Source organism: Eurosta solidaginis, chromosome 2, assembly GCF_040869045.1.
Source record: "Eurosta solidaginis isolate ZX-2024a chromosome 2, ASM4086904v1, whole genome shotgun sequence".
Lineage (NCBI taxonomy): Eukaryota > Metazoa > Arthropoda > Insecta > Diptera > Tephritidae > Eurosta > Eurosta solidaginis.
Window position 1 is genome coordinate 221,786,427 of NC_090320.1, and position 144,179 is coordinate 221,930,605.

General features: G+C 37.7%; 3 protein-coding genes across 7 annotated transcripts; 1 reads left to right on the forward strand and 2 right to left on the reverse strand.

The window, feature by feature from the left end:
- Positions 1–3,621: 3,621 nt before the first annotated feature.
- Positions 3,622–82,739, reverse strand: Sytalpha (Synaptotagmin alpha). 5 transcript variants are annotated; one of them, XM_067769885.1, is made up of 8 exons: positions 82,642–82,739; positions 11,240–11,509; positions 9,800–10,178; positions 9,611–9,721; positions 8,317–8,437; positions 8,058–8,248; positions 5,851–6,154; positions 3,622–5,755 (listed from the first exon to the last, which is right to left on the reverse strand). In XM_067769885.1, the coding sequence occupies exons 2-8, from the start codon at positions 11,452–11,454 to the stop codon at positions 5,565–5,567; spliced, it is 1,512 nt and encodes a 503-aa protein (XP_067625986.1). In that variant the 5' UTR covers positions 11,455–11,509; positions 82,642–82,739; the 3' UTR covers positions 3,622–5,564. The 5 variants fall into 5 exon arrangements, with proteins under 5 accessions (XP_067625986.1, XP_067625985.1, XP_067625983.1 ...); XM_067769884.1 differs by lacking the exon at positions 82,642–82,739 and adding an exon at positions 40,074–40,138; XM_067769882.1 differs by lacking the exon at positions 82,642–82,739 and adding an exon at positions 39,730–40,103.
- On the forward strand, positions 77,901–80,166 carry LOC137240618 (uncharacterized). The gene has a single exon (XM_067767108.1). The coding sequence runs from the start codon at positions 78,211–78,213 to the stop codon at positions 78,670–78,672; it is 462 nt and encodes a 153-aa protein (XP_067623209.1). The 5' UTR covers positions 77,901–78,210; the 3' UTR covers positions 78,673–80,166.
- A 40,671-nt stretch (positions 82,740–123,410) lies between the features above and the next one.
- Positions 123,411–128,738, reverse strand: Oli (Olig family). Its single transcript, XM_067769888.1, has 4 exons — positions 128,490–128,738; positions 125,633–126,076; positions 125,408–125,572; positions 123,411–125,329 (listed from the first exon to the last, which is right to left on the reverse strand). Exons 2-4 carry the CDS (start codon positions 126,037–126,039, stop codon positions 125,206–125,208), a joined length of 696 nt encoding a protein of 231 aa, XP_067625989.1. The 5' UTR covers positions 126,040–126,076; positions 128,490–128,738; the 3' UTR covers positions 123,411–125,205.
- Positions 128,739–144,179: the final 15,441 nt, after the last annotated feature.

The following is a 144,179-nucleotide window of genomic DNA, read 5'->3' on the forward strand; positions in this document are numbered from 1 at the left end:
AAATTTCGAAAAACCGAAAAATGCGATAATTCATTGCCAAAGGCGGTTAAAGCGATGAAACTTGGCAGATGGGTTGACATTATGACACAGAATAGAAAATTAGTAAGATTTTGGACAATGGGCGTGGCACCGCCCACTTTTACAAGAAGGTAATTTAAAAGTTTTGCAAGCTGTAATTTAGCAGTCGTTGAAGATATCAAGATGAAATTTGGCAGGAACGCTACCACTATTACTAAATATGTGCTAAATAAAAATTAGCAAAATTGGATGAAGAACACGCCCACTTTTTAAAAAAAAATTTTTTTTAATTCAAATTTTAACAAAAAATTTAATATCTTTACTGTATATAAGTAAATTAAGTCAAAATTCAACTCCTGTAATGATATGATGCAACAAAATACAAAAATAAAAGAAAATTTCAAAGTGGGCGTGGCTCCGCCCAGTTTCATTTAGTTTGTCTAGAATACTTTTAATGTCATAAGTCGAACAAAAATTTACCAATCCTTCTCAAATTTGATAGGGACATAGATTCTATGACGGTAACTGTTCTCTGTGAAAATGGGCGAAATCGGTGGAAGCCACGCCCAGTTTTTATACACAGTCCACCGTCTGTCCTTCCGCTCGGCCGTTAACACAACAACTTGAGCAAACAACGATATATCTTTACTAAGCTTAGCCCACCTACTTATCTGAACTCACTTTATCTTGGTATAAAAAATGGCCGAAATCCGACCATAACCACGCCCACTTTATCGATATCGAAAATTACGAAAAATGAAAAAAATGCCATAATTCTATACCAAATACGAAAAAAGGGATGAAACATGGTAACTGGATTGGTTTACTGACGGAAAATATAACTTTGGAAAAAACTTTGTAAAATGGGTGTGACACCTACCATATTAAGTAGAAGAAAATGAAAAAGTTCTACAAGGCGAAATCAACAGTCCTTGGAATCTTGGCAGGAATACTGTTAGTGGTATTGCGTATATAAATAAATTAGCAGTACCCGATAGATGATTTTCTGGATCACCTGGTCCACATTTTGGTCGATATCGCGAGAACACCTTCACATATACATCTAAGGACTACTCGCTTTTAGAACCCTCATTAATACCTTTAATTTGATATCCATATCGTACAAACACATTCTAGAGTCACCCCTGGCCCACCCTAATGGCGATATCTCGAAAAGGCGTCCACCTATAGACCTAATGCCCACTCCCTCTTAAAATGCTCAGTAACACATTTCGTTTGATACCCATATCGTACAAACATTCTAGAGTCACCCTTGGCCCACCCTATTGGCGATGTCTCGAAAAGGCCTCCACCTATAGACCTAATGCCCACTCCCTCTTAAAATGCTCAGTAACACATTTCGTTTGATACCCATATCGTACAAACATTCTAGAGTCACCCCTGGCCCACCCTAATGGCGATATCTCGAAAAGGCGTCCACCTTTAGACCTAATGCCCACTCCCTCTTAAAATGCTCAGTAACACCTTTCGTTTGATACCCATATCGTACAAACATTCTAGAGTCACCCTTGGTCCAGCTTTATGGCGATATCTCGAAAAGGTGTCCACCTATAGAACTAAGGATTACTCCCTTTTAAAATACTCATTACCACCTTTCATTTAATACCCATATCGTACAAACACATTCTAGAGTCACCCTGGCCCACCCTAATGGCGATATCTCTAAAAAGCGTCCACCTATAGACCTAATGCCCACTCTCTCTTAAAATGCTCAGTAACACCTTTCGTTTGATACCCATATCGTACAAACACTCTAGAGTCACCCTTGGTCGACCTTTATGGCGATATCTCGAAAAGGCGTCCACATATAGAACTAAGGATTACTCCCTTTTAAAATACTCATTACCACCTTTCATTTGATACCCATATCGTACAAACACATTCTAGAGTCACCCCTGGCCCACCCTAATGGCGATATCTCGAAAAGGCGTCCACCTATAGACCTAATGCCCACTCACTCTTAAAATGCTCAGTAACACCTTTCGTTTGATACCCATATCGTACAAACATTATAGAGCAGGCATGCTTAACGAACGAAACGAAATGATATCGTTTCGTTCGTTAAGCATGCCTGTTATAGAGTCACCCCTGACCCACACTAATGGCGATATCTCGAAAAGACGTCCACCAATAGACCTAATGCCCACTCCCTCTTAAAATGCTCAGTAACACCTTTCGTTTGATACCCATATCGTACAAACACATTCTAGAGTCACCCCTGGCCCACCCTAATGACGATATCTCGAAAAGGCGTCCACTTATAGACCTAATGCCCACTCCCTCTTAAAATGCTCAGTAACACCTTTCGTTTGATACCCATATCGTACAAACATTCTAGAGTCACCCTTGGTCCACCTTTATGGCGATATCTCGAAAAGGCGTCCACCTATAGAACTAAGAATTACTCCCTTTTAAAATACTCATTACCATCTTTCATTTGATACCCATATCATACAAACACATTCTAGAGTCACCCCTGGCCCACCCTAATGGCGACATTTCGAAAAGGCGTGCACCTATAGACCTATTGCCCACTCCCTCTTTAAATGCTCAGTAACACTTTTCGTTTGATACCCATATCGTACAAACAAATTCTAGAGTCAGCCCTGGTCCACCTTTATGGTGATATCCCTAAATGGCGTCCATCCATAGAACTATGGCCTACTCTCTCTTAAAATACTCTTTAATACCTTCCATTTGATACACATGTCATACAACCACATTCCAGGGTTCCCTAGGTTCATTTTCCTACATGGTGATTTTCCTTATTTTGTCTCCATAGCTCTCAACTGAGTATGTAATGTTTGGTTACACCCGAACTTAGCCTTATTTAATTGTTTTTAATTAGAATCGGTAGTTCTCGTTCACTTCCCGGAATGAAATGTTTATCAAACAGTATGTCAAACAGATACGCCTGTACCGAATTTCAAGATAGTCACACTATAAATTATATAAATTATGTTTTTTGAATAGGTCGGTCCCTGGTCCACTTCCCTGAAAAAAATGTTTCTCAAATAATTACCTATTCACGGAAGGTACTTGTTTGGAGCAAGTCGGACCCGGGTCCACTTCCCGGAATGAAAGATTTCTTAAATAATGTCCTAATCACGGAAGTGCCGCTATACCGAATTTCAAGCAAATTACTTCGTATACTTTTTTATTTAGTATAGGTTGGCTGCTGGTTCACTTCCAGGAAGATAAAGTATCTCAAATACTATCTTTGTGAAAGAGTTATCCCTGTACCCAATTTTAAGAGAATCGCAAAAAAAAAAATAGATTATTTGAAATAGGTCCAATTCCTCGAAAGAAAAGTTTCTCAAATAATGGCCTAGTCACGGAAGTACCCACATATCCCTGATCACCTTCTTGACATTTTTTGTGAAAAACACCATGTCTCGTTCTAAGGGCAAAGTATAGAAAAGTGTTTACATCTTCGCGTTATTCGGCGGTGTGATGGTGCTCCGTCTTCGTACATACTTTCACATTTATATATAGAGATGATTACTTACATGTAGAAGTAATATACCATTCATAAACAGATAAAGATATCAACTTATTCATAAATTTATTTATTTATTTTAATTTAGCACACGTAAACATCTAATGACACAGGATTTGATATATATAATTTCGTGTTTTATTCTGTATTTATAAATTACTACATATATACTTTTAGGTACTTTTGGACATATAGGTACATATATTCGTGGATATTATATGGTATTTTAGGATACATCACACATACGGTAAAGCGCAAATATAAAGTTTTTTTGAATTTTATTTAGTTAATTAGCATTTAGTTCGTTTAAAGTTCTTTCTTAAAAGCATAAATAAAATGTTCATACATACATAGTAGGGTGGTCCTTATTTGTGGACTTTTAAAAAATTAACGAGGCAGCATAATTTACTCAAAAATACTGATGGCGTATATTTTTTTGAAGGATTTTAGAGGTCACTACCAAAGATCAAACTGTTAGAAAATTCATTGCTATCTATCTATGTATATAAAAATCAAATTCTGTTTGTGTGTGTTCCCTATGGAAACGTATTTTCCACACTTCAATCTTCACCAATTTTGGCTATAGGTTCCTTCGATAAAGACGAAGGTTTTTCATATTTCAGAACTAAGAATTTTAAATAAAATTTTTATTTTTTTTTTTTCAATTTCACGTGCGCCACAGGTTGTTTCGACAAATTTTGTATATCAGCAAAAGTTACTTTTGTTTGGGCATAGCATTGAATTCACAAAAAGTTAAAGCGATTGCATTGAGTGATTTAAAAGTTTTTATTAAATTTAAGCATTCCATTGTAAAAATAGCTGTCTATGTGAAATGATAGACAAAAATTGTGCAGCTAAAATATTTTGATTAAGTTGTGAGAATTTGAGTACGAATTGTGTGTGACAATATAAAATTTGAAAAATAAAGCAAAGAATGATAAATTAGAGGAATGAGAGATCTAAGAAAAAAGAAGGAGAGAGGTGGAGGGTGTAAAAAAAGAAGAAGGAGAGATAAGGAAATTATAAAGGGCATAAATGAGAAAAATTGGGAGATACATTTTGAAGAAGATCAATAAAATCTTATATACTGATTGATTGATTTGGAGTAACGGAAAGGAATGCGTTAAAATAGACCTTTATATTTAGATTAGTATCTGCCAACCCGAGCAACGCCGGGTACCCTGCTAGTATAAAGATAAAACAGAAAAAACGGAAATTTAATTTTTAATGAAGGTTTTCCAAAGGTCAGCTTGTAACCTTATTATTTATTTTGGAACAAAAAAAATTTGTTGAAAGTTACTAGAAAAGGTAAAATAGTAAATAGTACCGTAAAAGGGCCATGCGCCACACAAAATTCAATTCTCCATAGCGGCCTCTAAATATTATTCAAAAAGATTTAGAAAAATGCTGAAATAGTTTCTCAGCATAGAGAACGAATTGAGATAGTGCCCTGCCAAAAAATCAAAAAAAAAGTAATTTGTTGCACCCGACTAAGCACCATCCTAGTACAAAGGTTTCTATGTATGTATATGCATATAAGATTTAAGCTAACACATACGTTTATATAACGATTAGTTTATGCTTGCACATTCAGCTTTTTCCTAACTTTTTTATTAAATATATTTTAATCTTATACCTACTGCGTATTCATATCCCTGCATTTCATGGCTTCATATATCGTATACACCTGGCATATAAACATGTATATACATATGTTTGTATATGTAAATGACAAAAATTTATTAGTCTATAGATTTTAATTGTTTTCAATAAGTTAATAAGCCGACTATGTGTCTATAGCTATGGAAGCTATACAATTTTATACCTCATAAATAGTTTAAAGTCATTTCAATTAAACACTCTTTTTTTAATTGAGTGAAAATGAGCGCTGTTCATATACATTACTCGTTAATGCGCTAGCACCCTACGTACAACATGCGCTGTTAATAAAACAGTCAATGCATGGACATAGCAGCTTCATGTTAAAAGCATAATCGTACTCTGTACTCTAACTGTAAACGCACATTTAGTTAACATTGGTTGGTGTATTTGGCACTACCGCATTCACATTGGAGCGCATGTTGCTTGTCTCTTGTAATGGAACCCATTGTGCAAGTGAATTTTTGGAACGAAACATTTCCTCGAAAAATATGCGTTCATCCGGGCGTACTTCTGTAGAGTTACCAATAACACCACGCCCAAGTATTTCACTGGAACCTGTTGAAAGATGAAACAGCAGAAAAGAAACAAAAAAAGTTGTAAGTATGTGTGGTCTATGTTGAAATATGTTATTCAGTTAAAACTCTCCTCACCTAATAGTCCATCATGTACTACCGTAAACTCAATAAGACAATTCTTTAATATCTCTTTATTCACATCGAATATTAGCGCCTCATTGTATACCGGATTGACTGTATTACGTGCCACACCAGTTTTTCGCTTCTTGATCTTTTTACCACCCGAAATAAGCGCAACTTTGATATATGGATCTGATGAGTTGCGTGAGTCGTCGATTATACGCAAATTACGCGCTTTAATAAGCGTCACTGTAAGTCGCTCAGCCGATGGTAGGAATGACAAAGAAACCATAACATCTCCCAAATCAACTTTGAGGTCCTTGATAAAAGATACATTTATGGATAAAAGTATTAGTTTTCTGTGGTACAAATTTACTCTACAACTAAAACATAATATCCCTCGAAAACCCAACTTAAGAAAATCTAGAGCACCATCCCTTTGTCGACTGCACATCAGAGCTCGTCCGATCCAATCGAAACCAAACGAGGATGCATATTAGGTGCTGATATGATAGAATTACCAGCGCACTTCAAAATTCAGAAGCATACAAGGGAGTAAAGAAAGATCTCGTCATTGCTATTTAGGAAAGGGCATTGTGAAGGGGTGGAGTGAGCATGGTCTCCATACAGACAAGTAATGAAGAAACGAGTTGGCGATTAAGAAACATTGTGGAAGCTGTGTTTTTCATCCAATCAGCCAGAGAGGAGAGGTACGCCACTCAACAAAACAGAAAAGTGGCAAACCGGCTGCCGTGGCTTTCTGGTGATCTGATTCTATGTACCGTAAGGACTTGAGATTTTTTCCCCGACTAAGAGCTGTCCTTTCAGTGTTACCCTATTTAACTTGTTACGGCTTTCCCACAAATTGTTAACCACTGAGCAGCTTCTCGCAGAAAAATAATTTCTTTAAGATGATCACACTCTTGAGAGTGTGTTACGTGCAAAGGTTGGTTGCATCGTTCGAGATGTTCTTAGCTAGATGCCAACGTTCACGCTTATCGTACCATCGATACCTTCCAGCAGCTAGCTAATCAGCACGCCACATCATCTTCCCGCTGTTGCTTGTGCCAAGTAGCGTCTCAGTCATCCCGTTGCCTCTATCATCATAGCATGGATGGAAGAAATGTCGAGCAGCAGCCCCTGACCCCATCTCATCACCCTTTTCCAGCATACGAAATCACGTAAAACGGAGTCATTCTGGTCCCCCACAAGAAAGCCTCAGGTCCTGACGGAGCAAGCGCGGAGGCATTATTTTCACTGTAAACAACTGTGCAGAGCTGTTTCCATTAGGTACAACAACTTTCGTTAAGCAAGCATCTTTCCCACAAGTTACAAGAGAACACGGCTAGACCGCATCACGAGGGACAAAGGAGACCCCGATTCTCCATATCCTGGACTCCACAGGGAGGTTAATGGAGAGCCCCCTGAACTAACAAGGGACATCAATCGGGGACAAGCCATTCCAATACTCACCTTAAGGAAATATCTGAATCGCTCCCATCTTGGACGAATAAATAGGGGATACGAATTACTTCAGCTTACTAAACGGTTTCCGCAGAAGCTGTCTTAGTAGTTAGCAAAACCATACTTGCATAACTTGTCTGAGAAAACAAAATAAATATACGACATCGTTGCACAAGCAAGTTACGGGAAAAATCCAGCCGACGCTTGAATAGCTTTGGAGTAGTTATAATAAAATGAATTTAGTTCTCCTCGATCTTTACCTTTGGTTGAAGAGCCAACATAGGTCATTTTCTATTCGATCCATACACGATTACTTCCATAAATGTGTTGACAGTATGGAGAGATTGAAAACTTTTACGGCGACAGAGGCGACGCAGGCCACACTTTCCTTGAATACGTTAACTTGGTGCCCTTCGGTAGTGACTGAGAGAATAAGGTCACCAGACACATGAGGACATCTCACCAATGGTTGCCCAGCCTATTCGGAATTTTACACTATCAGGAGCGAAGAGCGTATAATAATATTAGTTTTAATAAACACACCGTAAGCTTCGATTCCTCTGCTTAAAATTCAGAGATGCAGGACCTGGTCTAAGAAAAGGACGATCATAGAAAACAAGATTGTGCTTATGACTTTCTATGGAAAAGTTCCTTGGAAGATTTGTAGGTATTCTAAATTTTAGAATGATTTTAGTGTTGATGACTGTTAACAAAACGGAGGCGTGCCATAGAATTATCATACTACGGTTTTCACTAACCTGTTCAGAACATGATCCCAATGGAGTCCACAAGTCTACCTTATCAGTTAGGTCCAGACTGTTGAGTGGTATCTGCGTGCCACCAATACAAACGTGACGTGAATAGGCATCAAAGTCGTAGAGCAAAATTTCTATTGTACGTCTATTGATTTGATTTGGACTCTCTTCGAAAACAAAGTCTTCATCGAAAACTGCATGAAACAGAATTTAAATAAATTATTAGTCAAAACCTAATAGACCAATTTATTTTTTCACTTACTTGGGTTGAGTGTCTTTTTATGTATGCGCGTTTGCCAGAAATTCTTTTTCTCGGGAAGAAGACGTACTTTAGCATAAGGATCAGCGGTACCACTAAAGTCTCTTGGTTGCAAATTTTGTGCCTAAGGAAGGTGATGAAAAAAATTGTTTTATAAGAGATTTAATAAAGAAAAGGAAACTATGTTTCTAAACATCTCATGTGATATCCACTTTAACTGCGTTTTAATAGAACATTTATTTCCCAAATCAACTTCAGTCGATAGAATGGAAAACAGGGTGGGGCTAGCTCCGGCGAACGCAGGAAAACGGTTTCGGAGCCACAGAGTCATTAGCGCCCAGCTAGATGTTATGGCCTCATAGTATAGAAAGCTTAGCTTGACAACTCATCAATAATGGAGCTTAACCTGTTTTATTATTGTTGGTTATTAACGATATTTCTATTATATTTATGTATTTTGGAGCCGTTAATATACTTCGATAAAAAATTATTAAATTTTACAAGGAAATTGTTGGACGGACTCTAAGCTATTGGCACTCAGCAAAAAGTATCCTGAAATGCAAAGAAGAATTGTAGAGACTTCGCTCTGGTTGGACCATATATCTAAAATGGGTCCTTGTCATAAAGAGATAAAAGGTAACGGAAATGGCGATGAATTGGCACAGGAGGGTATAGCAATCGTTGAATCGGCGGTGGACGTGCCAATACGTTTGAACGAAATCAAAAGATTACAGACTGCAAATTTTCTAAAGTCATGTGCGAGTTAGACTCCCAAAGTTGCTCATATCTCTCAAGAGAGAAGACTTAAGACTCACGGTGCGCATACCAACTGGGCACTGCTTGTTGGCGTCACATGCTTATAAATAAGCCTTATCTATAACAGCAGATGTAGGGAGTACGATCTGCAGGAAGGAAGGGTTGAGAACGCTCAGTGTTTGGGTCCTGTGCTCGCCAGGTAAAGGCTACAGGCCAGGTCTCGACGCAGCAATAAAGCTAGGTCCAAGAAAACTTCTAGTATTTGTCAAGAGGACGGAGCTATTTTATAACATAAGTCCTGGTACCTAGTTGGGGTTTTTACGTTTGGTCGCCAGATTCTGGTAACACTATGGTCACATTTTATCTATGTGAGGTTTTTATTGACCAGCTAGTTCAACCTAAAAGAACATTAGCTAAAACTTAATCTATAAGTTCTGTAGACTTCCGTGTATTTCCCTATATAAGCAACTGTATTGTGCATATCTTAAATATGTAGTATGTAAGATTTGATTAAACTGTAGATGAAAATTCAAGTACTCACCTCAATTAAATGTACGGAAAGCATTCCAGCAATGGGATCATATACTAAGCTCATATGAATATTTCCACGAATTTCATCGCTACCTTGCGGTGAACCCTTCTGTTGGGAATTCTAGAATTCACAAAACAATACATATTTCGATTGATTGAAGTATATAGTCATCTCTCTCCTGTCAATATCTCAACTTACATTTCGATACAGTGACATATCAATTTTTGTATGATCCAATTTTGCGCTCATTGATGATACTTTCGGTCGACTTGGAGTCATACCCAAAACTACATGTTTATCGGAACGTGTTATGGGTACTGAACTGGTTGAAGACAAGGAGAGTGTATTCGATTTGAGACTACCCGTTGGTGAAGTGGGTGTGGGTGGTGGCGACTCTTCTGCTGATGTTGAAACCTGTTGTTGTACAGTCTTGCGTGGTGGTGGTACCCAAAATGAGGGATCATCAGTATTGATTGATGTGTGACTACCATTGGTTTTACAAATCGAACGTGAACGTGAACATTCGCTTACATTGTCGTCATTGAAACCGGCTGCGCCCGCAACAAGTGGATCGGTGCTGTTGGAGACAAATATATATGATTATCTTATAACTTTAAACGAGCAATTCTTGTATATTTGTATGTTTGTATAGCCGAACGATCTCGGGAACGGCTCAACCGATTTAAATAAAATTTGACACAGAGATAATGTATCACCTTCTTAGACTTTCTACCTAGGTGTTGCCACTCAGAATGTTTCACAAGGTTGCCACCTATTCGAAATTTAAAAAAAATTGCATGAGATATGCCGATATGGATATCAAACGAAAGGTATTTTACTGCGCATTACAATAGGCACATTTTTGAGTAGGGTCGCCATTTGTATATTTGTATGTTTGTATAGCCGAACGATCTCGGGAACGTTTCAACCTATTTAAATGAAATTTGGCACAGAGATAATGTATCACCTTCTAGGACTTTCTACCTAGGTGTTGCCACTCAGAATGATTCACAAGGTTGCCACCTATTCGAAATTAAAAAAAATTGCGTGAGATATGCCGATATGGATATCAAACGAAAGGTATTTCACTCCGCATTACGATAGGGACATTTTTGTGTTGGATTGCCATTTAGGGTTGGGGTAGTTAGACGAAATAGTACTATACTTACTCATATTCTATTAAAGCTTTCATGGAGAACATTAAAGTTAAAAATCTTCTTCAATTTGAAAACGACATCTAACCATTTAACTACTTACCAACAGATGGCGTTTAGGGAAGTAAGTTGACATTTAATTAAACTAACTGATGTCATTGGTGAAATTTACAAGTTTTTGAAATCTAATAAAATTGTGAGACTTTCATAGTGTATAACTAAAAAAAATGTTTGAAATTAATAATTCTATTTTTAAGGAAATCAAATATTGGTAAGTAAAAATATATAATATATGTACATATAAAAAAAGTAGTTTGATTAATGATGACATGTAGAACAAAGTATGTTATGCGACATACCCGGAGATTGCCGAGCAAAGCTCCGTCGCCCAAGTATTTTAATATTAAAGGAAACGTCATTACAAAAAAAAAGTTATTCATCTTTTTATCACTAAAATTTGTAAGCTACTTTTTCTGCTACTCACCTCTGTTCTGGATTCTGCGTCTCTGCCGCTGATTCCAGCAAATTTTTCTCAAACCAATTGAGTCGATATTTTTTTGAGCAAGAAATATAGAATAGCGCTCCAAAGACAGTTACCACCAGAAAGGATATGGAGGCATAAAAGCCTACTTGTGCCACAGAAACATCATCCTCCCTTATGAGGCTATCCATATCCTTGCCGTAGCTTATGGAAGGCATTTTTGCGCTATGTAAAACCACTGTTCAGGCTATAGTTTGAGTTTGTTGAAAGCCTCTGCAGAAAGGTGAATAAAAGGTAGAGATGAAAATGATTTAAGTTTAGAATGCTTCACTAATCCGTTAACATATAGCTTGTATGTGAATAAAAAGCCTTTTTAAAGCTGCATTTAGACTTTCGTGTACATAAATGAAGAAGAAGGAATTTGACTGTAATTGTAATTGTATTTGTCTAAATGTTAATTGTCTAATGTTAATTGTTCATATGAACGAATTGAATAATTTTTTGTCAATTCTGATAATGAGATTAATCTTTACAACGCGGAGCTTGCAGAAGCGTTTTTCGCTGCACAACTACTAAAAATTAAAAAAATTATTCGAGCAGATTTAATGAACCCCTTAATAAGTCAATTTTGCGTGGTTGTTTTCCTTCTGATATTATCGAATGCAGCTTCATAAATGTGTTATCTTATCTAATTTTACTGAAAGCTTTTATGGCACGTGCATACATCTGGCAAACAGAAAACAAATATTAACTCAACTGTAACATAAAGTATTTGTAACTAAAAATTATTTTCTAATTTGCAGTTCGGTATGCTTATAAAATCGAGTTTTTTTTGTTTTAACTACCATTTGCTTTTCAATGTTAATTTCGATATTTTTCCTTCTGCCTTTTAACTTTAACGTTTTTCTTTTATGAAAAATAAATGGTATTGTAACGAATTTTAGGAAATTGTTGATTATTTTGCAGCTTGTGTTATAGTTCCAATCTCTGAACTTTCGAATAAATAACTCAAATATACAATATAGCAAAATGTTCTTGTTTACTACACTGTAGTATTATTTCACAATAAGATAATTCGCGTACTTCACTTGTAGCGTGTTAAAATCAAACTGTCGGATTAATCCTCAGCTTGCGCTGCTTTTTATACTCTCAGTTGCTCCGTTCTCCTAGCATCTAGACTTTTCACGTACAGCCTTCTCGTAGAGCTACATATTTATTTCTCATTTCTGTATCTGATATTCACGTTTATCTTCTAGTTTTATGCGTAAAAATATATGAGAGCAATAACATCCGCCCTTAGATGACGATTACATGATATGTGACTGTTTCTCTTTCTTCTTTGCTCAACGCCAGTTTCCAAGAATGCATCTTCCCCCGCTCATGGAGACGTCAAATACTGGTTCTTTTGCTGAAACGTGGTTAGATGCCCGACCAGCCATCTTCATACAGGCCACTTTTTATATTGAATTCAATAGGCCAAAGTAAAAGGAAGCTCTGTGCTCTGATAACTGCGGATATTAGAAATGCTTTTAACACCGCAAAATGGATGCAGATAATGAAAGCGCTACGAAACTTTGGTACACCTGCTTACCTGCTTAGAATAATTGGTAGCTATTTAAGCAACAGAGTACCACTTTTTGACACGGATGAGTGTCCAAGAAAGCACCACATCAGGGGCGGTGTCCCTCAGGGATCTGTTCTAAGTCCAACGATATGGAGGCACGGAAATTGTCGGCTATGCAGATGATATTGTCGTTGTAGCAGTGGCCAAGAAACTTGATCTGCTTCAAGCTTTACGGAATGACGCCGTGAGAAGGATAAAGGAATGGCTGACGAACATGGGGCTGGAGATGGCTAGCAATAAGGCAGAAGTGGTTTTGGTGAGCTCAAAGCGGACTGTGGATGAGTTAGTCCTAACCATACGAGATTATCAATTAAATTCAAAGCCTTTCTTGAAATATCTAGGAGCAAACATTGGCTTCAAACAAACTTTTAAGGAGCACTTCAGGGCTATGGGGGTGAAATTTTCTAGAGTTAAAGGAGCCCTAACGAGAATAATGCCCACATAGGCGGCCCAGGCGAAGCTACCCGTCAGATATTATCCAACGTAACCAGCTCGATAATATTATATGCAGCGCCAGTATGGCACGGATCTAAAATGTTCCACCAAAAAGATATACTAGCAGCCTACCATAGTATTGCTATACGAATAGAATGTGCTTATCGGACTGTGTTCGACGATGCGATCCATGTTTTATCCAGGAAAATCCCAGTAGATCTACTCACAGGTGAGATGGCCGATCTGTATGGCATTGGAAACAGCTGACCATCTGAAGATTCTAAGGAAAGCACAAGGTTACGAACAATAGTTAGGTTGCAAGGACGGTGGGAAGAATCGAGAAAAGGCGCTGGACCTTTATGCTAGTTGGGAATATAGCGGAATGTTACGAGCGAAAACACGGCGAACTAAACTACCACCTCACATAGATATTGAGCAGGCACGGCGAAGGAAGGAGGAGGAAGGAATATCTACATAAGCGAAGGATAGAAAAGGATCCTTTCTGTCCACATTGTCCTCCGAATTGGAAAGTGCAGAACATGTAATATTTCACTGCCTTCGTTTTCATGGCGGAAGACTCTCCGTACACAGAGTTTTTGGAGAGGAGCTTTCCATTAGGAATTCAGTCCCCCGAATGTACGGACAAATAGATTGTTGGACTGCTGTGAGCAAGATAGCTTTTATAGTTATGACGAAATTGATGCACGATGAAGGGGAGGGCAGAGAAATGCGCATACGAAGTAATGGCGACTAAATCGCCTTTCCTCCCCGTGACGTTATGCCTACCGGCGGTCCCACGGGGTGCGGATACATGAACAGGATTAGCCTGCTTTCATTGCACCACTTGAGGGTAGTGCGCTACCCCAACGTCCAATAAAAAAAAACAGCTGCTGGCTACATTTATGTGTGAAATATTCTTTTCGCTCTTAGCTTCGCTGTTTACATACATATGTGTGGCTGCTTTCTTTGCTGTTATTGCTGCATTTATTTATAAGCAGCATAGAGATGTATCGAAATGCTAATATTCCCCACAGTATATTCAGTTTGATCAGAATCTCGAAAGTTGTTAGTCCTTAAAGGATCTGTATCTCTTAGCCACCAATAATTATAATGACATAATCAACATGCTGAGCTAAATTGATTAAATCATGTCCGTGTGTCTGTTTAGAAAGGAAACTAGTTCTCAATTTTTGAGATATCTTGATTATGTTTGATGAGCTGGTGTATTCTGATCTAAATATCTCCGCTGCCTTGTTTTGTGATCTAGTTATTGCTATTCTACTAATTCCATCATCATCAAATGCGTCATCGTACAAGCTGTTTTTACGTGGTCACCGTTAACCAATTTTACCTTGGCAGCAGTTGCTCCTGCATTTCGTTGGGTTGACTTGTGCTTTCAGAGAGTAGGTATAAGAGTTGTAGAGAGTAGTAGAGTAGGTAGTTGAGCTGGGATTGCAGCCTTTCTACATCTAGATTTCCTTCGGTTTTTTGCTTCTTGCTTTTAGGCGTGAGCGTATTTTGGCTGAGACGCTGGCGATCCAAGTCGATGTATCTATTATCTTATATATCCGGTTATTCAGATATTACGAGTATTTAAAATAAGATCAGATTATTGTTCAGCTCCATTCATGGAAGGAGGTCTTCATCACGGCCGAAGACAATTTCGTCTTTACTATTCTCCATTCCATCTCAATGTCCTTCTTATTCTTCCTCCTCAAAACCATCCTGTTACTATTAAATATTCACTCTTCATTTTCTTCGTCCTCCTTTAACTCGACTTGTGAGAAAAATAATCAGAATGTCAGTAAAATTTCTCGAATATGTGTTGCTTGTATTGATATATTGGCGATATAGCATGTGTTAAATCATAAATGTTCATAAGTTTTTATTAATGTGATTTTGATTGATTACAAATATTTTTTAATTCATTTTTCTATGTTTTAGGTATTATGCTTTATAAAATGTGCACATTGATTTGTACTCCCAAAATTCTTTGTGAATCAGAACACTCGCGTCTTATCGTACAAGTAAAGGTCAAATTAGAAGTTTCGCTGAAATTATGAAAGCTTTTTAACTGAACAAAAGTTGTACAGTATTAAAACGAATTTTGGCGATTCCTGATAATTATGCACGTTCTACTAACGTTTGAATTGAATAAATTAACTAAGATGTGAGAAAAAACCGTTTTTTTTTTAAATTGGTTGTATAGGGAATTTATTTTATAATGGTCAGCTCGGACAGCAAAATAAGCTCCCTCACCAAATTTCATCAATATATCTGCAAATTTAAGGGACTAGTTTGCTTTCAAACATACAGATGGATAGACGGGTATGGTTACGTCAAACCAGATTGTCAACCTAATCAATTCGGTATTCTTATTGGTGGGTCTATCTCTTCTCTTTTAAGGACAATTCTGAGGTTCGTGACCAACCTGATATACCATTTTATTTTCATGAAAGGTATAATAAACGTAACACAGGAATAATAAGGATAAATGGAAGAAAAATTAGGTGATATGGGGAAGAGACGGCCTTTGCTTCAAATGTATGCAAACCATTTTTCGCCCAGCACAACGTCTGCCGCGTATGCTAGTTTGGTACAACAGATAGTTACATACCAACAAATACACTAGTGAAGCCAAAGTAAGCGTGTTAAAATGGAATATTTTTTTTGATGGGCAAACGTTAATTGCAAAACCGCTTTAGTGAAATATATAAGCATGCGTCGCTTTTATCAACAAAGATATTTCATCTTAATTAATGAAATGCTTACATATACATAGTAAATGAGAAAAAACGTCAAGTACCCAGTAAAAAGAAAAAACTTAAATAAGGGGCAAAGTATTTATTTTTATACTTGTCTGTATGTCATTAAACATTTCCGCAAATTTTTCCACCAGATTTTTCTTCAGAAACACTTCCACAATTCTAATTGAATTTTTTTCGAATTCGCTGTACTGTGATAATCAATTCCAAAAACAATATTGTAACGAATTTACTGCAAATCCTCTTATTTGTCATTTTGCTAAGTTCGAATCACTAAACTGTTGAATAAATAACTCCAATATTTAATAATGCAAAATGGCCTTTAATAAATTATTGCTATTGCTCGCTAGATAGCGTCTTAATCGAAACTGCTCTACCGTTGGTGCTTTTATACTCTTTGATTTCCTCGTGGCATCTTCTAGGCGCTTCCAGAATTTACTTAGTTAGTTAGCGGCCACCGTGGTGTGATGGTAGCGTGCTCCGCCTACCACACCGAATGCCCTGGGTTCACATCCCGGGCAAAGCAACATCAAAATTTTAGAAATAAGGTTTTTCAATTAGAAGAAAATTTGTCTAAGCGTGGTCGCCCCCTCGGCGGTGTTTCGCAAGCGCTCTGGGTGTATTTCTGCCATGAAAAGCTCTCAGTGAAACTCATCTGCCTTGTAGATGCCGTTCGGAGTCGGCATAAAACATGTAGGTCCCGTCCGGCCAATTTGTAGGGAAAAGCGAGCACGACGCAAATTGGAAGAGAAGCTCGGCCTTAGATCTCTTCGGATGTTATCGCGCCTTACATTTATTTAATTTATTTTATTTAGTTATAAATTTCTCAACTACAACTACGGATGTATGCGCTTGTTTGTGTGAGCGACACTTCCACAATCACAATTGCATACCTTTAGGAGCATTTCAGATAAGATCTCTGCATGTGCTTGTGCGTTGCTTCTCCGCCGCGTGCACGCGTATGTTTAGACATAATGATTGAGTTATTGATGTGACTTCACGTCCCTGCTTAGCATCGGCCTAGAGATGACAGTACCCCTTAGTGCCGCCAACATTGGTAACAATATGTATTTGGATCAATGTAATGCTTCCTTATATCAAGATAATCTTTTTATTTCTTTATTAAAATTAAAGTATGCTTTCCGCAAATTATAGAAACATGTATAATATAAACTAGGATTGTCCTTATAAATCAAATAACCCATTTTTTCAGCATCAACCCTTCAGACCGTAACACTAAGGTCAAAAACATCCCATATACATTTTTCACGAACGTTACCGTGCGTTGCAAAGGGGAGAGAGACGCCTTTAAGGGAAGCAAAAAGCAGTGGTAGAAAGGCGTGAATGCGAGAAGCTTGATCTGCGAGCCACCAGGAATAACGCCCGCAAATTTTACCAAAAAAAAAAAAAAAATCGGCGATAGACGGAAGGTTTGAGTCGAAGGCAAACACAATTACTGGCGTATGCTGATGACAAGGTCAGTGCATATGCTGACGACATTGACATCATCGGCCTGAACACCCGAGCCGTAAGTTCTGGAAAAAGAAGCGGAAAGAATAGGATGAGTTTGGTTTTGAACGAGGAGAAAACTATCAAAGAGTCAACACATTTTCGTCTTGATAACGACGTCATTGTTGGACGCCATACTTTCGAAATAGGGAAAGACTTCATTTATTTGGAACCAGCATTAACACCACCAACAAAATCAGCTTTGAAATCCAGTAATGTATCACTTTTTCCAATCAATGCTACTTTGGACTAGGAAGGCAATTTACAAGTAAAGTCCTCTCTCCCCAAACCAACATCATGCTCTACAAGTCACTTATCGTACCGGTCATGAAAGGTTCATTAAAAGATTTACAGATCTCTACGCGTGGGTGACAGCGAGAACCGAAGAAGATTAAATGATGAGCTGTACGAGCTTTACGCAGACATCAACATAGTTCAGCGAATTAAAAACACAGCAGCTTTGTTGGCTTCGTCAATTGATGCAAATGAAAGACGATGCTCTGACCAATAAAGCATTTTTGGAACCCACCTGCGGAAGCGGACGAAGAGAACGGCCCCCACCCCTTTGGAAGGACCGGCTTGAAAATGATTTGAATTGCAGTCGGGGTCAGGAAAGAAGCGACTGGCATGCCTTTTTGGACCCCCAAAACCGTTTAAGCTGTTAAGTACCAATTAGGTAAGTTGTAAATTTTCACCCCGTTTGGAGACCGTTATATGGTCTCGCAGAAGTCGAAGTAAAGATTGCTCTGTGGAGACTAAACAAATTGAAATTTAATTTTTTAATTTTTAATACCAACAAAACTAGAGCATAATACAGTTGGCTTTATCACATATAAATTTTGGCTACGATTGGAAGTCCCGGCGTAGTAAAACCTGAACTTTAATAAATTTTTGGTAATACCATCTGAAGAGGTGAGCCTGGAGAAAATCGTAGATGCGAATTTTATGGACCACCCTAATAAACACGTGCGTATTCTACACAATGGCTTCTTTGTCTTGTCCTTCACTTTGTCGTAATTTAATTCATTTACTTTATTAGATTCGTTAGCAGGTCGATGCGATAAATAAATGGATTTTACCGAATTTATTAGTCATTTAACAACATATTTATGCTCCGGTGAACGGTTAGAAATATTATGCAATTTGCTTAGATGAGATAAATATACCTGCATTGTCACACGAAAGTCGTAAGAAACAAGATCAGTGAGTGAGAAGAGTTTACCCCTTTTTTCAAGGTCAATATGGTAGTTGCTTGGCTTGGCTCAATCCGAACTTCCTGAAATCTGCGCTATACGAGCAGAATAGATGAGACACATCATCGCTAGCTCGCTTTGCAACATAATCGGCTTAGGAGTCTTAACGCTAGGCAAGATTGCAACATTTGACTTTACAGACTTAAATTTACGCCTCCAAGAAACTCGGTCGTCTGTAGCGCTCATAACAAGCTTGGCCGATAACCTAGCTGGCTATCTCCTGATAAAAAACATGCAATGTGCACACTCCAAAAAGTTCCAGCATCGGAAGGAACAGTATCTTGTGGAAATTGGTGTCAAAGGTGGTGGGGTTTTTGGTACAATCCGCAGTTTAACGATATGTTGATGGTGCCTAGCGCATTGGCGATGCTACTTTATTTCGAGTGGTTGACAAGTCACAGGCTTTGCGGTGAAATAAGGGGCAGGACGGCTTCAAGTGTCTTGGCTACTGGTGATAGGAGAAATATCGACCTATAGGCAAATTATCTGTGCGGCCGGTAAGCATCGGTCTTGCCAGACACAAAACTCCAAAACCAAAGAGAATTTAACAATTTAGTTATTACATATCTGAGCTCCCTTCTCCACCCGAATGAGTGGACTATATGAATGGATAATGGAGTGCTGAATTAGTCCATCTATTGTTTTTGTCAACTGCTTTCTGCGCAACCTTACTATCCTGGGAGTTTTTTTCGCAGTCTCCAGAAACTCTGTCTCATCCTTGCACCATCTGACTCTCGCGAATCAGGATCTACTCCGCCATTCGGCACAGTGTTGTGAGTTGTGTTTTTGTCTCTCTTCAACGCTCGGGTGTTCTTCCCAAAATCCTCTTTTGAAATATCATGATGTACATACACACATGTATATGTATAACATTATTTTTTCTGATTTTGATGCATTCACGTATGTATGTACATATAGAAGTGCTTTGTAAACACTTACAGTTTAGTGAAAGTTGTGTGTCAACAAATCACATTAACAAGAAAAACAATCACAAGTCATGACGCACGCTGAAGATTAATGGTTTGATTGTAGGATTCCTGTCATATCTTATTTATGCAAATATCTTTAGCTCTAATATAAAAATTTAAAAAGCATAGTTTTTATGTGCGAGAAAAAGATAGAGAGTAAGAGAGCGGTGAGAGCGAAGGAAAGGAAACGGAGAAAGGAAGGAGAGATAGAAACATCTTAAAATTCATACCAACCAATCAAATTAGGGCAGAACACCGTTTGTCTGATTGAAAGTATACAAAAACAAGATCCTACCAAATTTTAGCATAATATCTTCAAAGACTTTTGATTTACAGCAAAAAAAATGTGGATTGGGTTACTCGAAACCTTTATTACGTCATAAAATCAATTTACTGGCCAAAGTATACAACTTAATCGGTATTTGCTTATTGATAAAACTTTTCTTATTTTTCGAAATTTTCGATATCGAAAAAGTAGACATCTTCAAAGCTAATTATTCACAGAGAAGTAAAATAAGTGCACTGGTTAAGATATCTACTCATTCGTTGTCCTATTAATGTTGTAATAACTTTTGCGCAACCAAAGTTGGGTATAAAAATTCTCCATTCAAAAAAGTCGCACCCTTATTTGCTCCCACTTGTTGATTCTATTTGCTTATTACTTTCCCAAGGTATTTCATGAAAAAAAAAATCGGAAGGTTTCTTGGAGTGAGATTTGGTACTGTTAAACAACCCTCACCGGCGGAAAGATTTTCCAGCCAAATTTCGGTGCAGTTGAGAAGGCCCGTACAAAGTTGTGAAGAAGATCAGTGATACCATCTACCGCATACAAACCACAGGGAAACCACGGAATAGAAGAGTGGTATATTTGGAGATGCTAGCGGTGTTTATATCGGGAGATTTGTCTGATCGGGACAATCAGACTTAGGTGGAGGGCAGTGTTACGAATATTAGCAAAACTAAGCCGATGCTAAACAGTGATATCTTGCACATCCATAGATCCTCATGTATCTACATAAACGAAACAATAATTGCGTCTACACATATGTACCATGTACGTATACGAGCAGCGGAGAATCAATGCACAAACACATGCATATATCTGATATACCCCTGAAAGTATGCAATAAGAGAGACTATAAAATCGTGCAATTGTAGTAACAGCTGAGAAGTTTGGGAGCTTGATGGCAACTAGTAGATTCTGGAAACGGAAGCGCCTAGAAGATGCGAACGTTGAAATCAGAGAGTATACAAGCAGCAAATGTAGAGGCGCTGTAATTCAGTTCTCATTTGAGCTATCAATCAGTTTGGTTATTAAGCCAGCTAGTTGCAAAGTATAAGTGTTATTTTGAAGTACTTTAATAAAGGCCATTTTTCCATTATTCAATATTGGAGTTATTTATTCAACAGTTTAGTGATACGAACGTTAGCAGAAGATTGCAAATAAGAGGATTTGCAAATAAATTCGTTACAATATGTTAAATTTTTTACCATCTGAAAAACGAATACTGGAAAATATCGTTTATTTAATTTATAAGGACCACCCTAATGCTCTTCGATACAAATTACGCATGTAAATGTTACGTAATCCGAACACGTTTTTGCTGTAGGGCTGTTTTGGTATGACCCATAAGCTGGTGCAAGAGCATATCAGATTGATATTTTTACCAAAAGACTATCACTTCCACAAACTGCCCCAACACCTTCGGGAATGCTTTTGTTAATTTGCATTTTTTAAAAAAAATCTTTCTATGAATTTTGTAACTGAAGCTATGAAAACGAAACTCAGTCTCAATCTCTCGAATTCTCGATTGGTTTGCATAATTTCGGTCACAAAATTCATAGAAGTTTTTCAAATGCAAATAAGCACAATGTCAAAAATTTTAAGTTCCCGCAATAAAGATCTCTTTAGTGAGAAACTCGATGGTAGATTCGCAGATATGATAGCTCTTAACTCTAGCTATCAATCTCCTACTATTTCTTCACTTTACATAGTAAAAACAGGCAACATTAGAGGGCCGCCTACAAGCTTCCAAGCACACGACCTCTCTTTCTATTATGTGACGGTGTAACTGAAAGATGTTAAATGCAGTTGGGACGTTTTCTGTGATAAATTAGTGTTGGCACTTCGACACTACAAAGTCAACCCGTGCTGTACTCAGTATTCATTATTAAAGGACGCTCATAAATAAAGCTTTCACAATCCTGCAACCAAAAGCTTACGAGTTCAAAGTATTTTGGCTAAAGACACTGCCACGCAAAATCTTATCAAAAACATATTCTCATAATGCCCACAAATAGTTACAAATCCCATATGGGACTCATAGCTAATGGAAACCATAACGAAACAATATTCTATTTTCTTGAAAAGCAACAAACTTTGGACAGTGTGTACAATGTACACTGTACATATATATGTACATAAGTATAAATGGCTGTTCAAGTACAAATGATATAAAATAGCTGAGTAAGATTTTGTAAAAAAGTTTATCTGCTCCTTGACTCAAAGATTTGAAAAGAAAGGTTTACATGCTCACTTTCGTTGCTACGAAAGTTTGCTTCAAGTTTGTTTTTATTTTTCAACCTCTATGCTTTTGCTGGTGACCCTCAATATACGCAATTGTATTTAACCTTTAACCAAACCTAGTGGAGGCTTTTGAGGATAAAGAAAGTAACTAACTTTCATGTAACCAATAGTCTACAATTGTACTACAAATACAAATTTTGTAGCAAACTTCCTCTCTTAACTAGTTAGATGATACTCTGGAGACATAATAAGACATCCCGTGACAGTTCCGAGCGCTGTGTTTTGACAGGCCTACAGTTTAGGTTAGGTTAGGTTAAGAGAGCGTGCGCAGGCGATACCCACACTTCCACTCGGAGACATTTTTGTCCATTGTGAGTGCCCTCAGTAAGTACAGGGTGGCGGCAAATTCGTTTATCCCCCTTACCTCCTAGCGGTCCTCAACGAGCCACTTGCTTTCCCTGATGAACCCAAAAAGAAGCGAGACGTCCACCTTCCCAACCTCTGCCAGGCTGTCGAAGAAGCGTGAGTCCAGAAATCTGAGCCTTCTTCTTTGAAGCGCCGGGCATCGGCAGAGAAAGTGGTAGATCGAGTCCTCTTCCTCCTCATTCTGACAGCTTCTGCTTGTTAGTATTCGCCACCGTCGGAGCATTGGTGCGATAGCACAATGACCTGTGATGACACCCGTAAGTACCCTCATCGCAGATTTGTTCAGTTTGAGAAGGAAGCTGGTGCCCTTCCTATCCAAGCATGGCTATAAAGACCTTGGGACTTCGCAGTCCACCCTATTGGTCCATAGCAAATCCGTTACTCTGTTCTCATATTCGTCGATTCTCCCCAGGAGACAACTCAGCAGCGGTCGGACGGAGTTGTCCACCTCACTTATGTCTAAGTCGGAACGTTTCCTAGCCATCTCATCCGCGATATCATTCCCTTCAATGCCGCTGTGGCCAGGGACCCAGCAAAGGGAGACATCGAGATGACTATAGAAGCCAGAGAGGCCTACAGTTTCCTTCAGTATCTTTCTTTTAGGCTCGCAGATCATACTGGGAACTCGTAGCATACAAGCGGCCAGCCAATTGCTTTATAGGTAGTTAATAGCATTTCTTTATCTTTGCCCCAAAAGCTGCCGGCAAGAGACTTGAGGATTTTGTTACGGCTCTGGATTTTAGGTCCGATTTCGGCTGTATGCTGGCCAAAATTTTGATCCGACGTGGATGTCCAATATGGTCGACATTTGCCATGACCAAGTTGTAAATAAGGTCGCCGAGGATTTGATCGATGACAATATCAGGCAAGGTGCAAAAAGTGTAAAGATTAGGGCGAAAGTCATTGATTTTATACTTTTGTTACGTCGATGGATGGGCCGGGACCTGTTGCCATTATCGTGCAGTAATCGACAAAGGACACAATTATACATAACTCCCTCCGGTGGGGAAATAAGTTTCGATATGTAAAAGTAAAACAAAGCTGGTGATAGGACACCACCTTCACTTAATTATTCTGCGTTCAAATGTTACGTTCCTAAAACACACTGATGCCCGCCGACCGCACGGATAATTTGCAGGCCATCTTTTTAGACTGCGAGGAAGGGTGAACCCTTTCTAGTCTTGCAACGTGCTGTGATTGACAGTATCAAAGACTTTTGATAAGTCTGGCGCTACGAGTACTGTTCTATGGTGGTCAGTGCTTTAAGGTGTCTGCCTTTCTTACTTTGGGGAAGCTTTTAAGAGTTCACAACTCAGAGGATGGCTTCTTACGGGAACATATACGATTACAATCATGACAAAAGAATTTTAATCCAAATTTAATCTCACGCCAACGTTTATTTATTTACATTTACTTACTTAAACAGTGAGATAATTTGTAATCAAGATTTGTTTTTGATTCATTATTTGCTGGTTGCGAATGAGCGAAAGAAAAGGTTAAAAGCATAAATACCGCAAACACATTTGTAACCTGTTGTGTTTTCTGCTCTCAAGCGGCAAAACAATTCTGGATAAAAGCATACGTTTATAAACAATAATATTTACTGTTCTTGGCTTTCCATTTGCTCGGCTTATTATTTCCCCAACAACTGGCGAAAAGTGAATAGCCCTTAAGCAAGATTATAAACAGACCGACTGACAGCCAGGCATGTGTTCAGCCACTCAACAACATAAAAGGCCGCACTCAAGAAAAATAAAAATTCTAACAAAAGATTTGTGGTGTAGTGAAAACTTCTACCAAATAAGCAGCAAAAAATATTGAAGGTAGTGAGAAAAAGTGTTATCTCAATTTGATATGCAGCGTTGGTTATTATTTGCAACTAACACCAAACGTTTGAAGAGAAGCTCGGCCTTAATGTCTTGGAGGGTATAATGCGCCAAGCTGTTATTTTGTAGTGGCTTTATTCTGAGCGCCTGCCATTTTACCAGCAAACAGAATATGAAGACGGTGTAAAAGTTGATTGTAAATTAGTTAAACCATTAATAAGAATATTGTTACCAGACTAAAATAAAGGCATTAAAGTTCGCTTAAACTTGTGATATAAAAAATCAGCAATTCGAAAATACATTTCGGTTCCATTCCACTCCGGTCTTGCTTATTATATAGGGTTTCCAGGTCAAATGAAACTTGTTTTAACCCAAATTAAACCTTTCTCAAATTAAATTAAACTTTTTTTCAATTCAAGTAAAAGAGTTAATTAAAATAAAAAGAAATTTATTTCAAATGAAATTAAGTTTTACCAAATAAAATGATACTTTTCTCAAATCAAATTAAACTTTTTTCAAGTATAAATAAACTTCTTTCAATTAAAATGAATCTTACTTCAAAGTTCAGTGTTTGGTCAAATAAAATAAAACTATTTTCAAATCAAATTAAACTTTTCTCAAGTCAAATTAAAATTTTTTCAAGAAAAATTAAACTTTTTTAAAATAAAATTAACTAATTTCCAATGAAATTAAGTTTTAAAAATTAAATAAAACTTTTTTTAAATCAAATTAAACTTGTTTCAAATAATATGGGAATAATTTTAAATGAAATGAAGCTTTTATCAAATAAAATAAAATTATTTTCAAATCAAATTAAACTTTTCTCAAGTCAAAGTAAACTTTTTTAAAATAAAAGTAAACTTTTTTAAAATAAAATTAAACTAATTTCCAATGAAATTAAGTTTTATCAAATAAAATAATGGCGGCCACCGTGGTGTGATGGTAGCGTGCTCCGCCTACCACACCGGATGCCCAGGGTTCAAACCCCGGGCAAAGCAACATCAAAAATTTTAGAAATAAGGTTTTTCAAGTAGAAGGGTGTATTTCTGCCATGAAAAGTTCTCAGTGAAAACTCATCTGCCTTGCAGATGCCGTTCGGAGTCGGCATAAAATCATGTAGGTCCCGTCCGGCCAACTTGTAGGGAAAATCAAGAGGAGCACGACGCAAATTGGAAGAGAAGCTCGGCCTTAGATTTCTTAGGAGGTTATCGCGTCTTACATTTATTTTATTTATAAATAAAATAAAACTTTATTCAAGTCAAATTAAACTTTATTTTATTGAAATGAAACTTATTTCAAATGAAATTAAGCTATTATCAATTAAAATGAAAATTTTTTCTAATCATTTAGACTTTTTTCAAGTCAAATTAGAATTATTTCAACTAAAACGAAACTTATTTCAAATCCAATTAAACTTTTACCAAATAAAAGACTTTTTTCTCGTCAAATTAAATTTTTGTTTTCAATAAAATGAAGCATTTATCAAATTAAATTAAACTTTTTTTCAAATCAAGTAAAACTTTTTAAATTAAAATGAAACATATTTCAAAGATATTAAACTTTTATCAAATAAAATAAACATTTTACTACCTTTATATTAAGTCCCTTTCATGTTTGTCCCCTCATATCCATACGAATTTTTTACCCACGGGAAAGTCTCTTTCGGTAACTTCCCGTTGAGCTATACACTTGATACTTAGAACATAGTTCAGATCTGGGGGACATTACAATGCAAGTGAAAAAAAACCGCTAGTTGGCGCATGGATCGAGATATACAGAAAATTAATTTTAAAATAGAAATTTTGCGATCGACCTTTAACTGACTTCTAGGTGATCCAGAGACTTGAAACTTAGCACATAGTTTGCGATTCGATGGCACTACAATTCGGGGAAAACAAAATGCCGCCAGTTGGCAGACGAATCGAGATCAACGAAAATCCCTGAAAAAATGCGGGGAATCTTGCCATCGATTTTTAAGTAACTTCCCGGTGAGCTAGAGACTTGGGCCACGAGTCAGAACCCAGTGACGATGCCATATTTGATACAATAAATTTCGCTAGGTGGCGCATGGATCGAGTTGCTAAGAAAATTAGTTTTGATTTGGCAATCTTTCAATCCATTTTTAACTAACTTCCCGTGACCTAGAGACTTGAAACTTGGCACACAGTTCGAGGCTTGGTGAAAAAATCATCCACGGAAAACAAAATTCCGCCAGGTGGTGCGCTAAGTGAGATAACTACAAATCTTTGAAAAACGATGGCAGTTTTCCAATCGATTTTTGAGTAACTTTCCAGTGAGCTGGAGGTAAGAAACTTGAGCCGTAAGTCAGAACCCGGTGACAATACAATATTTTATCAAAAAAATTCCGCTAGGTGGTGCATGGATCGAGATATTAGGAAAATTAATTTTAATTTGGAATCTTTCAATCCATTTTTAACTAACTGCCCAGTTACCTAGAGACTTGTAACTTAGCACCTAGTTAGAGGCCTGGTGACAATACAATTTATAGAAAAAATAGTTCCGCTAGGTGGCGTACTAATTGAGATAACTACAAATCCCTGAAAAGCGAGGGGAATCTGGCGATCGATTTTTGAGTTACTTGCCGGTGGGCTAGAGATTTAAAATTTGGGCCGTGGGTTAGAATCCGGCGACAATGCAATATTTTATCAAAAAAAAAAAAATCGGTAGGTGGCACGCGGATCGAGATAGTAAGAAACAAATTTTAATTTGGGAATGTTTCAATCCATTTTTAACTAACTTCCCGGTTATCTGGAGATTTTAAACCTGGCACTTAGTTAGAGGCCTGTTGGCAATACAACTTATAGGAAACAAAGTTCCGCCCGATGGCGCGCTGGTCAAGATAACTGCAAATCCTTAAAAAACGGGGGGAATCTTGCGATCGATTTTCGAGTAACTTCCCGATGAGCTAGAGACATGAAACTTGGGCCGTAAGTCACAACCGGGTGACAATGCAATATTTTGTCAAAAAAAATCCGCTAGGTGGCGCATGGATCGAGATATTGGGAAAACTAGTTTTAAATTGGGAATCTTGCAATCGATTTTTAGCTAAATTCCTGGATACCTAGAGACTTGAAACCTGAAATATATTTTAAAACTCGGTGACAGTGCAATGTTTGATCAAAAAATTTGAACTATTTAGAAGATTAGGCCACACCTTCATGGCTATCCTCCTGAGTGTTGCAGGCGTTGTAGAATTCCACCTCGTTGAATGCCAAACTAAATGCACGTCCTTGCATACTTTTAGGCGTACGCGACTTTCACCACGATTATTTTAGACTTTCAGGCGTATGCGAATTTCGCCACGATTTTCAGTTGTGCAAATTAAGTAGCGGACAAACCAGGTAGAATTCTCTTACGATGCACATTCAATTCAGCAATGAAAATTCACCACATTATCAATTGTGTTGAACTTACTTCCTCAATAATTGTGATCATATTCACCAACAACGATTGCGTTGCACTATCGGCTTCGCCAATTATGTGAATAAACGCCAAGAAGAACCATTCACCATATTCATCCTCTTTGTCCAACTCACCCGCTCCACCAATATCAAGAACATCGAACAGCTATAATAATTCACAGATTTAGATGTAGCACACATACATCTTTCTACAGTCACCTAAGCCGAATACATGTAGATATAGACGTAGTACGTCCGATCAACGCCAAAGAACGGGTAGCTATTTTGAACAAATAAATAAAGATAAGAATTTTCACTTAGGAATTACTTAAATTAATAATCAAAGTAGCAATTGCCTTTTTTTGAGCAGCATACCTTTATAATTTTAAATCCCAAAATTCTTTTACAAGAGCTATTGTTAAAGTTTTTTAGTCAAAATTCAACAAGACTTTGTCTGTATTAAAGGAGAAAATTGCCTTCTATTTTTTGGTCCATTTATATAAAGGTAGTCTTAAAATTTTTTTATCATCTTTTTATTATTTTCAAACCAAACTAATATTTTTTCGAGTTAAAAAAAATGTTTCCAATGAAATGAAACTTTTAACTATTTTCAAATAAGGCGAAAACCTGCATATCCCATAATCCAAAAAAGTTTAATTTGAAATAAAAAAATGTTAACTCAAAAAAGTGTTATTGTAATTAAAAAAGTTTCATTTGACTTAAAACAAGTTTCATTTAAACGCTATTACAATTTTTATTATTTTCGATAAACTGAGAATTAACTTTGGTCTTGAAGAATAATTTTAAGTCTGAAATTGAGATGAAAATAAAATGTTTATTGTGCAACACCAACTCACATATTTATGTAGGTATATCATTGATATTTTTCTTGTCACCACGAAAGGCGTGGTTGCTTTCGATTAGCAAACAATTTTAACATTTTAACAAGGTAAAAGCATTGAAATAAACGCCGCGAATAAGCGGCCATTAGAACATATAGCACATTATGCAAGAAGTTTATGTGCGGATAATTCTGACAGGACAACGACTTTCTTTTGTATTGGGCAGAGCACAACTAATTTCCAGTCTGCAGGCATGTGTTCGTCCGACCACAGTTTCCATAACAGCTCCTCCATACCCTTTTTCAATTCTTTTAGTCTCTGTATTTTCATCGTTTCCTGCCACTTTATTATTTTGATGTGTAAAAACTTTGCTCACGGTATAGACGAAACCGTGTGTGTGTGTGTGTGTGTTTGCGTGTGCGCGTGTGTATGTGTGTGTGTGTTATCATGATAGGTTTGTTATCAACGATCTATAGACGAGATATCAATTTGTTATCAAAGTTTTTTACATTTGTTATTTATAACGAGTTATCGATTTTTAATAGACGATTTATCGGTTTTTGATCACAAAGTTATAAATTTTTATTGAAAAGTTATCAATGTTATCGGTATATTGCCAAAAGTTTATCGATGATTCATCGTAGAGTAATCGATATGTTATCAAAAACTTATCCGCTTGCTATCGGAGCTTTACCAATTTGCTTTAGTCTTATCATTGAAACAGATACCGATACAACTGCAATAAAAATAGACTACACATTCTGTAATCCGTCAAACCGATTAGAATTCAAGAAAAAGCAGATGACTCGGTGACAAAAAAAAACATAATAATGCGTGATCGACAATTAGCCGACAACAAAATAATAACTTGTCGAATAGGGTGTTATCGCCGGTTGAATCGCGACGAATTCGGTCAGTTTCAAATCTTTTGAAAATGTTATGTCGTAGAAGCAGAAGTTTCTGACAGTAACACCAAAGCATAATACTGTTGGCATGGCGCCTCGTTTATTGTATGTCTTTTCTTGTTTCTCATATCAGCATAATCTGTTGGATCGTAATGTTATTGTTTATAGCCGTGAACGACAGTATTTATTGGCAATTGTTATTATTCCACATAACCAACATTGCGGCTACGCTTAAAGCGTATTTTCTTATAGCCATTGAGGGAGCCGTATCGCAAGGCACGATTTTCTATGTGCCTTCGCACGTCCATCGCATTTTCTGTTTGGCGGTGGTGTCATCCATCACCTTCGTGAAAACACAGGCCAGTTGGGCATTAGCTCCTCCCGGTGAAAGAGTCCGCACCTTCCTCAAATCATTGTCCTTAAAACGTTTGCATTAGAAGAAAGATTTCTCATCCGAGGCAAGTTCTGCCTTTTTATTGCAAGAAGTTTATTCATACAGCGTCTGCCAAGCATAGCTAAAAACCCGAATAGGGCGAAAATACATCAGCTGCAGTAGATACCAGAGAGCCTTCATCTCTAATGAAAAGATATATCAAAAGATATTGCCTCTATGGCCATTAGAGACAATTTTTCGAAATTTAATTGCTAACTTCAAGTAGAGGGCCCGTTTTTTTGAACCCTGCACTCAAAAAAATATTTCCAATGTATTAAATCAAAATCGAATTCAGTACCAGGTGTTGTTATCCCAACAGCTAACTGCTTCTTCCAAAAATATGTCAGTTAATCGAAATCATTGAAAATTGTATTCCAAAACCTACTCGTTGATCAAACAACCCTTATGCATATTAAATACGAGTAAACTATACCGTAAAGATGTCCAAAAAAGCATATGTTCAAAAAAGCTTTACACGCATAGCTCCATCAATGCGGTGCATGTCAAAAGCAATTGAAAATGCATTAATCATATGCTTATTAAATATTCAAAAGGTTAACGTTTTCGCATAACTAATCGCTTGTGATTGAGGGCAACTTTATTTTTTTTTTCTTTTGCATAGAAGTTAAATGTTTGTGCAAGTTTGTATTAGGGATGTCATACTTTATAGCTTTTGTGAACACAGTATGGGAGGGAAAAGTGGGAGGCGGCATTATCAAGAAGGTTTCATAATAATAATAATAATAATAATACCCAACGGATTAAACCCTCCAAAGCCCGCCCGACCGGCGCGAGGGGCGCATCCGCATGACGCACGGATTTGTTATTGCCGAGTTGTTGATAGGCGGAGGTTTGTTAAGCGTCGAGATCTAAAACTGCTCAGCTACAGAATAAAAATCATCAGCTGAGTACTATACATAACAGTTAGAAATTACATAGAAATTATACATATATATACTACATTGTTAAATAAGTGAACATTTTTAATTTATTTGATTTTTTTTTTTTTTTTTTTTGTTAAGAGTTAAGATAGGATAAGACAGTTTTCTTTATGGTAAAAAGTGAATCCGTTATATCAAATGAATTAGAATGAGTGTTAAAATCATGACACAAACACCGAAAAGATTCATTTAATTCGAAATTAGTTCTACACTGCCTCAAAAGAAGAGGTTTGTAATGTCTTGACACCCGTGATGGGACGGTGAAATTTACTTCGTTCAAAAGAATTGGACTAGAAATCAGTCCATTCAGGAGTTTAGCCATAAATATAACGCCTAGCATTTCTCTACGACTTGCAAGGGTTGGAAGATTGATAAGCTTTAACCGACTAGTATAAGGTGGAAGATTATACGCAGAGTTCCACTGAAAATTCCTTAAAGAGAAAAGTAGAAATTGCTTTTGTATTGATTCAAGTCTATCTGCATGAACTCGATATTGTGGATTCCAGACTATTGATCCGCATTCTAGTATCGGTCTAACTAAGGTGATGAAAAGGGCTTTAGTTACATAAGGCTCACTAAATTCTTTGGACCACCGGTCATGCGGTCATTATAAATCGTAAATTTGGGCTAGTACCTTAATGGTGCTTGTTACCGGAGGAACGTACCGGATCTGCATCTGACAAAGGACCATCAACTTCGATAACACTCACCAAGGCCTTCAGGGAGTGTCCATGTCGCTACAAGAACAACAACAAGTGATAATAAGGCCAATTGTTCTCATGGCAATTGACCCTTTGGCCGTTGACGTTATGTCAGCCACCGTAGCCATAATGTGTGGGAAAGGTATTCTGTAATTGAGAGGAAAAAAATATGAGAACACTAAACCGAAACCGGAATCGAAACCCCACGGCAAGCTATACACTTTCTGTAGAAGTGCTAAGGGTTTACTGTTGATAACAACTGTTTTCGATGAGATATCTGATTGTTATCGACGTGCTATGGACGTATCATCAAATTTCTTTCGGACGAGTTAGAGGTTTGTTAATTTGCTATAGACAACAAAAAGACAAATGTTATCGATGGGTTACCGCTTTTATTCGATAAGGTTTGGCATGCTATCGAGAAATTTTCTATAGTTAACAAATGATATCGATAAGTAACGGCTTTTTATCGACGGTTTATCGATAATTGATCGGTTTGTTATCAAAAAGTGATCGATTAGTTATCGAAAAAATATTGAATTTTTTCGAACTATGCTAAAACGGAAACATGAAGTGTTGCGTTTTTTTTTCATGCACACTTTTACGGTGCGTTTATTGGTCTCAGGTAGCACTGCCTCTCGGCTCGATAAACAAACCAGTCACACACATGGCTCCAATGTACATGCCTGGGCATCTGAAGGAAATTCAAGGCCCTTATAGAACTAAGCCTTACCTTTAAGCGGTAACCCTGCAAAAAAACATGTAAGGAAAGCTAAGTTCGGGTGTAACAGAACATTACATACTCAGCAGAGAGCTTTGGAGACAAAACAAGGGAAAATCACCAGGTAGGAAAATGAACCGAGGGAAACCCTGGAATGTGTTTGTATGACATGGGTATCAAATGGAAGGTATTAAAGAGTATTTTAAAAGGGAGTGGGCCATATGCCCCTATTACCATTTACAACTCAACTCTGGTTGGGTTGAAATTTCGCAACTTGGTATTACCGATTAAAACTCAACCTGTCAAAAAAAAAAAAAATGTCGGTTGAGTTGTCTAGTCTAACAACTTTTTGTGGCATTACCGTTTACAACCTTTTGTTGGTGTAGTTGCCAAAGGCGTCAAAATCTTACGACTAATTACTAGCAGTTGTCTCATACAATTTTACAGTTGTTTTGAAAAAATGTTAAGTTTTAGAAGACGGTTCACCACCTAATTTTTAACAAAAATTTTAAAATTTGATATCAAAAGACGCGTTTCGACCTCCGATTTAAGAATCCGAAAACTAAAATTAAAAATTTAATTAAATTTTTGGCATATAAAATTTTCATATGATTGTATTTTACCAGATTTTTTTTTTTTTTTTGGGGATTCAAGGGGTTGTGTAGCGCAATATATAGCTTCTCCTATCCAATTATCAACCTCACCTTCGAGCGGCGAATCCCGTTTCACTAAAAGACGAGGCTCTGGCGACCCCAAGCTCCTCATGGAACTTGGGGGTGGGGAGGGAGGGATGACCTGAAGGTTCAATCGTTCCCGAGATGGTCGGGCCAGCACCTTAATGGTGCTGTGTTACCGGAGCGTATCGGATCTGTATCCGACAAAGGACCATCACATCGATAACACTCCCCAAAGCCTTCGGGGAGTAACCTAATCGCTACAACGACAACAACAACCAGATTTTTTGTACACACTAATGCAGAAAGGCGTTGGACCCACCCAGGATTATTTTTACAAATCGCGGCCAAATACCGCCAATACAGAAAGATCTTTTGTGCAAAAAAAAACTGTGGATCGGGCCTCATATTTCGGACCCCCTCTGGGCCATTTTATGGGTTTTTTTAAATATTTTTCGACAGAAATAAGATTTTTAATTTCCGCTTTCGAATCCTAAAAACGGAGATCGAAACGCGTCTTTTGAAACCACCTTTAATAAAAGTAAGATGGCGCATGGGCTCATAAAACATCACAAAAAAAAATAAATAAATAAAACATTTAAAGCCGGTAGTTAAACCGATAGCGAATCCGAAGTTGGACGCGGCTGGCCGCAGTTCGGATGCAGCCAAAAGAGGTGAAATTATACGAACGTGAGTCCCATTGATACTAATCACTACTCCTGGGAATCCTATTTTAGAGTAAAATACAACAATTTTTGATAGCTGCCATCAGCAAGGAATCAGAGTGTGGCGCATAATTTTAAAATAGGGATAAAGCCTTCCCTCGAACGCGTTTGCGGAAATTGTTCTTAATTGTGTTTAGTAATGAGCAAAATGCTTCCTTTCAAATCTGCAAAATAACTTCATTTGAAGCTCATCTTTTGTTGCTTAAACATTTTCTTACTTGGTTCTTGGTAGTTCCAAGGGATTGGAATGATGACGCGAATGTTTTCCGTTTTCGCGACATGTCAATCACCAACATTTTCGCCATTATTAGATAGATTTCATATCATATAATATCTTGCAATAACAAAATCACTTTTGCAAATGCTTAAATTTTCGCCAAAAATTGATCAGCTGTTCATTTATCTGTCAAATCATCACTTCTTAGGTTGGCAGCACCAATTCAACTTCAACTGAAATAAGTTGTAATTCGTAATACCAAACAGGAGTTGAGTTGTCTGAAAGTTGAGTTGTTTTAAATACGGACCCCATTTCGGGATATCGTTATAAAGGTGGACCAGGGGTGACTCCAGAATGTGCTTGTACGATATGGGAATCAAACGAAAGGTGTTAATGAGTATTTTAAATTGGAGCGGGCCTTATTTCTATACGTGGATGCCTTCACAGACGGTCGACTGTGTATAAAAACTGGGCGTGGCTTCAACCGATTTCGCCTATTTTCACAGAAAACTGTTATCGTCATAGAAGCTATGCCCCTACCAAACTTCACAAGGATTGGTTAATTCTTGTTCGACTTATGGCATTAAATGAAAAAGGGCAAAGCCACGCCCATTTTTAAATTTTCTTTTATTTTTGTATTTCGTTGCACCATATCATTACTGGAGTTAAATTTTGACATAATTTACTTATATACTGAAATTATATAAAATTTTGTGTTATAATTTTTTTTTTTAAGTGGCCGTGTTCGTCATCCGATTTTTTCTCAGCACATATGTATATAGGAATAGGAGTAACGCTCTTGCTAAATTTTATCATGATATCTTCAACGACTGCCAAATTACGGCTTGCAAAACTTTCAAATTACCTTCTTTCAAAAGTGGGCGGTGCCACAAACATTGTCCAAAATTTTACTAATTTTCCATTCTACGTCATAAGGTCAACCCATCTACCACGTTTCATCGCTTTATCCGTCTTTGGTAATGAATTATCGCACTTTCTGTGTTTTTCGAAATTTTCGATATCGAAAAAGTGGGCGTGGTTATAGTTCGATTTCGTTCATTCCAAATAGCGATCTAAGATGAGTGCCCAGGAACCTACATACCAAATTTCATCAATATACCTCAAAATTTACTCAAGTTATCGTGTTTACGGACGGACGGACATGGCTAAATAAATTTCTTTTTTCGCCCAGATAATGTTGATATAATATATATATAATATATATATTATATATATTTATATATTATAGAAGTCTATACCTACCTTGATTAGTGTATGCCGTTACGGATTACCGTTATGCGAACAAAGTTAATATACTCTGTGAGCTCTGCTCAGCTGAACACAGTACAAAATATCTTGGAGCTATACTAAATACCAAGTATTCGTGCAGGCTCCTCGAGCTGTAGAGGTTAGTGTGAAGAAACACTCTTTGCACTATTTGCATGCATGAGGATGCTAGAATGCACGGTGGGGCCTATAAGCCAAACCCTTTCATTAGGTATTTACGGTAATTGTCAACCCCCTACTTTAATATAGGGTTCTAGTTTGGTGGAAAGCCACACAAAAAAAACTACGTTTACTAAAAAACTTGATAAGGTATGTTGGCTATCAATTGCGAGCACAACGGATGTCCTAAAAACTACCCCGCCAGCTGCATTACATTCCTGCATTCTGCACATTCCATCTGCGAACCAAATGGCCAAAAATATAGCGGTAGCAACTGCAACAAGGCTTAAGCGTAACGCCACTAAATGTAGGGCGAACGGACTACATGGTTCCGTGCCTGTATACCGATGTCTCAAAATAAACGGTTGCGGTCGTGTCTGTTTTTTACTGTATCGAAACAGAAATAAGCAGATCCTACAGACTGCCAAATCACTGCAGTGTGTTTAAGGTGAATATTGTTTACGTGAAAATGGCAGCAGAAATTCAGGAGAAGATGTGTTTAAGCTGCAGTCACGTCAATATATACATTGATAGTGAGGTGACGATCAAGGTAATAATCTTGCGCAAAACTTCATCAAGAAGTGACCTGGAATACAAATTGGCATTGAAGAGATATCGCTAAGGCCGGACCATATATATATTTATACTGGGTTCACGGCCATAGAGAGATGGAAGTAAACGAAAAGGCCGATGTGTTGGCAAAGAAGGTACTCTATGCATCGATGGCAGACGTCCCAATTCATTTGGGAAATGTCAAAACGAAACAGGAGCTGCTTATGATCCATCAAGCAGTAAAGGCGTGGCCACAAACGCGAGGCTGCTTAATTTCTAAAATTATGTGAAAATCATACGACATTGGGCTCACAAATTTGCTTATATCTCTAAATATCTAAGACTAACAATGGGCATATGAAGTGGATACTGCCATCCTGCGTGACATGTTTGTAGGTTAGGCCTTATCAGTAACAGCAGATCTAGGTACTGTGAGCTAGAGAAATAATGGTTAAAATCGTTCTATGTTCATGTCCTTCGCTCGCCATGTCAAGGCTCCAGCTACTAGGGGCAGCAGAGTTGCGAGTACTCGTAACAATCATTAAGCTAGGTCCTAGAAAACTTCAAGTATTTGACAACATGATGGAGTTATTCTATAACATAAGTCCTGGTATTTGTTGGAATTTTTCCATATGGTCGGCAAACAAATTCTGGTAACATCATGGACACATTCAGCGTATGTGTTTGCCCGCTGTTCGGTCAGTACAAACCTAACGTTGCCTCTATTATTCTACTCAGCTGAGCAGAACTCGCAGAGTATATTAATTTTGTTCGCAAAACGGTACCCTGTAACAGCATAAACTAATCGAGATAGATATAGACTTCCATATATCAAAATGATCTGGGCGAAAAAAGAAATTCATTTAGCCATGTCCGTCCGTCTATCCTTCCGTCCGTTCGTAAACACGATAACTTGAGTAAATTTTGAGGTATCTGGATGAAATTTGGTATGTAGGTTCCTGAGCACTCATCTCAGATCGCTATTTAAAATGAACGATATCGGACTATAACCACGGCCACTTTTTCGATATCGAAAATTTCGAAAAACCGAAAAAATGCGATAATTCATTACAAAAGACCGATAAAGCGACGAAACTTGGTAGATGAGTTGATCTTATGACACAAAATTGAAAATTAGTAAAATTTTGGACAATTAGTAATATTTGAACTCAATTTACGTTGGTATTGAAAGTGGGCGAAATCCGACTATGAACACGCACACTTTTTCGATACCGAAGTTTTCGAAACATTTAAAAAATGCCATAACTCTATACGAAATATGAAAAAAAGGATGAAACATTGTGATTGGATTGGTTTTTTGGTTCAAAATATAAGTTTAGAAAAAACTTTGTAAAATGGGTTTGACACCTTCCATATTAAGTAGAAGAAAATGAAAAAGTTCTGCAGGGCGAAATCAAAAGCCCTTGGAATCATTGTAGGAATACTGTTCGTGGTATTACATATATAAATAAATTCGCTGTACCCGATAGATGATGTTCTGGGTTACCCTGATCCACATTTCTAATCGAGATAGATATAGACTTCTATATATCAAAATGATCTCGGCGAAAAAAGAAATTCATTTAACCATGTCCGTCCGCCCTTCTGTCCGTAAAAACGATAACTTGAGTAAGTTTTGAGGTATCTCAATGAAATTTGGTATGTAAGTTCCTGGGCACTAATCTCAGGTTGCTATTTAAAATGAACGAAATCGGAATATAACCACGCCCACTTCTTCCATATCGAAAATTTCGAAAAACAGAAAAAGTGCGATAATTCATTAATACACACTGATAAAGCGATGAAACTTGGTAGGTGGGTTGACCTTATGACGCAGAATAGAAAATTAGTAAAATTTTAGACAATCGGGTTGCCAACGCCCATTTATTTAAAAGTTTTGCAAGCTGCAATTTGGCATCTTAGGTTACACCCGAACTTAGCCTTCCTTACTTTTTCTAATACTTTTTTACTTTAGAACAGCAGTGCACTCGTGTGCTTCGTAAAACTATTCGGCCTTTACATACATGTCGTGTGATCGCAGCCTGCAAAATATGCGACTATTCTAGGATGAATCCGGGTTGAGTCGCAAAGGAGTATGCGATTATAGCCAGTTCTGGTCTATTTGTATAGGTCGGAATGGTCCCTTTTGTTTGAGCATGTCCTATGGAGAGACCAATTGTACCTGTTTATGCCTGAACGGGTTGTGTCGGACTGGTCCTTTTTATACACCTATGGGTACTGTCGGATAGATCCTTTTTGTAATGTTCGACACTTCCTCTTTTTACCCATTTGGGTACTGTTCAACACGACCTCCTTTTACCCCTACGGGGACTGTCGGGCAGATCTTTTATGTACTGTTCGACACTTCCTCTTTGTACGCCTATGGAAAGTGTCGGACAGGCCCTTTTTGTATCCATACGAGTAGTGTCGGACATATTCTCTTCGTGCCCCTACAGCCAAAGTATATTTTGTTCGCCTCTGGGTACTGTGGGGCAAGTCCTCTTTCTACCAGTACGGAATTTCTTACGGATTTAAAATTTTCTAATTGTAGAATAATAAAAACAAAACAAATATTACGATAATGGAACATATGGTCCTAGTATTTTAGGTTCGGTATAGAGCTCCGCATTTTTGTTAAATAATACTATTTAATCACATTTAATCTTTTAATTTTATTCATTTCGTTGCTCTTTGTTTTTTATTCTTTTTGTTTTTTTTTTTTTCAATTGGCTATATAAATTTCAAACTAACTGATGCCAAATATACCCAAAAGGGACTATAGGGTATCAATTATACCCCATTGTGGACAAAAGAGATCAATCGCAGACTGCTCTCTTTATGGATATATCGCACGATTTTTTGCAGGGCAGAGACAGAGATTCAGTAAAGCAAGCAGGCAATCGGTTAAGGTTTGTTATTTAAGTAGTAAACACATACTACTACAAAATAAAGCTCTGCGGGCGTTGTGCACCACTGCGATGAAGTTCATCATCCTGCTTACATTTTAATTGATATGTGTCTCTTTTTCCCTGCGTCGACTCCTGATTCCGATGGTAAACATTTTTAAAATAGGATTGTAATTCTGGCTTCGGTTATTTTTCCTCCGTAACAATGCGTATTTATATGCATCACGTAGGTCGGAAGCAGTGAAATGAGACAAATGCGTACGAGCTTAAAGAGGCAGCAAGAAATGCAACAGCTGTTAGCGATTTAAAGGTGACACATAAAAGTTTATGATTTCTCTATACAAGTATACAAGTATGAATGTAAATGAGTTTAAACACACCTTAGCTTGGCTGTCACATTTGACAAAGCAGGTGCGCAAAAATTAACTGATTAGGTACATTAAGATATTTTTTTAGATAATGATAGATAAAGGCTTATTCGTTCAATTATGAAATGATACTACTGAATTCATGGGAAATTATCATTTAGTTATATGTATATGCATTCATATCTGTACGTATCTTTGTACATACATACATACATACAACATGCATATGCACATACATATATATGTGTGCTAATATAAATTTGTATAAAAAACTTTAATATTTTGTTAAGTTTTCTTATACCTTTACCGTTAATATACAAAGTGCGTCGTAAAAATATTTCTGTAGCAAAACTTATTTTACAATATGTTATCGCAGCTGCTCTTCTTTCTTTTCACTATTGGCTTCTTTTACTGTTAGATGTACATACATATGTATACGTCGATAAGCTAATAAAACGCAATACATTCGCAATACATGCACATATCCTTATAATACACACACAAAGATTAGCGGCTCGCTCAAATATATTTACAAAAATTTTGTTTGATTCTACTTTTTTAAACACTTTTCAGTTAAATTTTTATAAAAACAAATTCAATTATTTGTTTATATTAATACATAATCTACAGGTTTAGTGTTTTTTATATTACTTCAAATAACTCCGTAAAGCGTTGCTAACGTTGTTTGCAACAACGAGGTAGTACCATGACTGATTTCCTTGAATACTTATTACCTATTTTCCACTTTCCTTTATTACATTGTTGCTTTTGTTCTCGTAGTGAGTTAACAGAACTTTCACTTATTTTCCACAGCTGTCATATGAATCTACATTTTTACTTAACAGTTGGCTAACATTATGTTGATAACGCAAGTTCTGAAATATGTGTTTATAAAAAGCTCAATAATTCAGGCAGTTGTGTTTGAGTTCTTAATATTTTTACGTGAAGTTTAAATGTCACCTGCTAAGGCCCTCTTGCAGAACGCCAATTTATTTTTTTTTATACTCAGTTGAGCAGAGCTCACAGAGTATATTAAGTTTGATTGGATAACGGTTGGTTGTACATATATAAAGGAATCGAGATAGATATAGACTTCCATATATCAAAATAATCAGGATCGAAAAAAAATTTGATTGAGCCATGTCCGTCCGTCCGTCCGTCCGTCCGTCCGTCCGTCCGTCCGTCCGTTAACACGATAACTTGAGTAAATTTTGAGGTATCTTGATGAAATTTGGTATGTAGGTTCCTGAGTACTCATCTCAGATCGCTATTTAAAATGAACGATATCGGACTATAACCACGCCCACTTTTTCGATATCGAAAATTTCGAAAAACCGAAAAAGTGCGATAATTCATTACGAAAGACAGATAAAGCAACGAAACTTGGTAGATGGGTTGATGTTATGACGTAGAATAGAAAATTAGTAAGAGTTTGGACAATGGGCGTGGCACCGCCCACTTTTACAAGAAGGTAATTTAAAAGTTTTGCAAGCTATAATTTGGCAGTCGTTCAAGATATCATGATGAAATTTGGCAGGAACGTTACTACTATTACTATATATGCTCTAAATAAAAATTAGCAAATTTGGATGAAGAACACGCCCACTTTTTAAAAAAAAATTTTTTTAAATTCAAATTTTAACAAAAAATTCAATATCTTTACTGTATATAAGTAAATTAAGTCAAAATTCAACTCCAGTAATGATATGATGCAACAAAATACAAAATAATAGAAAATTTCAAAATGGGCGTGGCTCCGCCCATTTTCATTTAGTTTGTCTAGAATAATTTTATTGCCATAAGTCGAACAAAAATTTACCAATCCTTCTCAAATTTGGTAAGAGCATAGATTCTATGACGGTAACTGTTCTCTGTGAAAATGGGCGAAATCGGTGGAAGTCACGCCCAGTTTTTATACACAGTCCACCGTCTGTCCTTCCGCTCGGCCGTTAACACAATAACTTGAGCAAAATCCGATATATCTTTACTAAACTAAGCCCACGTACTTATCTGAACTCACTTTATCTTGGTATAAAAAATGGCCGAAATCCGACCATAACCACGCCCACTTTATCGATATCGAAAATTACGAAAAATGAAAAAATGCTATAATTCTATACCAAATACGAAAAAAGGGATGAAACATGGTAACTGGATTGGTTTATTGACGCAAAATATAACTTTGGAAAAAACTTTGTAAAATGGGTGTGACACCTACCACTTAAGTAGAAGAAAATGAAAAAGTTTTACAAGGCGAAAGCAACAGCCCTTGGAATCTTGGCAGGAATACTGTTAGTGGTATTGCATATACAAATAAATTAGCAGTACCCGACAGATGATTTTCTGGATCACCTGGTCCACATTTTGGTCGATATCGCGAGAACGCCTTCACATATACATCTAAGGGCCACTCGCTTTTAAAACCCTCATTAATACCTTTTATTTGATATCCATATCGTACAAACACATACTAGAGTCACCCCTGTCCCACCCTAATGGCGATATCTCGAAAAGGCGTCCACCTATATACCTAATACCCAATCCCTCTTAAAATGCTCAGTAACACCTTTCGTTTGATACCCATATCGTACAAACATTTTATAGTCACCCCTGGCCCACCCTAATGGCGATATCTCGAAAAGGCGTCCACCTATAGACCTAATGTCCACTCCCTCTTAAAATGCTCAGTAACACCTTTCGTTTGATACCCATATCGTACAAACATTCTAGAGTCACCCCTGGCCCACCCTAATGGCGATATCTCGAAAAGGCGTCCACCTATAGACCTAATGTCCACTCCCTCTTAAAATGCTCAGTAACACCTTTCGTTTGATGCCTATATCGTACAAACACATTCTAGAGTCACCCCTGGCCCACCCTAATGACGATATCTCGAAAAGGCGTCCACCTATAGACCTCATGCCCACTCCCTCTTAAAATGCTCAGTAACACCTTTCGTTTGATACCCATATCGTACAAACATTCTAGAGTCACCCTTGGTCCACCTTTATGGCGATATCTCGAAAAGGCGTCCACCTATAGAACTAAGGATTACTCCCTTTTAAAATACTCATTACCATCTTTCATTTGATACCCATATCATACAAACACATTCTAGAGTCACCCCTGCCCCACCCTAATGTCGACATTTCGAAAAGGCGTCCACCTATAGACCTAATGCCCACTCCCTCTTAAAATGCTCAGTAAAACTTTTCGTTTGATACCCATATCGTACAAACATATTCTAGAGACACCCCTGGTCCACCTTTATGGCGATATCTCGAAAAGGCGTCCACCTATGGAACTAAGGATCACTCCTTTTCAAAATACTCATTAACAGCTTTCATTTGATACCCATATCGTACAAACATATTCTAGAGTCACCCCTGGTCCACCTTTATGGCGATTTCTCGAAAAGGCGTTCACCGATAGAACTAAAGCCCATTCCTTTTTAAAATACTCATTACCACCTTTCATTTGATACCCATATCGTACAAACACATTCTAGAGTCACCCCTGGTCCACCTTAGTGGGATATCTTGAAAAGGCGTCCACCGATAGACCTAAGGCCCACTCCCTCTTAAAATGCTCAGTAACACCTTTCATTTGATACCCATATCGTACAAACAAATTCTAGAGTCAGCTCTGGTCCACCTTTATGGCGATATCCCTAAATGGCGTCCATTCATAGAACTATGGCCTACTCTCTCTTAAAATAATCTTTAATACCTTTCATTTGATACACATGTCATACAACCACATTCCAGGGTTACCCCAGGTTCATTTTCCTTATTTTGTCTCCATAGCTCTCAACTGAGTATGTAATGTTCGGTTACACCCGAACTTAGCCTTCCTTACTTGTTTTTAGCTCAGATTTAATTTAAACAAGTAAGGACGGGACCGTCTTCGGCTATGTCGAAGACATCATACCTTTCATGTATGGTGCTGAACAATAATCTTATCCCATTCGTAATATCCAAATAATCGGCTGTATAAGATAAGAGATATACCTAAGCGCTTTTTAAGATAAATATAAAATAAAACAAGTAAGGAAGCCTAAGTTCGGGTGTAACCGAACATTACATACTCAGCTGAGAGCTTTGGAGACAAAATAAGGGAAAATCATCATGTAGGAAAATGAACCTAGGGTAACCCTGGAATGTGTTTGTATGACATGGGTATCAAATGGAAGGTATTAAAGAGTATTTTAAAAGGGAGTGGGCCATACTCTATAGGTGGGCGCATTTTCGATAAATCACCATAAAGGTGGACCAGGGGTGACTCTAGAATGTGTTTGTACGAAATGGGTATCAAATGAAAGGTGTTAATGAGTATTTTAAAAGGGAGTGGGCGTTAGTTCTATAGGTGGACCAGGGTTACCCAAAACATCATCTGTCGGGTACCGCTAATTTATTTATATATGTAATACCACTAACAGTATTCCTACCATGATTCCAAGGGCTTTTGATTTCGGCCTGCAGAACTTTTTCATTTTCTTTTACTTAATATGGTATGTGTCACACCCATTTTACCAAGTTTTTTTCTAAAGTTATATTTTGCGTCAAAAAACCAATCCAATCACCATATTTCATCCCTTTTTTAGTATTTGGTATAGAATTGTGACATTTTTTTAATTTTTTCGAAATTTTCGATATCGAAAAAGTGGGCGTGGTCGTAGTCGGATTTCTCCCGTTTTTAATACCAAGATAAAGTGAGCTCAGATAGGTACGTGAACTAAGTTAAATAAAGATATATTGATTTTTGCTCAAGTTATCGTGTTAACGGCCGAGCGGAAGGACAGACGGTCGACTGTGTATATAAACTGGGCGTGGCTTCAACCGATTTTGCCCATTTTCACAGAAAACAGTTATCGTCATAGAAGATATGCCCTTACCAAATTTCACCAGGATTGGTAACTTTTTGTTCAACTTATGGCATTGAAAGTATTCTAGACAAATTAAATGAAAAAGAGCGGAGCCACGCCCATTTTGAATTTTTCCTTTATTTTTGTATTTTGGTGCGCCATATCATTACTGGCGTTGAATGATGACAAAATTTACTTATATAATGTAAAGATATTAAATTTTTTGTTAAAATTTGTCTTTTAAAATTTTTTTTTTGTTTAAAGTGGGCGTGTTCATCATCCGGTTTTGCAAATTTTTATTCAGAACACATACAGTAACAGGAGTAACGTTCCTGTCAAATTTCATAGTGATATCTTCAACGACTACCAAATTACAGCTTGCAAAACTTTTAAATTACCTTCTTTTAAAAGTGGACGGCGCCACGCCCATTGTCCAAAATTTTACTAATTTTATATTCTACGCCATAAGGCCAACACACCTACCAAATTTCATCGCTTTATCCGTCTTTGGTAATGAATTATCGCATTTTTTCTGTTTTTCCGAAATTTTCGATATCGAAAATTGGGCGTGGTTATAGTCCGATTTCGTTCAATTTTAATAGCGATCTGAGATGAGTACCTAAGAACTTACATACCAAATTTCATTACTCAAGTTAACGTGTTTACGGGCAGACGAACGAACGGACCGACAGACGGACGGACGGAAGGACGGACATGGCTAAATGAATTTCTATATCTATATAAGTCTATATCTATCTCGATTAGTTTATGCCGTTACGGGGTACCGTTATGCGAACAAAATTAATATACTCTGTGAGCTCTGCTCAGCTGAGTATAAATAAAAAGTTGATAAAAAAAACCTTTATATAAATGGAACAAAAAATAGAAGGCAATTTTTGCTTTAATACAGACATAGTCTTGTTGAATTTTGAATAAAAAACTTTATCAATAGCTCTTGTAAAAGAATTTTGGGATTTAAAACCATAAAAGTGGAGCGCAATCCTTCAATTTAAGGCAAACCACGTACTTGGGATTAATTAATTGATTATTTAAAATTTAAACACGCGCTCTACCTTTATAATTTTAAATACCAAAATTCTTTTACAAGAGCTATTGTTAAAGTTTTTTAGTCAAAATTCAACAAGACTATATCTGTATTAAAGGAAAAATTGCCTTCTATTTTGTGGTCCATTTATATAAAGGTAGTCCTTAAAATTTCTTTATCATCTTTTTATTTTCAATCTTTTAGTAATGCCTACAAAAAGGCAATTGCAACTTTGATTAGTAATTTAAGTAATTCCTAAGTGAAAATTTTTATCTTTATTTTCTTGTTCAAAATAGCATGATTTAAGAGAATTAGTTGAATTTTCGCTGACAACACTGGCGAAAACAACAGAATTCCACCTCGCACCATTACAAGAGAATTCCACCTCGTTTGTCAGCTACTTAATTTGCACAGCTGAAAATCGTGGTGAAATTCGCATACGCCTGAAAGTCTAAAAGAATCGTGGTGAAAGTCGCGTACGCCTAAAATTATGCAAGGACGTGCATTGAGTTTGGCCTTCAACGGGGTGGAATTCTACAACGCCTGCAACACTCAGGAGGCCAGCCATGAAGGTATGGCCTAATCTTCTAAATAGTTCGATTTGTGCATTACGTTGTTCAAAGTTTTTGATCAAACATTGCACTGTCGCCGAGTTTTAAATTATATTTCAGGTTTCAAGTTTCTAGATATCCAGGAAGTCAGTTAAAAATCGATTGCAAGATTCCCAATTTAAACTAGTTTTCTCAATATCTCGATCCATGCGCCACCTAGCGGAATATTTTTGATAAAATATTGCATTGTCACCGGGTTCTAACGTACGGCCCAAGTTTCATATCTCCAGCTCTCCGGGAAGTTACTCAAAAATCGATCGCAAGATTCCCCTCGTTTTTCAGCGATCTGTAGTTATCTCAATTAGCACGCACCTAGCGGAACTCTGTTTTCTATGAATTGTATTGTCACCGGGTCTCGAACTATGTGCTATGTTACAAGTCTCTAGGTAACCGGGAAGTTAGTTAAAAATGGAATGAAAGATTCCCAAATTAAAATTAATTTTCATAATATCTAGATTCATGCGCCACCTAGCGGAATTTTTTGATAAAATATTGCATTGTCACCGGGTTCTAACTTACGGCTCAATTTTCAAATATCCAGCTCACCGGGAAGTTACTCAAAAATATATTGCAATATTCCCCTTGTTTTTCAAGGATTTGTAGTTATCTCATTTAGCGCGCCACCTAGCGGAATTTTGTTTTCTGTAAATTGTATTTTCAGCAAGCCCCGAACCGTGCGCAAAGTTTCAAGTCTCTAGGTCACCGGGAAGTTAGCTAAAAATGGATTGAGAGATTCCCAAATCACAATTAATTTTCTTAATATCTCGATCCATGCGCCACTTAATGAAATTTTTTTATCAAATATTGCATTGTCACTGGGTTCTGACTCTTGGCCCAAGCTTCAGGTCTCTAGCTCACCAGGAAGTTACTTAAAAATCGATCCCTGCTTTTTTTAGGGATTTTCAGGGATTTTCGTTTATCTCGATTCGTCTGCCACCTGGCGGCATTTCGTTTTCCACGATTTGTACTGCCATCGACTCGCAAACTATGTGCTAAGTTTCAAGTTGGTTAAAAGTCCATCGCAAAATTTCCATTTTAAAATTAATTTTCTGTATATCTCGATCCGTGCGCCACCTAGCGGATTTTATTTTCACTTGCATTGTAGTTTCTCCCAGATCTGAACTATGTTCTAAGTATCAAGTGTCTAGCTCAACGGGAAGTTACCGAAAAAGACTTTTCCGTGGGTCAAAAATTCTTATGGAAATGAGGGGACAAACATAAAAGGGACTTAATATAATGGTAATAAAATAGGTAGGTACTTTGTGTGAGGATGCAAAGTTTCACGTTTTTTGTGGTCTGCATGTAAAAACTATGACCACGAATCACTTATTTCAACAATATATGACGTAATGCTTACGGCATTTGCTGAAATTTGAAGCTCCCAGCTGTCCAAATGGTGTAGAAATTGCGAAAAGTTTCTTATCTGAATAATCGGTTGTGGGGATATATGCTATATATACGACCGATTTCATCAATTTTTTTAGAAAACAATATGTGCAATATACGAAAGCATATGGTGAAGTTTGAAGCTTCAATCTGAAAATCGGTTGTATGAGGGATATATGCTAGAGTGGCCCGATCCGGCCGGTTCCGGCAACCCGACACCGTAATATACTCGCTCACCAAATTTTATCAAGATGTCTCAAAAATTGAGGGATTAGTTTGCATACAAACGGACAGACGGACATGGCTAAATCAACTTAGCTCCCTATCCTGATCATTTTCCTTTAAGAGCTTACAATTTTGAGATTCGTGACGAAGTTAATATACCATTTAAGCTTCGGACCATCACAGCGACTATTATTTGTGTGTGATTAACATAACAGGAATGAATTGCAGAAATGATTCTAAATGGGTTAATTCCAACCTTATGTTCTGAAAAGGTGAAAGGTGGGATTTTGAATTGCCCACAAATTAGAAAATTAATTTGTGATCCACGGCTCATTAGCCGCATAACAGCTCCTAATAAATGTGCATGGTATGAGTTTGGTTGGATTGGAATAAACTTTTTATTAAAGTTAGCTAACTTCTCTGAGCATATAGATCAATTGATGCTACACTTTCAACATCTGGGTGTAAACATGAGTATCAAGATGCGCTTTCTCCATAGCCTTCTGGACCGTTTTCCTGAAAATTCAGGAAATCTCACTCAGGAGCAGGGCGAAAGTTTTCACCAGGACTTCCGCACTATCGAAGAGCGATATCAAGGACACTGGAATGGGCATATGTTAGCTGATTACTGCTGGAGCAGTCAGAATAGTGCTCCTGTATCAACTCATAAAAGAAAATCTCTTAAAGGAAAATTTAACTCACTGTAATTGATAATAATAAAGTTAATTTATTAAAAAAATATTGTTACTAAAAATTGTATTATTAAATATTTCGGAAAATAGAGCTGCTATTAAAAAACGCCTTCTTCATTTGAAATAAGGGTAAGAAATAGTTTAACAAGCATGCATAAAATCCCTCAAATGCAACAGAACCTATGTCGACCAGTGTTGTGTGCTAAAGAATATTTATTTATTTATATGTCAGTTGATAGGCATTGATGAAGAATATCCTCGTAGAGTTTTTAAGGTTAAAGTGTAGAACAATATGGTCATTAGAACGTTATTGGAAGATAAGCCTTTCACAAAGATACTTTTGTATTGCTAGTACTCATTAAAAGGAAGACAAAATGCAGGAGTCTTGCCTTAAGGTTGTCATTCATCTCATATCCCAATAGCGATTTCCTCCAGTTAGATATGTGATCAAACTTACGAATTCCATAAACATAATTTGGTTGAACATAATATCAATTTTATGTGGAAGAGAAGATAACAATAGATAAGATTATTTGACGTGCAAGCCTGTTAAATCACTCTTCATAAGAGGCACATCAGCCTTACCAAGCCCGAAGTAATATTCAAGCTTAGCGTAGAGTAATGTGTGATCAACTGAGTCAAAATACCTTAGAGAAATCAAGTAAAGAAAGTATGGATATATCACCTTTGTCGTAAGCTATTAACGATGGAGCATCCATGACCTGCTCCAAACTAGATTGGTAAGGAGAATTAAGATTTATTATTAACTGTATAAATTGACTTTTATTATTAAAGTTCAAAATATACTTTAATTATAAAACTAAAAAAATGGTTTTTGACGTCATTTGGACACCTAAGGGAATTTAAGGGACCAGAATACTTTAAAGAATCTCTGGTCCACTTTCGGGTTCTGATTTCGACTAACTTGGGACTACTGCAGGATCATTTAAAGCTATTTTTAGCATTGTTTTCAGGAACTATTTGAGGCTGTTTCGAAAACACTTCGGATTTCTTTTCAGGAATATAGATCAATATTTGCACAGAAGCGAAAAAATGTATAACACCTGATATTAAAAGCACATTTTTCTTTTTGCAGGTTGGGATGAAAAGCACCATAATTGCTGCGGTGATAAAAACCGTGCGTCCATGATCTAAAAAAAACCACATCATTCGGAACCGTTGCACACCCCAGAACCGCTTTAGCATAATTTTAGGGTGGCATTCCATATTTCTCGTTTTTATGAGCTTCTGTTAGTCCTTCGTCCAACTCACGTTTGTTTTGTTCTAAAGTATGATTTCTACTCAGTTACTGATTTGTTGCCACTCTTCTGGGCCCTCACTATTTTACATATAATATTATTGATAGTGATATGGCCGACTACTTCCTCGAGCAATTTTCGGTTCTGTCTCCATTGCGAGCATTTGAAGAATGTGAGCTCAGAATCGTCCTCGTTTGCATCGCCGTAAACGCACTTTGGATATTTGGCCTTTTGTATTCTGTGCAATTATTTTTTGAAGTAACCGTGACTGGAGAGCATTTTGGGTAACGTAAGTAGTAATTTACCTTGCCAAAGCTGCTCCATGCTTCAATGTCTATTTTAAGTTTCACTGCCCATCTGCCTCGTTGTTTATTTTCCTACCGTTCATGCCACCACCTTAACGTTACTTTCCTGCGACTGCCTTGATCCGTCTGTTTCTTTTTTTTCCCATAACCGTCTCCTTTCCAGTCCATGGGGATTGTTCCGCTGATCACTTGTATGGCTGGTCCTGATGCAGTGCAATAAGCGGAGGCCACTCTCAGAACTTATGCTCATTGTACAGCTGTTAGAAGCTAGTTTCGTGGGTGGGGAGGAGAAGTGCTTTTACTATTTCTGCTCTGCTTGGCGTCAGACAGGCATGCAGGAAATCCATGCCAATGCCCTGGATTCGAATACCACCACGTCGAAGGAAATCATTGTGCTTTCAAATAGTATAAGTAGATTTTTAATGAAAATAAATTCTTGTGGAAAAATTACGTATTAAATGCAGCAAAAAATATGATTGATTTTCGTACATTTACGTAAGACTATTTCGAAAACAAGAACTAAAACAAAAATCTTTAAACTTAATACTTGATAAGTATTTCAGAACTTTATGATAATGCCTTAAATAGCGGGATAATTCTGATAGGTGGCGCCATGGGCGACTTATTTAGAAATGTCATACCAAACCGGGCAAGTTTGCGATCAAGTTTTAAGAACCTTCTTGTTGAGCTACAAAATTGATACATTACATATAGCAATGAGGATCAAGCCAATGCAAAGAAATAGAAAAATTCGTACAAGATTTGAAAATTTTCGATTGATTTTTATGTAACTTACTGGAAAACTAGAGACTGCCAAACATTTTTCAGAGGCCCAATGGACAATACCTTTCACCAAAAGTTCCACTCGGAGGTACACGGATTACGGTTTTACATATTTGTTTTGTTATGTTGATTTTCTGACAGGGTAGATAATTGATGTATATTAGAAGGATTTCCCGTCATCCCTTGTCAAATTTTGTTCGGAAACAAAGCGGTTTTTCAGAAGAAGAACAAAATCAGCACTGACGTTGGCGCAACGCCGGAACCGGCTTGTCTCCAAACTAAATTTTACAATGGATGACGGAAAATCGTTCCAATATACATTGTACTTATAATATGTAGACACGGTCACTGTTAAAAGCTCTGAGAACACTGCACGATTACAAATCTGAGCGTAATTTTTAAACAATTCATCGGCTTAAGTAACTTTTGAAGTGTTTTGTACTAAATTGGAAAACTCTTACTGCTGGTAAAACATTAATAGTAATAAATTTTCGTTACCTCGTTTTCAGGTTAAGTAAAAACGCGTGCATAAGTTTCTGTATCCAGAATCCAAGAGAGTTAATTTTATTACATATATAAAAGTTTCGTATATGTTACAGGGTTGCAGAATAATAAAGTAAATTGGTAGTATAATGAACAGAGCTGCATCAGAAGGAAAAATGTTAAAAAATAATTAAAATATTGTACATTCTCCCACACGAAAACGAAAGTTTTTTTTTATTTAAGATGTCAACCGAAAGCAAGCTGTTTATGTTAGCAAAACATTACTAGTAGTTTCATTGTTATCTTTGATAGGTAGCAAACAGACTTTGGAAATTGGCCTCTTCATCACTTTTCCATTGCAGTATAGCGTCACGTCCCTTACAAGACCATCTGCACCCGGATGCACCTCGTGCACTCTTGCAAAAGGCCAATGGCCTGGAGAACTTCGTTCATGGAATAGAAAAACTATATCGTTGACTCGAAGATTTCGATGAGGTTCCATCCACTTAGATCGAGTTTGCAGGGTATGCAAATATTCATTAGACCACCGATGCCAGAAGTGTTGTTTTAGGCGCTCAACTAGTTTCCAGCGTGTAAGTCTCTCAATATTGGAGTCGAGTATACCTGCCTCCGAAATGCAGGTTTTGGGTTCCCCAACTAGAAAGTGTGCGGGCGTGAGCGCTCGTTGATCAGCGGGATGTGCTGGTAATGGACATAGCGGACGTGAGTTCAAGCAACTCTCAATTTGTGCAAGAAGAGTACTAAGCTCTTCGAATGTAAGTATTCTATCTCGCATTATTCGTCTTAAATGATGTTTAGTCGACTTGACTGCCGCTTCCCATAAGCACCCAAAATTCGGCGAAGCTGGCGGAATGAAATGCCAGGTCGTACCTTCATTTGCCAAAGTAGCCGCCAAATGTTCAGGTACCGATGCCCTTTGACGCTCAAAATTAATGTTTAGTTCTTTGTTTGCTCCTACGAAGGTAGTACCGCAATCAGAGTACAAGTCGGAGCATCGACCTCTCCTTTATATAAATCGCCGGAATGCAGCTATAAAGGCGTCCGTGTTTAAACTCGAAACTAATTCAAGGTGTATGGCTTTCGTGCACATACAGATGAATAAACATATATAGCCTTTCGTTGTTAGTGCTTTCCTCAGTGTTGACAACTTTATAGTTATTGGGCCAGCGTAGTCGAGCCCACTGTGCTGAAACGGTTTAGAAGGTCGAAGACGAACTGCTGGTAAATTACCCATTTGCTGTTGCTGCGCCTTCGCTTTGTATTTAAAACAGATTACACATTTACGAAGCAATCTTTTCGCCAATATGCGGGCTGAAGAAATCCAATAATGTTGTGGTACAAACGATAGCATCTGCTGAACGCCACCGTGTAGTGTTTGGTGATGAGCGTCTGTGAATATAAGAAACTATAAAGGTGATTCTTTTGACAATAAAAGTGGATGTTTCACATCAAATGTAGCTTTTGCCTTCGAAATTCTTCCTCCTACTCGTAGCAACTGTTGGTTATCCAGAATAGGAACTAACTGAAGAATTTTACTGCCTTTGTTAATAACTTCTTTATTTTTCAGCGAATTTATTTCTTGAGCAAAGTCAACACCTTGCACTTGCTTTATTGTTGCAATGAGCGCATTCCTAATCTCATGTGACTTTAAAAAACCTGTTTCGAGTAAATAATTTTACTTGTTTTGTTGCTGCAGTTTTGCTCTTAAGCTATAATAAAATCGTAGAATATAAGCGACGACTCGCGTAAGCCGAGTGAGCGAAGAGAATTGATATAGAAAATCTGGGTATTTGTTTGCATCTTCTGCCAATGTAGTTAAGTGAGTAGCGATATATGACTTTCGTTCTTCCAAACACGTTTTGAGTGCAATGTTCTGAGTCGGCCAGTTCGATATGGACTCAGTAATATTTGTCGGACCGAACCACCACAATGAATGAGACTTAAGCTCTCTTGAAGTCAATCCACGCGTTAAGCAATCTGCCGGGTTATCACTAGTTGGCACATGCCTCCATTGACTTACATTAGATTGGCGTTGTATTTCCGCTACTCGATTGGCGACGAATACGGCCCAGCGTGCGGAAAGGCATCGTATCCAGCTCAAGACAACAGTGCTGTCAGTCTAGTAGAAAATAAGGGAATCTTTGTGGAAATAGGTTTTCACTCTCGCCATTAGTTTCACCAGTAAAGCCGCCGCACATAACTCTAACCTAGGGATGGGCACAGTCTTGAGAGGTGCTACCTTTGTTTTCGCTTGTATGAGTGATGTTACAATAGATGAGTTGTTGTAAACGACGGCATATATAACCGCAACATATGCAGCCTGTGAAGCGTCGCTGAAACCATGCAACTCAATTTTGTCAAACTTTTCACATCCAAACCATCGTGAAATCTTTATACCTTCGAGTTCATGAAGAGAATCTCTGTACAGTAGCCATTCAGCATTTAATTTAGTTGGAAGGGGGTCGTTCCAGTCTAATCCTTCAATCCACAAATTCTTAAACATGATCTTGGCGATAATAGTTGTAGGCGCCAGCCAACCAAGGGGATCGAACAATTTAGATGCATCAGACAGCATACTGCTTTTTGTTATAGAAGTGGAAAAACTAAAGTTGATTTTAAATGAGAATTCATCTTCTTTAGGACTCCAAAATAGACCCAATGGCTTTACAAAATTCTCGGATTTAAGTTCAATTCGATCAGTGTTCTCTTTATTCTCAGAGGGAATTGTTTGTAGCAGCACATCAGAATTCGAGTGCCACTTTCTGAGATTAAACCCACCACTATTTGAGAGCTTACTAGTTGTTTTTGTAGCTCCATTGCTTCTATCTCCGTGTCTGCGCCTGAGATGATATCATCAACGTAAGTGTCGTTTAAGTACACTTTACTCGCGAGAGGATATTTTGTTTGTTCGTCTATGGCCAATTGACGCAAAGTACGGATCGCCAAATATGGAGCCGATGTCGTTCCGTAAGTAACAGTGCAAAGTCTATATATCTTAATTCTCTGTTTAGAATTCTTTCTCCAGAGAATGCATTGATAATCTTGATGCTATTTACAGACATTGATTTGCCTAAACATTTTCTCAAAATCAGCTGTAAAAGCTATTTTGTGTGATCTCCATCGAGAAATAATACTTGGCAAATCGTTTTGTAATGCCGGACCTGCGGCCAATTCCTCGTTTAGAGAGGTTTGTGGAGAACAACGATTCCCCCCATCGAATACAACACGTAATTTGGTTGTAGTGCTGTGCTGGCTAATGACTCCATGATGACAAAAAAGTATGAATTATCTGGCAAATTTTCAGGGTAGCAGCCAATTTCCTGCATGTGACCTAAATCTTCATATTCTGCCATAAAATTTGTATAAAGCTTTGCGAATTCAGGTTGCTTTTCGAACCGCACTTCTAGCTGTCTTAGTCGCTTAACAACGTTGTAGTCAGTACCACTAAAGGTTGGCAACTTTCCGTGTGCGATTAAGCTTTTAAAGGGTAAACAAACAGTGTATCTTCCGGCTTCATCTCTTTTGTGAGATTGCAGAAAGTGATTTTCGCAAGCTATTTCATCTGCGGAGAAAAGTCGTTCCTCGCGCAAATCCTCCTGCTCCCAGAATAAACGCAGCTGATCATCGAGTGTACATAAATTTGCTTGCAAATGGTGTTGGGAAGAACATGCAGCAGTTGGGCCGGAAATCATCCAACCAAAGTGTGTTTCTTGCAGGAAAATACTGCGTTCATATTTTTTCATACCAAAGAGTAATATATCGCCATAGACATCTCCACCTAAAACTAAGTCGATCTTGACAGGTAATGCAAATGTAGGGTCGGCAAGAAAGATGTCAGATAAATTTGGCATACCCCGCCATGTATGAGGTGATGGCTTGTAAGAAGTTAGTTTTGGTAAAATAAACGTAGTACACTCCATTTTAAAATCTTTCTCGTAATTAGAGCGCAAGCTTAAGGATATGGACTTTCTGACTATAAAATCTTTAGCCCCACCAATTCCCGCTACCACAACGTCGGTGTGTCGTTTTGGCAAGTTGAGAAGTTGAGCGGCATCCTCAGTAATGAAGGAGGCTTGAGCGCCTTGATCAACTAGAGCTTTCAATTGATATCGTCGCTCAGGTAATTCCACAATCACCTGCACAGTAGCGAGAAGGATTTGTCCGTTGTTTGTTGCAGAGTGTATTTCAGCACAAGTATTTTGGGTATTAATTGCAAGATTTACAGAGAGTTTTTCTTCATTAGTTTTGTTGTTGTGAATAGCGTATGCATTGTGTAGAACCGTATGATGAGGTTGTTTGCACGCCTGGCAACGTGAATTAATTTTGCACTCACCATAGGTATGACCCTTACCTAAACAATTTAGACATAGTTTATGTTGTAGAACAAAGTTTTGTTTTTCAGCAGCAGGTAGTGCAGAAAACTTAAAGCATTTATATAGAAGATGATGCTTTAGACAACAGGGACAGACAGAACTGGAAGGTGTGGAATTAGCGGCAGTAGCGGCATGTACAGGTTTGCGAAAAGCTTGTTGCTGTTTTTGTTTGTCGCTATAGCAGCGGTGTACAACCTTTTTTGAGGTGTCCTCTTCTTCGATAAATTCAAGGGAACGGAAGGTAGTTTCGAGAAACTTGAGCAAAGTTTGTACTGAAGGAATGTCACTGGAACCGCCTAGAGATTTTTCCCATTCCTTTCTGGTTTGCTTGTCAAGCTTTTGGGTAAGTAAAAATATTAGAATCGGATCCCAATTAAGAGTGCATATGTCTAAAATTTTCAAAAGTGCGAGGCTATTTCGAGTGAGATCGAGCAATAATTTTACGCTTTGCAAGCCCCCGTCAGTAGTTTGGCTATTGATAAGCCTTTTAAGAATTTGATCCACTAATTTCCTTTTATTGTGAAACCTACTTACCAGGGCTGCCCAGGCAGGTTCATAGCTAGCATCTGTTGCTGGATATTCATTCAGCATTTCCTTAGGTGTACCGGTGCAAGATCCCTTTATGTAAAAATACTTTTGTACCGGGGTTAATGCGTCGTTATTATGTACCAGAGATATAAACAGATCGCGAAAAGGTATCCACTCCAAGTGGTCTCCAGAAAAAGTTGGTAATTCTATTTTAGGCATACGTGCTGATGCTGTGGTAGTGTCATTTCTTGTAGTGGCAGTGGCGAATGTACTGGCATGGACCCCTGGCGATGTCCATGGTGCGAGTTCATTTTGTCGATCAAGCAAGCTGGACTTGAAAGTTATGTATAAATCGTAGCAGGTATAGAAAACATCCTCCTCCAGATAGGGAATGTCGTCCTCTTGAAGCGAGGCGTTGCGTATATGTGCGTAAATTTGTTCGTGACCGCGCTTAAAGTCCTGGAATACATTGTCAATCTCTGTGAGCAGGCTCTGAACGTAGCCTCTCGTTATTTCAGACGACTGCTTTGTCTCGAACGTAGTCTTGATTCGAATTAGATGGGCTTGAGTTCTGCGCTGGTCTTCAATAGCGCCACTTAGAGAATCCACCATTTCTTTTATGTTTTCAATTGAAATTTGCAGAAAGGAAATTCTTCAACAAGCTAACCGTAGAAATAGCTTGTAATTGCTTGTATTTGCTTTCCTTCCCGGGTTTCGGCACCAATTTAATGTTGGTAAAACATTAATAGTAATAAATTTTCGTTACCTCGTTTTCAGGTTAAGTAAAAACGCGTGCGTAAGTTTCTGTATCCAGAATCCAAGAGAGTTAATTTTATTACATATATAAAAGTTTCGTATATGTTACAGGGTTGCAGAATAATAAAGTAAATTGGTAGTATAATGAACAGAGCTGCATCAGAAGGAAAAATGTTAAAAAATAATTAAAATATTGTTCACTTACAAAGCTACTTTGTTTTATAATTTTATTCAATTTCAGCTTAAAACTTATTTGAACAATAAGTATAATAAAATAAAAAAATTGTAAGCACTTCCTTCACATAAATGGACAAAATCAGCGAAAAATGTCTCCTTTTATAAGGACATATTCTTGCTAAACTATGATTTTTAAATTTTGATATAGAAACTGCAAAAAAATTTATGAGAAGTAAAAATATAGAAGTGGAGCGCACATTACTTGGATTGGAAAGTTGGTAGGAAAGGAGATATTACTAGTCAATCAATTGGGCTCCACCTTTATATTTTTACTTCTCATAAATATTTTTGCAATTTCTATGTCAAAATTTAAAAATCAAAGTTTAGCAAGAATATGTCTTTATATAAGGGGATATTTTTCGCTGACTTTTGTCTTTTGTCCATTTATATAATGGAAGTGCTTAAAATTTTTATACTCAGCTGAGCAGAGCTCACATTGTATATTAATTTTGTTCGCATGACGGTAACCTGTAATGGCATAAACTAATCGAGATAGATATACACTTCTAAATATCAAAATGATCTGGACGAAAAAATAAATTCATTTAGCCATGTCCGTCCGTCCGTCCGTCCGTAAACACGATAACTTAGTAAATTTTGAGGTATCTTGATGAAATTTGGCATGTTCCTACGGACTATAACCGCGCCCACTTTTTCGATATCGAAAATTTCGAGAAAGAGAAAAACTGCAATAATTCATTACCAAGGACGGATAAAGCGATAAAACTTGGTAGGTGGGTTGACCTTATGACGCAGAATAGAAAATTGGTATAATTTTGGGCAATGGGTGCGCCCACTTTTAAAAGAAGGTAATTTAAAATTTTGCAAACTGTAATTTGGCAGTCATTAAAGATATCCTGATGAAATTTGGCAGGAACGTTACTCCTATTACTATATGTATGCTAAATAAAAATTAGCAAATCCGGATGACAAACACACCCGCCTTAAAAAAAAATGTGTAAATCAAATTTTAACAAAAAATTTAATATCTTTACATTATATAAGTAAATTATGTCACCATTCAACTCCAGTAATGATGGTTCAACAAAATACAAATATAAAAGAAAATTCTAAAATAGGCGTGGCTTCACTCGTTTTTATTTAATTTTTCTATAATACTTTTAATGCCATAATTCGAACAAAAATTTCCCAATCCTTGTGAAATTTGGTAAGGGCATAGCTTCTATGACAATAACAGTGTTCTGTGAAAATCTGCGAAATCGGTTTGAAGCCATCCCCAGTTTTTACACACAGTCGACCTTCTGTCCTTCCGCTCCGCCGTTAACACGATAACTTCAGCAAATACCGATATATCTTTACTAAACTTTGTTCACGTACTTATATGAACTCAATTTATATTGGTATTGAAAATGGGCGAAATCCGACTATGATCACGCCCAATTTTTCAATATCGAAGTTTTCGAAAAATTAAAAAAAGCCATAAATCTATACCAAATACAAAAAAAGGGATGAAACATGGTATATAACTTTAGAAAAAACTTTGTAAAATGGGTGTGACACCTAACATATTAAGTAGAAGAAAATGAAAAATTTCTGCAGGGCGAAATCAAAAGCCCTTGGAATCATGGCAGGAATACTGTTACATATATAAATAAATATATAAATAAATTAGCGGTACCCGACAGATCATCTTCTGGGTTACCCTGATCCACACTTTAGTCGATATCTCGAAAACGCCTTCACATATAAAACTAAAGGCCACTCCCTTTTAAAACCCTCATTAATACTTTTAATTTGATACCCATATCGTACAAACACATTCTAGAGTCACCCCTGGTCCACTTTTATGGTGATATCTGTAAAAGGCGTCCACCTATAGAACTAAGGCCCACTCCCTTTTAAAGCACTCTTTAATACCTTTCATTTGATATCCATGTCATACAAACACATTCCAGGGTTACCCTAGGTTCATTTTCCTTCATGGTGATTTTCTCTTATTTTGTCTCCAAAGCTCTCAGCTGAGTATGTAATGTTCGGTTACACCCGAAATTACCCTTCCTTATTTGTTTTATTTTATTTTTATTTTCTCCTTTTGTTCATTTGTCACGGTGTTTTAACTTGTCTCTGAGATTTCATGTTTGTAGCTCAATGAGAAGTTACTTTAAAATCGATCCCAAAACACCAAATTTTTTTTCTTCTTGCCTTAAGTTTTCTTGGCGTCTTATCCTATCTGTGAAGTTTTACAGTTGGAGCTCTATGAGAACTTTTTGTATCGTGTAATCGGCTGTGATCGACCTCTGAATTATGTTTGAAATTTCAAGTCTCTATTTCAACGAGAAGTTACTTAAATGCTGGTTTGAAAATTTTCAAATTCTTATCTAACGGATTTTTTTCCTTTTGTTGCATTTTCACGTTGTTCTAATCTATGTGTACAGTTTCACGTTTGTACCTCAATGAGAAGTAACTTAAAAATCGATTAAAAGATTTGTATGAAAAGCGGAAAAACATTCAACCGACCTAATATAAAGGAAGTAAAATCTTCAAACTGCTTTAAAGCAAAACTAAAAAAGTTTTAAAAATCTAAAAATAGAAACTTCATACACGTTTAAAGCAATTTCGTAAGACATCACAATGTTCAAGGTGTCAGTTGAAGCACTGCGAGAGGACTGAATTATAACTAGTACCGTTCAATCTATAGTTCTGAGCTAGTTCGGAACTAGTTCGTGACTTGTTACGCAGTTCGGACAGATTATTTATTTATTTTTAAGTAGTAAAAACGCTGCTAATTTAGACCAAGTTGTGCGATATGTGAACAAAACATATATAAATGGAAGAGTTCAAAGCATAATGACCATGAAAGCAACGATGTACTTGTGAAATTTTGTTTCTTTAAAAAATCATAAAAACCTTGGCCTTAAACAATTTTTATTGCCCTACATTTAATCATTACATTTTGTTACTTTTCAAAATTAGTATTTCTTCAGTCTTATTTTAATCAATTCATTGATAAGTTTGAACGTAACACGTGACCTTAGAAATTCGTTATTTGTTGCTTACATGTTGTTTTGTATAATTAAAAAATGTATGTACTACGTAGTAGCAAATCGTGCCAACATACATGTTTCATAATAGCACAACAATAACTTATGGCGTTTTCTTTTCTGAAAATAATGTCGCCCCGTTGTTTTTCTCAGCTCTCTCGTGAGTTTGTCTATTCCTTTAACAAAATATTTTTCCAATAGATAAGAAAAGAAGTCTCATTGCTTACAAATATAATTTAAGAGTGCAATATGAGGGTAACATATTTTCCAGAAAAGAAATTATCATTAGTTTTTATTAATGCGATTTAGAATGAATTTGAATGTTATAACATTTAAAAGATAATATTACAATAATATATGTATTTATAATAAAGTTACATTTTTGAAAATGATCATACGAGGCCTTTAAGAAAGGGTCCTTTGTACATACGATTAGCATTTCCAAAAGTCCAGTATTTACCGTCACATTTTGTATTCGGTATAAGAAATTATATAAGGCAATACCTGAGGCCAATTGCAAAGCGAACACCGGGACATTAATTTGATTAGGGGACCTCCAAAATTCTTTAAACATTTAAAATAAATTTTAATTTTTCTTTATTTTTTTATACCTTTCATGAACATAAATGGTATACTAACTTTGGTCCGATGTTTGTAACGTTGAAAACCATTAAGTATAACGAATTGATCAGGGCGACGAACTGAGTTGATATATCCATGTCCGTCTGTCCGTACGTCCGTCCGTCTGTCTGTTTGAACGCAAACTAGTCCCTCAAATTTTAAGATATCGCAATGAAATTTGGCACAAGGATGTATTTTTGTATTATATTAGACATTTTTCGGATCCAGTAGGATCGGACCACTATAACATATATCTCCCATACAACCGATGGTTCAAATAAGATGATTTTGGTCATTACTTCCGCAGTTTAGAAAGTATAAACGTGAAACTCCGTGATATATATTCTAATATATCATAGAAGATTTTTTGAAAAAATCACTTTGATCGGAGCTATATATAGTATATATCCCATACAACCGATCGTTCAGATAGAAAGATTTTTGGCAATTTCTCCCTTAATTTCCAATATAAAAACGTTTAACTTGGTGATTTATTCTAATATATCATAGAAGATTTCATGAAAAAATCATTTCGATCGGAGCTATATATAATATATATCCCATACAACCGATCGTTCAGATAGGAAGATTTTTGGCCCTTTCTCCCTTAATTTCCAATATAAAAACGTTTAAGTTGGTGATTTATTCTAATATATCATAGAAGATTTTCTGTAGAAATCATTTCGATCGGAGCTATATATAATATATATCCCATACAACCGATCGTTCAGATAAGGGGGTTTTTTGCCATTTTTTATTTTATATTTATCTTAAAAATCGTTTAGGTATGTAGATCTGTTCACTATATATTTCTTATCTTATACATCCGATTATTTGGAGATTACGAACAGGATAAGATTATTGTTCAGCTCCATTCATGAAAGGTATGAAGTCTTCGGTACAGCCGAAAACAGTCCCGTCTTATTGGTTTTTCAATAATTTTGTATATGCAGGGCAGTTAAAAGTTTGTATATTGAAGTACAAATCACTATGTATATACAAAAATAAATAAACACTGAAACTTTTTAAATTGACAAAAAAAAAAAAAACAAAATGTATTTTAAAAGTTTAAAGAGTTTTGATGGCCCCTTCATGAATGATTTTTGAATTAAAGTTTTTCTCAGTGCTACAATATTTTTGAAAAATGTTCTTTTGGTAATTTGTAAGTCTAAATTTTAATGTCATACCGAAGTGCCTTGGCTTCGTATGCAAGTGCTTTTTCTTTGCACTTTCATATAAAATTCTTGCACTTTCATATGAATCGAAACTATTTGTGAGGGCTATGAAAAATTTTTTTATATTCAAAATGTGAATTTGTGTCTATGCATATTCTTCAGGGCAAAACAAAAACAAAAGTACTATAAGTGTATAGTGGTTGAGCAGCTCTATGTATATGTATTGTGATTTTCACTTCAATATACAAATTTTTGAACAGTCCTGTATTTAAATCTACGCAAAACACCGCTTGCAATAAAAATTATTGAAAATATTATTTAATTTCGGTATGCATATGTATGTCATATAATTAATCATTTTACTGCAGATAACGTACAAGACTATGACGTAATAATTGCCGAAAGTTAAAGCTCTGCTTGCGATGTTATAAGACCCCACACACAGCTGTTGTCATCAACAAATTTAATTCCAATACTGATTCGCGAAATTGCTATAATCTCGTCGAGCCATAACTGCTAAAAAGGCTTAATATCTACATTGCTTCCGAAGTTCCATTTTTGATAGAGGTCGATTGTTTTAAACTTGAAAGACGTGTGATAAATCGTAGAGAAGTTATGTCTAAAGCAATTAGGCCTTTGGAAGCGACATGTTTAATAATTTTATGTATTTTCACCGTAATAAAAATGCATATTCTGATAAACTTTCTTTTTTTCGTTTATGTCGTTTTGGCGGTTATAGTTATTTTTATTGACAAAAATATTACTTTTAATGTCGCATCCGGCAACAGATGTTATCCTCAGTTGGCGTCACATTAAAACAAACACCAAATATCGCTGTACAAAATGAAATGCTGTTGTGGTCATCCCCATTGATAGTGAAAAAAGCCATATCACATCAATTTAATGTCAACAAAAACTTTAATTTTTGATAGAAATAACCGAGCATTGAAAACAAAGTCAATACGAAAGGAACGTGAATGGAACGGAACGGAAAATTAATTTGAATTAAAAAAAAGTAAATCTGAACAATCGGTTGAGAAGGTATATATGTATTATACACAGGCCAGATAAAGGTGAAATTTTGAAAATTCTCAAGTGAGCGTAAATTTCTCTTTACAATTAGCTGATGTATTTTCATAATAATGACAATTGTTCGCTGTTGAAATGACCAATGAAATCAGTTCTTTTAAGAGGAAAGGCAGTTAGATTAATTGAGAATCTGTAATTTTTACAGAATATTGAGACCAAGAGTTTTTCTTCTGTTGATATGGCCTTGACAAAAAACTCCATTGTTGAATCATGAACAAAAAACCTGATTTGTTGAATTTAATAGCTACATTTCTTTCGATGTAGGGCATTTCAAAAAAATTTTATTAGATGGTTTTATAAAAGCAAAGAAAGTATCTTGAATGCACACATAAGATTGAAGGCTCGAGAATAAACACGCCAATATTCAAAAACGCGAAAAACTGACTGCCCCTGCCATACGTGAAAATGAAACTTTTATTTTTCACAACGTCTTCTGTTGTTCTTGTTGTATTAACGATAAAGACCCTCAACGAAAGTTTATAGTAATGTTATCGATGTTGATGGTCCTTTAATTTAATTCCAATACTGATTCGCGAAATTGCTATAATCTCGTCGAGCCATAACTGCTAAAAAGGCTTAATATCTACATTGCTTCCGAAGTTCCATTTTTGATAGAGGTCGATTGTTTTAAACTTGAAAGACGTGTGATAAATCGTAGAGAAGTTATGTCTAAAGCAATTAGGCCTTTGGAAGCGACATGTTTAATAATTTTATGTATTTTCACCGTAATAAAAATGCATATTCTGATAAACTTTCTTTTTTTCGTTTATGTCGTTTTGGCGGTTATAGTTATTTTTATTGACAAAAATATTACTTTTAATGTCGCATCCGGCAACAGATGTTATCCTCAGTTGGCGTCACATTAAAACAAACACCAAATATCGCTGTACAAAATGAGTAATGCTGTTGTGGTCATCCCCATTGATAGTGAAAAAAGCCATATCACATCAATTTAATGTCAACAAAAACTTTAATTTTTGATAGAAATAACCGAGCATTGAAAACAAAGTCAATACGAAAGGAACGTGAATGGAACGGAACGGAAAATTAATTTGAATTAAAAAAAAGTAAATCTGAACAATCGGTTGAGAAGGTATATATGTATTATACACAGGCCAGATAAAGGTGAAATTTTGAAAATTCTCAAGTGAGCGTAAATTTCTCTTTACAATTAGCTGATGTATTTTCATAATAATGACAATTGTTCGCTATTGAAATGACCAATGAAATCAGTTCTTTTAAGAGGAAAGGCAGTTAGATTAATTGAGAATCTGTAATTTTTACAGAATATTGAGACCAAGAGTTTTTCTTCTGTTGATATGGCCTTGACAAAAAACTCCATTGTTGAATCATGAACAAAAAACCTGATTTGTTGAATTTAATAGCTACATTTCTTTCGATGTAGGGCATTTCAAAAAAATTTTATTAGATGGTTTTATAAAAGCAAAGAAAGTATCTTGAATGCACACATAAGATTGAAGGCTCGAGAATAAACACGCCAATATTCAAAAACGCGAAAAACTGACTGCCCCTGCCATACGTGAAAATGAAACTTTTATTTTTCACAACGTCTTCTGTTGTTCTTGTTGTATTAACGATAAAGACCCTCAACGAAAGTTTTTAGTAATGTTATCGATGTTGATGGTCCTTTGCAGGATATAGATCCAGTACGTTCCGGTAACAAGCACCATTAAGGTACCAGCCCGACCATCTCGGGAAGGAGATGCGACCTGAAAATGCGACCCCCGTTTTTTGTCAAAACCCAACGGCAACACTGTTCACCTAAGTCTGTCAATCTGGAACAAACAAATTTTGATGGCATAGCTGACGAGACAAGAGGTACTGAATCGGGCGATGACACCCCGCCGATGAAATAAAAAAGTCCTGGGTATCGCGAAGAGATATTACTTTAGTGAGACCGAAGTCATTGATTTCGCAATCATTGGTATATATGGGGTATTCCATCCCATTTCGACCAATTTTGAACCCGACCCCTTTAGAATTGGCTGAAAGTTTTTCTTCTCTTTCTAGCTTACGAAAGACGTTTTTCAGAAGTTTTACAAATTTTTTCATCCAACTCAAAAAAAGTTATAAATTTAAAAAAAAACTCCGTTTTTGTTTTAAAAATGCTATAACTTTTTCAAAAATTGACCGTTTGGTTAATAAAATTAAATAAAAAGAAAAGTAAAAAGAAATTGACTGTAAATAAATATAACAATATAAGTTCATTGTAACCTTTAACGATAATTAGGCTGCTTTGTCTGCGACAAAAAAATTCCGTATTGTGCATAATTATATATTTTTAACATTAAAACTTGGGGGTTAAGATACTTGGCTTGGATATCATAGGTGGTTCCAGGCTCTGGATCAGGGACTGGTATCAGTCTTAGACCGGCCATAGTGACGAATTGTCACACGTGATTGGTTGTCACGTCCTGCACGAGGTGCCCCTGCTTCTACTGATAATGGCGGATCTAGAGAGGACAACTCGATAAAACCCGCACCCCTGAGTCATTGTGCCGAGCTCAGGGGAGGGAGGACCCTGTTAAGGGTCAAGATCGGTACTCAACGGTGACGAACCGGATTGTTAGGGACTTGATTTTGACTATGGATAGGAATTGATGACTTTGGGCTGGTAGGTGCAGTATTCTGCCACCTTAGTAGGTCGGGGTGAAACCCTATCGAAATGGCTGGTAGGCTAATGCTGCACCTGCCCACGTCCCGTTAAAACCGTGGCGGGCCTCAGGGTACGTTCCGGCTCCGTCGCCGTTAAGTTGGTGGTGTAGGTGCGGTTGAAGATTTTCCCGCTTTGCGTCCGGTCTGGCTCTGAACGCATTACTCATAAGGTAATGCGTCAACCCTCGCGTGGCCTCCCTGCGCAGCATAGATAACCACGGGACCGTTGAAGGGCGACTACACAATCGGCTCCGGATAGCGGGCTTGAGGGGGGACTTCTTAGAATGGACACGAAGACGAATAAAAAGGAGGGTAGGAGTGACGGCGAAAGTCGTCATGGTGCGAAGGACGCGACAGGTGCGGAGAGTGCTCCGAAGCAGGTCGCCGCCAGCCGGGAAAGCTCCCGGCGGGTCAAAAGGGCTGATCAGACGGATCAGCGCAGGGGTTTGGTTTCAAACCCCGTAGGCACGGGTAGTTCGGGTAGTGGAGGGGTGTCGAAACCGACACCCAATGTAGGCCCATATGGGGCTGTGACAGGGAAAGGCAGAGGTCCGGCGAATGCGACGGACCAGCCCAGTACTAGTAAGGAAGCCCTGTCGCGAGGAGCTTTCCCAACGGGAGCCCTGGGGTCGAAGCCTGCCGGGAAAGGTAGGCGATCGACGCCGCGTAGGAAAGCTCTGGGTGATCGGCGCCTAGCTGAGAAGATCTTGGAGCGCTACGGCGGAAGGGATGCAGCTCAGATGTCTGAGAAGCATTCCCGGACGCTGGAGTGGGCCAGGAGCGTCGTAGCTTGCGACGACCACACACCGGTGTCGAACGATGCGGGTGAGCAGCAGGGTTAGGGGGCTATGAAGCGGCAAAGGTCGGATGAGCGGAATGCCTCAACGACAAAAAGGGCCCGAGGAGGTGGGGACGCAATTTCGTTTAGCGAAATCGCTAAACGTGCAGGCTCCATCACCCTCGGGGTCCTGGATAGGAGTAGGGAGGATGGTGCCATCTCCCGAGAGGAGTGGCCGTGGGTCGCCAGCGCCATATCTGCGGCCTATATGACCGCTGTTATGGAGAGCCCAGGTACGCGGCCATGCTTCGAATACTCGGGGTGGTATCATGGTTTTAGACTGATTACTTGTGCTGACGAGCGGTCGGCCTGTATCTTTAAGAAAATAATTTCTTTGGTAGGGGAGGTCTGGAGGGGGGCCAGACTCGAGGCCGTGGAACGGAGGGATCTCCCCCTTCGACCGAGGGCTCGGGTGTGGTTGCCTGCCGGGCCATCTCAGCTGGAGAAAATACTCGAATTAATGCGTTACTGCAACCCGAACCTTCCGACGCATAACTGGAGGGTCCTCAGAGTAGAGGAGGCTGTTGGGCCACGTCGGCAAGTGCTGATTCTGCTAAACGCAGAGTCCACCGGTCCTCTCTCTGACACGAGGGGGGTTATCTCCTATGGCCTCGAGCGTGTGGTTCTCAAAATCTACCACGCCGAATCCAGGGGGGATGGTTCCTCTCCCACAGAGACTGTTCGGGAGGTGGAGGCGTCCGCAGGGGAGCCAGTACCCATGGTTGTGGATGCTGACTCCGCTAATTTGGACAGCGAAAGCACTGTTGACGTCCCGTCAATAGCGGGATCTGTCATCAGTGCTAGTCGTCTGGCTGATAGGGCCGAGGAGGAGCTCCTGGCCTCCGAGGGCGAATCATCGATGGCGGGATCCGTCATCAGTGTAAGTCGTCTGTTGGGGGAGGAGGAGGATCTCCTAGTCTCCGAGGGCGAAGCCGCCAAGGATGGGGTGCAAAAGAAGAAGAGTCGTGTTGATGGAAATCCGTCAAATCAATCTTCAGCATTCTAAGGCGGCTTCCGCAAACTTGTTGCTCTGTCTTGAGAAAGGCGGAGTGGATATTGTCCTTGTCCAGGAGCCGTGGCTGAGTAGTAACGGCGGAAAAATTTCTGGATTAAGGACGGGAAAATTCAACACCTTGGTGCATGGGGAGGCAGGTAGGCCTAGATCCTGTGTGCTTATTAAAAAGGAATTTAAAGCTTTTATTCTCTCTAATTTCAGCAATGCTGACATAACCACGGTCTGCCTCGAGCGAGGCAATAGCGAATTGTGGGTGGTCTCAGCGTATATGCCCCATGGGGACGTAACGGGACCACCGCCTGTGATACTGGGCGAAATCACCGCTGAAGCAAGGCGGAGAGGTGTTGGCGTAATCATAGGTGCCGATGCTAATGCACACCATAGCATATGGGGGAGCTCGGATACGAACACCAGAGGTGAGTCTTTATTTACTTTTATTGTAGATGAGGGACTTTGTATATGTAATAGGGGGAATGACCCGACTTTTATTACTGCGGTAAGGGAGGAGGTCCTGGACCTCACCATGTTTAGCAGAGAACTGGAAGATCGGATATCTGGATGGAGGGTTCTCAACGAGCACTCTTTCTCTGATCACCGATATATTCAGTTCTCGGTGAATGAAGAACGTCCCGGTAAAATATCTTTTAGGAACCCTAAAAGTACCAACTGGTACTTGTATTGTAGGAAGTTGGGAGAGCTATTGCCTGAGGCGCCTATCGTTGGTTCGGACCTGTCCGAATCTGAAATAGACGGTCTGGTGGAAAACTTCACCTTGGCAAGCAATAGCGCCTTTCAACAGTCCTGCCCACTAAAAATACAGGGGGAAGGGCAAGCCGCCCTGGTGGTCTGATTCCCTTGACGACCTAAGAGCGTCCAGTAGGCGGCTCTTTAATAGAGCCAGGAGGAGTAAACTACCCTCGAACTGGGAGCTCTATAAAGTGAGTCTGGGGATTTATAAATATGAAATAAGGTTAGCCAAGCGAGATTCATGGCGAAGCTTCTGAGAAAACGTAGAGGGCTGCAATGAATCCGCGAGGCTTAGAAAAATACTCTCTAGGAATCCCGCCCCTCGGGGGTATCTGAGAGATGATGGTGGTGACTGGTCGATGAGTAGCGAGGAGTCCCTGAGACTTTTACTGGACAATCATTTTCCCGATGTCCCAGTTGCGCAGGGATCTTCGCTTGCGTGGTTGGCGGTTGCTGGCCATGCAGAAATGCCTGCCATCCCACTACGGGAAAGTCAAATATCCTGGGCTATAAATTCGTTCAAGCCCTATAAGTCACCCGGTCTGGATGGCATCATTCCTGCGCAACTTCAAAGGTCTTTAGGGATTTCCTGCCGCTGGTTGGCCATCATCTACACTAACTGCCTCAGGCTTAACTATATCCCTAAGTCGTGGCACACGGTTAGGGTCATCTTCATTCCGAAGGCCGGCAGGGGCTCTCATGTGTCACCTAAGGATTTCAGGCCAATCAGTCTCTCGTCGTTTCTTCTTAAGACGCTTGAGCGGCTGATTGACCTGTACCTACGAGAAAGAATACCTGGGTGGTTACTGTCGGCTTCACAGCATGCGTACTGCAAAGGCAGATCGACGGAAACGGCTCTCCATTCGATTGTAAAGCAAATAGAGGGGTCTCTAGAACATAAAGAGTATGCTCTGGGTGCCTTTCTAGACATCGAGGGGGCTTTTAACAATGTTCTACCGGAGGCAATCGAAAGAGATCTGGTGGGTTTAGGAGTCGAAGCGGCTCTGGTTGAATTTATTAGCAAACTTCTATGCGGCAGAATTGTCGCAGCGGAGTGGGGAGGAGCCATAATAAGGAGGAAGGTGTGCAGGGGCACGCCACAGGGAGGTGTCCTATCTCCTCTGCTCTGGGTTGTGGTAGTCAACGAGCTTCTTGTGGAGCTGGAAGCCAATGGCTGTCGGGTGGTTGCCTATGCAGATGACCTCGCTATCCTAGTCAGGGGCAAATTTCTGGGCACCCTGCGCGATGTTCTGCAGGGATACCTGGATACTGTGGCTAGGTGGGCTGAATCATGTGGAGTGGCGGTCAACCCGGGAAAAACAGAATTGGTTCTTTTTACAAGGAGATATAAGATACCCGACTTCAGAACTCCTTCGATTGGAGGGGTACCGTTGGTACTTACTGACAGGGTTAAATATTTGGGAATTGTTCTGGACAAGAAGCTGTCCTGGAGGCCCAATGTGGAAGATAGGGCCAGGAAGGCCGCGGTTGCCTTGTACTGCTGCAGGGGGCTATCGGAAAGAGATGGGGGCTCTCGCCAGGAGTAGTACACTGGCTTTATTAGATGGTGGTCAAACCGATTCTGCTATATGGGGTGCTGGTCTGGTGGAAAGCACTGGACACGGCGAGCACCTCCAAAATGCTAGTGTCAGTGCAACGGACGGCGCTTATCGGCATCAGTGGCGCTATGAGAACAACACCTACCTTGGCACTGAATGTCATGCTGAATATACATCCAGTAGATATTGCGGGAAAGGCAGCCGCGGCCCGGTCGTTGGTCAGGCTTCGTGATATGGGTTATATGCTTTCTGATTTCGGACACTCTAGCCTTCTTACTAGTTTCGACTTTATCCCGGACAGGACGGACTATTGCATGCCGGTGGCCGCTCCCTATACAACCTTCACCCCAGTCATTCCCCCGAGGGAGGAGTGGAGAAAATGAATTATCTGGGGCATGGGACCGGTTAACTTGTTCACGGATGGGTCGAAGTTGGACGGAAAGGTTGGCGGGGGGGTCTTTTGTCAAGAGCTAAATGTAAGCCGCAAGTTTAAGTTGGCTGATCACTGCAGTGTATTCCAAGCGGAAGTTGCTGCGATTAAGGATGCGGTGGATGAAATGCTATCCAGCGCTACTACGGTTAGGGAATTTAACATCTACTCTGATAGCCAAGCGGCTATAAAGGCCTTGAGCTCAACTACAGTGCGATCGAGGGTGGTCTGGGAGTGCCTGACCACACTTGCGATTGCATCGAATTATTTTACAATTAAGATTATCTGGGTCCCGGGCCATAGTGATATTCCGGGTAACTGTCAAGCGTATCTCTTAGCCGGAATCGGTACAACTGAACCGGATGAAGATGGCTGTAGGGATTCCGGGATTCCGCTAGCCACCTGTGGATTGCTCTTCCATAGCTGGGCCTCGAGTCAGCTCAGCAAACGTTGGGCGGACACTACGTCTTGTAGGATATCAAGATCTTTCTGGCCGAAAGTGGATGGCAGGAGGTCTTCTGAAACAATTGGGTTCACTAAGGCTCACCTATCAATGGTCATTGGGGTTTTGACAGGGCACTGTCCCATGGGTATCCATGCGGTACGTCTCAATATATTGGAAACTCCATCCTGCTGCAACTGTATGGAGGATGATGAGGTGGAATCACCAAATCACTTTATGCTTGACTGCCCAGCTTTTGCCAGAACTAGGCGAAAGTATCTTGGTCGTGACTCACTTGGATCTCCCGAGGAGCTATCCAAGGTTGAGATCGGGATCATTCGGAACTTTATCGTTGCTACCCAACGATTCTCTAAGTAGTTATATCTACGTCACCGTTAGTTTAGTTTATTATATGTGGTATCACAACGGACCGTCATGTTGTCCAAGTGAGCTTCCTCTCATCAGAGAAGCTACCACCCAACCTAACCTAACCTAACATTAAAACTTTACACCTAAATTATTAAATCATATATATATATATATATATATATATATATATATATATATATATATATATATATATATCACAGTCCTAATTTTTCTAATAAAAAGCGTCCTATACTTGCATCAAAATATTTTACACGTATACTCGTGCCCGGTCTATCAGACCGATGTTTTTGCGGAGCCCAGAAAACTTTAATAATTAGAAAAAAATATCAAAATTGATGTTTTTTTATTAAATATATGTTTTTAGTAATACCTATTAAAGATATAGAAAAAACAACATGTTTCATTTATAACTAATAATTTTTCATTTCAATCTTTGTAAAATAAAGCAAAATGTTTAGAACATAAAAAAACTTTAACAAAAACGTATTTCTATTAAAAATACACAAGCGAAAATTCAACTGCTTCAAAAAATAGTATAAGCAAGTAAAGGTGTCTAAGTTCGGGTGTAACCGAACATTATATACTCAGCGTGAGCTTCCATTGTACATTTCATTTCAGATAAATTACTTTTTTAATATAACACGTAGCACCGCCCGTTTAAAAAAAAAGTCCTCCATTTCGTCTTACAGTAAAACTTGATAAATGAAATATCATTGATTCAAAACTATTTTTTGCTAAGTTATAGCTTATTATTCTAGTCATTTATGGTGATCAACCAAAGCAGAGGTGAAAGCACCCCACCCTGTGGTGTGCCTCTGCATACCTGCTTGCCAACACTAGCCCCGCCTAGCTCTGCGGTTGCGAAGCAAGGTTGAAATCCAAAGCCGTAGTGGTTCTTCAACCCCTGCCCTACCGAGGGCAGCCTCAATCGCTTCAGCTCTTACATTGTTAAACGCGCCTTCCCCATCAACAAATGCAGCCAGAGTGAACTTTTTGTGATTAAGGAACTTTCCCGCCGTTGGAACTACCTCATGTAGCGCGGTTTCTGTGGATTTCCCTCTCAGGTACGCGTTCTGTGCCGTGGAAAGTGGAGCCTCGCCTAGAAGCTCCCGTATATGTATATCTAGTAGCCTTTCGAACGTTTTCAGAACAAAGGACGTAAGACTTATTGGCCGAAAGTATTTGGCTACTTCATGCCCCCTTCTGCCGGCCTTAGGGATGAAAACCACCCTCGTTTTCTTCCACGAGACCGGAATGTGGTTGAGATGAATGCATTCCTCGAAGATCTCCTTTAGTTCCTTAACCAAAGATTTCTGAGTCTTCTGCAGCATAATAGGTAGAATACCATCCACGCCTGGTGATTTATATGGAGAGAAGCTATCTATTGCCCAGGCAATTTTCTTCTCCGCTGAAAGGTTGTTTATTAGGCCAACAGGAACTTCCTGATGTGCCGTCTTTGTGTCGCGTACTCCCTCCCCAGATCTATCCGAGAAGTGAGTATATACAAGGATGTTTAGAGTCTCAGCCGCCGATCCTGCCCATGTTCCATCGGCGCGCTTGACAAATGTCTTGTTTGAATGACTCTTGGCAAGTATCTTTCCCAGCCTGGCTGAGTCCTTCTTGTACTCAATCGACTCGTAGTGTTCTAGCCAGGAGCTTGATTTTGCTATCCATATAGATTTCTTATACTCCCTCAGAGCCGTCCTGTACTCCAGGAAATCGTTCCTGAAGTGACAGTCGTTGAAGACCCTCCTCAGCTTTGACCTCAGGTCGCTGAGATTTTTGTCCCACTACGGTGGGAAGGTCTTTTTGATCCTCGAAATTGGAGAGGCAACTTTAAAGGCCACCTGAAAACTTTTCTTCAGAGACCGATCTCGGTCGTCAGGACTGTCTGCTGATTGTATAGGCGTCCTACTTCTATGGAGCCTATTGCTGGCTATCTTGTCAAATAGGCTCCAGGATGTCCGTTTAGGGTTTCTGTGCGGCTGATTTATTTATTTTTCCCAGTCTATGTTGAAAAGGATCAACCGGTGATCCGACAGGGAAAGTTTTTTCGACACATCCCAGTTTCTTACAGTAAGCTGCCGGGAGTCAGATGTTTGTGTTATATCAAGGACTTCCTACCACCCTGGGTAGTTCGCCGTACTCGGAAAAGTAAAGGTGGGAGAGCTGCCCTTGTTACATACGTAAAGGTTGTTATCTAATATAAATTCAAACATAGACTCACCCCGTTCGTTTATCTCGCTGCTCCCTCAAACCGCGTGCCTTGCGTTGGCGCCGCAACCCATTACGACCGTCTCCTTCGTGGTTATTTGTGCTATCATTTGCGCGACCTCCTCTGGAGGAGCGGGTCGATCGTGGGCCATATAAGCCGAAGCGACCGTCATGCTTCGGCCGCTTCTTGACTCGACCTTGAGCACAGCAACGTCGTAACTACTGAAATTAGGTAAAAAGAAAGCATTGATAGTATTCCTAATGAGGATACAAGCCCTCGGTTTACCTTCTCCATGTGTGTAAAAGAGGTTATAGTTTCGGGTCTTTAGGCCCATAACCTGTGACCGCCAGACACATGGTTCCTGCACTAGGCAGACATCAATATCCTCCTCCCTGAGGAGGACCAGCAGGTTATCCGAGGCGACTTTTGAGCCTGAGCATTGGGTTGAGACTCGCCTGCTCGCTTTCCGAGGATTGACGACCAATCCTCACCTAGCTCCGCCAGGTTGAGCTCCCCCAGGAGTTTGTTGGCGCCGTCAATCTCCTCCAGATTATTGTCTGGTGCCACTGCCGCCGGGAAAACCTTCACTTTGGCCTCCCTCAGGCCAAACTTCAGGCGGTTTCCCCTTCGCTCGATTACCCCCAGGGACTCATTGCTGATCAGCAGCAGCACGGGCTGGCTATTTTTTTGTGGTTGCTTTACCTTGATCACGCACAGTCGTCCATCGGGACGTCCGAGTTCTGGAGCTTTAGGCACTGTATTACCTCCTGTGAATCCAGTTTCAGCTTTGGCATTTTGGGAAGCCAGATGCGCGCCCGGGGCCTCCTGGGAATTTCCGAAGCGGGGATGACCTTTAACGTAAGGCCATCAAATGCGTTGCTAATCTTAGCAACGCATCTCTCAAGAAACTCCCTTGAGAACCCATCCGCGCATCTGATTACCCTGCAGCCGCGGCATACCTCCTCACAGTTGAAGGCGGGAACTGTGGTTTGTACCTCCATCAGGTGCTCGACGACCATCTCCGATAGCCGTCCCTCGATGTAGTTTCAAGCCGCCAGAACTCCACTCCCGCCATTGCTCTCAGCATCGACCAGAGCCACTTGGAGGTGGTCCCTGACCACGATTTTCGATGATTCCTTTCATGATGAATATTTACATAACGTAAGCTATGTCTGAGATAGCCAAATGTATTGGGAAGACTAAACAAACCGTTAATGCAACAGTATATAGGCCGAAAATGAGCTGCTTATAAACTGGCGTATCGTCTTAAATTATGCCAAACATAGCACATGAGAGTTGTTGTTGTTATCGTAGCAATAAGGATACTCATTGAAGGCCTTGGGGAGTGCTATCGATGTTGATGGTCCTTTGCCGGATGCAGTTGCGGTACATTCAGGTAACAAGCGTCATAAAGGAACTAGCCCGACCATCTCGGGAACAATTTTGTATGACCACATTAAGCTTTCTTGGCCATCCCACCCTCTCAATCCCTTTGTCCATCAGTAGTTCGGGGTCACCAGAGCTTCCGCTGTTTATGAAACAGGATCCGTCACGGGTAGGTGAGGTTGACAATTGGGTTTGAGAAGCTATATATTGCGCTGAGAGGGTTGCGCTACACATCCCCTTGAATCAACTAGGTATTTTAGTCACCTCTTAAGACAGGCATACCTACGAGGGTATATTTTAAGCCCCTTGACCTTGAGGCGCATATGAGATTTCGAAGGCGTTTCTGGATAATTGATCTTGGTAAACTCCGTTGGAAGCCTTCACTGAAATTTTATAAAAAGGTTATTAAATAGGTACTGATTTATCGCCTAATCAATAACCGTCAGCTATTTCTACGAAGAGAGAGGAAAAACTAAACGTTGAGAAAAATATTTAAAATTTTAAAATTGTCATTAAAAAATTATTATAAAGCAACGTTTATGCGATAAAAGTTATAACTATTATGTCCCTGAAAAATTTACAAAATACTCTTATTGTACATACTTGAAAATTGAAAGTGAAAAAATAACGATGAAGGTAATTTTGTAATAAGACTCAGTGTCTTTCATTTTTTGTTGTTGTAATTTAATGCGGAATTAAGTTAAGTTATATTAAAAGTTTTGTAAGCGTAACGTAGGCAGTGTGGTCTCAGCTCTGCAAATGTCGCAATGAAACCTGACACGTACTTAATTGAAGACGTCACAAGTGTATAAGTGCTAGGCCTACAAATTTATAAAGGCGTTAGTGTGTGTGTAAGTTAGATTTGCGGTTTTATTGATGAATGAATGAAAATTGATATTTATCACATACCTACTCTGCTGACTAGTCGGTAACTACCCTGCAGAAATCATGTTAAACTGTCACGCAAAGCGATTGAAGGGTCAATGAAATCTTCGAACTAGTGCTTATCGGATACAGAGCGGAACAGTTTGCAGTCACATTTGTATCAATAGGGCTGAAGTCTGATCCATATATGTGGACATAATAAGAAGTAAAGCTGAGAGGGGACAAAGTTATAATTAGTACCTTCTCTAAATGCGATAATACTGTGGAATTAAATAGAGCGAATTGCTGTAGGGAAGTTCGAAGTTGTATAAAAGGTAATCAGGAGGGGAAGATTTTCACCACCCACCTAGAATATCGCCATACAAAGTGTAGGCTGCGATTGCCCACATTCGCACTAGAGATTTTACCTAGGGGGTTATTTCTGCAGCTGATATGCTTATATGCATAAAAGCATATTTCCACTGAATTATTTAGCATAACGTAAAAGCAATAACATAATCACAAACCCGGTAGTTAGTGGTTGTATGACCTTTTTCTATTAGTTAATTATAATTAAATGCCTATTTTATGCTGTAAAAAATATCTGATAACAGGAAGCATACAATGTTTTGTTTATGTGGACGGCGGTATGTGTTTCAAACTAACTGTAAATGATAAGAGATTATAAATGTGATTGCGGGATGAAAGTGGGAAGGTAGCTTAGACGTGATCTAGAGGCCTGTGTTTATTGAAAGGGGTAACGCGAGATCCCTAGATGCTCTATTCATTATGTCAAATAAATCATCGGCGGATCTGCAATTACTTTAATCTCTATCTTGTTTTGGAAGAAATTAAATAATATATGACTCATCATAATTGAGTTAGGGTTTCCAATTATAGCCATGGATCTTTTGAAACAAAAGTGGAGAGACAGTGCATTAAAATAGTTTCAAAAGTGTTAACGTTTTGATATTCTCCGTATAATTTTGCGATAAATTGCCAATTGTTGTTGGAAATTATTACCAACATTTTTTTGAGAGTCACGTTAGGACAGTTTAAACTTGATTGCCCATCCAACAAATCATACTTATCGCATCCTTTGCTGTGATTGGAAACACCAAAGGGCGTGTTATCAATTTTGATGGTCCCTTTCAGAATGCAGATCCGACCAACCATCTTGGGAACGAGTTGGTGATACCACATGAAACCTTCTAGGCCATAGCGCCCTTACACTCCCTAGATCCACGAGGAACTTGGTGTCGTACGTGAGACTCCCTGAATCTGATGGGAAATATAGAAGCTGTAAAGCGAATGCTGAGATCCAGTGACAACAATTAACGTGTCTGTTGCACACGGCCAAAGGGTTCCTATTACCCGTACACAGGCTGCTGTGGTACCTACTACAGATTTAATCTGAGTCTGGGTTTTCTGCTAAGAGGTCATGGCCCTCTCAGTACGTTCTTGCATGAGAGGGACCCTTACGAAAATGTGCGTTTCCTGAGGATTGGATGAATGTGTTATGTGAGGTAAAAGAGTTGGAAGTAGAGCTCTCTCTACTAGTCGGACTACTGTTTGCCTTAATAGAAAGATACAGCAGATTACCATTGGTGACCCTTGGGAGTTAGGCCGACGGCGGCAGGTATCCACGTAAAACCCTACACTCTCTGCCCTCCCAACTTTCTCCAGTAGGTTAGGGGTTTGGCATATACCCGAATTAGACATGCCTGTAGCAAAAAGTGAATTTCAAGTAAATCCTGTCATAAATTCGTATTTTTTTGAAGAGGTCGGTCTCTGGTCCACTTCCCGGAAGCCGGTTTATCCCCAAACGAAATGTGACATACATATAACTATCTTCCATCTTTAGCTTTATCTTTTTTAGGTATTACATAATGCGTGCTACGCTGATATAATATGTAATTATAATATAATATAATTTTTTTGCTGTTGCTCCATATTTGAAAAAACTTTTTTTTCCCAAATAGTCAAATGTATGGTGGATTCGGGAATATCTATTTCTGGAACTGTATTATCATATTAAGAACTACAAGGCACGTGGCGCTCATCAACAAGTTCAAAATCTATTAGCCATTTAAGCATTTTTAAAATAACTGTATATGCTATTTCAAAATAAAGGGTTCATGAATAATGAATAAAAACGAATTACGCATTTTGCTCTATATGTTAAATTATTTAAAGCAGCGGCAATAAAAAAGCTACTTGAGGCAACACTGGCTACAACATTGAGAAGCGCTTTGACTGACAGTTGCTTCGAGTATTGTACAAAGGTGTGTATGTGTAATATAAACCGGCTGATAAACTGAAAGATTTGAACTGACTGACTTCGCGCCATTTCGCCGCAGATTGCGACTATTCAACAGACATTTCGAACTCAAGTCAAACGAGATAAGAAACAGTAGAAACTGACGCACAGATACATTCCTCACTTATAAAATGATGAATCTATGAATGCTGATTGTCATTCAATAACTAGAATCGATACAAAGCGTTGCAACTGAAACCATAAAATATTGAAAAATATATAAAATATTGAATAGCAAAAATAAGAGCAGTGCACTAAATCATATAAGCACAGAGCTTGTGTTACCAAAAAAAAAAAAATAATAATAAGAGTTAACAAAGAAGACATTAAAAGCAAAAGAGGATAGAAAACAAAACTGAAACCATACTAAATACAGTTTCAACGAATATAAAAATAACGCAATCTAGCTACAATTGCGAATAATCAAATAGTTAAAAACAAAAAAATACAAATGACTTCAGGTTTTAACGCAATCGTGCAATTTGTACGCCGCAATTCGACAACAATTCAACTTAAGCGCCAGAATTCAGCAACAAGAAAATCCATTGTGGACCCAACAATACCACCGTTATATAAAACATTTCCACAAGAGCCCACAAATGGCGTCTTAACAAGTGGTCTTCCGGAAATTGCGCTTTCCGAAGTCGCGCAACACGATCACTATAATGACTGTTGGATAGTGATCTATGATCGCGTTTATGATGTTACTAAATTTATGCACTTGCATCCTGGTGGTGAGCAAATCATATTGGAATATGCTGGACGAGATGCTACATTAGCCTTTCAAGGCACCGGGCACTCACAATCAGCGAACGAGCAATTGGTTGAATATTTGGTTGGTGAACTACCAGTTAAAGAACGTTTCTTTCGCAATTGCAACTCTAAAGAATTGATAATTGGTGTGCCACAATGAGAGCGTATGCTGGTTAAGGTGGCGAGGAAAGAGCAGGTGATAGTGATGAAAAATGGACTTATTTAGAAATATGGGGAGGATGAAGTGCAACCTATAAATATAAATCACAATATTGCACAGAAATATGTAGTTTTGCAAATATATACACTTGGAAGCACTGGCACACTGATCACTATGATCGGTCGTATGATTTCTCTTTACACATAAAGGGAAATTCGCACAAACAGCACGCACGAGCGATAGCTACAGTTGACTTTGGCGAGTGCCTTTCGAATTCTTAACGGTCGAAGGCAGGTGAAACACCCAGAAGCATAAAAAACCACCAAAACATCAAGCAAATGCTGGCCAACATGAAGAATTTGATTGTTTCAGCATGCTTGTCAAAATTGGGTATGATATCGCACATTGGCTTGAATTCGAAAGCTGTTGCAAAATTTTGCACCCACGAAACTCTAGCTCCAGCATCAGCAGTAGAAGCAAAGGTGTTTAATTAAAAAAAATTTGGTCGTAGTAAATAGGACTAAACTTTGATCTTCACTACTACAAATTCTTGGTAGTAGCAGAAAAAACATCCGATCGACAAAACGTCATAAAATCGAGCTATATGCATGTGGATGTGCATAAAAAATGTACATATGTATATACATGTATAATTCATTTAAATTAGTGATAAACTTACATACTATGCCAATTTTACACAGAGTTTTAATGAAGTAATTGGTCAAGTTTATGACATTAAAGCCGTCGTCATTATTATGTTGTTCAATGCCTAATAGAAACAAAAATCTTTTCGGTTTCGTATTTTATTTTCAATGTTACAATTGACGATCAAAAATAAATTATTTTACAAAATATGTATATAAAAACACCAACAAACGCAATATTTAGCAAGATTTGTAGCAAAAGAATATGGTTTATTAAAAAACACACACATATTTGGTCGTAATATCCCTGCAAAAATCTTGCTATGGACCAAGCTAGTGCTCCAAAATCAACCACAATTCATACAAAAAATATGGTCCAATTAAACACTGCGATGTCCTAGGACTGGACCATATACTCCAGCTCAGTATTACATCAGAGTAATTCATGGAGTACTCCAGTATGACACAAGTAGACCACATGATCCAACGAGTTTTGCAGGGATATTTTTGGGGCTGCTGATGAATGTTCGTTAATGCAGCAAGTGGCCCAGTGTGAAAAGGAAAAATTAATTATTTCATTAAACAATCCCATTAACAATTATTTTTGAGTACAGAATTTTTACAAATGTTAATATTAATAGAAAAAATTTAAAAGATTTAAAATTGCATATAGTAAATTTTAAATTAACTGCCAACTGTCAAATTATATATTCATTTTATTAAAGCCCGTTTCAATTTGCTACAAACAACAAATTTACAACTTAACTTAGTTATCCTTTTTTAGTTGTAAATTAATATAAATTATATGTTAATGTTTATATTGTAATAAAAAAAAATTATTGCTTTTTAATTTCACAATTTTAGTTGTGTATGATGTACCAGAAGATTTAAATAAATTCAGAGTAACGTAAAAGCAAGTCTATTATTCAAAAAATTTGTAATTTGAGCCATTAAGATTAACACCCATTTAAGTGTGTTCCTCGCCTGTACATATTATAAGTCAAAGTCTTAAATTTTGGAAATAGGTAATCTCGGGCAACATATTGGGCTGCAACTTCTATTTAAAAAAAACTGACATTTAGCTCTGCAAAGATACTTACTTAGAACTTCAACAAGCCCATGATTTTCTGAAATATTTACGAAATAAAGCTGGCAAAATAGATAAAAAAAAACCGAAATCACTGGATATTGTCGGTAAGGCAGTGCAAATAAGAAAATTTCGAATTTGTTTCGAGCATACTTTTCAGCCTAAATTCCAAAATGAAGTTTTTAAAATTTTGATTTTCAATTTTAAAACCATTTGCATCTGCATACAAACCAATTTATATACAGCCAAGAATGCGATGAAGCACTACGACCTTTGTGCATATCTATTGTGCATGACCTTTCAGCCTAATTTTGTATCTGGAGGCTTTTGATGTATCTAAGTACCTCTTCAGGCTTTTTACTTCATATCACATAGGGATCAAGAGTCACACCACCTAGATAGGAGAGCCTCTTACTAGCCAAAGCGACGCATTCGCGGAGATTGTGAACCAGCGTTTCATCCTCCACCTCACAGAAACGACAAATTTGAGTATCAGATAGATTTAACTTACTTAGATGATATCGTAACTTAACCTTGCCCTGGGCAGTCAATCCAGAGACATGAGATATGTTTAGTTTCCCAATTAGTTATAGTTTCCTGGTATGTACTTTTCTAAGTCCACAAAAGGGCTCTGGACCATAGAATGCTGCTATAGCATGCATATTCATTACCTTCATGTCCCTGATGTCCGGGAACCCATCCTAACAAAACCATGTTTTTGGCGCCCAGGTCATCAAGGATTTCAGTGCAGTCATCCACTAGCTTAGAAGTAACTGTGTAGGATTTCACGACACGCACGGCCGCCTGGCTGTCCGACATAATGTAGATGCTCTTCAATGTTGAGCCACTCCGCAGACATTATGTAGCACAGATTCCTATTGCACGGATTTCTGCCTGAAATATGGTGGGGTAGCATCCCATTGGTATCGATATCTTGAAGTTCGGCCCATAGATAATTTATGCTGTGGTCGGTGTGACGATCGTTTGATGATTGTGGTACCTATGGTTATGTTGTTACTGTGATATCAAATTGCGCCTGCTGTTGGTCAAAATTTGCGGATATTCAAAAATGTGTTACTAGTTAAATGCCTTATTTTACACATAAATTTTGACTCTTAGATATTGACGGAAAGCCCCTGCCATGTGCTCCCTGGCCATAAAACGCCCTTCAAGTTGCAGCCGATGTATTATCTTGTGTTGCTATCTAGGAGACTATTTCATGACTCATGTCCATTTAAGGCATGCATTTCTCCTCATTACAAATACACAAATTTCATATTGCAATTTTTTTTATATATTTTGAAGCATAAACAAGCAATTTATGGTCGAGCCACAATCAACTTTTTCATAAATTTAGATGCGTTCAACGCAAACCTATGCATAAAAGTAACATCGCCACAATCACGCAAGATATTGCATTTGTAAATATAAAGCAACTTCAGACTTTGCAATTGAAACTTATTTCCCCTTGCTAATTCACATACAAAATTTCGCGAAGCATTATTACAAACGTTCTCACTATACAAGAAAAATATTTGCTAACATATTTTATTCCCTTATTCGTTTGTTAAAGCAGTTTTAAACTGTGAAAGACGTTGGAAATGTATCAAAGATTGGGAAAAATAGTTTCACTTGTATAGTGCGAAACCACTCTTAGTCAAAATAAATGTCGAATTATTCTTCTTATAATTTGCTTGCAACAAAATTTGAGAGTTGGCTACTCTTTCATGTCAGATGGCACTGATGTCGCTCGATCTGCCATTCTACATAAAAATACATGCAATCTACTCATCATGCATAAGATTGCGTTAAACGTATCCATATATTTATATGAAAAACTTCTTACTTGACGGGGCTTTTAGATTGTCAAAAAACCTAGCACAGTTTTGACAATTCTTTACCACTATTGTAGCAGTGTTGCAAAGTTCCAGTGAAATATACATTTAGGTACCAAAAATTTAGCCGTGCAAATATGCCTAAGTTTTTATATTTTTCACACTACGCCTAGCATTGCCTCGAACGAACGCAAATGCAGTGCTGCAGCGGCTGCCGTGGAGTGTCATATAAGTATGCATTGTCAAACTTGCTTTGGTGGAATTGTTTAAACCATGGCGGAACTATACAAGGTAGCAGCACGGGACAGCTTATTTGTACTTTTTATACCTTTCATGAACATGAAATGATATATTAACTTTGGTCCGATGTTTGTACGTTGAGAAATATAGAAGATAGACTCACCATTAAGAATACCGATCAGGGCGACGAACTGAGTTGATATAGCCATGTCCGTCGGTCCGTCCATCCGTCTGTATGTTTGAACGCAAACTAGTCCCTCAAATTTTGAGATATCTCAATGAAATTTGGCACAAGGATGTACTTTTGTATTATATTAGACATTTGTCGCATCCGGTAGGACCGGACCACTATAACATATTGTAACGAATATAGCGAAATTCCGATTATTCCAAATCCTCTGCTAAAGTTCGAATCACTAAACTGTTGAATAAAAAACTTCAATATTGAATAAGGGAAAAATGGCCTTTATTAAAGTACTTCACAATAACACTTATACTTTGCAATTAGCTGGCTTAATAACCAAACTGATAGCTTAAATGAAACTGACTTTCAAAATAATACTACTATTGCTCGCTAGATATCGCTTAATCGAAACTCAAATCAAACTGAATTACTTCTTACTCGCTTGCGCCGCTTTTATAGTTTACGCTGCATACATCTAGGCTCTTCTATTTCCAGAACTTACCAACTATTTCGTGTGTTTATAGTTCTCATATAGTTTCTACTTGTTTACAATTGTCTACTTTTCAGCGTCTTTCAGATGTATGTGAGTTTGTAGTTTACAGTCTCTCGCACACATATAGGCGTATAAGTAAATGCATCTGTGTGTGACATCTCTCGGCTGCCTTATATATGTGTATACATGATTTGATTATTGACGTAAATACCGCTTAGCATGGCCTTAGCATCGCCTTAGTGATGGTATAGCTTAGTGATACTAATATCCGTGACAATATATCTCCCATACAACCGATCGTTCAGATAAGATGATTTTGGTCATTCCTGCCGCAATTTAGAAAGTATAAACGTGAAACTCGGTGACATATATTCTAATATATCATAGAAGATATTCTGAAAAAATCACTTTGATCGGAGCTATATATAGTATATATCACATACAACCGATCGTTCAGATAGAAAGATTTTTGGCAATTTCTCCCTTAATATCCAATATAAAAGGTTAAACTTGGTGATATTTATTCTAATATATCATAGAAGATTTTCTGAAAAAATCTCTTTGATCAGAGCTATATATATATAGTATGTACCTATCCCATACAACCAATGGTTCAGATAGAAAGATTTTTTCCAATTTCTCCCTTAGTTTCCAATATAAAAACGCGAAACTTGGTGATATATATTCTAATATATCATAGAAGATTTCCTGTAAAAATAATTTCGATCGGAGCTATATATAATATATATCCCATACAACCGATCGTTCAGATAAGGGGGTTCTTTGCCATTTTTTATTTTATATTTATCTTAAAAATCGTTTAAGTATGTACATCTGTTCACTATATATTTCTTATCTTATACATCCGATTATTTGGAGATTACGAACGGGATAAGATTATTGTTCAGCCCCATTCATGAAAGGTATGAAGTCTTCGGCACAGCCGGAGACAGTCCTGTCCTTACTTGTTTTATTTGATTTGAAACATCAACTTCCGGCGCAGTACGATTTCGACATTAGTCCATCGATTTTACAAAAAGTACACGGAACTTTTATTTATGTTTGTAGGTATGTCACCATGTAGCAACCTTGTATGGCTCCTCCATGGTTTAAACCATGGGGAAATCAATAACGAGTTCAAAAGAATAGGTCTTTGCTCTTATTTGCCGTTTTTGGCGCGTATGTGTACACGGCCGTTCTCAGATATAAAAACTTAGTGCTTATTCCTCCATTAAAATGAGTGGAAGTACAACAAAAAATTTATATGTTACCTATGTTCAGAGTGCAGTGAGCAACAGCTAAAAATGCTAATTGTTTGTTTTGATGGATTTTTCGCAGGTTTGTTGATTTTTTTTTTTAATTTCGCTTTGTTTATTCTTTCTTCGTTTTTAGAGAAATCAAAATTTTTAGTAGCAATAGATTGGAGGATTTTCATTTAAGCGCTATTCGTTACTTAAATTTTTAGCGAATTGCCGTTTAAGACCAAAATAATTGCTGATTGAGTAAAATAAGTTTAAATAATACCATTTTAAATTCTTTTAAAGCTTGTGTACTTCGACAGATCCATTTATATGTTCGTATATAAATATTTTTTCCCGCTTTTATTTTATGCAAATGATTCTGCAATAAATGCAAGGCGCCAGCTTCTTTTTTAATTTTTCCTACAAATTTGCGGGTTGGGACCAACATTTTTTATGCCCACTCCGAACGGCATCTGCAAGGCAGATGAATTCGCAATGAGAAGCTTTTCATGGCAGAAATACAATCGGAGTGTTTATCAAATCGCAGCCGAGGGCAACCCCGCTTAGAAAAACTTGTTTCTAATTGAAAAAATGTTTTTCTAAATTTTGGATGTTGCTTTGACCGGAAGTTGAACCAACGTTCTGCGGCGTAGTAAGCGGAGCACGCTACTACACACGGCGGCCTGCTTATGTTTTAGGCAGTTGGAAAATTGAAATACTTCCGAACCAAAATAAATACGTCGTAAGTAATTTCTACGTACATGGGCATGTATACTAAGCACGTGTCGAGGCCTCGCGCAACCATGGCCATCTAAGTATATAGATGAATAGTAGACAATATAAACTAAAAATGATATATATTTAATTAGCGAGCTTTGCTCATATTGCTTTATACAATGGTTTTTCTAATTGATATTAGAGAAAAATTATAATTTTACAAACGGCGATGGTTACTAGGACATGTTTCTGAATTTCACTTCTTCATCAGCTAGCTTTTCGGGAGCTGAGCGTTGAACTCGAATCTACAACATTCATATCAGAGCTGCTAAGCCACTAAAAATGTTTAAAATATTCATTACTAGCTTTACTCTTTCTTATTGATGTATTTTTTCTTCCTTAACTTTTTCTCGTTGTTTTTTATTAACGCTTTAACATATTGACTATTCTAGCTTGCGATAATTGTCCAGACTAAAAACAAGAAGTTATATGCAACTCGTTGACTGCTTTCCTTGCATGAGCTTCTTGTTTGATGATAATCTTAAAATTCCGTTTATATATTCAGAGTATATGAAGAGGTTAAGCAGCGCAATTAATAGCCACTCCAACATTCTAGAGCCCGGAAATGCAGCATTCTTTTACGGCATAGGACTCCCACTCTCCAAGGGGTTTTTGTTTTTTTTTGGCTAAAACATCTACAATATTTAGAGAATATATATGTATCTCAAGGTGAAGTAGTGCTTATAATAGCACATCATCAAAACTTTAGGGGATCATTTATTCAACACAGTGGGGATCATATTTTTTTCTGCTGTCACAGGCAATCGCCGATAGTACAAATGATGTCATTGCCAGTGCGTCAAGCTTTAAACGTCTTCATTTTCAACATAAAGATTTTGATAAGAGACGTAAATAGTGTGACATTTGTTTTGTTGTTCGAAGTTTATTAATGAAAACAACAAAAATTTTAGTATTATTATTAATTTAAAGAAGCTTTTTTTGCTTGCAATCAAAAGCTGCTTTGTCAAACTTTCGGGTCGTATCGATTTGTGTTTTGGAGCGCGCCTTTTCTGACATCGGGTTTAATGTAGACATCTGGTCGCCAGCGCTCATTAGAGCCGATCAGCTCGTTTGCGGTATGTTTCATACCTGATCAATAATAATTGGCCAGGCTTTATAGGATTGCGTTTTTGGTTGGAATAATCATAGCGTGTCATGTGAAACAAAGGTCTGCCTAACTGCATCTCACCATGCACGCGGTCAGCTTTGAAACCTTTGAAATGAAAATTTGATATTTCGTATTATATTGAGCACATTGGGGGAAGTCGGTCATCTTTAGTTTCTTTACGTAGTTTTTTTTTAAACTGAAAATAAAATTTATTAAAAAAATGTGTAGCCTACTACCGGCACATGAGGTATATATACATATTGTAAAGAACTTACTGCAATTCCGCTTATTCCAAATTCTCTGCTAACGTTCGAATCGCTAAACTGTTGAATAAATAACTCCAATATTGAATAATGCAAAAATGGCCTTTATTAAAGTACTTCACAATAACAATTATACTTTGCAACCAATAGCTTGCTTAAACCAAACTGATTCTCGCGCCTCTACTGTTGTCGCCTTTTATACTGTCTGGTTTCCTCGTTGCATATTTCTAGGCTTTTCCATTCCATAACTTACTAGTTAGTTATCAGCTACAAAATCATCTTCTCTAGCATTATGTTAAAGAAAACGAACCAGAAGGAGTCGCCTCATATGCGCGTGAGTAATACTTGCACAAATTATTGCCCTCTCTTGTGAACACCTCAGATAAGATATATGCATGCGTTTGTACGTTGCTTCTCCGCTGCGTGTACGTACATATGTGTAGACATAATGATTGAATTATTGATGTGTATTCAAGTCACTGCTTAGCACCGGCTTAGAGATGACAGTACCCCTTAGTGTTGCTAATATTCGTAACAATATAACGACCCGCGTATGAGTAATGTGGCATCTTCTTGGATGAAGAATAAATCTGTCTTATCTAAATAGGTACTCAAATATTATTCTCGTTCTCAGCATTCTACTAAATTTACCTTCGGTCCTGCTAGTAAATCTAACATAGTCGACATATATGTAAAATAATACCATTAGTACCATGTTTGAACTTATCTTTGCTTAAATTTTGACACCATTTCTCCTTACATTTTATTGGTTTTGTAATCTTGTATTTTAAATTGAATGTAGATTCTCAAATTTATGCTGTAAACCCTTGCGATTGGCAAAATTATTTTTGTCGTCGCATCTGGATATAGTTAAACTATGCTACAGTGAACAAAATCATCATAATCGTCATAAGCTGGCGCTAAAGCGGTTTTGTCCTTTTCCTAACTAGTATCGTCAGTTGTCTATGTTTCACGATAACCGTAAGATCAAGTACTCCCACCTCCTTTCACTAGAGGCTCCCTCCTTCCTCTACTTCTAAACTTCGGAGTCGATTGAAGAACTTTCTAGGCCGGAGCGTCTTCACATTTGGACTTTTATTCGCTTCACTGTCTTGATTTCTGCGTAAACATCATACATATCATCATCATACCTTCTTCGATACTGGCCGTTTTTCATCACGGGCAGGACCGTAAATCTTCCGGAGAACTTTTTTCTCGGGCTATCTCATCTTCTCTTCACACATTCCATGATTTTGAGCCATACATCAGGTAAGACCAGCGACTTATACAGCATGATTTTTGTTCTTCAAGTAGTGAGGAATTTACTTTTAAATTGCCTACTCAGTCTAAGTGCTACTTGTTGAAGAGTTACTCACTATTTGTTGTATAGGCTGGCATTGTTTTCTCTATCAATGCTGGTTCCCAGATAGATGAAGTCCTTCACATACTCAGTTTTTTTTGGATGACAGCGAGTCCTTGTTAACCGCAAGACACAACTTTGTTGATTCTTTATATAGGCCATAGAAGGCAAAACTCATAGCGCGTTTATTTGGGCCAAGGAAGGAGTCGCCTTGTCTGAAGACCCGTTCACGTTCGAATGGCTCGGAGGGCTTCTTCCCAATCTTTACTGAGCTGGTGGTGTTGTTCAACGTCTTCTGGCAGAGCCTTATTAACTTCGCGGGGAACTTAAATTCGCACATAGCAGCATACAAGCAACTCCTTTTCCCGCTGTTGCTTTCGGTCTGAAGCCGCATCGATAAGGCCCAATAAGTTCGTTGACTTTGTTAGATTAAGCCTTATGCGCAATATAAAGCAGGCTAATTCCGCAGTATTTGGAGCGGGATTGGGCCTGTAAAACAGTTAATTCCGTTAGAATTGTTTAAATTAGCTACTTTCAAACTTAGTCCAATTTTAAAAAAAATTCAATATTCCTACGGTATATAACTAAATTATACTTCGCCCGGGTTTTCAGTGCGAGTTTAAACTCCAACTAAAGTGGACTAGAGATTTACCCTGCCGCTTCGGCCGCTTAGTCTGAGATAAGCAGCAACATTTTTTGTTATCGAACAAAGTGGCAAGGTTGAACTTAAGTCAACTTTAACTAGAGTTTAAGATCGCACTGAAAAACAAGGCCTAAGTATAATTTAGTTGTATACCGAAGGAATAGTGAATTTTTTGTTAACATTAGACTAAGTTTAAAAGAAGTTGTTGTAGTAGTACATTGTTTTTAGGACATTTACAATTTTACAGCCCCTTAAAGAGGATGGATGATAAAGACATTTGTATGGGTAGTTTATTTAAGCTAGCATATAAATTAATGTTTGTAACATTTCTTCTTAAATGTATCCATCATGTAAGATGAGAGAACAAAGCTGGGTATTTTTTTCACGTTTTGTGAGCGCACTACCCTCAAGTGACCCAATGAAAGCAGGCTAGTCCTGTTCATGTATCCACACCTTGCGTTACCGTTACTAGGCATAACAATCTATTTGTCTGCACATTAGGGGAACTCGTCTCCTCACTCCTCTTCCAAAACTGTATATACAGAGAGTATTTCGCCGTGAAAACAAGGGCAATAAAACAGTTTAGACAGAAAGGATCATCCTTAGTCATACGCTTTTGTAGATACTACTTGAAACCGATATGCCCACTAAATATCTGCGTGAAGTGGTACTTTAATTTACCGTATTTCCGCTCGCGCCATTTCGATATATTCCGAACAAATATGAAGATCCCTCGCATTTTCCTCGATTCTACCCCCGAGCACCGTACGTGAACTCGCGCTTTTCTTGGCATCTTCAGAGGGTTGGCCGATTCCAATGCCATATCGGTGGGCGATTTTACTTGAAAGTTTATCTTCTGGGATTTTCCGAGATAAAACAGGGATCACGTCGTCGGACACCATCCGTTCGTATAGCAGTAATTTGTTAGGCTCCTAATACATCTTTGTAGTGGGTCATTTCAAAACCATGAAATACTGGTGTTGTATGTAATATTATCGAGCTGGTTACGTTGGGCTGCCTATTCGCCCTGAAGTGCTCCTTAGAAATTAGTATTGAGCCAATATTTACTCCTAAATATTTCAAGTAAGGCTTTGAATAAAGGCTGAGTGTATAATGTTCTGTTTTGCCCAGCCTCAGACTTATTTCTTATTATTTATATGATATGTGACTAAGATGCCTAAAATTATACCTTGAAGTAAAATTTATATCCCTTTTCTTTTCAAAGTTTTCACATCACAGGACTTGACACTGTTTTAATGTACATAATGCCATATTGTTCACGACCTGGACCTTGCACATAATACAACAACGGGACAGCCACTTCGATGGCACAACGTTACTGCTGTGGAACCCCAACAACTTTTGGTTGTGACGTTCGGAGACAGTCTCTGCTTCAATACAAATGCATCCGAAATTTCCTACAATGCGCAAAGATGCATAAAAATCCTCAAATCACTGCAACGGAGAAAGTTTCAGGGCTGCCAAATTTCCCACTTAGAACTGCCATGGAATATCTTCTTAAGATCTCTGAGCACCGAAGGATCCCAAAAGACCATTGATTGATGTAGTTGCGCCTCCAAGGTAGATAAGAAGACATCTGCATAAGCCCTATGACGAGTTCTGGTGTAGTGTGATCCAGAGCAACACGAACGTAGAGTCTGTGATTTCATTCAAACTCAGGCTCCCGCCTTTCCAGACATCGCCGAAGAAGAATGCACACTTCCCAAGGATATGCGCGTTACCCTGCGCGCAACAACTTCGATCCCTATGTATGGCCCCAGCCTGTTGTATAGCACAAAGCATGTATTCGTCTGTAATGTGGAACAAGAATCTGTAATAGCGACTTTTTTTTGCTAAAGCCATATTGAAACTGCTCGCTGGACCTACGTTGGAGGAATTTATTTAAAGTTTTTTGAGTGTTCTAGCCTATTAACCCAGGCGAGGGATTTGTACAACAAAAATAAGAACCATACATGGACGGACGGGAAAAAGACTACGCCGCCTAGCTCAGTCGATGATAAACAGAAAAATGTATATGTGCGCTGCTCTCTGCATGTCCTCAAAACAGAATCGGGATGTCCCACTTAACGCCAGAGTGGGGAAAAAGGTGTCGGAAAAATTAAACTTCCACCAATTAGTATTCCACAGTTGGACTAGGTGAATGGTTCAGCTGCGAAAGCCTGAAACATCTCTAATGATGGAAGTAAGCTGAATACTGGTATGAATAAATTATGACCCTGCATGGTTAAATCGTATGAATTTAACAAAAAAAACTATAAAACCGAACTAAAACAAGTAAGGAAGGCTAAGGGAAAATCACCATTTAGGAAAATTAACCTAGGGTAACCCTGGTATGTGTTTGTATGACATGCGTATCAAATAAAAGGTGTTAATGAGTAGTTTAAAACGGCGTAGGCCTTAGTTCTATAGGTGCACGCCTTTTCGAGATATCGCCATAAAGGTGGACCAGGGGTGACTCTATAATTTGTTTGTACGATATGGGTATGAAATGAAAGGTGTTAATGAGTATTTTAAAACGGCGTAGGCCTTAGTTCTATAGGTGCACGCCTTTTCGAGATATCGCCATAAAGGTGGACCAGGGGTGACTCTATAATTTGTTTGTAGGATATGGGTATGAGATGAAAGGTGTTAATGAGTATTTTAAAACAGCGTAGGCCTTAGTTCTATAGGTTTACGCCTTTTCGAGATATCGCCATAAAGGTGGACCAGGGGTGACTCTATAATTTGTTTGTACGATATGGGTATGAAATGAAAGGTGTTAATGAGTATTTTAAAACGGCGTAGGCCTTAGTTCTATAGGTGCACGCCTTTTCGAGATATCGCCATAAAGGTGGACCAGGGGTGACTCTATAATTTGTTTGTACGATATGGGTATGAAATGAAAGGTGTTAATGAGTATTTTAAAACGGCGTAGGCCTTAGTTCTATAGGTTTACGCCTTTTCGAGATATCGCCATAAAGGTGGACCAGGGGTGAATCTATAATTTGTTTGTACGATATGGGTATGAAATGAAAGGTGTTAATGAGTATTTTAAAACGGCGTAGGCCTTAGTTCTATAGGTGCACGCCTTTTCGAGATATCGCCATAAAGGTGGATCGGGGGTGACTCTAGAATTTGTTTGTACGATACGGGTATCATATTAAAGGTGCTAATGAGTATTTTAAAAAGGAGTGGGCCTTAGTTCTATAGGTGGACGCCTTTTCGAGATACCGCCATAAAGGTGGACCAGGGGTGACTCTAGAATTTGTTTGTAAGATATGGATATCAAATGAAAGGTGTTAATGGGTATTTTAAAAGGGAGTGGGCCTTAGTTCTATAGGTTTACGCCTTTTCGAGATATCGCCATAAAGGTGGACCAGGGGTGACTCTATAATTTGTTTGTACGATATGGGTATGAAATGAAAGGTGTTAATGAGTATTTTAAAAGAAGTGGGCCTTAGTTCCATAGGTGGACGCCTTTTCGAGATATCGCCATAAAGGTGGACCAGGGGTGACTCTAGAATTTGTTTGTACGATATGGGTATCAAACGAATGGTGTTAATGAGTATTTTAAAAGAAGTGGGCCTTAGTTCCATAGGTGGACGCCTTTTCGAGATATCGCCATAAAGGTGGACCGGGGGTGACTCTAGAATTTGTTTGTAAGATATGGATATCAAATGAAAGGTGTTAATGGTTATTTTAAAAAGGAGTGGGCCTTAGTTCTATAGGTGGACGCCTTTTCGAGATATCGCCATAAAGGTGGACCAGGGGTGACTCTAGAATTTGTTTGTACGATATGGGTATGAAATGAAAGGTGTTAATGTGTATTTTAAAAGGGCGTGGGCCTTAGTTCTATAGGTGCACGCCTTTTCGAGATATCGCCATAAAGGTGGACCGGGGGTGACTCTAGAATTTGTTTGTAAGATATGGATATCAAATGAGAGGTGTTAATGGGTATTTTAAAAGGGAGTGGGCCTTAGTTTTATAAGTGGACGCCTTTTCAAGATAACGCCATAAAGGTGGACCAGGGGTGACTCTAGAATTTGTTTGTACGATATGGGTATCAAACGAATGGTGTTAATGAGTATTTTAAAAGGAGTGGGCCTTAGTTCCATAGGTGGACGCCTTTTCGAGATACCGCCATAAAGGTGGACCAGGGGTGACTCTAGAATTTGTTTGTACGATATGGGTATCAAATGAAAGGTGTTAATGAGTATTTTAAAAGGGAGTGAGCCTTAGTTGTATAAGTGGATGCCTTTTCAAGATAACGCCATAAAGGTGGACCAGGGGTGACTCTAGAATGCGTTTGTACAATATGGGTATCAAACGAAAGGTGTTAATGAGTATTTTAAAAGGGAGTGAGCCTTAGTTGTATAAGTGGATGCCTTTTCAAGATAACGCCATAAAGGTGGACCAGGGGTGACTCTAGAATGCGTTTGTACAATATGGGTATCAAACGAAAGGTGTTAATGAGTATTTTAAAAGGGAGTGGGCCTTAGTTCTATACGTGGACGCCATTTCGAGATATCGCCAGAAAGGTGGACCAGGGGTGACTCTAGAATTTGTTTGTACGATATGGGTATCAAACGAATGGTGTTAATGAGTATTTTAAAAGGGAGTGGGCCTTAGTTCTATACGTGGACGCCATTTCGAGATATCGCCAGAAAGGTGGACCAGGGGTGACTCTAGAATTTGTTTGTACGATATGGGTATCATATTAAAGGTGCTAATGAGTATTTTAAAAAGGAGTGGGCCTTAGTTCTATGGGTGGACGCCTTTTCGAGATACCGCCATAAAGGTGGACCAGGGGTGACTCTAGAATTTGTTTGTACGATATGGGTATCAAACGAATGGTGTTAATGAGTATTTTAAAAGGAGTGGGCCTTAGTTCCATAGGTGGACGCCTTTTCGAGATATCGCCATAAAGGTGGACCAGGGGTGACTCCAGAATTTGTTTGTACGATATGGATATCAAACGAAAGGTGTTAATGAGTATTTTAAAAGATAGTGGGCCTTAGTTCTATGGGTGGACGCCTTTTCGAGATACCGCCATAAAGGTGGACCAGGAGTGACTCTAGAATTTGTTTGTACGATATGGGTATCAAACGAATGGTGTTAATGAGTATTTTAAAAGGAGTGGGCCTTAGTTCCATAGGTGGACGCCTTTTGAGATATCGCCATAAAGGTGGACCAGTAGTGGAATTCACTAACTTTTTTAACGACATTTGCCATCGCTTTATTTGCGAATCGATAACTATAACGATTTCGTTATTCAGTAAATATTTTGTATCGATATTCGTTTATCGACGATCAGCTGTGTCGTTAAATAAACGGCAAGTAAATTGGCTGCGTTAAAAATCACGATATTAATATTTCTGGCAATGTTAGTTAAAAAAGAAAATCGGAACTTAAATTAAATACTTTCAAACACGAAAAGCTGCTTTATTTATAAATCCAATGGCATTTGAGTACTTGGCGTACGTTTTATCACAAAATGAAGAATTACTAAGTCCATCGCCAGTGGTTCATAGAGAAGTAGATGACCCATTCCACTTGAATGCAACGGAGTTTCTAAAGCTGTACCGACTAACCCTAGACTTGGCTCATGATATTATTTCTTAACTTGATGGTCAATTAAGGGATACAAGAATAACTGCGATATCAACAGAGAAAAAAAAAATTAATACCGCATTTACTTACCTTTTGTTAAAATATCCAAAAATTTTTAAAGCAGTTAGTATGCGGAATTTTTTTATTTTTGACACTCCTTTTGTGCTTTTCGCATTTTTTAGGTTTCGTTAAGCTGTGCTGCCACCTTTATAATATTAAATTTAGTGAATAGCACAATCGATAAGGCAACCGACAAAATCGTTAATTAAAATCTCTACAAATCGCATCGTTATAAGTTAGTGAATTCCGCTACAGGGGTGACTCTAGAATTTGTTTGTACGATATGGGTATCAAACGAAAGGTGTTAATGAATATTTTAAAAGGGAGTGGGCCTTAGTTCTATGGGTGGACGCCTTTTCGATATACCGCCATAAAGGTGGACCAGGGGTGACTCTAGAATTTGTTTGTACGATATGGGTATAAAACGAATGGTGTTAATTAGTATTTTAAAAGGAGTGGGCCTTAGTTCCATAGGTGGACGCCTTTTCGAGATATCGCCATAAAGGTGGACCAGGGGTGACTCTAGAATTTGTTTGTACGATATGGGTATCATATTAAAGGTGCTGATGAGTATTTTAAAAAGGAGTGGGCCTTAGTTCTATAGGTGGACGCCTTTTCGAGATTTCGCCATAAAGGTGGACCAGGGGTGACTCTAGAATTTGTTTGTACGATATGGGTATCAAACGAAAGGTGTTAATGAGTATTTTAAAAGGGAGTGGGCCCTAGTTCTATGGGTGGACGCCTTTTCGAGATACCGCCATAAATGTGGACCAGGGGTGACTCTAGAATTTGTTTGTAAGATATGGGTATCAAATGAAAGGTGTTAATGAGTATTTTAAAAGGGAGTGAGCCTTAGTTGTATAAGTGGATGCCTTTTCAAGATAACGCCATAAAGGTGGACCAGGGGTGACTCTAGAATGCGTTTGTACAATATGGGTATCAAACGAAAGGTGTTAATGAGTATTTTAAAAGGGAGTGGGCCTTAGTTCTATACGTGGACGCCGTTTCGAGATATCGCCAGAAAGGTGGACCAGGGGTGACTCTAGAATTTGTTTGTACGATATGGGTATCAAACGAATGGTGTTAATGAGTATTTTAAAAGGAGTGGGCCTTAGTTCCATAGGTGGACGCCTTTTCGAGATATCGCCATAAAGGTGGACCAGGGGTGACTCTAGAATTTGTTTGTAAGATATGGGTATCAAATGAAAGGTGTTAATGAGTATTTTAAAAGAGAGTGGGCCTTAGTTCTATACGTGGACGCCATTTCGAGATATCGCCAGAAAGGTGGACCAGGGGTGACTCTAGAATTTGTTTGTACGATATGGGTATCAAACGAATGGTGTTAATGAGTATTTTAAAAGGAGTGGGCCTTAGTTCCATAGGTGGACGCCTTTTCGAGATATCGCCATAAAGGTGGACCAGTGGTGACTCTAGAATTTGTTTGTAAGATATGGGTATCAAATGAAAGGTGTTAATGGGTATTTTAAAAGGGAGTGGACCTTAGTTTTATAAGTGGACGCCTTTTCGAGATATCGTTATAAAGCTAGACCAGGGTTGACTCTAGAATTTGTTTTTACGATATGGGTATCATATTAGAGGTGCTAATGAGTATTTTAAAAAGGAATGGGCCTTAGTTCTATAGGTGGACGCCTTTTCGAGATACCGCCATAAAGGTGGATCAGTAGTGGAATTCACTAACTTTTTTAACGACAAATGCCATCGCTTTATTTGCGAATCGATAACTATAACGATTTCGTTATTCAGTAAATATTTTGTATCGATATTCGTTTATCGACGATCAGCTGTGTCGTTAAATAAACGGCAAGTAAATTGGCTGCGTTAAAAATCACGATATTAATATTTCTGGCAATTTTAGTTAAAAAAGAAAATCGGAACTTAAATTAAATACTTTCAAACACGAAAAGCTGCTTTATTTATAAATCCAATGGCATTTGAGTACTTGGCGTACGTTTTATCACAAAATGAAGAATTACTAAGTCCATCGCCAGTGGTTCATAGAGAAGTAGATGACCCATTCCACTTGAATGCAACGGAGTTTCTAAAGCTGTACCGACTAACCCTAGACTTGGCTCATGATATTATTTCTTAACTTGATGGTCAATTAAGGGATACAAGAATAACTGCGATATCAACAGAGAAAAAAAAAATTAATACCGCATTTACTTACCTTTTGTTAAAATATCCAAAAATTTTTAAAGCAGTTAGTATGCGGAATTTTTTTATTTTTGGCACTCCTTTTGTGCTTTTCGCATTTTTTAGGTTTCGTTAAGCTGTGCTGCCACCTTTATAATATTAAATTTAGTGAATAGCACAATCGATAAGGCAACCGACAAAATCGTTAATTAAAATCTCGACAAATCGCATCGTTATAAGTTAGTGAATTCCGCTACAGAGGTGACTCTAGAATTTGTTTGTACGATATGGGTATCAAACGAAAGATGTTAATGAGTATTTTAAAAGGGAGTGGGCCTTAGTTCTATGGGTGGACGCCTTTTCGATATACCGCCATAAAGGTGGACCAGGGGTGACTCTAGAATTTGTTTGTACGATATGGGTATAAAACGAATGGTGTTAATTAGTATTTTAAAAGGAGTGGGCCTTAGTTCCATAGGTGGACGCCTTTTCGAGATATCGCCATAAAGGTGGACCAGGGGTGACTCTAGAATTTGTTTGTAAGATATGGGTATCAAATGAAAGGTGTTAATGAGTATTTTAAAAGGGAGTGGGCCTTAGTTTTATAAGTGGACGCCTTTTCAAGATAACGCCATAAAGGTGGACCAGGGGTGACTCTAGAATGCGTTTGTACAATATGGGTATCAAACGAAAGGTGTTAATGAGTATTTTCAAAGGGAGTGGGCCTTAGTTCTATAGGTGCACGCCTTTTCGATATATCGCCATAAAGGTGGACCAGGGGTGACTCTAGAATTTGTTTGTACGATATGGGTATGGAATGAAAGGTGTTAATGAGTATTTTAAAAGGGCGTGGGCCTTAGTTCTATAATAGCACGCCTTTTCGAGATATCGCCATAAAGGTGGACCGGGGGTGACTCTAGAATTTGCTTGTAAGATATGGATATCAAATGAAAGGTGTTAATGGGTATTTTAAAAGGGAGTGGGCCTTAGTTTTATAAGTGGACACCTTTTCGAGATATCGTTATAAAGCTAGACCAGGGTTGACTCTAGAATTTGTTTGTACGATATGGGTATCAAATGCAAGGAGCTAATGAGAATTTTAAAAGGGAGTGGGCCTTAGGTCTATAGGTGGACGCCTTTTCGAGATATCGCCATAAAGGTGGACCAGGGGTGACTCTAGAATGCGTTTGTACAATATGGGTATCAAACGAAAGGTGTTAATGAGTATTTTAAAAGGGAGTGGGCCTTAGTTCTATAGGTGGACGCCATTTCGAGATATCGCCATAAAGGTGGACCAGGGGTGACTCTAGAATTTATTTGTACGATATGGGTATCAAACGAAAGGTGTTAATGAGTATTTTAAAAGGAGTGGGCCTTAGTTCCATAGGTGGACGCCTTTTCGAGATATCGCCATAAAGGTGGGCCAGGGGTGGCTCTAGAATTTGTTTGTACATATGGGTATCAAACGAAAGGTGTTAATGAGTATTTTAGAAGGGAGTGGGCCTTAGTTCTATAGGTGGACGCCTTTTCGAGATATCGCCATAAAGGTGGACCAGGGGTGACTCTGGAATTTGTTTGTAAGATATGGATATCAAATGAAAGGTGTTAATTAGTATTTTAAAAGGGAGTGGGCCTTAGTTCTATAGGTGGACGCCTTTTCGATATATCGCCATATAGGTGGACCAGGGGTGACTCTATAATTTGTTTGTAAGATATGGGTATCAAATGAAAAGTGTTAATGACCATTTTAAAAGGGAGTGGGCCTTAGTTCTATAGGTGGACGCCTTTTCGAGATATCGCCACAAAGGTGGACCAGGAGTGATTCTAGAATTTGTTTGTACGATATGGGTATCAAATGAAAGGTGTTAATGAGTATTTTAAAAGAGAGTGGGCCTTAGTTCTATGGGTGGACGCCTTTTCGAGATATCGCCATAAAGGTGGACCAGGGGTGGCTCTAGAATTTGTTTGTGCGATATGGGTATCAAACGAAAGGTGTTAATGAGTATTTTAAAAGGGAGTGGGCCTTAGTTCTATAGGTGGACGCCTTTTCGAGATATCGCCATAAAGGTGGACCAAGGGTGACTCTAGAATTTGTTGGTAAGATATGGGTATCAAAAGAAAGGTGCTAATAGGTATTTTAAAAGGGAGTGGGCCTTAGTTCTATAGGTGCACGCCTTTTCGAGATATCGCCATAAAGGTGGACCAGGGGTGACTCTAGAATGCGTTTGTACAATATGGGTATCAAACGAAAGGTGTTAATGAGTATTGTAAAAGGGAGTGGGCTTTAGTTCTATAGGTGGACGCCATTTCGAGATATCGCCATAAAGGTGGACCAGGGGTGACTCTAGAATTTCTTTGTACGATATGCGTATCAAGTGAAAGGTGCTAATGAGTATTTTAAAAGGGAGTGAGCCTTAGTTCTATAGGTGGACGCCTTTTCGAGATATCTCCATAAAGGTGGACCAGGAGTGACCCTGGAATTTGTTTGTACGATATGGGTATCAAATGAAAGGGATTAATGATTATTTTAAAAGGGAGTGGGCCTTGGTTCTATAGGTGGACGCCTTTTCGAGATATCGCGATAAAGGTGGACCAGGGGTGACTCTAGAATTTGTTTGTAAGATATGGGTATCAAATGAAAGGTGTTAATGACCATTTTAAAAGGGAGTGGGCCTTAGTTCTATAGGTGGACGCCTTTTCGAGATATCGCCACTAAGGTGGACCAGGAGTGACTCTAGAATTTGTTTGTACGATATGGGTATCAAATGAAAGGTGTTAATGAGTATTTTAAAAGAGAGTGGGCCTTAGTTCTATAGGTGGACGCCTTTTCGAGATATCGGCACAAAGGTGGACCAGGAGTGACTCTAAACTTTATTTGTACGATATGGGTATCAAATGAAAGGTGTTAATGAGTATTTTAAAAGAGAGTGGGCCTTAGTTCTATAGGTGGACGCCTTTTCGAGATATCGCCATAAAGGTGGACCAGGGGTGGCTCTAGAATTTGTTTGTACAATATGGGTATCAAACGAAAGGTGTTAATGAGTATTTTAAAAGGGAGTGGGCCTTAGTTCTATAGGTGCACGCCTTTTCGAGATATCGCCATAAAGGTGGCCCAGGGGTGACTCTAGAATGCGTTTGTACAATATGGGTATCAAATGAAAGGTGTTAATGAGTATTTTAAAAGGGAGTGGGCCTTAGTTTTATAAGTGGACAGCTTTTCGAGATATCGTTATAAAGCTAGACCAGGGTTGACTCTAGAATTTGTTTGTACGATATGGGTATCAAATGCAAGGAGTTAATTAGAATTTTAAAAGGGAGTGGGCCTTAGGTCTATAGGTGGACGCCTTTTCGAGATATCGCCATAAAGGTGGACCAGGGGTGACTCTAGAATTTGTTTGTACGATATGCGTATCAAGTGAAAGGTGCTAATGAGTATTTTAAAAGGGCGTGAGCCTTAGTTCTATAGGTGGACGCCTTTTCGAGATATCTCCATAAAGGTGGACCAGGGGTGACCCTGGAATTTGTTTGTACGATATGGGTATCAAACGAAAGGTGTTAATGAGTATTTTATAAGGGAGCGGGCCTTAGTTCTATGGGTGGACGCCTTTTCGAGATACCGCCATAAAGGTGGACCAGGGGTGACTCTAGAATTTGTTTGTACGATATGGGTATCAAACGAATGGTGTTAGAGTATTTTAAAAGGAGTGGGCCTTAGTTCCATAGGTGGACGCCTTTTCGAGATATCGCCATAAAGGTGGACCGGGGTGACTTTAGAATTTGTTTGTAAAATATGGATATCAAATGAAAGGTGTTAATGGGTATTTTAAAAGGGAGTAGACCTTAGTTTTATAAGTGGACGCCTTTTCGAGATATCGTTATAAAGCTAGACCAGGGTTGACTCTAGAATTTGTTTTTACGATATGGGTATCATATTAGAGGTGCTAATGAGTATTTTAAAAAGGAATGTGCCTTTGTTCTATAGGTGGACGCCTTTTCGAGATATCGCCATAAAGGTGGACCAGTAGTGGAATTCACTAACTTTTTTAACGACATTTGCCATCGCTTTATTTGCGAATCGATAATTATAGCGATTTCGTTATTCAGTAAATATTTTGTATCGATATTCGTTTATCGACGATCAGCTGTGTCGTTAAATAAACGGCAAGTAAATTGGCTGCGTTAAAAATCACGATATTAATATTTCTGGCAATTTTAGTTAAAAAAGAAAATCGGAACTTAAATTAAATACTTTCAAACACGAAAAGCTGCTTTATTTATAAATCCAATGGCATTTGAGTACTTGGCGTACGTTTTATCACAAAATGAAGAATTACTAAGTCCATCGCCAGTGGTTCATAGAGAAGTAGATGACCCATTCCACTTGAATGCAACGGAGTTTCTAAAGCTGTACCGACTAACCCTAGACTTGGCTCATGATATTATTTCTTAACTTGATGATCAATTAAGGGATACAAGAATAACTGCGATATCAACAGAGAAAAAAAAAATTAATACCGCATTTACTTACCTTTTGTTAAAATATCCAAAAATTTTTAAAGCAGTTAGTATGCGGAATTTTTTTATTTTTGGCATTCCTTTTGTGCTTTTCGCATTTTTTAGGTTTCGTTAAGCTGTGCTGCCACCTTTATAATATTAAATTTAGTGAATAGCACAATCGATAAGGCAACCGACAAAATCGTTAATTAAAATCTCGACAAATCGCATCGTTATAAGTTAGTGAATTCCGCTACAGGGGTGACTCTAGAATTTGTTTGTACGATATGGGTATCAAACGAAAGGTGTTAATGAGTATTTTAAAAGGGAGTGGGCCTTAGTTCTATGGGTGGACGCCTTTTCGATATACCGCCATAAAGGTGGACCAGGGGTGACTCTAGAATTTGTTTGTACGATATGGGTATAAAACGAATGGTGTTAATTAGTATTTTAAAAGGAGTGGGCCTTAGTTCCATAGGTGGACGCCTTTTCGAGATATCGCCATAAAGGTGGACCAGGGGTGACTCTAGAATTTGTTTGTAAGATATGGGTATCAAATGAAAGGTGTTAATGAGTATTTTAAAAGGAAGTGGGCCTTAGTTCTATAGGTGCACGCCTTTTCGATATATCGCCATAAAGGTGGACCAGGGGTGACTCTAGAATTTGTTTGTACAATATGGGTATCAAACGAAAGGTGTTAATGAGTATTTTCAAAGGGAGTGGGCCTTAGTTCTATAGGTGCACGCCTTTTCGATATATCGCCATAAAGGTGGACCAGGGGTGACTCTAGAATGCGTTTGTACAATATGGGTATCAAACGAAAGGTGTTAATGAGTATTTTCAAAGGGAGTTGGCCTTAGTTCTATAGGTGCACGCCTTTTCGATATATCGCCATAAAGGTGGACCAGAGGTGACTCTAGAATTTGTTTGTACACCATGGGTATGGAATGAAAGGTGTTAATGAGTATTTTAAAAGGGCGTGGGCCTTAGTTCTATAATAGCACGCCTTTTCGATATATCGCCATAAAGGTGGTCCAGGGGTGACTCTAGAATGCGTTTGTACAATACGGGTATCAAACGAAAGGTGTTAATGAGTATTTTCAAAGGGAGTTGGCCTTAGTTCTATAGGTGCACGCCTTTTCGATATATCGCCATAAAGGTGGACCAGAGGTGACTCTAGAATTTGTTTGTACACCATGGGTATGGAATGAAAGTTGTTAATTAGTATTTTAAAAGGGCGTGGGCCTTAGTTCTATAATAGCACGCCTTTTCGAGATATCGCCATAAAGGTGGACCGGGGGTGACTCTAGAATTTGCTTGTAAGATATGGATATCAGATGAAAGGTGTTAATGGGTATTTTAAAAGGGAGTGGGCCTTAGTTTTATAAGTGGACACCTTTTCGAGATATCGTTATAAAGCTAGACCAGGGTTGACTCTAGAATTTGTTTGTACGATATGGGTATCAAATGCAAGGAGTTAATGAGAATTTTAAAAGGGAGTGGGCCTTAGGTCTATAGGTGGACGCCTTTACGAGATATCGCCATAAAGATGGACCAGGGGTGACTCTAGAATGCGTTTGTACAATATGGGTATCAAACGAAAGGTGTTAATGAGTATTTTAAAAGGGAGTGGGCCTTAGTTCTATAGGTGGACGCCATTTCGAGATATCGCCATAAAGGTGGACCAGGGGTGACTCTAGAATTTATTTGTACGATATGGGTATCAAACGAAAGGTGTTAATGAGTATTTTAAAAGGGAGTGGGCCTTAGTTCTATAGGTGCACGCCTTTTCGATATATCGCCATAAAGGTGGACCAGGGGTGACTCTAGAATTTGTTTGTACAATATGGGTATCAAACGAAAGGTGTTAATGAGTATTTTCAAAGGGAGTGGGCCTTAGTTCTATAGGTGCACGCCTTTTCGATATATCGCCATAAAGGTGGATCAGGGGTGACTCTAGAATGCGTTTGTACAATATGGGTATCAAACGAAAGGTGTTAATGAGTATTTTAAAAGGGAGTGGGCCTTAGTTCTATAGGTGGACGCCATTTCGAGATATCGTTATAAAGCTAGACCAGGGTTGACTCTAGAATTTGTTTGTACGATATGGGTATCAAACGAAAGGTGTTAATGAGAATTTTAAAAGGGAGTGGGCCTTAGGTCTATAGGTAGACGCCTTTTCGAGATATCGCCATAAAGATGGACCAGGGGTGACTCTAGAATGCGTTTGTACGATATGCGTATCAAGTGAAAGGTGCTAATGAGTATTTTAAAAGGGAGTGAGCCTTAGTTCTATAGGTGGACGCCTTTTCGAGATATCTCCATAAAGGTGGACCAGGGGTGACCCTGGAATTTGTTTGTACGATATGGGTATCGAATGAAAGGTGTTTATGAGTATTTTAAAAGAGAGTGGGCCTTAGTTCTATAGGTGGACGCCTTTTCGAGATATCGGCACAAAGGTGGACCAGGAGTGACTCTAGACTTTATTTGTACGATATGGGTATCAAATGAAAGTGTTAATGAGTATTTTAAAAGAGAGTGGGCCTTAGTTCTATAGGTGGACGCCTTTTCGAGATATCGCCATAAAGGTGGACCAGGGGTGGCTCTAGAATTTGTTTGTACGATATGGGTATCAAACGAAAGGTGTTAATGAGTATTTTAAAAGGGAGTGGGCTTTAGTTCTTTAGGTGCACGCCTTTTCGAGATATCGCCATAAAGGTGGACCAGGGGTGGCTCTAGAATTTGTTTGTACGATATGGGTATCAAACGAAAGGTGTTAATGAGTATTGTAAAAGGGAGTGGGCTTTAGTTCTATAGGTGGACGCCATTTCGAGATATCGCCATAAAGGTGGACCAGGGGTGACTCTAGAATTTGTTTGTACGATATGCGTATCAAGTGAAAGGTGCTAATGAGTATTTTAAAATGGCGTGAGCCTTAGTTCTATAGGTGGACGCCTTTTCGAGATATCTCCATAAAGGTGGACCAGGGGTGACCCTGGAATTTGTTTGTACGATATGGGTATCAAACGAAAGGTGTTAATGAGTATTTTAAAAGGGAGTGGGCCTTAGTTCTATAGGTGGACTCCTTTTCGAGATATCGCCATAAAGGTGGACCAAGGGTGACTCTAGAATTTGTTGGTAAGATATGGGTATCAAAAGAAAGGTGCTAATGTGTATTTTAAAAGGGAGTGGGCCTTAGTTCTATAGGTAGGAGCCTTTTCGAGATTTCGCCACAAAGGTGGACCAGGGGTGACTCTAGAATGCGTTTTTAAAATATGGTTATCAAACGAAAGGTTTTAATGAGTATTTTAAAAGTGCGTGTGCCCTAGTTCTATAGGTGGACGCCTTTTCGAGATATCGCCGTAAAAGTGGACCAGAGGGGACTCTAGAATGTGTTTGTACGATATGGGCATCAAATTAAAGGTATTAATGAGGGTTTTAAAAGGAAGTGGTGGTAGTTGTATATGTGAAGACGTTTTCGAAATATCGACCAAAATGTGGGCCAGGGTGACGCAGAACATCATCTGTCGGGTACCGCTAATTTATTTATATATGTAATACCAAAAAAGTATTCCTGCCATTATTCCAAGGGCTTTTGATTTCGCCCTGCAGAACTTTTTCATTTTCTTCTACTTAATATGACACCTACACACATTTTACAAAGTTTTTTCTAAAGTTATATTTCGCGTCAATAAACCAATCCAATTAAAATATTTCATCCTTTTTTCGAATTTGGTATAGAATTATGGCATTTTTCGTAATTTTCGATATCGAAAAAGTGGGCGTTGTCATATTCGGATTTCGGCCATTTTTTATTCCAATACAAAGTTAGTTCAGGTAAGTGCGTGAACTGACTTTAAAGATATATCTATTTTCGTTCAAGTTATCGTGTTAACGGCCGAGCGGAAGGACAGGTGGTCGACTGTGTATAAAAACTGGCGTGGCTTCAACCGATTTCGCCCTTTTTCACAGAAAATAGTTATCGTCTTAGAATCTAAGGCTCCACTAAATTTCACAAGGATTGGTAAATTTTTGTTCGACTTGTGGCATTAAAAGTAACCCAGACAAATTAGATAAAAAAGGGCGGAGCCACGCCCATTTTGAAATTTTCTTTTATTATACTCAGTTGAGCAGAGCTCACAGAGTATATTAAGTATGATTGGATAACGGTTGGTTGTACAGGTATAAAGGAATCGAGACAGATATAGACTTCCATATATCAAAATCATCAGGATCGAAAAAAATTTGATGTCCGTCCGTCCGTTAACACGATAACTTGAGTAAATTTTTAGGTATCTTGATGAAATTTGGTATGTAGGTTCCTGGGCACTCGTCTCAGATCCCTATTTAAAATGAACGATATAGGACCATAACCACGCCCACTTTTTTGATATCGATAATTTCGAAAAACCGAAAAAGTGCAATAATTCATTACCAAAGACAGATAAAGCGATGAAACTTGGTAGGTGAGTTGAATTTATGACGCAAATAGAAAATTAGTAAAATTTTTTACAATGGGCGTGGTAACGCCCACTTTTAAAACAAGGTAATTTAAAATTTTGCAAGCTGTAATTTGGCAGTCGTTGAAGATATCATGATGAAATTTGGCAGGAACGTTACTGCTATTATTATACGTACGCTTAATAAATATTATCAAAATCGGAGAAGGACCACGCCCACTTTAAAAAAATTTTTTTTTTTTTATAGTAAAATTTTAACAAAATATTTAATATCTTTACAGTATATAAGTAAATTATGTCAACATTCAACTCCAGTAATGATATGGTGCAACAAAATACAAAAATAAAAGAAAATTTCAAAATGGGTGTGGCTCCGCCTTTTTCATTTAATTTGTCTAGGATACTTTTAATGCCATAAGTCGAACAAAAATTTACCAATCCTTTTGAAATTTGGTTGGGGCATAGATTTTATGACTTTAATTGTTTTCTGTGAAAATGGGCGAAATCGGTTGAAGCCACGCCCAGTTTTTATACACAGTCATCCGTCTGTCCTTCCGCATGGCCGTTAATACGATAACTTGAGCATAAATCGACATATCTTTACAGAACTTAGTTCACGTACTTATCTGAACTCACTTTATCTTGGTATAAAAAATGAACGAAATCCGACTATGACCACGCCCTCTTTTTCGATATCGAAAATTACGAAAAATGAAAAAATGCCATAATTCTATACCAAATACGAAAAAAGGGATGAAACATGGTAATTGGATTGGTTTATTGACGAGAAATATAACTTTAGAAAAAACTTTGTAAAATGGTTGTGACACCTACCATATTAAGTAGAAGAAAATGAAAAAGTCCTGCAGGGCGAAATAAAAAACCGTTGAAATCTTGGCAGGTATTATATATAAATAAATTAGTGGTATCCAACAGATGATGTTCTGGGTCACCCTGGTCCACATTTTGGTCGATATCTGGAAAATATAAAAATATGATTATAATACATCAGTAATAATATACATTAGTAGGTCTGAGATAGTCAAGATTGGAAAAACATCTTCTCCATACGAGATTACAAAAGTAAGTAATTCTCACGGAGTTGTAGGTTCAATTTCTTTTCTACTGCGAAGTATAATTTTGCAGATACATTTTTCGATAAAAAGTTCTGTTCCATCGAAATATGTATTATAAAATTCACACAGGTCCTTCCAATTTCGTCGTTATTATCCCTGTTTAACAAATTTCCATCTTCTAAGAGCAATCGAAATATGAAATTAAGGTAATTTAGTCGTGTAAGTCTTGTAAGTATTTTTTATTGGAGACGATCGAGAACACTTTTCATGACGCCAGAAATTTCACATTCTGCGGAAAGACCAATACCTCTATCCGATTTTGCGGCGCCTCCTTTCACGTTTTACTATATCAATATCCCATTTTTTACAAAGAGACTTCGCTTTTTCTATTGCTTCTTCACAGAGAGTGTCTCGAATTTCGGATTCTTGTTTGACGGTTTTTGTTAAAACATTTTTTAATAATTCCTATCGTAACATTGAACATAAGAAAAAAAGATATATGCTTTCAATTACTCCACAACATGTCGCAAGTGTTCGGGATATATGCATGAATTTTTTAGTATAGAAATTTTTTTCCAGAAGTCGGTTATAATAAAAATACAAACTATCCAGGAAGTTCTGCTTTGCGAACCATTTAGCGCCCGACTGTGAGTAGTACCCGGGGCAAGATGCCACCCTCCTCACTACGCCACTGCATATGTATGTATGTCAGATACAAATATTTGGTTATGGAATGAACCTCCACATATGCATGCAATTAAAATTTTAGTATATTTTAATTGCAAAAATTTTAAGCACATTCTACTTAATAATTAAAAGTAGCTATTTCCGATTCACTTCGCCAATTTCATCAGCAAAATGTATTACAATTAAATAGTTATACATAATTCATACGAATAAAAAAATTTTTTTCTTATCAGTTTTACAAGTTTAATTGCGCATTGTATAAGAATGAAGACGTTGAAATGAGATTACAACGATGTATTGTAAATAATACCATTTTCTAGAATGCAAATAATTAATTTATTGATAGCAATACAGTAATACATACATAACTATAATAATATATAGATAATAAAATAATTCATTCATTTATTTACATTTAATTAGACTGTTACCAATTAAGCTAATTATAGAGTCTTGTACTTAAGTACATCAATCGTCCCTGTCCATCTTTAAATGATGGCAATTAGACTACCTAAGGGTAGCTAAGTCCTTCACAGACGCAACGAAAGTATATCCACCTTATCATGAGCAAAATATAATAATAATAAGTAACCAAAAGTGAAGAACAAAAACTAGAACTCCTCTCCCGTGATAGAACAGACACACGTAACTCTTACTTATGCGCCTTTGTCCTGCGGAATCCCGTGGACTAAATATATTAAGGACTTCAACCAGTTATTTTCTATCTCGTTTCTACGTTACTACGTAAACTCAGACCAAAATAAAACAACATATGGGGTAAAGTATATCAACCGTTCCACTTAAAAAGTTTCATCGCTTCGATTTGAATAAAATTTGGTGAAATTGCTGTGCTATGTAATAGTGTTAATTTCACTGAAGTTCGCTCCTAAATTTTGGATGGTTACGGAGATATAAGCGTTTCAATTCTCAATTTTTTTTGTGGAAGCCTTTTTTCTATAAATCATAAGTCGTGTAATTGGCTTTCTAAGAAGAAATGAATAAAACGGTTTCTAAAGTATTTTTTCAATTCTTTTCGAATATAAATATAAAATTTTTTTTAGAAAAATGTTAGTAAAAATTTTATTAAAATTTTTTTTTTTTTTTTTAATTTTGTCAAAGAGGGGCATTTTTCATATTTTTATTTTTATCTTTAAATAAAAACTTGATATTTTTCCTTTAAAATGCTACCTATTTTATTTTGGCACGCGCCAATTTCTTTAATACATTTTTATTTTAAACATATAGAGTTCCAGCAAAAATTCACCCATACATTTTATAATTTTTAATTTTTATTTTTTTTTTTCAAGTTTGAACATTTTATGTATTTTTGTTTCTATTTTTAGTTTAAAGCTTGATATTTTTCCTTTAAAATGATACCTATCTTGTTATGCTGCCCGAACATTTCTTTGATATATTTTTTTTTAACATTTTTCATAATTTCCATAAAATGCTTTTATTAAGTCAATTCTAAATGGAAACTTAAAATGTATGAAAAATTTAAATGGATGCACGAAAAAAGCAAGCAACTTTCAAAGAATCCCCGTTATTGCTGCACAAATTGCACTTTATGTCAAAAAATTACCACAGACCAATTCTCCATTACCCTTAAAATCTCCTCCAAAAGCTTCACTGCCCAATTGGTGATGGACTGTTAAATTTCGTCATTTTAAAAATATCTGAAGTTACATGCTTTTATTAAAGCAGTGGTCACCAAAATTCAAACTGGCTGTGCTAATAAGGTAACATCATTGTAGTTATAGCAGAGAGGATAGATAGAACAAGAGACATCAGTTCAATTTTTATTTGTAATGTACCTGATTGACGGGTATTAGAAAATTACCTTCTACACAGTTTTAAGAAGTTTATATTAATATATATTGTGATTGTTGGAAAGGCGATGAATTGCTTAATTAACACGCTCCTTTAAAACAATCAAAAATACCGCATGACAATGTGTAGAAGCAATTTAAAATTAACACTCAAATGGGACACTACAAATAAATTTCAGAAAATGTATGAACTGACGTCTGTTATTCTATCTATCCTCTCTGGTTATAGTAGTACAGTCGTTGATTGGTGCACGTAAATTCAATGCCGCTGAACCTCAATAAATGCAAATTCATGTGTCTCTCTCGAAGATCTTTGCCAGCTGCCTCTTACGTAATTAATAATTTTTGTCTTCTATCAGTAAACTATTTTGCGGACTTGGGAGTCACGAGAGATGCTAAACACAGTTTCAACCTTCATATTAATGCTGCTGTCAATAAGGCTAGAGTTGTTCTTTCATTCGATGGTCCAAAGAATTTAGTGACCGTTATGTAACTAAAGCCCTTTTCATCACTTTAGTTAGACCGCTACTAGAATACGGATCAATAGTCTGGAATCCACAATATCCAGTTCATGCAGATAGACCTGAAACAATACAAAAGCAATTTCTACTTTTCTCTTTAAGGAATTTTCAGTGGGACCCTGCGTATAATCTTCCACCTTATGCTAGTCGGTTGAACCTTTTCAATCTTCCATCTCTTGCAAGTCGTAGAGAAATGCTAGGCGTTATATTTATTGCTAAACTTCTGAATGGATTGATTTCTAGTCCAATTCTTTTGAACGAAGTAAGCTTTAACGCCCCATCACGAGTGTCAAGACATTACAAACCTCTTCTTTTAAGGCAGTGTAGAATTAATTTCGAATTAAATGAACTGTATCGGTGTTTTTGTTATGATTTTAACACTCATTCTAGTTCATTTGATATAACGGATTCACTTTTTATCATAAAGAAAACTGTCCTATCCTATCTCAACTCGTAACATCATGTATAATTTCTAATGGTTATGTATAATACTCAGCTGACGATTTTTATTCTGTAGCTGAGCAGTTTTAGATCTCAACGCTTAACAAACCTCCGCCTATGAACAACTCGGCAAAAATAAATCCGTTCGTCAGGCGGATGCGCCCCTCGCGCCGGTTGGGCGTGCTTTGGAGGGTATTAATCCGTTGGGTATTATTATTATTATTATAAAATCCAACGAAGTATGCATACTTATTTATTAACACTCAAAAAATAAACCATTTTATTGCTTCGGTCTAACAAAAAATGTATACAAAATATTTGCTAACAATTAAAACATTCTGCGTATTAGCGTTTTTTTGAAAAATATGTTTTTAGAAATGCGCAAATAAACAACAGCCTGCTCCGATGTTGCTAAACTGCTTGTTCAGGGACTACCAAACGAAGTCAGCGAATTATTATTTCACTATCTGATGGCCACTGTGTTAAAGCAAAAAAACAAAAAAAAAATTGGAGTTTGGGGTATCCAAAAAGGTAAACGTCTTTGAAATATATTGATATTTGAAACAGATATGGGCCTATACGCAAAACCTTAATTTCCCACAATGTTCAAAAAAATAGTTAAATGTTTTTGTTCTATCACGGGAGTCCTTTTTTCTATATTGCAGGCATTTTTTCGTAATTTTCGTAAACCTGAGTTGAACCGGTTTCTGTTTATGAAATGTTTTACCCAATCAAGAAAGAACTTATAGTCAACAGCAACAGAACCAAAATACCTTAATTTCGCCAGCCTTCACTAAACGACACAGAGCTCACAACTAGGGTCAAGTATCTTGGAGTCGAAAAAGACAACAAGCTAAACTGAAAAGTCAATATTGAAAGTAGAGTAGACAAGGCGTACATCGTCTACTACTCGTGTAAGAGAAAAGCAGAAACTGCAACATAAGACCAAAATTTACTATGTGGCTTTACACAGCAGTCATAAGACCCATCCTATCGTACGGAGCGATAGTGTGGTGGTCTAGCCTTAGACAAGCAATACAATATTAGAAAGCTAAACAAAGTACAACGGACAGCCTGTACAGGGGTTAACAGGGGCACTTAGGTCGTGTCCAACAGAAGAGCGTTAAATGGTATCCATAACCAGCTTCCACTGGAGCCACAAATACGCCTTACAGCTACTACCGCTGCCATCAGACATAGGGAGTCTGGATGCTGGAGCGAGAAACAGTATGGCCACAGCGAGAGATTCGACTACATATTATATTTCGCTCACATTGAACTACGTTAAAAACTTTAAGGTGAGAGTATCCTGGAGGACGGATTAGTTAGTCGACATGGTATTTTAGGAGGGTGTCACCTCCCTACTCTCTGAGGGGTCCAAAATGGAGTGCAGTGTGGTACTGGGATCTTCTGACTCCTCGAAGTCGCTTTCTCAATCCGTCTTCCAAACTCAGCTAGTATCTTTCAAGAAGACCTACTAGAATTAGAGATGGCCTCTTGCTTCCTGTTGGAGAACCCTGTTACCGTTCGAGCTTTGCGCATATCAGGATCACCAAAAGATTTTTGCCGGACTACAACCATAAAAAAACTGATTACTTAATAAAACTGTCTAGGAAAAATATATTTATGGTGACAGCCACAATCACAGGACACTAGCCATTTGACGCATATGCAGAAGTAATGGGAACAACCTTCAACGAACTCTGCATGAGGTGCAGCCAAGAATGTGGTAAGGAAAAAATCACCCATTTCTTCTGCGAGTCACCAGTACTGGCTAATATCATGTACCTAACTCTGGGCGGTTTCATGCTGTCCGATTTAAGAGAAATTTATTGAACTAACAAAATGGTTCGAGTAAAAATAAGGTCACTATATAAAAGATTAATATACATAATTCGTTCCCGGAGGAAGTGCATCAAAATGGTGCATAAAGTGCTACTTAGGTCCGATAGCGCCGGGGGATATGTGTACACGTAATCCAATATGGAGCCAAGTGTCATCTTTGCTCAGGAAATGGAATATACACTGGACCATTTTGGGACTGCTTCAAGAATATTTGGAAATGACTTAGGAACACTTCAGAATTATTTCAAGTGTCGTATCGAAACTACTTTGGAGAAGTTATGAACAATTTCAGGACCACATCTGGATTACATTTCGAGAATATTTCGAAACCATTTCGAGAGAGTTATATTTCTCAATATTTCAATATTTATTTATTTCAGTCATCGAAACAAAATTTCTTACAGACTATGATCATGTTTACATATTTAATTAAAGAGTGCAAATGGGCTTAACTTAAAACAATAAGGGCTGTCCATAAAATTCATTTGCGGAGCGAATGTTTTACTAAAGCGAATGATTCTGCCTATCGGCTCATTATAAGAATAAAGCGGCTTTTGTGAACCCTCAGTAAACTTTCTGGGATTTCTGAGATTAATATTAGATTCCTGCCCTCGAAAAAGAATAAATATATCTGGGCAGTCAATATTGCCAGATAAAGTATTGTAGGCAAATAACAGCGACAGATATGATCTTCTGTCCGCAAGAGATTGTTAGCCATGGAGTTTCCTCCTTGAGGTGTAACTTGGAATCTCATTTTAGATGAGACTAGATCAATATGTTTAGAAAAAGTTAATTTCGTGTCAAATATAATTCCTAAATCCTTAATTTCGGATTTACGCAACAAATCAACGCCATCCAGAGAATAGTTCGTTAATATTGAGGAATATGTTGACATCATCTGCGAAAATTAACCCTAGTTCGACCGACGCGTTACCGGGGTGACTATTTAATATTCGCCCCTCAAAAAAACATATTTGTAATACATTTTTAATTCATTTTCCGTAACATCCTAAATTAATGAATTTTAAGCAGAAAAAAGTAAAATTAAGTCAATTAATTTTAGTCATAGACAACTGTAATGGTTTGAAACTTTTATTCTCTTTTTGGCCGACGTAGTCACCCATTTGACCATGATAAGACATGTACATATGAAAATATTATTGGTATATCGTTTATGAGAACAGAGTTTTATAAAAAATATCAACTTTATTCGCTGCACTGAAAACATTTGACAATGGACTGAATGTGCTCCTGGCACACTGGATTTTTACAAACTAAGCAAACTTTCCGGGAGTTCCGTTGTCTTTTATTCACTTGTTGACAAACATGACACTTGCCTTTGATTTTCATTCGACCTGTTTCGTCACGTTGCTCAATTTGCGATTCCGATGCAAAGGGCAGAGATAAACGGGTATTCAGAATATTCTTCATAGCGGTACGTACGTGATAATGCTGCAGGATTCGGGGGTTTGATGCTCGCCCATTGACAGCGTCAGTGACCAATTCAGGAGAAATTTCTTTTAGATAAGTTCGACGGCTGATACTAACATGACTCGTTACATAATTATCCCTATAAATAATGTGTCCACCTAGTGCCATTACATCCAACATATTGAAAAATAGAGCCAATGGCCACCGGTGCGACTTTCTTTTGCATGTGTAAATTCCGAGCATTTGATCCATTGTATCGACACCACCTTTTGTACGATTGTAGTAGAGAATTATTTCAGGCTTGTTTGAAGCAGAATCGATTGATGCATTATTGTGCAAAGTAGAGAGCAAAAAAACATTTTTGTTGGCTTTGGCTTTGTAACTCAGGAGGACAGTTTCATTACGGAACGCAAACTTAGATTCACCCAGAGGCGCAGATTTATCAAACTGCAGCTCTCTAGGAATAATGAGCTTGTTTTTACGGACATTGCCAATTAAGCTGAGCTTGATGTTCTTTAGCTCATAGGTAAGATGCGATGAAGTGAAGAAGTTGTCCCTGGTAACATTTCGTCCACTATTTTTCCATGGTTGCACCAACTCAAGCACAATTTTACCACCTAAATTAGAAGCTGTTGCTTGCCCAGGTTGCCGCCCTAAATACAATATACCATGCAAGGGATAGCTGGTTTCTGCATCACACGCCCAAAATATTTTTATGCCGTATTTTGCTGGTTTTGAGGGGATATATTGACGGAACGCCACTCGACCACGAAATGGACAAAGTTGCTCATTGTTATATTACTGTGGGGTCGATAATGCTTCCGCATGTTTTCGTTCATAAGCATCCAAATTTCCGATATTGGAGCTGCTTTATCAGCTTCCTTTCGAGCCTCACGTGTTCTATTATCATCAAAACGAATAGTGCGAAGAATAGCTTTCTGCTCATCGCAGCACGGTAGAGTGAAAATGAATAATAATAATAATAATACCCAACGAATTAAACCCTCCAAAGCCCGCCCGACCGGCGCGAGGGGCGCATCCGCATGACGCACGGATTTGTTATTGCCGAGTTGTTGATAGGCGGAGGTTTGTTAAGCGTCGAGATCTAAAACTGCTCAGCTACAGAATAAAAATCATCAGCTGAGTTCTATACATAACAGTTAGAAATTACATAGAAATTATACATATATATACTACATTGTTAAATAAGTGAACATTTTTAATTTATTTAATTTTTTTTTTTTTTTTTTTTGTTAAGAGTTAAGATAGGATAAGACAGTTTTCTTTATGGTAAAAAGTGAATCCGTTATATCAAATGACTTAGAATGAGTGTTAAAATCATGACACAAACACCGAAAAGATTCATTTAATTCGAAATTAGTTCTACACTGCCTCAAAAGAAGAGGTTTGTAATGTCTTGACACCCGTGATGGGACGTTGAAATTTACTTCGTTCAAAAGAATTGGACTAGAAATCAGTCCATTCAGGAGTTTAGCCATAAATATAACGCCTAGCATTTCTCTACGACTTGCAAGAGCTGGAAGATTGATAAGCTTTAACCGATTAGTATAAGGTGGAAGATTATACGCATAGTCCCACTGAAAATTCCTTAAAGAGAAAAGTAGAAATTGCTTTTGTATTGATTCTGCATGAACTCGATATTGTGGATTCCAGACTATTGATCCGTATTCTAGTATCGGTCTAACTAAGGTGATGAAAAGGGCTTTAGTTACATATGGGTCACTAAATTCTTTGGACCACCGTTTCACGAATGAAAGAACACCTCTAGCCTTATTGACAGTAGCATTAATATTAAGGTTGAAACTAAGTTTATCATCTATCGTGACTCCCAAGTCCTCAAAATAGTTTACTGATAGAAGACAAAAATTATTAATTACGTAAGAGGCTGCTGGCAAAGATCTTCGAGATAGGCACATGAATTTGCATTTATTGAGGTTCAGCGGCATTGAATTTACGTTGCACCAAGTAACTAGGCAGTTTAAATCCGCTTGAAGCAAGGGACGTTCTTCGATAGACGCATAAGACCTAAAAAGTTTTACATCATCAGCATACATTAAGATTTTGGAATATTTTATAGTGGTACAGATATCATTAATAAATAGCAAGAACAGAATTGGGCCAAGGTGGCTGCCTTGTGGGGCGCCAGAGGGAACATCGATGACATTTGAAAAAGTATTTTCAAAAATAACTTTTTGCGTTCGACCGCAGAGATACGACGAGATCCACTAGGTGAGACCAGGTTGGAAGCCAAGCCGATCCAGCTTGTAGATAAGTAAGGAGTGGGATACTTTGTCAAATGCTTTACTGAAATCAGTATAAATAACATCTGTGTGAAGATTTTCTCTAAATCCCTTAGAAACATGAGTTGTGAATTCAAGTAGATTAGTAATGGTAGATTTGCCTTTACAGAATCCGTGTTGCGGTTCTGCAATCAAAGTAGAAATGGAAAATGTTAGCTGATTGGTAACGATAGCTTCAAACAACTTTGGGATGGCCGACAACTTTGCTATTCCTCGATAGTTCTCTACACACGACCTACTACCACTTTTGTGAAGGGGTATGAGAAAAGATTCCTTCCAAGCAGAAGGAAATACTCCACTTTTTAGGGACATATTGAATAAATCAGTTAGAGGCTGATAAATTGTTCTGCGCATTTTTTAAGAAAACAAGTGGGATTTAAAACAGGACCGTACTTGTAAGATTCTTTCAAAGACGTTAAATATGAAAAAACTTCATCCGGATATATTTTTGGAATATTAATGGTGTTAAGTGAGTTAAGCTGAAATGGATATTCATTCGAAAAAGTATTAAATTCATTGGAATAGTTGGACTTGAAAAATTGTGAAAAGAAGTTAGCAATATCTTGATCGTCGCTAGACAAATCACCCTGGTATTTTAAAGCAGAGGGAAACCATTTAACCCTACGTTTAGAGTTCATGAAATTATAATTAATTTTTAATCTTACAGATGTACGTATTATAGCACTTTTTGTTTAATTCAAAATATTTATGACGCAAAATAGAGTAATGCAAGTAATCGGAGTGAGAGCCCGACCTTTTGTATAATTTGAAGAAGCGAGATTTTCTATTTTTTAAGTACTTCAGCTCTTTAGTGAACCATATTTGGACTGATTCGGTAGACACAGGTTTTCGCTTAGGTACGTGTTTTTCCAAAATACCGTAAATGGTGATATAAAAGTCAGAAACATTTTTGTCAATATCTACACCATATTTGGATATTAGATAAAGTTTGATTAAGTTTACTAAAATTAGCCTTCGCGAATTGAAATCTGAAACTAGAGTCGTATTTAGTAGCAATGCTACTCGGAGAATTTCTTTCGAATTCGTATGCTATTTCCAGAGAAGGATGGTAAGGGTCTTCAGGTACAGTAAGAGGTTCACCCCGGCTTAGAGTACATTTTGATGTATCATCGACAAATACCAAATCAAGGGTCCTCCCGAATATGTTAGGAATTATATTTATCTGTTTAAGGCAAAGTTCACTTATTTCGGCTAAAAATTCGTTGTTGGACAGGTTAGAAGAAATAGGTACAATATTCTGATCAGATATGGTCCATAATACATGCGGCAGATTAAAGTCACACAGGACTATCATCGAATCAATAGGCTTCATCAATGAATTAACAATTTTGAGCAGGGAAATATGATCCATATACACCGAAGGATCAGAAGATGGTGGGATATAGCAGACCGCGATATAGACACAACCCATTCCGAGATTGATTCTAATGCATTTGAATTCTGTAGAATCAATAATGGGTAAATTAACCTCAGCTGAAGTTACAGAAGAAGCCCATAACTAATCAGTCGTCTCCATGCTGAACTTATGGACACCACAAGCTAATAAAATTCCATAAAATGGATCCATTTCAATACTGTCAGTTTTTTCCCATACTTTTGGGGGCGACCCTTGATGTTTCTCGTTCCATATTTGGGCCAGCTGCTCGCCTTTCCTGTTTGTGTTCGCACTTATATCCTTCATAACGTCGGAAAACAACAAATTAAACGCATCCAAGCGGCTCATAGCTCCTTAGCAAGCAGGCCCACCTAAACATAATCAAAAGCAAATAAATAATTATTAGCACATAATATTCTACTTCATTGGCTGACCTCTTTGTCTAAGTATATTTTGGCCACGAGTTTGACCTGTTGGTGATGGATTCTGAGACCACTGAGTTCCATTGGGCGCTTCATACACTAATTGCGACCCAATAATATTAACCGTAGTACCTTCTATTTCTTCATCGCTTTCTGGGTCGCCCACTTCGTCAATCACATCCCCTATCCCAGCAGTTTCGCCACATGGTAGCCATTCATCATCTTCACCATCGTTGCCATCGCCAAATTCAACATCATCGTCATCATCAAGAAGCAGCGTCTCAATATCCGCATCCGATAATGCTCTATATAGCATAAATATAAATAGTACATATTTCACCTAAAATATAGATATTTACCTGCGATTAACGATGTGCTGTAGTCGGTTTTGGTTGGAAACCGCTCTTTCTGCGTCAATTTCAATTCCACTTTCCGGATTTTCACCTTTACTGGTTGAACTGGTTGCATTTTCGTATCTTAAACGCTTAGAACTGCTCATTTTCAACAAATAAGGAACTGGATAAAATTTTTCTCAAACTGGATTCAATCTTTCACAACTGCACTAAACAAGAACTATGAATATAATCAGCTGAATTTTGTTTAATATAATCAGCTGTTAATATTGCCAGATGCCCATTTTCATTTAACACCACTTTTTTCTGAAGTTTGTTCCCTGCATTTAAGCTGAATTTTCATTTTATTAAAAGTCACCGGGGTGACTGCGTCGGCCAAAATGAGTTGTAAAAATCGTCGGCCGAATGAGGGTTAAGCATTTTGACTATATGTAAGAATAACAGAGGGCAATGCGAGTTTCTTGAGGAATACCCGATGTGGCATAGACTTCAATGTTCGAGCTTATTGAGTTTATTATCACCGATAATTTCCTACCAAAAAGAAAACTTCTGAAAAAGTTCAATAAAGTGCCGGAAACACCAAATTTATTGAGCTTCAGTAAAAGTTATGGTCTACATTATCAAAAGCTCTTGAGAAGTCGGTGTATATGACATGGAGTTGCGAATGTTGTTCCATTGCAGTGATAATGTTGTTTAGAATAAAAGATGGATTAGTGACTGTTGATTTACCTAGCAAAAACCCATATTGGCAGCTAGTTAGGGCATGCTGAACATGTTCGAGTCGTTTTTTGTTAAGTATGTGTTCGAAAATTTTTGGAAAGACCCCCTGCTTTACTATACTTTTACAGGAGCACTTCGGAATTATTTTCGCAATCATTTCGAAACTATTCGGGGACCCTTTTGGATATATTTTAGAATCAATTTGAGACAATAGTTTGAAAAAAACTACATGATCTCCAACACCAAAACAGCATATCAACTACAACAACGAGTGAATTATTATACAATAAACGATACCGAAATAGGAGACGAAATTTTTATCTGATTTCCTTTTCAATACAAATATATCTTAAATTTATAAAGGACTTCCCTAGATTTGGTGATATCTTAATTTTCGCTCAAAATATTGCGATAACCTACATAATAAGTTTAATTACTTTATCGCTATGTGGTAGTGAGTTATCGCATTTTTCCATTTTTCGAAATTTTCAATACCGAAAAAGTGGGCGTGTCGTTATATTTTGTCCCGTATTCAATACTAATCTATTCTGGATCGAAATAAGGCAGTATATCAAATTTCGAAATGAAATCTTTAATCATTATTGATGATTTTTGATAGCCTTGTAAGTACTTGTTATTGTAAAAAAATATTTGAGCTGATAGGCCTTAGTTAAATAAAACACAATATTTAAATTTTTTTTTTAGTTTTACTTCGTCGATATTTCGATTTCAGTCTGAAATCATTTTCAGGACTGTCAAACACAAATAGAAAAAAGGAATATTAGAATAATATTCTATTTTGCATATAGGTATATAATAAAGGAACTTACACATATGACTATGTTTGATCGACTGACCAGATGTTAAAAAATTAAGTATAATAAGGCATAAGAACGAAAGTAAACAATAGAAAATACCGCAAGTGTAAACAAATTTTTGCAATAACAATAATACATAGGACAAGGAACAATAAGACAGAAAAAATTGCATGAGCCATAACTATCGTGTTTAGTTGCTGTCATTGGGTAGATTTTTAGCGGGATGTTGGCTGGACGCTGTTTGAATTTGCTGAGCACCGTGAAGCTTGCACTGCATGTTGTTGTTGCTTCAGCAATAGATGTCGATATGCATATGCACATTGGTCGGTGTCGCTTTTAAAATTCATTCTCTTATCATTAGGTGTGCTAATAATATGGAGCATTTCCAAGGTAAACCGTTTATTATAATGTTTCTCAATATCCAAAATAGAAACATTTTTAATATCTTATTTTGTTTAAAGCTGGCTTCAGGTCAAATTGAGTAAAACACAATATGTTTAAGTTTTACTACCAATATATTTCGGCTACTCTTCCGGTAACCGTCTTCAGGGCGTGACTATTGACAAAATCAAATAAAACATTGACAATTGCACATATTAAAAAATATAAAATTGAACAAAATATATGTACATACATTGCATTTATTTACACGTATGCTCTGTCTGACGTGGAGCTGTGTACTGTCTTGTTGGAAAGTAAATATTTGTAGCTGTGCGCGCAGTTCGCTATATCTGTCTTATAATTGAGCCTAATGTTTGTATCTTTGTCGACGATATGTAACATTTCTAGAGTGAAAGGTTTGCTATAATGTTGTTCTTGCTGGAGAATCTTTGTTTCTTCAAAATTTGGTGTATGTGCTCTCATTTTACAGTGCATCATGAGTGCTGTTTTTTGATTCATTACATTATGGCAATGTTTTAAATCCGACTTGTGTTGGGCAAGTCTACTTTTCAATTTTTGTTTGCTTGTTCCTACATAAACACTATGGCAAGGCTCATTGTTTTTACCTCCTTTGCATGGAATTTCATAAACTACGTTGCTTTTTTCCATTTCGGGTATTTTAGATTTTGTTTTGTTGAAAAAGTTTTTCAAGGTATTAATAGGTTTGTGTGCTATTTTAATATTTTCTTTATTTTAACAATCTGACGTCGAGATTCGTTCAGAGGGTTGAGGTACATAAATAACTGACTTGAAAATTACTGGGTTTTCGGATTTTTGCTTTTGGTTTTGATGTTTTGATTTATTTAATAAGCTTTTAATAGTTTTATCGGGGAAATCGTTATTCCTTAGTAATGCAAATATTTCTTTTTCTATTTGGTTGTGGTACATCTCATCTGAACTTTGTAACATCCTTCGAATACAGCCCATTGCTGTATTTCGTATCATCGCCTTTGGGTGTTTAGAAAAAAAGTTGACGATTCGTCCTGATGCCGTCGGTTTATTATACCACTTTAATTTGAGTACATTTCCATACTTGTTTATCATTGAATCCAGAAAAGGTAATTTTCCGTCTTGTTCTAGTTCTATGGTGAATTGTATACTTTTGTTGAAAGAATTTAGCGCGTTTAAAGTGTTTTGTACCTCCTTTTCACTTACTATTGCAAACAAGTCATCGACATACTTTGTAAGCAATCTTGGTTTGCATCCCAATTTTTCCAATGTGTTTTCCAAAAGTTTTTCCATTATTATTCCCGAGTATACCTATACAATTAGCACTTGACGTTATTTTAGAAAAATGGACAATAATACAAGAACACACAATGATACCAAAGCAATTATTTATGGAAATAGTAAAATTCTGTATTCAGGAAAGTAGATATTTTAAATACAACGACACTATATATACACAAATAAAAGGCATGCCAATGGGATCACCTGCTTCGCCAGTGATTGCAGACATAATAATGGAAAAACTTTTGGAAAACACATTGGAAAAATTGGGAGGCAAACCAAGATTGCTTACAAAGTATGTCGATGACTTGTTTGCAATAGTAAGTGAAAAGGAGGTACAAAACACTTTAAACGCGCTAAATTCTTTTAACAAAAGTATACAATTCACCATAGAACTAGAACAAGACGGAAAATTACCTTTTCTGGATTCAATGATAAACAAGTATGGAAATGTACTCAAATTAAAGTGGTATAATAAACCGACGGCATCAGGACGAATCGTCAACTTTTTTTCTAAACACCCAAAGGCGATGATACGAAATACAGCAATGGGCTGTATTCGAAGGATGTTACAAAGTTCAGATGAGATGTACCACAACCAAATAGAAAAAGAAATATTTGCATTACTAAGGAATAACGATTTCCCCGATAAAACTATTAAAAGCTTATTAAATAAATCAAAACATCAAAACCAAAAGCAAAAATCCGAAAACCCAGTAATTTTCAAGTCAGTTATTTATGTACCTCAACCCTCTGAACGAATCTCGACGTCAGATTGTTAAAATAAAGAAAATATTAAAATAGCACACAAACCTATTAATACCTTGAAAAACTTTTTCAACAAAACAAAATCTAAAATACCCGAAATGGAAAAAAGCAACGTAGTTTATGAAATTCCATGCAAAGGAGGTAAAAACAATGAGCCTTGCCATAGTGTTTATGTAGGAACAAGCAAACAAAAATTGAAAAGTAGACTTGCCCAACACAAGTCGGATTTAAAACATTGCCATAATGTAATGAATCAAAAAACAGCACTCATGATGCACTGTAAAATGAGAGCACATACACCAAATTTTGAAGAAACAAAGATTCTCCAGCAAGAACAACATTATAGCAAACCTTTCACTCTAGAAATGTTACATATCGTCGACAAAGATACAAACATTAGGCTCAATTATAAGACAGATATAGCGAACTGCGCGCACAGCTACAAATATTTACTTTCCAACAAGACAGTACACAGCTCACGTCAGAGAGAGCAGACGTGTAAATAAATGCAATGTATGTACATATATTTTGTTCAATTTTATATTTTTTAATATGTGCAATTGTCAATGTTTTATTTTATTTTGTTTTGATTTTGTCAATAGTCACGCCCTGAAGACGGTTACCGGAAGAGTAGCCGAAATATATTGGTAGTAAAACTTAAACATATTGTGTTTTACTTAATTTGACCTGAAGCCAGCTTTAAACAAAATAAGTAATTAATTAAGAGGCCGCCAAAAATCACAATTACATTTTTAATATCTTTAATATTTTTTCCTTTCCTTTGCTTTCCTGTCCTCTCCTTTCCTTTCCTTTACTTTCGTTTCCCTTCTTTTGCTTTCTTCCTTTTCTTTTATTTACTTTATTTTATAAGCTAATAAGTATATAGTACACAAAGTTGTTGCAACCAACAAAACAAATAAACAAATACAAAAAATAATGGCAAGGCGCGAATACCTCCAAAGAGGTTTTAGGTCGAGCTTCTCTTCCAATTTTCATCGTGCTTCTCTAAGTTTTTTCTGCGAATTGCCGGGACGGAACCTACTTCTTCTATACTTCGAACGGCATCTGCAAAGCAAATGAGTTTTCACTGAATAGCTTTTCATTGCAGATATGCACTCGGAGTGTTCGTAAAATCACTGCCGATGTGCGATCCCGCTTAGAACAACATTTCTCTAATTAAAAAAACTTGTTTCTAAATTTACGATGTTGCTTTGCCCGGGGCGTGATCCCATGATCTTCTGGTGGAAGGCGGGACTAGCTACATCCACACCACGGAGGCCACAATTTTTTTAATTTCGTTTTTGTATACACTTTAAATATCAGCAATGAAAATCTTACATTTACTAATATTTGCTGAATCTCGCGCTATACTTTCAACAAAACAACTATGATACGAGATAAAATCTAAGTTCGTTTGCATGAGGCCTGCTTGTTTTCCCAACACAACAATATAAAACACATGTTGCGTTTGTAGTGTGACGGTAAGCATTCTCAAATGAATAACTAAGCGCTATATTTAACTTTTTCGAAACCTTTTTAATTGGCTGCATTGCTTCCTGATAAGAACTTCTTTTGAGAAATTTAAATGTAATCAATTATTGATTTATATTCCCAATTACCAATTACCGAGGTCTAATATATATACCAATACAAATTTGTCTGATAATGAAAATCTATAAAAGAAGAGGTTATAAAGTTCATTTTCAAAATGCAAATTTATTGATTTTTAATCGTATAAATAAAAAGGTTTTGTAGAAACATTAAATATTTTATTACGATTGCAGTTCTTAAGTAACAAATATAAAAAAAAAGGAAAAAATAAAATATCAAATGGGTGAATCACCCTTAAGTTAAATATTTTACATGGTCAAAAATTTTAGTTTATGTTCTAAACATAGCAAAGCTTACTGCTGATGTTAAACTCTGCATACAGCTTTAGGCAGTTTCTAAGGTATCTTTGTTTCAATTTAAATCCAGACACTTGCAAAATATCAGTTTTGATGAAAAGTATAAAATTCAAACCAAAACTCGTTATGGGTAAACCGCGCTTTTAAATTTTTGGTCTATATTATTCACTATTAAAGGATAAATCCAATTTTTAATATTTTTGGGTTTAAATTTTAGTACCGAAATTTTACAAATATTTATAGCACTCCTAGTGCTCTTTTAATATTAACATATAAAAAATCGATACTGTGAGCATCCCTTTAAATTTCAACATTTTATAGTTGACAATTTGAAATTATTACATATTTTTCGGTTTTTTTTTTTTTTTTTTTTTAAGTTTTATCTTCTCAGTAAGCGCGTTCTTCGATGTGGGCTTTTTTAGAAGTGAGCTTTTATGGTTTGTGAACATTTACCAAACAAATTCAAAATATGCCAAATATTGGTAATGAGTTCTAAAGTGGTATTTCGGAATTACAAGCAAAACAAAAACCATGTTGATACTACCGACTGTTTTGTTTTTATGTATAATTTTCTATAATCGGGTTTCCAGTCAAAATAATTGGAAAAACGCCTTTATTATTTTATTGCCGACGTTTCGACCGTTTATTGTGGTCTTCTTCAGGGCCTAGTTATAGAAAATTATACAACACAAAAACCGTACAACGTGATAATCTGCAGGGCCTTGAAATTCGATAAAATCAACAACTATTTTTTATTAATATACTTTCTCCAAAAAGATATTTGTAAATCTATTGATGTTTCAAACAAACGAATTTGTGAAACATAAATCGAAATAGTTGAATTCAAGGTTTTTCTACTACATATAAATTCAAGCAGAAAAGTTTTAACTGCAGATTCAGTGTTTTGAAATATAGACTATTTTTGGTCTAAAATATATGCTACAAAGTTTAAGTTCTAGTTTTTAAAGGTTTCAAAAGCAAACAGTAATGTTTTAGTTCTAGTATTTTTTGGTTTCATATTTAAACAATTAAGTTTCGACTCGAAATGTTTTAATATTAGTGTCTGTTGATTTGAAAATAGCCAATTTTCTGGGCCAAAATTTAAACCAAAGTATTTTAACTCAAAACCAGTCATATGAGCTCGTTTCTTTTTAAACTTTGCAAGGTGTGAATTTAAAACCAAAATAAATTTGGTCATATATTTAGACCAAAAAGTTTAAGATTTAAACCAAAATTTTCCACCGTGTTGTAATCCTTGTGGGGTTGATTACAAAACAATTTTACAAGATTTACTAAGTAGTTACATACCTTGATAAATACTCTGTATGTATTTGTTTTTTTAAATAATTTAAATAAAAACAAAATTAGAACAAAATAAAAATGGAAAATATCACTTAATTGATTCTTTTTTTTTGGCGGTGATGACTAGTACATTACGCTTAATACTAACAATTATGATTGTATATTAACTTTTCAAATTGCTTATCGTTTACTTTTCTAAATACTTTAAATAGTCGCACTTAATAAGACCAATATTAGCGATAGATCTGCAATGCATTCGAGCTCATATTGAGCAAATTTTGGAAACACCTCCTATAGTAATAATTACAGCACTCGTAAGTGGGTATTATAGCGCATGAAAAATCTTAAACTGTTACAAAACAAAAAATATGTTTAATTATTGCTCGGTGGTTCATTGTGTGGACCCTGCAAGAGAGCTTGCAGCTTCGCTGCGGCTGGGAACGAGCCCAAATCTAACGGTGCAGCGCCACTTGTGCTCTGAATGTAAGCTAATAGTCTATGTCGAGAAATAAAAGAAGAAAATACAAATGCATAAGAACCAACTATTCTCAAAGACAACAAACGAATTACTCACCTTCTCAACTCATCCAAGGCATTCTGCTGCATCAGTATATAGTTTTTAGCTAACAGTAATGTCGCGATCTTGGAAAGTTTTCGCACAGAAGGTGAATGGGCATAGGGTATCACGCTGCGCAGCTCATCAAGTGCATCATTCAAATCGTGCATTCGTCGACGTTCTCTAAAGTTAGACTTTTGCTATTACACAAAAAATTAATTACACACACTCCTCCATACATACCTCGCATTTATATTCAACCGAACCGTTTTTGCTTGCCGGTTCTTCTGTTTCCCACCACCACTTCCACCACTTGTCCCACTACCCGCTGCTACAGTCGTTGTGCCGCCAGATATTGATTGTGGTGGCGTTTTGCGTGTATGCCCCATGCCAATTGAACCAGCTGAAAGTGCGCTTGGACTTGGTTTATTCTCATCTGTTGGCATTGACCCTTGTTGTGATGTAGCGAATCCCTGTGCATAGAAACCACCGATTCCCACTGCGCCTAGAGGTGTCCGCCTGCCAGGTACACTTTGTGGTGGGCTGGCAGTTGGACCGGGATGTGTTGACATTAAATTTGGTGTAGGGGGAATCGGAATATGTGCGTGGCCGGGTAAGGCAAAGCCGAAGGGTAGATTTGAATGGTCCATTACTTCTGTTGATTATGCAATTTTAGAAACTTATGATCTGGAATCGTAAAAATAAAATAATTGGATAATTTTCGACGAAAATAAATATTTAATGAGCTATTTTATATATGACAAGTAGCAGAATTAGTTAACAGGTACTCCGACATAAGTGATCAACATTTATCTTGACCATAAAATGTAATAACCTAAACTTTTCGCACAGATTTGGATGGCTTCTGAAAAGCATCAACCAAACTTAGTTTTTTGGGGCATAAAACAGAAGTAAGATGAGTTCGTAATCAAAAAGTTTCTTCAAAGAAGAGGATCAGTTCTGAGTTTGCTGCCCCGGTATAGCAATTGTAAGTAAATCCTTGAGGTACATGAAACACGAAGGAAGCCGCTCACAAAACTGCTTTCTCCAATTATATTAGTGGTACTGAGTGATTCACACAACTTGACCAAAAATGTAAAGATGCACAATTGGATAACCCCCAGCGGGTTAGTATATAGGCGTGGCAGGTATGCCTGTCGTAAGAGGTGACTAAAATACCAAATTGGTTCAAGGGATTTGCCAGCGCAATTTATAACTTGTCCAACCCAAATGTCAACCTCGCCTATCCGTGGTGAATCCAGTTTCTTTAGCAGACGAGGCTCTGGCGGCCCCAAGTTACTCATGGATGTAGGGGGTGGGAGGGCGGTATAGCCTAGAATGTTACATGTGGGCATACTAAATCGTTTCCGAGATGATCAGGCTAGTACCTTAAGGATGCTTGTGACCGGAACTTTCCGGATCTATATCCGTTAAAGGACCATCAACATCGATAACAATTCCCAAAACCTTCGCGGAGCATCCTTATCGCTATAAGAATGATAACAAGCATATCCTCATTTTGCAGAGTCTGTTGACTAGCTTACACCAATCTCGATGTGGAACATTGGTGGATATTCCTAGTATTCTCAATGTACATTGCGCAATTCATAATAAGGACTTTGCTTTAAATGAGTTTGTGAAAAATCGATAACTTAACGATATCAAGTCGATAACTTTTCGATAACATAGAAAATAAAGTATAAAAAAGTTATCGATTTCTATATGTTTTCTATAGCAAATTGTTTTTTTTTTTTTGTTATAACAAAGTGATAACTTTTCAAAGCTTTCTGATAATAAACCGCCAATACGTCAATTCTTCCCCGTTGATAAAACGATTACAGCCTTTATCGATAGCACGTCGATAACAAGCCTATTATACCAAAATTGTTCCAAAGTAGTCCCGAAATGATCTCGAGATTGTTACACAAAAAAATCCGGAAATTATCTCAAAGTCTCTCCGAAATTAGCCTAAAACTCTGCAATAATAATCCCAAAAAAGTCCCAAAGAAATCCCGGGGCAGTCACAAATGATTTCGAAACGATTGTGCAAATAAGCGGACACATTCCAAAAATAAACTTCAAATAACACCCAAAATAATCTTAAAAAAATTCAACATAATTCTGAAATGATCTCAAAACAATCTCGGAATGACTCCAACAATATAACGAAAATTTCCCGAAGTTATCCAAAAATGATCCCCAAACAGTCCAGAAAGGATCTTAAAATGGTTGCGGAAATAGTCCGGATTGTTTCTATCCTACGACAAATTATGCAAGACTACGAAAGCACCCCTTTCTGAAGTTATAGCAAACATCAGTTTTTGAAGTTTGGTTATCAAAAAAATGTATAATGTCAACTTAAGCTAGTTTAGCGAACTGAAGCCCGTGGCTGGTTCAGCTGGATCATGCTATGCGAATTCAAGGAGACACTCCGGCGTAGAAGGTATTGTTTTATACCACCTACAGAAAGTGAGTAAAACCAAAGCCACCATTGAAGAAAACATGCTATAAACCGCTTGTAGGCTATTGGTTTTTCCAAATAGCGCCAGTAAAATAAATGAAAACACCTATTAGCTCATATTTGTTGGATCTGAAACTGTCTAAAGTACTTATCACCAGTCAGATCCATAACAGAGTCGTATTCATGTTAAATAATTGTTTTTTTTTTATACTGAATTAGGACAACTGTCACTCTTTTGACAGTTAGATATCAACCCTGTGCCGGTATGTTGTTAGCATAAATTACCGCTACAGCCTGTCATCAGCATAGTGTAGCTCTTGATAGCAGCCGGCCGTTTAACAGCAAAAGCGTCACCATGCTGACAATTGCAGTGCAGCTGTCAAAAGTTTCCGACAGATGGCGGTTCAAAATTTGGAAATCGAAATTATACAATTTAGCATAACTGGAAATGCATACATGCATACACCATATGATTGCAAACTACATATATAGTTAAACAAATAAACTTATGTATTCGCATAATTATATAAATGCATGTGCATGTGGAGAAATCTGTGTATCACTTCCTAACAACAATGCTAAGAACTCATTATTAATAAGTTTTTTGCTTTTATTTGTTTATAGATTTTAAACACTTACACTTTCTTTTACAACACAGTTTATGATGCGTATTTATTCTTAAAACTCTTTTAACTTATATCACAATTAAACCAAGCAGCGCAAACACAAAAATGCTCCATCACACTAAATTACAAAAAAACTTTATTTAAAATTTATATATTCGTCCTTTCAGTACACTCTGCTGCCTTGTTATGAGTCAAACGATTAATCGTACAGCAAAAATGTTCATAAATGTCCTAAATGCTCAGCTTCGCTACTGACTTTGTTAAACGTTTTGCGGTAATGGTGTTAAATCTGCAGCCACCGCGCCACTGTTGTTGTTGGGTTCGATGCTGTTTCTGCTGATTTTTGTTAGAGATGTTGAGCATACATCGATGTTACAAAAAGATCGATAGTATGTGATGATAACTTGATATGAAAATAGTTTACATACTGAGATTTAGATTATAAGCATTGGCTTGGCATTCACCTCCCTAATACACTAACAAAAAAGATCGCTACAAAAGTCCTAGCCCGAAACCATGGATGCTGCGAGAGAAGATGGGATATCCGTTGGTGTGTTTGCGTGATTTGTGATCATGGCGACGGCGACTATCAAACGAGGCATAATAATGAGCTAAATCAAAGTCTTCATTGACTAAGTCGTGTTATGCGACAGAATGACGACGGTCCGGCGAAGAAAGTATTTCCTTCGATATCCGTATTTAGAAGAAGATGAAGGAAACTTCCACTGAGCTGGGAGAGTTAAGTAGCGAAACACTTGAGACGAAAATCGCCTAGGCACTAAACCAATTATTGATGATAATGAATACCCGTGGTAAACTAAAACGACCAGTAACATTTAATAAAAATATTTCCACGGAAAAAACTAGAAACGCAATGTAAGAAAAAACTCATCGATGCCTCGATTTTTATAATATCGATGATAAATTTGCCGTAAAAGCGATGTTGCTTGCAATATTGCCATCTCCGTTGATAATGCTATTGTTGATGCTGGTTACAACATGAATATTTGTATGTGGCGGTGGTGCTTTTAAAGCAGTTTTGGGGTTGCGGTGTGAACAATACACATAATGCCGAAAAACATAGGGTAAGTGCAACTATGGTCGGACTTGTCTGCTGTATGCTTCTGAAAGCTGTTAAAATGTAACATTGGCTGCTGACATTACAGAGATTTCTCTTTTAACAGAAAATCGGTCAGATTAATTGAGAATCTGTAATTTTAACAGAATTTTTTAACTTGATACCAATAGTTTTTCTTCTGTTGAAAGGACCGTACAAGTTTGGCCTCTTGACAAAAAACTCCCCTAAATAAACCATAATGCGATGAACTTTACTGAATAAATTTTAATTAAAGAACAACAAACCTGATGCTGATTTTACTAGCTTTTTTTCTTTCGATGTAGATGACACGGACGACGTTAAAAATGACTCTTTTTATGAGAAACTAAAAATACATACGATGACTGCCCCCGCACGGTATACAAATCATGTTTGGCGACTTTAACGCCAGTGTGGACAAGAAAGAGATCTTTAGTTCTCCCCCAGCGGGTTATGGGGTCAGAATATACCCGCGGTAGGTATGCCTGTCGTAAGAGGCGACTAAAATACCAGATTCAAGGGGATGTGTAGCGCAACCATTCAGGTTGCCAGCGCAATATATAGCTTCTCCAAACCTAATTGTCAACCTCAACTATCCGTGGCGAATCCTGTTTCACTAACAGACGAGGCTCTGGCGACCCCAAGCTCCTCATGGAACTTGAGGGTGGGGAAGGAGGTGATGGCCTGAAGGTTTAATGTGGTCACATAAATCGTTCCCGAGATTGTCGAGCTAGCACCTTAATGGTGCTGTGGTGCCGAAGCGTACCGGATCTGTATCCGGCAAAGGACCATCGCATCGATAACACTCCGCAAAGCCTTCGGGGAGCAACCTTATCGCTACAACAACAACAACAGATCTTTAGTTCTTTTGCTGGAAATTTCATCTCCATCGATTTAACATCTCTCACCGAGTTGAGGTTGATAGGCTTTGTGTTGCTAAAAATATGGGTATCTGTAATACCAGGTTTCTGCACAAAAATATACACAAACTCTTTAGCTGTCCACACGTCAAATAATATGAATACGAAATATCCTGCACCCTGCAATTGGTTCCTTGAGCCACTTTGCAGTTTGCGTACTTAATGAAGCTAACTGAAGCCAGTGGCCTTGATTTACCCATTTTTGGTTAATAAGTGTTCCTTCTTGTTTTATTATCAGCGGTATGCATTCCATCACTTTGGTAGTACGTATCGCAGATAGTTTATTTGAAGATGATGGTTCCCCGTATTAAGGTAATGTAGGCCAAAGAAGAATGTAACATATTTAATCTGGCCCTACGCTGAGCACAATAAAGGTGGATGGTTGGCGCAAGGATGCCCAGTTGGTAGACGGGCCGATTCACAGAAATAAGCAGATACTATAAGCTGTCAGATCACTGTAGTGTTTTTCAGTCGTAAGTAGTCGCAACCAAAGTAGTATAAACACTGGAATAAAATAGCTTAAACTGCAGCCACGTCAATTTTTACATTGACAGCCAAGCACCAATTGAGGATATAATCTCGCAAAGCACAACATGTAAAAGTGTGTTAGATTGTAAGTAATCCCTGAAAAGAATCGGAAAGTGGAAGGCATACATATATATTGGGTCCAAGGGTATATGGGAATAGATGGCAGTGAAAGATGAACTAGCCGAAAAGCTAGAGATTAAGAGAAGAGGAGAGTTGCACATTATCGACCTAGCGGGAAAGGCGTGGACTCAAGCGGGAGGCTGTAGAGTGTCAGAAATCATAGGTAGGTCCTAAGAACCTTATTCTAGCAACGTTACTGGTTTCATTAAAAAGTGAGGACTGTAGATTCATAGCGGACATTCTAAATGAATTACTTCCTTCTGACGTCAAATGCTATGAAATATTCTTGGTCTGTGATAGCAGATGTGGGAATTGCGGGTTGGAGGAAGAAACGTTCGAGCACGTTTTGTGCTCGTGCCCTGCGCTTGCCAAGCTAAGACTTCCCGCTGTTAGGAGTGATACAGTTGCCAGTCTAGAAGCAGCAATTTGTACTGGTCCTAGAAAGATTTTAATATTTACCAATAGGACGGAGTTATTTTATAGCATACGTAGGTCCTGATTTTTTATATAGTTTTTCAATTTGGTCAATAAAGAGACTTCTGGAAATATTTTGGACTCATTCAGTCTATGTGAGGCTCTCACGGGCCGGCCCATTCCACGTAACCTAAACTTGTCTGCGTACTAACAAAAACTTTGTGACTGGACAAGGATGTTGTAGCCAACTGTAAGTCTATGAGAGACAGGTTCAAGTTCTAATAAATTTTATAAGTTTCCGGTCTATTGCAAATTTACTCTATTCGTTATGTAAACAAATACCACTGCAATAGTAAAAACTAAATCGGGGCAAAATTGTAAATATTCTTGCCGTCTGTCGTTTCTTATTTTTATTTGAGCTACTTTTTTCCTTTATTCCTTGTTTGCTTTATTATTATTTCGAATTCTGCAGACTTGTACTTGTGTGCGTTAAAATTATTTTATTGTTTGTTGCCGCCCGTTCACATGCGGCAGGACAATTAAAATTGTCGCAACTGCTACTGAATCCAATCGCTGCACTGTACTACTAACAGTTGATTGTAGGATATCTGAAAGTTTTTTTACAGTGGAACAAAGAAAATAATTATCGAGTAACATAGCAGCGAGGGTCTTAACCATATCGGAGTGCATTAATATGTGCAGCCCTTCGCCGAATATCGCGGAAACGATTTGTTTGATGTTTGTCCGGATGTGCACGAAAGCTACGCCCACTGGGATCAATTACTTTTAAATAATTTTTTTGGGACTCAATCAAGACAGAACCGCTGACCGGATTTGTAAGAAATTTTTTACACAAAGATAGTCAGAGATCTACTGGGTATATTTTTTTTTTTTAACAAGGTGTGGTATTCTTCATCCCTTGGGAAATATATAGTTTTAATTTTTTTGCTATTATGACTTTAAATATATTGACTTCAGTAAGTGCTACTAAGTCTGTGCGCTCGCAAAGCCAAGACTCCAGCTATAAGGAGTGGTAAAGCTATCAGATATAGAAGCAGCATGTAGCGTCCAAAGCTAGTATTTGCCAAAAGGACGAAGTTATTTTATAACCTAGGTCCTAGTTTCTGAAAGAGTTTTTCAGCTTGGTCGTTGAGCAAACTGTTGGTAGCACTATGGACTCATTCAGCCTATGTGAGGTCATCATAGAACAGTCAGTTCAACATAACCTATTTGATATCTGTGAGCTAATGTTCATCGAAAGTAGCGGCTGAACTGTTAGAATCATCCAAACATCCTTCTTTCATATTTATAATATATTTACATATTTACAGGCGGCCGCCGTGGTGTGATGGTAGCGTGCTCCGCCTACCACACCGTATGCCCTGGGTTCACACCCCGGGCAAAGCAACATCAAAATTTTAGAAAAAAGGTTTTTTAATTAGAAGAAAATTTTTCTAAGCGGGGTCGCCTCTCGGCAGTGTTTGGCAAGCGCTCCGAGTGTATTTCTGCCATGAAGAGCTCTCAGTGAAAACTCATCTGCCTTGCAGATGCCGTTCGGAGTCGGCATAAAACATGTAGGTCCCATCCGGCCAATTTGTAGGGAAAATCAAGAAGAGCACGACGCAAATTGGAATAGAAGCTCGGCCTTAGATCTCTTCGGAGGTTATCGCGCCTTATATTTATTTTTTTATTTCTTTTACATATATGGTTTAAGATTTGTTTATACCCAGCTGTACTTGTACACAGGGTATTATAACTTTAATTGGGTAACGGTTGGTTGTACAGGTATAAAGTAATCGAGATATATGTATATAGACTTCCATAAATCAAAATTATCAGTATCGAATAAAATTTGTTAAGCCATGGCCGTCAATCCATTAGTCCGTCCATCTGTCCGTTTTCCGTCCGCTAACTTGACAAAACATTGAGATATTTTTTTACAAAATTCTGGACACAGAATAGATTGGTATTAAAAATAAGCGAAATCGGACGCCCACTTTTTCAATATCGCAAATTTAGAAAAATGCAAAAAATGAGAAAATTCAAAAACGAATACTGCTAAGCTAATAAAATTCGGTAGGTGGATTTGTTTTATGGCGCAAAACATAAATTCTAAAAACTTAACAAGCCGTAAATCTAATAGTCGCTAAAGATATTACATTAAATTTGGCAGAGACACTATCCTTGCCAAATTATGAGACTGAGTGCAGATAATGAAAATCGGTTAAAGACCACGCCCACTTTTCCTAAAAGTCTAACCTTAACAAAGTTTGCACTAGCTCTATGGTATTTAACAGGCATGCTTAACCAACGAAACGATATCATTTATTTCGATAATTAACGTTAATAAACGAAACAAAGTCATTTAGTTTCGTTTATTAACGTCAAGAACGTCAAATTAACGAAATGATTTTGTTTCGTTTTCTGCCATATCAAAACGAAATCAAATCGTTTATTTTTATTATTAATTTCAAACTATGCTGGCAAAGCTGATTGATGGCGGAGTCATTAAAGGTGAAAGCATTAGCCAAGTTGATTGCAACTTTTCTCATGAATTTTGACAGTACGAACATTTCTCAGAGTATTTTGACATTACCACCAACGAATTATACAAACAAATTACATGGAGTTTGTGTGTGTATGTCCGCTCGCTGTTACCACCTTACGGCTTCACCGTGGCTATAGCATTGCCAATTCAAACATAAAGTATCACGTTTTTGTTAACGTTTTTAACGTTAACGAAAGCTTTTCGTTTCGGTTAAAAACAAGAGACAATTTATCTTGATAATTTCTTTATCGATAATATTTCGAAGTGTTTCAACGGAAACGATGGAAATTGTTTGATAAACGATTAGCTTAACGTTAAGGTGCATCCCATTTAACTACATTTGCCCTCAGTAGTATAATAGTTCAGCTAAGAACAAAACTTAAACCAATTTTGTTACTCTTTCCAGAACACTTTTAATGCTTTAAGTCGAACAAAAACCTCTCAATCCGAACATTTTTTTCATAACTACAACTGTTTGCTCCGAAAATGAGCGAAATCACCTGTAAGCCACCTGCAGCGTTTCAAGTGCACAGGGTATGTAATGTTCGGATTCGGCCAAACTTGGACATTGTTTCGATTTAATTTTGGAAAGTAGTCAGTTATCGGGATAATGAAATGTTAATTTCCATTTTTGGATTATTTCGAGGATATTTGCGTATCATGTCACTCTCTTCGGTTTGTTCAGGGGTCGTTTTGTGGTTACCGCTGGATCACTGTCATTATTGGGAACATTTTGACCATTCCGTAATAGTTTTCGTATTATTTTTGGAACCATGTCGGGGTCATTTAAGCACAAATTCATGACGATTTTCGGAACTATTTGGTTCAGTTCGGACTATGTACGAAATTATTTCGGCACTATTTCAATATCACTTCAAGATTATTTCGGCCCCGTTAGGGAATTGTGTTCGAAAGCGTTTTATGGTTTTTTCATGATTATTTAGAGATCGTTTCGGGCTTCCTTTAAGGATATTTTTGGGACTATTTCATGATTTTTTATAATTATTTCGGGACTGTTTAGGGATTGTGATCGATATCTTCTCTGGATTGTTTGAGATCAGTTTTTTGTTGTTTTCGTAATATTATCACCGTAACAGTTTCGTGAGTATTTTGAAATTGTCTCCGTATAGTATCAAAAATATTTTTAAGATTACTTCAAGACAATTTTGCATCTCTCCGGGAATGTTTTCAAAACTATCGAGGCTGTTTAAAATCATATCGGTAGGACAGCTTCGGGATATTTTTGAACTATCGCTGGACTGTTTCGGAATTGTTTTCAGAACTATTTCAAGAAAATCAGGGATCTTTACGTAAGGAAATATTCCACGTGATAACCACAATTTAAAAAATGCAAAATATCTTTCCTTCAACTGATCATAGCGGGCTTATCTTTGAACTGTTTGACGCTTGTGTGCATTATAATTTCGGCGTCTTTTCGTGGCTTTTTCAATTTTTTTGAATTGTTTATATTGCAATTATTTTCTGTTGTATTCTCTTCGTCTGGACTAGGCTTCGGAAAAAGGCTAATAAAAATATAACATATATATTCAAAATTTCTTCTCCCGACGGGCTCTGTCGCCTTTCTATACAAAGTATATCTCCATATAACATAATAATTTATCTGTTTCTGAGGTCACAAGTTTAAAGCAAATAATATCATTGTAGACGAAACCTTAAGTCAAATAACGACTTAGAAATTATTTGGTTGGATTTGGCAAACCAATATGCCCCTAATAAGGCTAATCATTACCAAGCCTTACTTGGATTTTGTGAACTATTTAGCATTCCTTAAGACACTGTAAAATATGAACTCAATAGTGCTGCCATCGATGCTGACAATCGTACAAGTATACCAGACACTAATCTTCATATTCTGATGCAAATGGTGCTTTGGGTTTTCATTCAAATCCATTGTTGATGTCTAAGGGTTGAAAAGCATTGACTTTGTGTATTGATATTAGAGTTGGTCAAAAGCAGTTGTTCGAATTTGTGACATTAGTTTGGGCGTTTATTGTTCAAACAATGAAAGAGAAAATTTAACACAAACAGCACACGCCAAAGTATTAACTAATTTTTTACTCAGCTGAGAAGAGCTCACATAGTATATTAATTTGTTCGCATAACGGTAATCTGTAGCGGCATAAACAAATCGAGATAGATATAGACTTCTATATATCAAAATGATTTGGGCGAAAAAAGAAATTTATTTAGCCATGTCCGTCCGTCCGTCCGTCCGTCTGTCCGTAAACACGATAACTTGAGTAAGGTTTCATCTTGATGAAATTCGGCACGTAAGTTCCTGGGCACTCATCTCAGACCGCTATTTAAAATGAACGAAATCGGACTATAACCACGCCCACTTTTTCGGTATCGAAAATTTCGAAAAACTGAAAAAGTGCGATAATTAATTACCAAAGACGTATAAAGCGATAAAAGTAGATGGGTTGACCTTGTGACGCAAAATAGAAAATTAGAAAAATTTTGGACAATAGGTGTGGCACCGCCCCCTTTTAAAGGAAGGTAATTTAAAAGTATTCCAAGATGTAATTTGGCAGTCGTTGAAGATATCATGATGAAATTTGGCAGGAACGTTACCCCTATTACTGTATATGTGCTAAATAAAAATTAGAAAATCGGATGATGAACACGCCCACTTAAAAAAAAAATTTTTTTTAAGTCAAATTTTAACAAAAAATTGAATATCTTTACAGTATCAGGTGTATGCATATGAAACCGGTATTTTTTTATTAAAAAAAACACATTTATTTCAAGAGATGGTAACGAATATTTTATTCAAAGTAAGCGCACTCGCTAGCTACACATTTTGACCACCTCTCAGGCCAAAGTCTTCGTTTTTTGAAGGAAACCAGTCATCGAGCCATTTTCCGACATTTTTGTAAGAAGTGAAACGCTGTTCGCTAAGTGCGTGCCACATCGATGCAAATAAGTGAAAGTCGGATGGAGCCAAGTCTGGTGAGTAAGCGGGGTGGGGTAGCGGTTGCCAGCTATACGACTCAACCAATTCCCGAGTCGGTTTTTTTCGGTGTGATGGTGCATTGTCATCAAGAAAAATCGCTTTGTCATGCCTAATTTCATTCTCTGGGCGTTTTTGGCGCAGATTACGGTTCAAATTGGCCAATTGTTGTTGGTAGCGTTGACCATTAACAGTTTCGCCTGGTTTTAGAAGCTCAAACCAGGTTACACCACGCTGATCCCAGAAACACAGAGCATTTTCTTTTTTCCGAAGCGATTTGGTCTTGGGGACGATCGTGCTGGTTGGTCAGGGTCCACATACGATCTCTGGCGTTTGGGATTCACGAAATAAATCCACTTTTCATCGCCAGTAACAATCCGATGCAAAAACGACTTTCTTTTTGACTGGCGAGCATCATTTCACAAGTTGTTTTGCGGTTTTCCTGCTGTCTGTCGTTCAGCTCATTTGGCACCCACCTTCCGGTTTTCATGATCTTTTCCATGAATTTCAAACGACTGCAAATGATTGCCTGGGACACATTTAGTTGTTCTGCGAGCTGTTTTTGCGTCTGACTAACGTCTTCATCCAGCAAAGCCTGCAATTTGTCGTCCTCCAACAATTTCGTTGGTTTGCCACGGTCAGCGTTTCTCACATCAAAATTACCACTTTTAAACTTGTATACTGCGTACGACAAAGAGCGTGCTCTCCGCAAGCCTCGACAAGCATTCGATGGGATTCTATCGCCGATTTACCCAAATGGAAGCAGAAAATTAATGCTCCCCGCAAATCGTTGTTTGAATGCACGTATTTCGACATTTTCAAGAGCGGAAAAAACACGATGTTGTATGAAACTTGAAATGTTTGTATTGGATATTGTTGACAGATCATAAGACGCCAACTTGCGCCAATGGTAAGTTTTGACTGTTCCTACAATTGTGCCTACAGACCGCTAGATGCCAATAACGGTTTCATATGCATACACCTGATATATAAGTAAATTATATTAACATTCAACTCCATTAATGATATGGTGCAACAAAATACAAAAATAAAAGAAAATTTCAAAATGGGAGTGGTTCTTCCCTTTTTCATTGAATTTTTCTAGAATACTTTTAATGCCATAAGTCGAACAAAAATTTACCAATCCTTTTGAAATTTGGTAGGAGCATAGATTCTATGATGATAACTATTTTCTTTGAAAATGGGAGAAATCGGTTAAAGCCACGCCCAGTTTTTTATACACAGTCGACGGTCTGTCCTCCCGCTCGGCCGTTAGCACGATAACTTGAGCAAAAATCGATATATTTTTACTAAGCTTAGTTCACGTACTTATCTGAACTCACTTTATCTTGGTATAAAAAATGACTGAAATCCAACTACGACCACGTCCACTTTTTCGATATCAAAAATTACGAAAAATAAAAAAATGCCATAATTCTATACCAAATATGAAAAAAGGGATGAAAGATGGTAATTTGATTAGTTTATTAACGCAAAATATAACGTTAGAAAAAACTTTTTAAAATGAGTGTGACACCTACCATATTAAGTAAAAGAAAATGAAAAAGTTCTGCAGTGCGAAATCAAAAGTCCTTGGAATCTTGGCAGGAATACTGTTCGTGGTATTACATAATAAATAAATTAGCAGATGATGTTCTGGGTCACCATGGTCCACATTTTGGTCAATATCTCGAAAACGCCTTCACATATGCAACTAAGGGCCACTTCCTTTAAGATGCTCATTAATACCTTTAATTTAATACCCATATCGTATAAACACATTCTAGAGTCACCCCTGGTCCACCTTTATGGCGATATCTCGAAAAGGCGTCCACCTATGGAACTATGGCCCACTCCCTTTTAAAATACTCTTTAATACCTTCCATTTGATACCCATGTCATACAAACACATTCCAGGGTTACCCTAGGTTCATTTTCCTACATGATGATTTTCCCTTATTTTGTCTCCAAAGCTCTCAGCTGAGTGTGTAGTGTTCGGCTACACCCGAACTTAGCCTTCCTTACTTGTTTATTTTATACTTATTCTACTTAAATATTTAGGGACGTGATAAAATTAATATTGAGTTACAAAATAATAATAATGTACATTTTGGAATAAGAATACTTAAAATGTTGTAATAGCGATAAAGAAATTCCTCGAAGGTTTTGTAGACCTAAGATCGGGTTTATCTATAGATTTTGGTTAAGCTACCCTTTTGAGAGGCAATCTCGAGCCCATTAACCAGATGCTTCTCATGAAGTATACTGAATTTTAAAAAAGTCATTAATTTCGTACTCAATTCTTACTATCTCTCTATGAGTCAAATTTAACGTAGACAATTTTATTCAAGAGAAATTATTACAACAGGTTTTCGCCAAGATAATGGATATCGTGGTCTTCTTCCTCTTGTAGCAACCTAAGATCTTGCAAATTTTTACCAATGTCGATAGTCCTTTTTCGGATTTTGATCTGGTACGTAACATCCTCACATCATCTAATGGTGCCTTAAAAAGTATTAGTGTCCATCTCAATTTCTAATCTACTTTCACTCTTTCAATTTTTGGACAACTGATAAGTAATGTCCATTGATCCTAAGGTTCAAGGTGGCAAACGCACTGGGGGAAAGTTTTTGATGTCTTCAAAAAGCTCCTACAGCTTCCTTGTCTTCACAACGCATATATCCAAAGCTATCGCGTTGAACTGGAAGCCAAGTTCAGACTATGTGGCCTATAGGTAGAAAATTTGCGTGCTATCGAAACGGCTCGACGATTCGTTGAAGTTATTTCTGTTCAATGCCTTTTTTTATGGTATAGATATTCCGTATAAGCAGCTTCCATTTTTTTCGGTCTCTTACCGATAAAAAAAATTTAAAATTCAGGTATCGATTACTTTTCGTTTTCGATTGCCTTGTACAAACTCTTTCACCATTATCAAGTAAATGGGCTCAGTATTGATGTGGATCAGTTACCGATGCTTGATTTTCACTAAGTGAAATTTGACCATAAACTTTGCAAGCACGGAGAATAATGTCGTCATATTTAAAACGCTCTACTATCTTTTCTGGCCTTCTATTAAATTTGGAATGGTTGCGAAAGAAAACTGGCATCATCGGCCAACCGCTATTTCTTTAGATTCCGTTCCACTTTTTAGAGCGATCGTACTTCGATGCACAAGGTCGGCACTAGTGCAGTTCTCTGGTATACCTATGGGCTTACAAATACTCGTAGCTGTAGATATTGAATTGGGGTGGTAGGCAATGGACAACTTAGGTGCCTACAAAAAAAAAAAAACCGAATATTTTAGGTAAATAATACAAACAGCTCTCCCTTTATAAAATGAATACAGTTTGTTACTCGGATTTATGCATATCGTGGTTGAATAGCCATCAGGAGATTCGTGCTTAGATTTGTACAAGTAATTATACTGGGTCTGTCCTAAGTCAGCTGGGTTTTTTTCAGTTCACAATTTCGTTTAATTCGAGCACATGCACCTTTGTGCGCATTTCATCCCCCTGCTACATGGAAAGGCTTTGCAGAGATTTTCTTTTTATACACGTAGTTTATTTATTTACGTATATCCCTTCGTGTTCGCTCTTGTTATAGTATTTATAATTTTTTTTTTTTGGCTGCGCACTTTTGCAGTTGAATTAAAAAAAATTTCTGAATACATTAAAATGATGTCAGTTGAATGAATGCAAAACGAAGAGAAAACAAAAAGGATATGAAGTGAATTTATGCTGATTCGAATTAACATTTTAAAATTTTATGCGCTACAATTATTTATATTTGTCTATATCTAGAATATGCGGGCAGACAGGTTTATGGCCGCATAAAGCAATAAAAGCGTTCACATTAGGGTGGTCAAAATATATACGTCGTGGTGTTATTTCCAAGAACTTTTTTAAAAATTTCCCAATCATCAAGTCAATGAGTTTGATTTATTAATAAAATATTTGTTTAAGAAATAAATATTTTTAACATCATGACTTTAAGCCAGGCAATGCGACAGCTGTTTCCATTATACATGTGTAATATCGAGAGAGTTAACTCTTGGTGTGAAAGGAATCACCTCTTCTTAAACATTGACAAATGTTTTCAGATGGTCTATTCAAGAAAGTTGATTCCAGTGAATTCGACTTACTCGATTGCTTGTAATCAACTGAAATCGGTTGATCAGGTTAAAGTGCTAGGAGTTTATTTTGACTCTAAACTCACTTTTAATGTTCATATTAATTTCATTGTTGCTAAGTCATACTCTATGCTGGGCTTTGTACGCAGTAATAGCTCTGATTTTTCCGAACCGTACACTCTTATATCTCTTTATACGGTCTTTGTTAAGTCCTGTCTTGAATATGCTGCGATTATTTGGCGACCTTTTCATAGTACCCACATAAATAGAATTGAGCGTTTGCAGAGGAAATTTATTAAGTCTGAACTACGATTTCTCAACTTCACGGAACTCATGCCATCCTATAAGTTACGCTGTTTGCTCTTAAACTTAGACATATTTGTGGATAGGAGAACACTTTTATCATGCTCTTTCATTCTGAACGTCCTTACCGGCGTGGTAGATTGTCCTGATATTCTTCGGAAAATACCGTTTAATTATCCTTTTAGAAATTTCTGATTTACTTTACTTGGTCGCTGAAAGATCGAATTATGATATGAATGCACCAGCATTTCCTTAGGGAAACTATTCATATTAACCAAATGATTGACTTGGATCCTTCACTTCCTGGATCAGTCTTAACAACTTCCCTGCCCCCATTCAAAGCGCTTTGAGAATGCCCCACGCCCATTATTTTTTTGTATTGCTTAATTGAATAATATGAATATATATCATAAAATAATATTTTTATAAATAATTTGACATATATTTACCTTATTTTTGCTATTTTATTTTCTGAGTCAAATGTGACTCCTGAACGTAGCAAAAACAATTTTGTTTACCACGTTCAGTACCATAAGAAATAATTTAAGTTTTCTCACAATAACGGTGAATTGATATATAAATGTCAAAAGCGTGTATTAGTGTGATGTTTTGTTTAATTGAAGTTAGAATTATATACAACAAGTAAGGAAGGCTAAGTTCGGGCGTAACCGAACATTACATACTCAGCAGAGAGCTATGGAGACAAAATAAGGGAAAATCACCATGTAGGAAAATGAACCTAGGGTAACCCTGGAATGTGTTTGTATGATATGGGTATCAAATGAAAGGTGTTAATGAGTATTTTAAAAGGGAGGCCTTAGTTCTATAGGTGGACGCCTTTTCGAGATATCGCCATAAAGGTGGACCAGGGGTGACTCTAGAATTTGTTTGTAAGATATGGGTACCAAATGAAAGGGGTTAATGGGTATTTTAAAAGGGAGTGGGCCTTAGTTCTATGGGTGGAAGCCTTTTCGAGATATCGCCATAAAGGTGGACCAGGGGAGACTCTAGAATATGTTTGTACGATATGGGTTTCAAATGAAAGGTGTTAATGAGTATTTTAAAAGGGCGTGGGTCTTAGTTCTATAGGTGGACGCCTTTTCGAGATATCGCCATAAAGGTGGACCAGGGGTGACTTTAGAATGTGTCTGTACGGTATGGGTATCAAACTAAAGGTATTAAGGCGAGTTTTATAAGGGAGTGGTGGTAGTTGAATATGTGAAGGCATTTTCCAGATATCGACCAAACTGTGGGCCAGGGTGACCCAGAACATCATCTGTCGGGTACCGCTAATTTATTTATATATGTAATACCTGCCAAGATTTCAAGGGTTTTTTATTTCGCCCTGCAGAACTTTTTAATTTTCTTCTACTTAATATGGTAGATGTCACAACCATTTTACAAAGTTGTTTCTAAAGTTATATTTCGCGTCAATAAACCAATCCAATTACCATGTTTCATCCCTTTTTTCGTATTTGGTATAGAATTATGGCATTTTTTTCATTTTTCGTAATTTTCGATATCGAAAAAGTGGGCGTGGTTATAGTCCGATATTTTTCATTTTAAACAGCGATCTGAGATGAGTGCCCAGGACAATGTCTTAGAACGTCAAGGCCTATCTGTCCGGTCAGGCGATGCAAACCTAGAAATCATCAACATCTACATCCCTCCTGCCACCTGTTGCCCCATTGGATATCGACCTAATATCAGGGCCTTAATCACTGGCAACAATCGCATTATCTTAGGCGATTTCAATGCCCATCATGATCTACGGCATTCAGACTTGCGGGCGGACAGTAGGGGTGAGATGTTGGCGGATCAAATAGAAGAAACGACGTTCTGCACAATAAACGGAGACGCTCCCACACGTATGGTAGGAAGCTGTCACAGCTCGCCAGATATCTCAATCGTGAGCGCAGAACTCGTAAACTGCGTCAACTGGCAGCCGATGGTAACATTGGCATCCGACCACCTGCCCATACTTATTTCGCTTGAGTGTACCGCCGACTTCATCGTCATTGAAAAACGCACTTTCATGAACTTCAAAAAAGGAAAGTGGGAAGAATATAAATCCTTTACAGACAGCCGCCTAGCTGCCCTCCCTATCCCGACTGATGCCCGCCAAGGGGAGCGTGCCTTCCATAAGGTCATTAAATCCGCCTCGGCACATTTCATTCCCGCAGGGAGAATTCCCGAAATTCGGCCCCACTTCCCGGCGGAGGCCGCAAACTTAGCGAGAGAACGTGACCTTATAAGACAGCTTGATCCAGGCGACCCCCAAATAAGGGATATAAACCAACGCATCAGATTGCTTGTGAATGAACACAAGCGGGCAAAATGGGAGGAGCACCTAAGAGGTTGTATCCTCTCCACCGGTGTGGGTAAACTTTGGTCCACCGTAAAGTCGTTATCGAATGCGAAAAAGCACAAAGACAAAGTTTCCATCGCCTTTGGCGACAAAGTGCTGTTGGACGCGAAAAAATGCGCTACCGCTTTCTGCGGACAATATATAATGCATCCTACAGTGGACAAAGATAGACGGAGAGCCAATAGACGCGCACATAAACACAAATTCAGAGCGTCACCAATCACCATCACCGCTAAAGAGGTTGAGTACGCCATTGGTCGTGGTAAACCATCCAAATCAGTGGGCCCAGACGGCATAGCCATG

What these genes read in the sequence shown, in the direction of transcription:
- Oli (XM_067769888.1), bottom strand. Translation starts at nt 126,039, where the DNA reads ATGGACCATTCAAATCTACCCTTCGGCTTTGCCTTACCCGGCCACGCA. An exon ending in CGGTTGAATATAAATGCGAG is followed by an intron (nt 125,573 to 125,632) that starts GTATGTATGGAG and finishes GTCTAACTTTAG; the next exon opens with AGAACGTCGACGAATGCACG. An exon ending in GCCTTGGATGAGTTGAGAAG is followed by an intron (nt 125,330 to 125,407) that starts GTGAGTAATTCG and finishes TTCTCGACATAG; the next exon opens with ACTATTAGCTTACATTCAGA.
- LOC137240618 (XM_067767108.1), top strand. Translation starts at nt 78,211, where the DNA reads ATGACTTCAGGTTTTAACGCAATCGTGCAATTTGTACGCCGCAATTCG.
- Sytalpha (XM_067769885.1), bottom strand. Translation starts at nt 11,454, where the DNA reads ATGCCTTCCATAAGCTACGGCAAGGATATGGATAGCCTCATAAGGGAG. An exon ending in TTTCCGTACATTTAATTGAG is followed by an intron (nt 8,438 to 9,610) that starts GTGAGTACTTGA and finishes CACCTTCCTTAG; the next exon opens with GCACAAAATTTGCAACCAAG. An exon ending in TGGGATCATGTTCTGAACAG is followed by an intron (nt 6,155 to 8,057) that starts GTTAGTGAAAAC and finishes TCTTTTATCAAG; the next exon opens with GACCTCAAAGTTGATTTGGG.